The sequence below is a fragment of the Condylostylus longicornis genome, unplaced genomic scaffold (assembly GCF_029603195.1).
Source record: "Condylostylus longicornis isolate FDR11 unplaced genomic scaffold, ASM2960319v2 ptg000022l, whole genome shotgun sequence".
Taxonomy (NCBI): domain Eukaryota; kingdom Metazoa; phylum Arthropoda; class Insecta; order Diptera; family Dolichopodidae; genus Condylostylus; species Condylostylus longicornis.
Window position 1 is genome coordinate 2,447,407 of NW_026577991.1, and position 144,179 is coordinate 2,591,585.

The 144,179-nt window shown below is 23.8% G+C and overlaps 11 protein-coding genes across 13 annotated transcripts in view; 6 read left to right on the top strand and 5 right to left on the bottom strand.

Annotated features, from left to right (window-relative positions):
- Positions 1–12,046: 12,046 nt before the first annotated feature.
- LOC129606824 (flexible cuticle protein 12-like) lies at positions 12,047–12,585 on the bottom strand. The gene is made up of 2 exons (XM_055517395.1): positions 12,386–12,585; positions 12,047–12,312 (listed from the first exon to the last, which is right to left on the bottom strand). The coding sequence occupies exons 1-2, from the start codon at positions 12,517–12,519 to the stop codon at positions 12,123–12,125; spliced, it is 324 nt and encodes a 107-aa protein (XP_055373370.1). The 5' UTR covers positions 12,520–12,585; the 3' UTR covers positions 12,047–12,122.
- A 4,498-nt stretch (positions 12,586–17,083) lies between these two features.
- On the bottom strand, positions 17,084–17,871 carry LOC129606811 (endocuticle structural protein SgAbd-6-like). Its single transcript, XM_055517378.1, has 2 exons — positions 17,744–17,871; positions 17,084–17,273 (listed from the first exon to the last, which is right to left on the bottom strand). The coding sequence occupies exons 1-2, from the start codon at positions 17,869–17,871 to the stop codon at positions 17,084–17,086; spliced, it is 318 nt and encodes a 105-aa protein (XP_055373353.1).
- Positions 17,872–19,879: 2,008 nt separating this feature from the next.
- Positions 19,880–20,285, top strand: LOC129606810 (endocuticle structural protein SgAbd-6-like). The gene is made up of 2 exons (XM_055517376.1): positions 19,880–20,007; positions 20,093–20,285. Exons 1-2 carry the CDS (start codon positions 19,880–19,882, stop codon positions 20,283–20,285), a joined length of 321 nt encoding a protein of 106 aa, XP_055373351.1.
- A 1,776-nt stretch (positions 20,286–22,061) lies between these two features.
- On the bottom strand, positions 22,062–22,875 carry LOC129606812 (endocuticle structural glycoprotein SgAbd-5-like). Its single transcript, XM_055517379.1, has 3 exons — positions 22,802–22,875; positions 22,550–22,700; positions 22,062–22,391 (listed from the first exon to the last, which is right to left on the bottom strand). Exons 2-3 carry the CDS (start codon positions 22,672–22,674, stop codon positions 22,220–22,222), a joined length of 297 nt encoding a protein of 98 aa, XP_055373354.1. The 5' UTR covers positions 22,675–22,700; positions 22,802–22,875; the 3' UTR covers positions 22,062–22,219.
- Positions 22,876–29,480: 6,605 nt separating this feature from the next.
- Positions 29,481–29,859, top strand: LOC129606876 (endocuticle structural protein SgAbd-6-like). Its single transcript, XM_055517491.1, has 2 exons — positions 29,481–29,608; positions 29,673–29,859. Exons 1-2 carry the CDS (start codon positions 29,481–29,483, stop codon positions 29,857–29,859), a joined length of 315 nt encoding a protein of 104 aa, XP_055373466.1.
- A 4,710-nt stretch (positions 29,860–34,569) lies between these two features.
- LOC129606795 (larval cuticle protein 65Ag1-like) lies at positions 34,570–35,506 on the top strand. Its single transcript, XM_055517354.1, has 2 exons — positions 34,570–34,743; positions 35,096–35,506. The coding sequence occupies exons 1-2, from the start codon at positions 34,622–34,624 to the stop codon at positions 35,283–35,285; spliced, it is 312 nt and encodes a 103-aa protein (XP_055373329.1). The 5' UTR covers positions 34,570–34,621; the 3' UTR covers positions 35,286–35,506.
- Positions 35,507–43,163: 7,657 nt separating this feature from the next.
- Positions 43,164–43,536, bottom strand: LOC129606836 (flexible cuticle protein 12-like). Its single transcript, XM_055517416.1, has 2 exons — positions 43,421–43,536; positions 43,164–43,356 (listed from the first exon to the last, which is right to left on the bottom strand). Exons 1-2 carry the CDS (start codon positions 43,534–43,536, stop codon positions 43,164–43,166), a joined length of 309 nt encoding a protein of 102 aa, XP_055373391.1.
- Positions 43,537–45,362: 1,826 nt separating this feature from the next.
- Positions 45,363–45,919, top strand: LOC129606821 (flexible cuticle protein 12-like). Its single transcript, XM_055517392.1, has 2 exons — positions 45,363–45,501; positions 45,610–45,919. The coding sequence occupies exons 1-2, from the start codon at positions 45,377–45,379 to the stop codon at positions 45,800–45,802; spliced, it is 318 nt and encodes a 105-aa protein (XP_055373367.1). The 5' UTR covers positions 45,363–45,376; the 3' UTR covers positions 45,803–45,919.
- A 1,903-nt stretch (positions 45,920–47,822) lies between these two features.
- LOC129606829 (flexible cuticle protein 12-like) lies at positions 47,823–58,054 on the top strand. 2 transcript variants are annotated; one of them, XM_055517404.1, is made up of 3 exons: positions 47,823–47,951; positions 48,020–48,200; positions 58,037–58,054. In XM_055517404.1, the coding sequence occupies exons 1-3, from the start codon at positions 47,836–47,838 to the stop codon at positions 58,052–58,054; spliced, it is 315 nt and encodes a 104-aa protein (XP_055373379.1). In that variant the 5' UTR covers positions 47,823–47,835. The 2 variants fall into 2 exon arrangements, with proteins under 2 accessions (XP_055373379.1, XP_055373378.1); XM_055517403.1 differs by lacking the exon at positions 58,037–58,054 and having other exon boundaries at positions 48,020–48,303.
- A 9,080-nt stretch (positions 58,055–67,134) lies between these two features.
- On the top strand, positions 67,135–93,415 carry LOC129606892 (protein lethal(3)malignant blood neoplasm 1-like). 2 transcript variants are annotated; one of them, XM_055517510.1, is made up of 5 exons: positions 67,135–67,252; positions 90,355–90,478; positions 91,632–91,763; positions 91,874–92,209; positions 92,279–93,415. In XM_055517510.1, the coding sequence occupies exons 1-5, from the start codon at positions 67,232–67,234 to the stop codon at positions 92,920–92,922; spliced, it is 1,257 nt and encodes a 418-aa protein (XP_055373485.1). In that variant the 5' UTR covers positions 67,135–67,231; the 3' UTR covers positions 92,923–93,415. The 2 variants fall into 2 exon arrangements, with proteins under 2 accessions (XP_055373485.1, XP_055373486.1); XM_055517511.1 differs by lacking the exon at positions 67,135–67,252 and adding an exon at positions 86,788–86,898.
- A 6,657-nt stretch (positions 93,416–100,072) lies between these two features.
- The window catches only part of LOC129606885 (DNA-binding protein D-ETS-3-like), a 61,154-nt gene continuing 17,047 nt past the window's right edge, over positions 100,073–144,179 (bottom strand). The window contains exons 3-7 of the mRNA XM_055517502.1: positions 137,177–137,263; positions 127,694–127,741; positions 110,559–110,748; positions 102,563–102,768; positions 100,073–100,391 (exon numbers count right to left, since the gene is read on the bottom strand). Of these exons, the coding sequence (XP_055373477.1) occupies positions 100,258–100,391; positions 102,563–102,768; positions 110,559–110,748; positions 127,694–127,741; positions 137,177–137,263 (665 nt within the window). The 3' untranslated portion in view covers positions 100,073–100,257. The remainder of the gene's footprint in view (positions 100,392–102,562; positions 102,769–110,558; positions 110,749–127,693; positions 127,742–137,176; positions 137,264–144,179) is intronic.

Consider the following 144,179-nt stretch of genomic DNA (forward strand, 5'->3'; position numbering starts at 1 on the left):
GAAGATTCTCTGCTTACAAGCAATACCTTTAAAAAATTATAACTCATTTTAACTTTTGGACTAGATTAATTGATTTTCGTAATTAAATAATACAACATAATGTAAGTAAATTATGAAGTCCTTCGGAAGATGCAATTATCTTTCATTTAGTTCCAGTTTTTTCCATAATAATTTCACATACATACATATGTATGTTCATATGTACATTTACGAGTATTTTTTCTGAATTTATTTTTATATACATATGTATGTATGTACATATGTATTCTTTTTTTTAATTTCTGAAGCTCTTTTAAGTACTTGTGTATTTTATCACATAATAATATTTTGTTAATCACCTGCACTTCGTATTGTCACATTAAAAGTACCAACAAAAAATGTTTTTAACATTTCAAAAAAATTCCAAACTTTAAATTCTTTATTAAAAATTACAAGACTGTCAATTTAAGAAATCTTTGTTGTCATAAAATTTATTTTTAAATATTAAGACTGCACGTATTCTATATAAAACCGCAAATTAACTCAAATCACATACATACCATAAGTATGTGGCATTCTTAAAAAAAGAAGCATTTCCTGAATTATTTCTTCTGTTTCTCTTATAAAATAATAAAAAAAAACGCCATTAATTTACCGGTTACTTATAAAAACATTAAAAGTTACAAAGCTTTTTTATTTTCTTTGTTTTCTTTGCAACGGCATATTTTCTATGCCAAAAACGAAGATCCATGCAAAAAGCAAACAAAACTCTTCGAATAAAAAAAATAATTTCAATTTTTAATTCATCTTTAATATTATATGAAATGCCAGAAATAAAATGAAAACAAGAAAGGAAAAGTTAAAAAAAAACTCTCATTGAATTCAAAAAATTTTAATTCAACGGGATAAAAAACAAAATAACAAGAGAAAATGAAATAGAAAAGAGAAAAAAAAAAATTTATATTCAAGGTCACCTCATCAGTCTCTTCGTCGCATACCACCATTTTTTTTTTTTTTATAAAAATCAAAATGTTAAACAAGTTTCATTTCCATTATAAAAATGTTAAACAAGAAAATCCCGCAACTAAATTTAAAAAAGTTTAAAAGGTGATCATGTGAACGATTGACTCTACAGTCTTACACTCACTCACATTTCTTTTTCATTTTATTATTTCTCTTTTTTTTTCGTTGTGTCTTTTAGTCAGGTATTTTTTTTTTTTAAGCATTCATTATGACAAACATATTTCTGACGTATGTGATGATGATCAGCGCATTTCTTTTCACATCAATCTTTCATTTTTTCGTAATTATTGTAATGTTTTGTTTGTGTATTTGGTAATCAAAATTTTATTTTGTAAATGTTTAATTTTTGGGGCGCACTTTTGTACATAAACAGTGATTTATAAAATGATTATGAGTTGTGCTTCTAGGTCTTTTGTTGTAATTATCAAAATATAATAATAATTAAAGCGTATTATATTTTAGTTTCCATTTGAAATATTATTTTCAGTAAGATACTTGAAGAAATTATATATGTACATATGTGAGAATTTGCTTGTTACCATTGTTTTCCGAAACATTGGCTGATGCTCATAAGATAATAAATTTTCATATGGCTATAATTGCAAATAATATGTATGTAGTAGTAGAAACAAAACTCATTCTCCTTTGACATCTACATATACAATGTTCTACCATCGGCAATTTGCGTATGTACATGGTAGCCTTATTTACCAAATAAGAAGGTAAGAAGATAAAGCGCCATTTTAGTCTTGTCCCCCTGCTAGAATTTAATAGAACATACAAATTTCTATAAGATGGGCCAGTACCGGGAATTTCAATTTTCTAACTGCATATTCGTGCAAATTTTACTCATTTGCTATTTATGTTGGATTCAGTTGGATTTCGCTGTGACGATGGCATTATTTGCAAAGATCCACGATGAAACTATTTCATTCTTTCTATGAAATTTCAGAAGTTTCCGTACTAGAAAATGGCATAAAGAATTATCAATTTAAGTTTAAAATCTAGCCGTTTACCATTCAATTTCCGCCCATAAAAGGTCGGACGTGCAATACTATTGAATTTATACAATTTCATATTCTTCACGGCATTAACTACGAGAAAGTGCCACTGAAAATTCGGTGAAATACGATAAAATATTGAATACTTATTTATAATATGATTATAAAATAATAAGGAAAGAAAATCGGCGAAATTCGGATTTATTCGTGAAATTTTTGTACAACAGTCTTTATTTTATGAATGAGAACCAGTCTTTCTTTAGCAATAATTCAAAAATTCAAGTTCAATGACCTTTGTACGTATGTAATTCTAAATAATTTAAATATTAAATTCAAATTAAATTTATTTATTAACTCTTCATTTTCTCTATATACATACATCTAGCTAATTAACATACTTATACAATCTTAAAATATTAATCAGGTCATGTAAATATAGATAACCTTTATTATATATTTTAATATACAAACATACATAATAATATATGCATGCATATTTTTGAACTTAAAAATTTTTGTTTAAATAAATATTAACCAATTTCTAAACAACACCCTTTTATACCTTATTAATATTTCTAAAGGTCATTTTTATATTTTCTCTACATACATATATGTACAAATGTATATGGATATGTATGCATATTAAATCATAATAAAAATAAATAATAAAAGTAAATTAACATTTTTACTAAATTATTTCAAAATTAAAATTTTTTCTTTCAATAGCTATTCCACATTTAGATTATTGGATTTATATGTATATAGACAATTTTTGCATCATCATTAGCCCCCAAGTAAGAAGAGCATTTTAAGCTACTTTAATGCAACTAATGTACAAGTATGTATAAGTTTCGTTTTATGCACACACACATACACAAATTCACATATGTATGTATGTAATAAGCCGCACCCTTAGGGTAACATTTTTTTATTAAACAATTTTTAACAGTAGTTTTTTGATATAATGAAAAAACTTCATAAAATTTGGTCAAGCGGTTAGTCAGATTACACACAACATACTACAGACATATATACATACAAATCACTGTGTGTATATGAAAATTAAAACTACATATGTAAATATGAGGCAAAAAAGATGATTATTTAACGCGTAACAATTTATCATTAGAAAAAAACATTTATTTTTAGATATAATCACCCATCTATAATATTTTATTTAGTTAATAGAAAAAAAAAATAAACTGAAGAAGAAATAGATAATATTTCTCTAGGTAGATAAATAATCTGTAAAACTTCATGTTAAAGAAAATTAGAGTTGCCAATATCAGCGTTTTTTTTTTGTTGTCTTGCATGCTTCTTTTCAATTCACTAATACAATACTGGTTATTTCAATCAATAAAACTAAAAACGATTAAATTTTGTTGCTGATTGAAACAATCATAAGATATTTTTGTACTAATAAATACATAAATCATAATTTTGTAATAAACAGGTTGTTTTCCATGCGGGTGGGATATCTATCGTGTACGAGCTAAGAAGTTTATAAAAAACAATATGTCGGAGACTTTTCCTTATCATAAATCAGTACTAACAATTTCGGAGTTCTTCAACGCATGTTAAATATTGTTGAAGAACTCCATCTTGAACACATGTTGAATATAAATATTGAACTGTGGTTCAATACACAAATTATTCAATGAACATCTCCAATTATTAATTACCTTAAAATTCATATCGTTTATGAGTAAGAAACTGAAACTAAATATACATACATATATAAAAATCAATATATTTTACTCACATTGTCACAAATTTTCAATTCAAAATGAAAAGACAACTGCAGCATACCACAAATAATATTCATATTACGTTAATTATGCAAACATAACATTAAAATACTTAACTTGATACACGCAGAAAAAAAAATATAAATGTTGTTTCTACTTAAAACGTTTAATTTTTTTTTTCTTTATTTCAATGCGAAGAATGTTGTGTAGCATGTGATGTTATGCAATATAATTAAAAATAACCGTTAGGTGAATAGTATGTGTCATCTTTAATGATTATTAACTATAAAATAATAAAAAAAATTTTTTTTTACTTTTCTCTTGATCTTCTATGAAGTTTTTTTTTTCTTGTTTTTCTTTAAAGAATTGAAAAAAAAAATGTGTTTGCAACTTTAACTGTAAGATATTTGCATAAAATTTAAAAATTTGTTGCAAATTTTCCTATATTTACAGTAATAGGTTCTTGCTGTAACTGACTTTTACAGTTCGTGCTTTTGATCGTATCAGAAGGTACCTCATAAGGATCAGAATCTACATTATGCCGAACGACATGGTCATTCTCGTCTGATATAGTTGAAACGAATTTAACGAATAATGCTAGATGTTGGGCAATGTTTGAATGAATGCTGAAAGTTTTGCTGTGTAATGTACAAAAATATTAGCTTTATGCGGATACCTAGTTAGCCAAAGATAACTTTGCTTATCCGGCCCGAATGATCGCATTCCAAAGTGCCGCGAGTACAATGGTACCCACTCACCTTTAATAGCTCAAAATAAAAAAAGCATAAGAGAGACGGCTGTTATAACTACTTACTCAGGAATAATAATCGCTTGGGACGAGAATTTGTGACGTTTGACCTTCCGAACCGAGCGTGTAGCTATTACTGTAGAGCGAGGCTTGCGTGTTTTTATGGAAAAAGTTATAATGGGGCAGCACCTACTGTTCGAAATAAATTCATTTTGCAAATATTTAAGCCATATTATGTACTAAATATTAAAATAATGACATTTTTGAACTTTTTATGATTACCGGCTTTAAAGGTTTTTTTTTTTTTGAAATTATTATCTTCTCAAATAACAAGATTTTGGACTACGAAATTTTTGAATATTTTTCTCTTTTTCAGTTTTTAGCGAAACATTCACATATGTATACATATATACACATATTATGTAGTAGGTACTGGTCTTGATCTGTGCCTTTTAAAATAATTATGAAATTAATAAAAAGAAAAAAAAATATTAATTGCAATTAAATTTTATTTAAAACAACAACAAATGAATAAAAGAGTAAAATTTGACCAGAAAAAGAATTTGCATATTATGTCAAATCAATTTGTCGTTATGTCAAAAATGATTGACAGTTATGTAAATAAACTTTAATTTTATTTTTAATATTTTCAGTTTTTGTTTTGTTTTTCTATTTGTCAGTATATTATCGGATCAATATTTTTTACATATGTACATACATATGCATATCATAGGTGACATAGGGTTATCGAAAGAAAATTTAATGAAATTTTATGAAAACATTAATAAATAAGAATAAAAAGGTGTGTGTTAAGTTTAATTATTCATTTTTTAAAAATTCAAGTTCAAATCTTAATTTAATTTTCATTTAAAATTATTTATTTTATAGTTTCATAATATGAAATCAGTTTATTATTTGCATTAATTTTAAAATTGGAATTTCATTTTTAAAAGTCGATTTTTTTTTATGTGTTTATACATTCAAACGCATAAAATATGATTATTTAGCAAATAAAAATAATAAAAATTATAATTATGCAAAAACATTACTACAATTTTTATTAAAAATTTTAATGGAATTCAAATTATTGCAAAATTTGTTGTAATTCATCTAATTAAGACAATATTGTATAGCAGATGCCATGTTAAATTTTTTTGGGTGTATGCAATAAAAACAACTTATTAATTTAAGGAGCCAATTAGCCCCGTTACCTTAATTCGTGTTCAGTAGGCAGTCCTTGTTTGATTTGTGTATCTGCATGCTTTCATGAAGCTCTCTCCTGTGTTTTCCTATCACCTCTTTTAATATCTTCAAGTTATCTTCCGTAATTATGTGATTTGTTTCATAAATGTGTTTTGCAACCATTGGATGAGGATTGTTTTATGCCTAGAGTATGGATGCGATATGTTGGCGACTTCTACATATTTCATTGCAAATTCTGAAAATAAATTTATAAAGAACGTCTGCTTTAAAAAAAATAATAATTTTATTAACCTATATTTAAATTATTTTTGAATTTACTGATGCCTCCTATAACGTGGGATTATGTAAACTGAACAAAAAAGAACAAGATCAGAGAACTTAAAATTAATAAATACATACATTTTTTATAATATTAAGAATTATTAAATAAAATTCAAGTAATAATTTAAGTAGAATTATTATACAATTTTTTAACATACTGTACCTAGTTGCACTTCACACAACACCACTTGACTGTTGCACTAGTAATGAAATGAGAGACAGGCGCAGGAATAAGAAGCATATTATTTTTATAGCAAGAATTTAGCATATGTAGCGATATTCGCAGGGATGCTATAATTACAATAATTAGTTATAATAATGACCGCCACATACACATTTAAAAATAACTGCCAAAAGAAAATTATTTAGATTGAAAGGCATGAACTGGAATTAAAATGCCAATGCGTATCTTTTGGAAAGGATGCAAATACAGAAATCATCTCGAATTTTCACCAATTCTCGAGGAAAAGAATGGGACCCTAGCGCAAGATTGACTATATTTAATATTTTTGACGTTTTATACGTTTCCCTATCTTTTATGTAAATACAAATTTATGAATTTAGTGCACACTTTTACCAGTGTCAACATTTATTTTATGATTTTTCATAGATATTGTATTAATAAACAATAAACCTGTTATTATTTGTCAACAAAATAAATTTCGGCATTAAATATTTTTCTTCAACTTTATTGATTATTTATTATTTTATTTAAAAAAAAAATATTTATTTAAATTTTTGTTTTCTATCATAATTTTTATTATTTTAAAGCTTGTTAATAACCAAAATTACAATATTATAATAATTCAAATTTATTGGGATTTATAATAGGAATTTATATTAAAATCAATAAAGATTATTATTATTATTTAATTTAATTAAAAAAAAAGATTATAACCTTCAAAAGAAATATTTGTGTAAAATAGATAAAATATTAAATATTAAGATTAACGATAAAACTAACTATTAATAAAAATTTTTATTACAGCAATAAAATGAGAAAGGAAATAAAAATTTAAAATGTTTACAGCCATAAGAGGTTTGACATTTATTTTAAAATTCATATTTTATGTATTTATATATTTAGGTTAGATCTGCCTATCTAAACGCATTATACGCATTATTCACTTTTTCTGCCATATAATTTATTAAGCATTGTGAAATTTAAATGAAATAATTAAACATATAAACATATTACATAATATTTTTATAACGAAATCAATCCCTTATGTTCTGTCAAAAGCAACGTATGTCAAGTATGTTGAACACGCACATGTTTCTGTCATAGTATGACATATATTTATTTATGAAAGTATCAGTATTAAATCATGCATATTAAATTACAATTAATTATTAAGTATCAGTTTGTTCAACAATTTGTAACAGAGAACACTAAATTATACATTAAATATTCTAATATACCCTACACCTTTTTCCACCTTTATTTTGGAAATTATTAATTATATATAGCCGAATATTTAATTCACAAAATTTTGAATTTCATTTTTACATGAAGTACATAAATTCAATATTCTCATTATAACAAAGTATAACTGATTAAGAAGTCATCCACCAAGAAAAAAAAATTACAAGAGAAGCAAAAACGATGTTTAAAAAATCAAAAGAAAAAAAACATGACACCAAAAATATAAAGCGTTGATTTTTTTTTTAAAGTTCAATTATAATTTCGTGCAACATGAAGTCTTCTTTCATCTACTGTACATTATAATGACATTGCAACAATAATATAAATGCATGTCATGAAATATATAACATGCAATCTCTTTATACGGTTCTCCTTTTCACACATACAAGAATACATAAATTAATTATATATGTACCTAGATGTATATTTATGTATAGGCTATAAAACTTAATTAATTATGATAAAATCACGTATAATATGCGTACACGTCTTATTATCATAAATATTATTTTTAAATGCCGGTGTTGATTATCCAATTTTACGAAAATTTAGTATATGTAGGTATTCAGAATTTGTGTATTGCTTTATAATAATGGTTTATAGCTTGCAAAGAAAAATTTTTGAAAATGACATAATAATGAGAGCTACATAGAATGACGGAGAGCAATCCTGAATTACTTATTTTCTTCCTTTCTTCTTCAATTCAATGTTTTCAAATAAGACGCAAACCTTCTCAAAAAAGAAATTGATATATTATAATGACATTGACAGATAATTTTCATTGGCGATTTGCCGACAATTTTAAAATTTAATTATAGTTGAAGTGTATTTTTAATTATTTTTTAGCTTAATTTTTATTTCTGCTCCTGGAAATTTTTCTGGGTAAAGCAGTTTTGAAATTTCTCTATATATATGTATATATATTTCATCCTTTAATACACAGCTATAGTTTCCATGCGTATAGGCTATGGAAAGCATTTTTGGTAATTCATAAATATTATAAACCTTATTATAGTTCAAGACATCTTATAGTTGTTCTATTCTTTTCACATGGATGTGTTAATAAGCGGAGACCCCGTGTTGCTATCTTAAAGAAAGAAAAAGAAAGAAAATACAATTCAATAATAATAACAAGAAATAATTTCGATATGATTTCGAAGAATTCATTTAAATTTTATTTTTCGTTCTTGTTTTTTTTCAGACGGTATTTTTAATCAAGATTTCCCAAAAAGAAAAGAAGAATAAAAAATACAAAAAAAAATATATATAATAAGGTCATGGTTCTTTAATGTAGTTATTTTACTCCATATTTTAATTTTAATAGTTTTAATATACTCGGTAATATTTAAGGTGGATTCTCGCAAAAATTGATTAACTTGAATTGGTAAATTTCCATTAATTGAATAGGATCATTTAGTTATCGATTTTATTTTAAAAGTATGTATATGTAACCGGTCTATACATTAGTAGTCGTGTTTGCAAATTACATTCACAATCATATAATAAATAATTCGCATTATAATAAATAAAATTTCTTTGACATCATTACCATATTAAAATCATCATAGATGTCATAATCATCGTAATCAATATTAAATTTTTGTTCATTTTATGTTATCAGTGTAAACACCGGGCATTAAGACATTTTTAAATAAATAATCTTAGATAATTTATTACTGTTATTAAATTGATATGAAAATGTCATCTCCATAAGAGTTTTAATATGGTAAAAAATAAAAAATATGAAAATAAAATATAAAATTTAAACGATATATTAAAAATTTAACTGCAGGAATTCTTGTACATTTTGTATATATACATTATATAGGAGTTGCAGTTCAGATGAATTCCGAATAAAATGAATGAAAAATGAATATTCCAAATAAATTTATGAAGTGTAGGTGGCGCGTACATATCAAGTCATTGCGTTGTTTTTTTTTTTCTGATTTGATCGCAAAAAATAATTGTAATGAATGAATGCGCGAATTTTAATTTTTTTTTTGGAATTTTTGGAACCAGTTTTTCTATATTTATTGAATATAAAACAGTTTGAATACTCATTTAGGATAAAATTGTGTTGTTTTTTTTTTAGTATAGATATAAGTATGTATGTACGTGCAATTTCAAGCCGATACTAATAAAATTTTATATTTTATTTCGTCATATTTACGTTAAAGGTTACCCTCCCTACGTTTATTTATTAGTGATATACACTGTCATATAATATTACATACATTACAATATTATGTCGATGGTGGAATGCACAGATGTGCTAAATAAAAAATTTTTGAAAATGCGTTTTGTACGGTTTAGATTTTAATGCTGCACGTGTTAATACGCTATGCCGTACGTAAACATCTTGTGAAATAGGTGTGGTTGAAATAAGTTGAATGCAATGTCGAAGTACAAAAAAAGGTTTAGTATGCCCTTGATATGCTTATTATAAAAACTGCATTAATGGTGAAATACAAACATACTAAGTACATCAGCTAATATTAGCAATTTTAACACTATTAGCCAGTTTATGCTAGGTACACGACTTTTTGTGTAAAAATTCGAATTTAATTTAAAAAATCTTATTTAACGACAAAAACTGATTTAAATAGTTTAATTAGAAAAAAAAATCAAGAATAAAAATTCAATCGTATACCGTTATTCTAATTAACAGGTTTTTTTTTCACAAATTTATAAACTTTCAAAATGCTCCCCTGGTTAATTTTAAGCTTGCAACTTATAGCTTATTTTTGCGCTTCACCATCGATGTTGTAGGCATTAAATACGAGTGTAGTGATATCAAAAAACAAAAAATTTATTTTATTATTAAATAATAGTCATTAATATTAAATGTTATAATAATCACAAAAATTTAATCTTTTTACTAAATTTTATGAGAATTTCGAAAACAACAAAAACAAAGACGTATATAGGTAATTGTACATACAAATAAAATCAAAATATAAATGCAATCCTTTTGTTCAACTTTTTCTTGCATTTTTTTGATTTTGATTTTTTGAACTTTATTGTTATATTGAAGCTTATATACATTTTTTTCTTTGTATTATATTGCAGCTGGAATATACATACATACATATATACACACATATGAAAGGTCATTACTGTTATAAAAAACATATGTTTATTATGTAATTTTCATTGAGAATTTAAGGCAAATTTTATTTAAATTTAACCAAGAAAATGAGATCTTAATATGCAACAAAAAAGCAGTACAAAAAAAAAATTAACTTCCATAAATAACTTTCGGTTTTTTAAATTGGTATCCCCATAAAATGAGTATGTTATGTAGACAGAACGCACTTGTAATTGAGAAATTTTACGATAGCATGGTGTATGATGCAATGACCATGAAATTTTATATGGGAAACTTACAAATTCTATACTTTACTACCAAAGTATTTTTATAATACTATACTTATGTATGTATGTAAGAGAAAGAAGAATTAGGACATGCTTTTGGTTAACTGTTCGTATCCGCGTTTGTATATTTTTAAAAAAATACACATATTATGATTTTATTGTGTATATAATCTGAAAATATACGAGCATTTTCAAAAATAATGTCATTTTCTTGGAAACATAAGAAAAAATACAAAGATTCTACTTTTAAAAATTAAAAAAAATATTGAAAACCAAAAAAAAGAGAAATTAAAGGAAATATTTATTATTGTAATACAATTTTTCAAGTACATTCCAAAATTTATTATGATCATTCCGTGTATATAAAAAAATTCAAAAAATACAATATGAATAAATTAATACCATAAGTATTTTGTCTTTTTGTAAAACAAAAATGTCAAATACAAAATGTCAGTATTAAATATTTTAAATTTATATCTCCATTGTAACAGTGCGCGTAGCTATGTATAGTAAATAAATTTTTTGTTTTTATTACCTGCATATAATAAATTGTCAAATCCTTATATTTTTTTTTAATGTTGCGTCAAGTGAATACGAACAAGTTCAAATCTTCTTTATTTTCCTTTGTTGTGTTTACTGCAAGTACCTATGTATGTGTATTTACTATACTAAATGTCAAAGATTATAATGATGTTGAATATACCCATACATCATGATTTAGGTATACTGGCATACAATATACAAAACATAATTTTTCAGAATTTTCAATATCTACATCCTTGAATTTTTGTATATTTGAAATTTTTCGAATACATATTTTGAATCCGTAATAAATTTGTTTTCTGTCACATACACATTTGTCAAAATTTAGTTTTATTCAACAATGGTGATTAAAGTTTGTTGTGTTTGCGAAGTTGTGTATACGTGGATGCGGTCATATTTTTTGCAATTTTTCGTATAAATTCAGTTCCTGGCAGAAGTATTTTAATAATTTTGCGGTTTTCGTAATAAACAAATTGCACTATTTTACACATTGTCAAAAAAAATTAGTACATTAAAAATGAGTTGTCAAAATTTTATATTAATTTAAGTAAAAATTTTTTTTATATTTTCTAATAAATTTTATTTTAAAAAACAAAAAAGTTATACAGAAAAGTAAAAAAAAATATAATTTTTATTTAACTAAAATTCACAATTCACAATTTAAAAAAAAAAGGCGACTAGATGAAACGTGAAACATTCCAAAAAATGACAAAAAATGTAAAAAAAAAAATTTATTTATCCTAGTTGATATCACTTTAAGCAACTGGTAAATGAGCTCCAGTTGGTTGGAAACCATTTTCATCAGCAACATATGTTAATGTGTATGTTTGTCCATCATCAGCAACCCATGATACTGTACCACTTACTGAGATTGCTTCATTTTCAGTACCAATATTTTTTACTTGAGCTTGTTCTTGACGTGAGATACCATCACTTGTTTCATAACTATAAATGATATTTAAATTTTTATTTGAAAATACGTAAGTAAAAGAAATTAAAAATTTTTCAAAATTCTTACGCAAATTTGTAACCATCAACGCCGATATTATCAAAATCATTCCTTAAAATTTGTGCATTTTGTGAATTATCCAATGGTGCGGCAAATGCAACAACAGCAAATACCATTACAAATACAATTGCAATAAATTTCATTTTTAATTAATTAAAAAAAAAATCACAAGAAATGAATTTGAAAAAGTAAAAAAAAAAGAAATAATTTTTTTTCTTTTTTGTTGATCGATAGACGTATCGAATTAGACTAGTGTAAAGATGATCAATTCAAAAAGCTTTATATATACTAGACAACTAAAATTATGCTGCCCTCTATAAACTATATATAAAAATTAATATTACTAAAATATTAGATGTAGCATTGGTGGTTTTAACTAAAAGAAGATTTTATTAAATAGGAACAACGAAAAAGAAAAAAAAAATTGGTACTCTACTTTTATGGTTTTTGTTTTTGGATTAATTGATCACGAGTATAAAACCAACATACATATACCAACTATTATTTTATTACTATTTTTTTTTATTTCTTTTAATGTTGTTGCTTATTTAACTTTTTAATAATTAACAATTTTCTAATTTTTTTTTTAATATTTTCTGTTTTAGGTTAATATATTTGGATGCCTCCAAGGATGTCTGTTCCGTTATTCAAATTTTCCAAAAACACAAAATTCAGAATATTATTGATACAAGGATTTTTTTCATCTTAAATTTAACCCTCAACTAGTTACTGTGGGTACTTGTTCAGTACTATAATAGTTGGAATAAATAATTGATATCACTAATATCAAATACTAAAGAAACTCGTAAACAGAAAAAAAAATCATGTAACATTGTAAAATTAGCCCTATTAAAATCGAACCGATAGAAAAGAGTCGTACTTGTACATGGTTGACCGTCAATATAATAAAAGATGCCAACTTTAGAAGATAATTTACGTAATTTGCTAATCAGAAGTGAAAACCAAATCTAATTGTTTAGATTGGTAGTTCAAAACTCACGATGCTTGTTGTAAGTTACTTAAATGAAAATGATTCGCAATAGATAACTCCAATTCATCATTACAACCTATTAAAACCGAATGGCACTTCTTTATATGTCGTCCAAGTTATTTTGAGAAGATTAAAATGTCATCAAAACAAAAAACCTCGTCATATAAACTAATAGAATTGTAAATGGTTTCAACCATTGAAGAAAATTTAAAATATACGTCAGAATCAAAATTTGGTGGTATATAACAATTCACTTGTTAATTTAATTTTAACTGCAATCACCTGAAAATTGTTCCAGTATCAGGAGTATCAAAAATTAACTAACGTTCCTGAGAAATGGTTTCGTAATGATCATGAGGGATCTGAAAAATTTCGACCAAATAACTTTATGTTAACAGAAGGAGTTAGCCAAGTTTCCGTAAGAGCAAAAACATTAGACTCCATTGTTGAAAAATTGAGCAAAACATTATTGGTTTTACTTCCAAGATCTCAAACATTTTGATAGTAAATTTAAATATTATTTAAGGTCATTGAATTGATTCTAATACCTGGGAAATGAACTGATATCAAATTATTCCGAAGCGATTTTACAGATTTAGAAATATTTTGAACAATAATTGAAGGAAGATGAGGAACGAAAAAAACTACAGTTGAATTACCCCTATCACTGTAAGTTGGTAATCAACTTATTGTTCACATAATATTTGAAAGTCCCAGTCAACCTTCGGAAACAATATATTTAACGTCTCATGATATTTTTTTTGAAAAATTGTTAACAACTGCGAGTAATCCGTAGGAAGACCATCATCTACACAAAAATTTTTGAGATAAATCTGGTCTTGCCATCGTGGTACTGTCGTGGTCAACCGCATTGTGGAAATAGGAAAAGAGAAGTTTTACATTGTCATTAAAATAAGGAAATGTGCTTATGAATTTTTGAACGATATATGAAAATCCTCTTTTAAATTTATAATTTATTTATGATACACATACATAATTAGATTTTATATGGTGTGATAGTTAAATTTATATATAAAAAATTTTTATTATATTTTATTAAATTTCCTAAAAAAAATTCTATTAATTTTTTATACATTTTTTTTTTACTTTTTTTTGTTTTAATTATTTTTATATTCAGCAATAGAAAAAAAAATAAATGTTTTTTTAATTGCACTACAATCATATAAAACAACATAAGAAAAAAGTGATTATAAAAATTAATGAAAAATGCGACAAACATACATACATACATAGTTAGGGATACGTATATGTATATAATGTATAATTATATAATACGGTACAAGAATTTTAAACTAGTTAAATAATAAAAGGCATTTATTTAATTTTCTCACACTAGATCAGCTCGCGAAGACAAAAACAAAAAAAAAAATATCTCATAAATAATTTTTAATTCGGAAAGTTGATGAATTTATTTTAAATTTAAATTTTGAATTAATTTTTTATTTTATTTTTAGTTTATCAACATACATTATAACACTCATCAGTATTTTGTAATTGAAAATTATATATATATATTTAAAATTCAAATTAAATGCTCCAATGTTTTTATCTTGTGTTCTAAAATTTAGTACAAAATTTCAATATTTTGTGGGTTTATTAAAAAATTTACATGCATACAAACTTGTATATTCAATTTTAGTTAATCAGGTTAAAGTTTTTCTGTTTCTGTTTTTTATTTGATTTTAATTATAATTAGCATTAATATGGTGAATTTACATAAAATTGACCTTTTTTTTTTTTGGGTTTTATTTACTTTTCTTTTCTTTTTAAATGTTTCTTTTGTTAAATGAAATATTCACCATTACCATATTATGTTAATTTTGTTAAATATTGCAGATTTACTTGCACCCACAATGATTCTCTGTTATGTCAGTAAAATATACAGTAAAACTTGTGAAAGTCGGACCTTGTGAGAGACGAAAATCTGTCATTAGCGAAAAATGATGGTCAGAAAATTAAGAAAACATTTAGTTTTAGTGTTACAAAACCTCTTCAAAAACCTTGCGAATTCACCTCTGGCAGGTTTTTACTGTACTCGTATAATTAAAGTAAATATTAAATTTTATATTCTCATGTGAATGTATGTAAATTTGTTTAACCCAAAATTATATCTACATTTATAATGATTATAGATTGTAGTTATTATATGATTACATCAAATTTGGTTGATTCGATTATAGGTTTATAATCATGCCACCATGTTTTAGTTGCTTAAAAATCGTTTAAACTAGATAGTTACATATTTTTTTTTTTAAATTTTAAAAATTTACTAGCCAAAGATGAAATATTTAATTTAATTTTTTTTTTTTGGTTTTGTTTTTTCTATTTAATTTCTAAATGTTCATATACATGTATACGTATGTATATGAACTGACCTATACATTGATTTTATTGCAAAATTTTTCTCGCTTAACTGGTAGAAATCGGAGAAATAAAAGTCGTTTAATCAATTTATTTGTTAAGTTTGTATGAATGTATATGTGTAACAAAATTAACTAGCAACTAGATAGCTACATATATTTTTGAAAGTAATAAATTATTTTTTCTAAAAATCTTTGACATTTTTATATTAAAAACAAAAAAAAAACAGCAGAAATGAAAAGTTTTCAAAAGTAAAAATTTGAAACATCTCAATTAATTCAAGAATTTTTTTAACTCTTTTATTCTATTAAAAGGTGTGGTGAGAATTAAATTCACTTTCAGGGTCAAAACTATAACCGTTATTTTGGTATGGTTCTGATTGAATACTGGTCTTGCAGCTTAATCTTTTAATTATAATCAATTATTAGAAAGAGCTAAATTTTAATACTGTTCAAAAAATTCAAAAAGAAATTTTTAATAAAAGTTCATTGTACTTTTAGAAAATTCAATAAATCCTTACTTAAAATAATTTTACTTCACCAATAAAAATAAAATGATTTTAATCGGAATTCTGTCTATAGTCTAGCTAAATAATTCTATAATTTGTTAATTTTCAATTATTTCGAACTTTATATAACATTCTTTGCTATAATTTTTTAAGGAAAACCATTTTTTTAATAACACTACTTATACTATCACCTTCTGTACGACAAACTTTATTATGGAGAGTGTTAAATATTATGTAGGAATTCATTTTCAAATTGTATTAAATTGTAAGAACTAGTTGTGATATATTTAAGTTGTGAAAAATTGTGAGATACCAATAATCATTTAATTAATATCACCTTAGTAAATCAAGAGTAACTTTTAAATGACAACTTTTAAATGACAATGGCATTAACGTGATAATTAAGTTATAGATTTAAAATGGAAGAGTTCATTTATTAATTAATTAAGAGCGCATATTATTAAATTTTAAAATTTTATTTCCTTCTCTTCTAAATTCAGCAATATTTCCTATATATAACAAGGTCAATTCCTAATCATTTCCAAACACATTGCAGGTAATTAAAAAACAATCTTATAATTGCTCTGTTTAGAAAGAAAAAGATTAATTTTTGTTTTTAAGTTTTCTTTTTTAAATTATTTTTTTCTTAAATTGACTAGATTGTAAACCCAAAAAAAGAAAAATTATTCTATTCCGTCCATTTTATTTTTATTGTGTTTTTTTGTTTCTGTTCTTTTTTTTTGTACCCCAAAAAATAAATTAATTTCAATTTAACAACTATCAAGTTTTAATGTCCCTTTAATTTTTTTTCCAAAACTGATGTCTTTTATGCTTTTGGAATATGATCACCTTGTGGTTGGAAACCATTTTCATCAGCAATATAATTTAATGAATATGTTTGTCCATCAGCGTCAACCCATGATACTGAACCACGAATTGAAATTGCTTCTTCATCTGATCCAAGATTTTTTACTTCAGCTTGTTCTTGACGTGATGTACCATCACTGGTTTCGAAACTGTTAGAAAAAAAAAATTATTTAATAAATTATAAAATATTTGAAATTTTTTCAAAAAAAAAAAAAAATCTTAATTTTAAAGTTTTAATAATATAAAAAAATTTTTAAAATTTTAATTTTTAAAAATTAATTCTTGTGATACAAAATATTTAACAAAAATGTTGCATACTTTCAGGATAACATTTTCATAAAATAAATTGCATTACAAAATTTTAATGGAAAAATTTCACGAATATTTTTTTTTTTCATTCAACTAATATGCAATATAAAAATTTTTTATTCACTTATTTATTAAAGAATTATCCATTATTTGAGTTTATTTTAAAGAAATCAAAATATTTTACTGATTAATTTGAAATTTTAAAATTTTCACTTAATTTCTGTTAATCCATAATAGCAATATTTTTTGTGAAAATCAACAATTTTCAATATTAAAATTAAAAAATTTTCATATAACTTGTAAAACTTACGCGAATTTGTATCCATCAACACCAATATTATCGAATTCACTTTTTAAAACTTGTGCTTCTTGTGGACTATCTAATGGAGCAGAAAGGACAACAGCAAATAAAGCAGCAAATACAATAATGAATTTCATTTTGTTAATTTTTAATAATTTTTAATAATTTTTAAAAGAATTTTTGCGTTTATCCTAAGTGAACTTCGAAATCACAATGATACAACTTTAAAAAATTGAATGTTTCTTATATACCTACCTAACAAAAATTAAAAAAAAAAAAAATTATTAAAGAAAATTAAAAATTCTTTCCTTACTAATCAATTGTGTATTTAATTCTTAATTTTTACGAAAAATTAAAATTTAAAGAATTAAAAATTTTTTTTCTATTTTTATTTTAATTTTTCTTTTCTTTTCTATTTGTATATTGTATGCGAGCGGTATTTCATATAAGAAAATTTTGCTTAAATTATTATAATAATTAACAATATAACAAACCTACCAGTTTTACTTTATAGAATTAATTATTTATAACTATTAATAAGAAAAAAGAGAAAAGATAACAAAAAATTTTATAAATTTCAAATTCAAAAATATCATGTAAATCACACATAAAATTTCATGTTTAATTTTTTACAGGAAAATATTATTTTAAAACCCGCCTGATTATTTAATAAAATATTAGCAATTATGATTAAAGAAATCTTTGGTATTTTAAGAATTCAAAAAAAAAAAAATTCCATATTGTAAATTTAAACTCAAATTTAATTTAAAAAATGCTCTTGTTATGTCTACATAAGCGACAAGATTATATAAAATAAACATCAAAAATATTAATAAAATAAAAATAAATTAAAAAACTTGTCTCTATATTAAAATTTACATAATATTAGAATTATGAATTTATTATAAAAAAAAAAAAGAAAAAAACATATAGTGGCAACAACAAGTTCAACCGTTTCTTCTCAATATAAAAAGATGAGACGTGAACTTTTATTAAAGTATTAAATCATTTTTTAAATTAATTTTGCTACTATATTTGAAATTTATTTATGTATAGTAATTATTTTTTTTTTATATTATACTTCCTATACATACATGTTATATGATTCTTTATAAAAGCCGGTTTAACTATAAAACATAATCTGATACTGAATATTAAATTATGTATAGGTTAAAAAAGAACTAAAATGAACTGAAAGCAAAAGTTATACCATATATCTACAATATTTGGCTATTATGGCTGGTATGGCCATCATATACAAATTCTAGTTTGGAGGTATGTCTGAATTTCTAAAATAATAAATTCATGCAATCTTGTTCTTTTCTTTACATGCAATATGTTCTTTTAATTAAATCCATAATGTAATTTTTTCTAAATTTGTACAAAATACCGCGTACGATCATTTCTGAATTACATGTGATATAAATACTATGACAATATTCGTTAATTATAATTGTTCTTAATCTATCTGAAAAATCTACTTAAAGAACACTATATCCTGAAAGATGTACATATATATATGTAGCTCATTAGAATTTAATAAATAAAATTTAAGCCGCTTTATAATAGTTTATTAATGAACAAGAATTGTTTACATGCCGTAACACTAATAAACTGTAATATATGCAATTATTATTAAATATAATTAAACACTTTGTTGGAATATCTACTGTACATATATAAGAGACTAGTAAAATAATAAAATTTATTTAAATATTCAAATTTATCTGTAAAAATAAATTATATTAAAAACTACAATTGATTAAATACATATATATTAATTACATAGAGATTAAAGATCTTTGGATTATAATTTCCTTGAATGTTTCCTAATTAACTTAAAAAAAAATTATTTCAAATTTGTATAACATGTTTTCCCATTGAATTTTCAGCGAGTTCTTAATCAATTGGTATTGAAAAAAGTTATTTTTTTTTTCTGTTTTTTCTTGATTTTGAATGAAAAGTAAAATATTTTTAGTTGTTTTTTTTTGTTTTTGTTATCGTCTGTTCACAATATTTTGTTATTTTTCTATATATAATAAAAAAAATTTTCAAAAATATTATCATTCTATTTTTGGAAAATAGATCAGTAACATTTATTTAATTATACATATTACAAAAGTAATTAACACCATAATTTTCAAAATGAAATGCATCATAGTATTTGTTGCTCTTTTTGCAATCGTTTTATCTGCTCCATTGGATAGTCCACAAGATGCTCAAGTTTTAAAGAGTGAATTCGATAATATTGGTGTTGATGGTTATAAATTTGCGTAAGTGTAATATAGTTGCCCTGTTTTTTTAATAATTTAGAATAAAATTCATTAATTTTTTGAATTTTTTTTGTAATAAATATAGTTTTGAAACCAGTGATGGTACATCACGTCAAGAACAAGCTGAAGTAAAAAATCTTGGATCAGATGAAGAAGCAATTTCAATTCGGGGTTCAGTATCATGGGTTGATGCTGATGGACAAACATATTCATTAAATTATGTTGCTGATGAAAATGGTTTCCAACCACAAGGTGATCATATTCCAAAAGCTCCATAAATAAATTATTGCCAAACCAAAAAAGCTAAAAAATAATTTGTAAAATTAAGTTTAAAAAATTAATTGGATGAAAAGTGTTGATGTTCTAGTCAATATTGTATAGAATGTTTAAATATGTGACAGAAATATAAAATAAATTATTTGCAAAATTAAATTAAAAGAATTTTCATGCAAAAAAAAAAAATTTCATTACAATTATTTTCCTTAAAAATCTGAAAGTACCATCATATGCATACAATATGATTTAATTTATGTAACAAATTTATCTTAAATCTGTGAACACAGAATTTAATTTAAAATGAGAAAATGTAAATGATGATCTCTAGCAATATCAATAATTTGAAAAATCGGGATCAAATTGTTCAATTTGAAAAAATTTGAATTTTTTTGAGTAGTAGACTTGACTTTTATGTTAATCATTCATCGTTGTTCGATTAGAGATTTTAAAATATCGTTTTCAAAAATTCTCTCTGTGATTGGAAGTGAATAACTTCTTATGTAATTGGTCTCTAACAAAGACTCACGTACTGAGTTGCGTGGGGTCAATGCTGTAATGAGATAACTACATATTATAGAACTACATATTATAGAGTATTATAGAACAACAATTAATTTATTAATCTAAGCTGGATGTTGAAGGTGCTTTGTGCCTTGAGTAGCGTAATAAAAGATTGAGAATAAAAAAATGAATGAAAACATTTACAACTGTTAAGAAAAACTATAAGGAGTAGCGTCATGAACATTGTTTTTTAAAATCATTGATGGACCACCTTATTGGCTCGTCAGTGATTATTAGCTCAGAGAGTCATCAGAATGACCTGACGGGTTTCTCGTCTTTATCTCCCTTAGTTTACCCAGAAAACACATTATTATTTCTATACAAATGAATATAAGTACATATTCTCTTTGATAAAATATAATTTGTCATAGCTCTAAAATTTATGTTGATTATTTCTGTTCCTTCAGTTACAAATAGAAGTTTTATATAATACTATATTTTTACATAATATACAAACTTTCACTTTCAAAACCTTATTTTAAAAATTATATCCTGAATCTATATATTACATCACTCTATAATGTATGTTCTCACATACATTATGTTAATTAATTACACGCGAAATCAACTATATCATATGAAAATTTACATACATATTTGCTTATAATTTAAAGATTTTAAATTATTTAACAAAAATTTTTTAATATTTCTGGTGATTCTGGTAATAATTTTTGATTATAATCGTATATAATATGTTTATAACCTTACTCAACATTTCTTATTTCACTATATTAAATACATAATTATTGTTATTATACAAGTAACCAGTATTCCAACATCATTTTTTAATGTTATATAACTTAAAGTTGACCCGAAAGCAAATCAGGTTTTTTTTTTAAAGTTTTTTTCTTATTTTTTTTTGAATATTAAATAGGTAAATAAAAATGTCTAATTACAATAAAAGATGCTAATTATATTATGAAAAAACAAAAAATATATATATATATTATAGTCCTCTTAACAACTATATGTATGTACATATATATTAAAGAAGAATAAACACCTTTTGTCTTTTTTGAATAAATTTTGTAATTCAGACGCCTTACAAGTTCGTTTTTGTCTTTTATAATTAAATATTCAAGAATATTTTAAACAAAAAAAAAAAAAAATAATTTTACATTATGAACAAAATAAATAAACATAAATATTAAAATTTTATTATATTTTTTTTTTATTTTAATTATTTAAAATTCACCAATAATAATATGATTATTGTTTTCTAATAATTTATTTTTATTATTATTATTCTAAAATAATTAAAAATTTTATTTTCTTGCTTTTTTTTCTGGGCTTTAAAAGCTAAATAACAATTTTACATTTTTTTAATATGAAATTTCCAAAGGAAGAATTTTAAGAATTTTTCAAAAAAAAATATTTATGGTTTCAGTCTGAATCCTTTTTCATCGGCAATATATTTAACAGTATGTTGTTCACCTCTATCATCCGTATATGTATATGTACCTTCAACTGATATACTTTCTCCACCTTCACTATCAGGTTTTAATTTTCCACTTTCAATACGTGCTATTCCATCGCTTGTCTCATATCTAAAATCATTTAAAAATTAAATTAGTTAATTAATTTCAAGAAAAATTTTATTAATAAGTGAAATAAATCAAATTTTAAATTCTAATAATTCTGGCATTATATGACAAATGTGTCAAAATATATTTTGAAAAAAAAAAAATAAACAAATTTTCTTTACTGAAAATTATATCCTTTGTCATCAACGTCACTTTCATACAAAACAATTTCTTCTTTTTGTGGATATGCCAATACTGTGACAATTAATGTTGTTAATAAGATCAATGACATTTGTAAACGATTCATTTTGATTTTGAGTCAAAAATTTATCACTTTTGATGAATTTGAAAAAAAAAAAAACCAAAACAAAACAAACAAGAATTAAATTAAACTAGAAGAAATTTTAATTTTTGAATTTTATTATTTAACTTACAATAAGAAATAAAAATGGATTAAATTTTTATTGAAATTAAAAATGTTAATCGATTCAACTTAACAGAATTAAAGAACAGAACTGAATGGTTTTACAGACTTTTTTAGGTTTTTTATTTTTTCAATAATTTTAAAATTTTTGCAAAGTTGTTTTTGGACTTTAATCGATTTTATATTGTTTTTTTTTTTTGTTGTTTAAGTTTCCATTGTCTAGAGATATTTGTTTTTTTTCTTTTTGTTATTTTTTGAATGATTTGCGATTTAAAATCGTTAAGGTCTGTCTATAAAAATAAATATAAATACATTAAGGAGATTATAATATTTTATTATAATAAATAATATTAATATACTTATATACATATGTATGTACATCCGTATACAGACATTTATATACATATGTATGTATGTATAAATGAATTAGTACTTGAATATATTTTACATATTTATTATATTATTATATAGTGTCATCGATTTGTTTAATAATTATTCAATAAAAAATTTTAATTAAAAAAAAAAAACAAATCTTAATCACCAAGAGGAGTTAGGAATTTAGATGATTATAATTTAGGTGCTAATCTCTTCTTTCAGATATAGGAAATGAACCCATGTTGCCTTGTCTGATAGAGATGGATTGTGTTAATACGCAAATTAGACTGAAAGCGCAAGAATTAAAAAAATTTTCTTCTCCAAATTGAGCTCGAACTATTGATCGCAAATTTTTATACTATTATTTTCTGAATAACTAACAATAATAAAGAGATAACAAATTTTTTTAGTGAGAGCTATTATCTGTAACTATCTGAATACGTCAGTAATTCGTTAAGAGCTTACTAATAATAAAAACATTTAAAAGATTCGCACCCAACACTGCGAAATATTCAAATTATTTCTTTATAGAAGTGTTCACTAAGTTAATATCGGAAATTTGAATGAAAATCCCGTCCAATAATTGAATGAAAAAAATTTTACATGTTAGTTTTCGGACTAGTTTTGGGAGTTGACTTGGCGGATGATCCTCTTCATACGAAATCAGCTTAATAATGATATTGTACTTAATTATTGAACTTTCAAAATATTTTTCTGCTCAGAAAATTTCGTTCCTACCTCATTTCATTCTCAACTTCCTTTAGTAAGTTCATTAATAAAGTTATTTAGTAAATTAAGTTATTTCATTACTAGAATCTAAGCGTGATATAAAATGGCAGGGTATTGTTCAAAAAATTTTTTTTTTTTTTCATTTTTATTAATTTTTATTATTAAATAATAATTTTTTATTTAAGCTCATCAATAAATGTTTGCATTTTTTTTTTTTTTTTAATATTTTGTTTTTGCTAAATTTTCTCTTGTTTTTTTTTACTAGTTGTAAGTGTGAATAACCATTTAACACTATCACAATAAAAGTTAACGATGCTTTAATACTTATATATTTTTTTTTATTTAGTTTTGGATTTTGCAAAAAGTTAAATAAATTTAAAAAAAAAAAATAAACAAAAGAATGAATTTTAAGCATATAAAATTCATAAAAAAATGCAGTTGACCTGATCTACACTTGGACTTTATTAGAGTGGTAAGAAAATAAAATCTTCAATCTAATTTAGCCTATGAAAAATATATAAACTTAGGGAAAATATAATAGAAAATTGCGTTTTTAGAATCTCAATATCCAGATGGAATAGATTTATATGGTAAATATGCAAAATTTCAGAATGTGTTCGATGATATCGCGGTCGTTGCAATACTGACATAACTCAAAATTTGCACATTTGATAAAAATGAATTTCAAAGTGTCTAATGTTTTTTTACCCTAGGGTTTCCACAAAACGACTCCAACGAAGTGTATTAAGGCCATTCGTTTTACTTCTGCCCATGTCTTGTTGGCTGCCAGATTTCTTTCTTTATTGTTTTTGCTCTGGTCGTCCAACGTTCCTTCTCTCTTGCGTGTTCCACTTCTTGCCATTGTTTCGGGTGGCCATTCCAATGTATGACTTATCCATCACCAAATTTTTCTTTCTTCTTGCCCTTGGTATGTTAAAGGCCAACAGTCTTTGGTACTTATTTGTCTGAGGCAGAATACTCGGATGCTGATTCTTAAGGTATTTATGAATACCAGTATTTTGTTTGTGTACTGATTTTTCGCTAGCCGTGTTTCCATCAATATAACAGGACTGATTTCACGCATGTGTTGAATATTCTCAATCTTGTATTTCTCTATAAATGTACTACGTCTTCTTTGCCACTTCCGGTTGTCAATATTATACTGCCGAGATTATTGAATTGTTCGACATCTTGTATTGGTGTTTTTGCATAGAAAAGAAATGTTTTAAGAGCTTTATTTCTGTATAAATAAATTAAAAATCGTATTTTTTTCACATATGTCATTGTTCCAGAAAATAAGCGATATTTATTGTATAAAACACTTACATAATAGCATCATAAATTGTATAAGAATTCGCGAATATCATGTAAGAATTTGGAATTTGTAAAATGTTTTCTTAGTTTGTTATATAACACTCATCGTGTGAACGTATTCAAGAATTTATGATGGCAGTAAAATTATAAAGAAGAGTTATGAAATTTTTTGGCATAATTTTTCTTCTTCAATTTAATTTTTTGTTTATTTTTATTATGTGGGTGTTAGAAATTCACTTTTCTGTTTATTTATTTAATTCTTATTTTAAAAATACAAAAAAAAGCAAAAGTGTTACCAAATTTATTTTATTTTTAGCTCAGTTTATTGACATTGAAATTTAAATGCATTAAAATGGAAGAAAACAAAAGCAAAATCAAAATAAATAAAATTAGGTGAAAAAAATGCAAATTTTGTGAATGTTAAAATTTAAAACAAAAAAAAAAATGTTTGGGTATGTCTTGCTTCTTGCTTAGTTATCTTCTTTTTTTTTTTTGTGCCACATGAATTCGTGCCGTGTGAATTATGCCGTCAAACATATTGCATAATTATTTCGATATTTTAAAATTTTGTTTTTTTTTTTTTATTGTTAAATAATCTTTAAAATTTTCGAAATTCTATATAATCGTTAATTTTTTGTAATAAATTTTAATATGTCATCGTATATTTGACATGCTTTTAAAGAGAAAGATAAAAACCAAAAATAGAAATCGTATATGTATGTATATATGCATTTTGAATGTTTTAAGAAACAGTTTAAGTGACAAATATGACATTTGCGATATATTTTCTTAATTTATTGTCAAAAAATTTGAAGGTTGACTTAGATTTTCTAAAACTAACCGATCTTATAATGAACAGATACAAAATAATAAATATACATACAAATACATATTATACATGTATATATACATATGTAAATTTAATTAAAAAACAATATTTAGTGATTACTAAATTATTTTATTAAAAAAAATTTTAATGCAATTCATAAATGTCTGCAAGTACTGCATAACGTTTCGGATTAACACATTATTATGCATAATATACTCATAATTTAATTTATAATTCTATACATAATTTATTTACTCGGTAATAATTTCGATTTCATCAAAATAATATTAGTTTATGCACCGGCCAGGAAATTTGAAGCAAGGCGGTATTGATAAGCTGAATTGCATGATTGTAGTTTTGAAATCACAATACCTAAGAAACCTGACAGGCAGTTTGTGCTATTCAACGGTTAAAATTTGACTGTTTTAATAATTAAAATTCAACCGCTTAATGCTGATTATGTCAACTTGACATTTAGGGTTTGATTTTTTATCTTGCTATTTTACTCGAAAAGTGAGAAGAAAGTGAGTAACTATTGCATACTTGTTTAATGTAATTTTCAAGTGAGAAGAATTATTTGGTATTGCGTACCTTGTTTTTTTTTTAAAATCCGTACAAAATTTACATTGTTTGTGAAAGTAAGACGTTCAGTCGATAATTTGACAAAAAATGCAAATATTCAATTAAAAAAATTACTAATCTTATTGGAAAAGTAAAACATCCATTACAAAATACTGAGAATTCTGAATGAAAATGAGAAAAAAGTGGGTAAAAAAGCGAGATACACCATCAGTCTCTTAATTCATGCATACTCTACTCTTTAATTGACTATATGAACTTATTTTATAATTAATTTTAGTAATATGTTATCTTTTTAAAGCTTAATATGCTTTAAAAATTAGTTAACAAAAAACCTACACACTATATGTAAACTATAAATGAAAATTTAATGTCCATAGAGTAATAATTTTGTATTTTTATTAATACCATAAAATTGTTTTTTTTTTTCGTTTTTGTCTTATACCATTTATTTATCATCAATTTATCATTATTTTCTAAAGATTTGCCTAAAAGCAAGAAAGAGAAGATAATTTGAAATTTCGTTGCCTTTTTTATATTGAAATTTTCATTGATTTGGAAGATTCAACAAAGTAGTCGACCTTAAAAACAGGTCGTATAAATTTTTTGGGTTTTCTTTTTGTGATTTTAAATATTAGTCAAAATTGCCGTTTTTTTTTCAAACTTATTAATTAATGCAAATTAATACCGTTAATATGAAACATGTCAAATATATAAAAAAAAAAACAACTAATGTAATTTTTTTCCATGTTTGCGCTAGACATGCAACTAAGTATAAGTATGCGATTTTTTTCGATTTGATTACCTTCTATGTATGTAGTTATTTGTCTGGTAAATCTTTGGAGAAGAATACAGCCACATATTTGGAATTCTGTATTTTAAGACAACAAAAAAAAAATTGAAGAAAATCAAGCACGATTTTTAACAGCAAAAAAATATATTAATGCAAGAATAAATTTTTAATAAAATATAAAGTGAATTCCATTTCATTTTAAAGAATCATAAAGAAGAAGCATGCAGTTGGCCAAACAACTGAGAGGTACTTTAAGTTCAAGTATACAAAATATTTTCTGTTAAAATCTAATATATAGAAAAACTTACCAGGTGTAGTTGGAATTTTCAATGTTCACATTGTAGATGATTTTATTTTGCTGCACTAAATAATTTCATTTGTTCTACTTTCAAAGCAATTTTACCTCAGCCCACTTAATATTCTTCGGAATAGCAGACTAATAATAATTTTAATAATAACTAACTTGTCTGGATCTGAACTAATTGAAGTTGAATTGGTTGAAAGGGTCTCGAACTGGTCTTGGTTTGGGTACAATGTTCGGGTCTTCTTTTTTCGAAAGAAACTGTTTCGAATAAATCTATATGTTTCATTTTTGAAAATGCAATGAAAATCTGGATATACCTAAAAATAAATATAAAACGAATATTATTAATTTTACAAAATATTTATACAATAAAATTGCTTTAATTCTGTAAACTAGTATTGTATTTTATTACTTAATTGTATATAATTAAAAAAATATTGTTAAAAATATATTCAAGAATATTTTAGTATACTGGAAAATTATTTACAAAATTCTATTATTATTTAATTTTTCATTTTTTTTTTTATTCTTTTGTTTTAAACAAGAAAAACTTGGTTATTGTATTTAATTAAATAGGTTTAATAGAAAATATCACGCGTCCAAATGATGAAACTAATGAAATATTAAAATATATTATAATAGGATTTAATTTTTATCAAAAATAATTTTATATTTAAAAATAGGTAGGTCAATATTATATTAGTCTAGTTCTAATTCTATTCATATTTAAATTTATATTAAGATCTACTTAATTTAATTAATTGGATCATTAATGAAAAAAAGAATAATTTTATAAATTTAACCCTGAGAAAGTACAATAGACTGTTCGCAAATGAATATAGAAAATAATTTCGAAATTTAGATTTAAAAGTTAATAATATGAGAAATTAAAAATTTTATGCCTGTCTGCAATATTAATTTCAAAAATTTTCTTAATTTTCAGAGTTTTTTTTAAGTTTTTGCATATTGTATAGTGCCATTAAGATTCTTTTGCTTTAAAAATTAAATTTTATTCGTTTTAATTCGAATTAATATTATTTTCAAATGAAATTAAAAAGCATGTTTAATTAATTTTTAATTATTAATTCAATAGAGTGTCATAGCTGATCTGAGTCCACACAATACTTTATGCAAGATGTTTTATTTTAAGAACGCAATTAATAATACATTTCTTCTAGCCTTTGAAAAATAATTAAACTATTAAATACATTTAGTTTTTATTAAATTACAAATAAATTGCTTAAGTATAAAAAATATAATTTGCAAATTTACATTTCATATATTGTAAAGCGCTGCTCAAATTTACTCGATTAAATTACAATATACTTAATATTTTGTATATATTTTAAATTTGATTTTAATTTAAATAGATTATTACTGAATTTTTAAGAAATTTTTTTTGTATTATTATAATCTAAATAATTTTTAAATTAACTAGATTCTTTGAAAATTTAAAAATAAATATTATTTGTGTATTATGGAAATCAAGTTACTAAAAATTATAATTTTGAATTTCATTCAAATATGAATTTATTATTATAAATATAATTAAATTATATTATATTCTTCAACATGTGTTTTCATTAAAAATACAAATTACTAATAATTTACTCTTATTGTTATTTTAATTTCTATGATATCTATTTGTTTTTTTTTTAAAGCGTATATAAATTGACATGATTATTACAGAAAAAATCATTCTAAGTTTGATTTCAATTCTGGGAATACCTAATCAAGGCAACTAAAACCAAAAAAAAAAATTCAAGATGAAATTCGCAATTGTATTTGCTGCTCTTTTAGCTGTTACATTAGCTGCACCATTAGATAGTCCACAAGAAGCACAAGTTTTAAAAAGTGAATTCGATAATATTGGTGTTGATGGATACAAATTCGCGTAAGAAATGTGTAATTTTATTTTATTTAAAATAAAAAAATTATGATTTTTTTTTTTATAACAGTTTCGAAACAAGTGATGGTACATCCCGTCAAGAACAAGCTGAATTAAAAAATGTAGGAACTGAAGAAGAAGGTATCTCAGTACGTGGTTCAGTATCATGGGTTGATGCTGATGGACAAACCTATTCATTAAATTATGTTGCTGACGAAAATGGATACCAACCACAAGGAGATCATTTACCAAAATAACTCTAAAAATGAAATTTAACTTAGAATGAAAAATAAGAATATGTAGGGAATAAAAATAATTGTCAAAAGTATAACAGAAAAACAAAAAAATTATCTTTTATTTAAAAAAAAAGCTATTTAAGAAAAAATTTCGCAGGATCTTAATTTTAGTATTAATTGATTAGAATATTGAGGGTTTTAAATTTAGAATCACATGAAAATTTTATTGAATTTTCAAATCTTTCTTAATTTTTATTTAATTTGGAAATTTTACTACTATAAATTACAGACATATACATAGCTCTTTTATAAATTTTTTGTTCAATCATAATATATATATATATATGTTATTTTATATGTAAACATATGAACATTGTTTTATAATATACTATTTTACATTTTATTTTCTAGTCCAACCACTTAAGTTATTTTTTAATAATTAATTAAATTTTTAAACTAGTTAATCGGGCCTAATTTTGTCATGCTAATTAGCACACAAATTTTAATGCAAAACATAAATTTAATATATGAGAAAAGAATTAACATATATTTAGGCTGAACATAATTTTTCATTATGTGGACACAGCAGTACTTTAACAAGAAGTAATATAATACTACCAACACGTTTTACATTATTCTTCAATACTACATTTACATATGTACAAATTTCTTTTAAATTGACAAATTTTCATTATTAAAATTTTCATGCATGAAAAAAACATCTTTTACATGTTGACCTACTAGTAATTTCTTATATATTAAATTGTACACATACTTGTTATTTTAAACGCATTAATCGAGGAAAAAACTAATTAAAAACACATAAATTTTCTTATTACATTAAAAAATATTATCTAATTGGATACAATAACACTTTCTTGTCAACATTTCCAACTTTAAGCACTAAATACTAAAAATATATATATTAGTTGATACATATATTAATTCAAAGACAGATCACTGGTTTTATTGAAATTACTTTTATATACAACAGTAAATAATTTTCTTTAATGGCATGTAAAATTTTAACAATCATAAAATCGTAACAACAATAATAAAAATTGAGATAGCTATATTTAAATTATGATACAATGTATGTATGTATTAACTTATTATTAATTTTTGTTGTTAAACCCTCTCAAAATTTTGTATGAAAGAGCTTTTTCCAAAAAACTTTAAAATATACTTAAGAACTGCAGTAAAAATTAAAATAATAACATTCAACTATTTCAATATCTCTGCAAATCCTATACTAAAGCCATTGAAAATCTTCTTTTTGCTTAGAGAATAATAATTTTAATTGGAAGCAATTTACATTATAAATTCAAACTTTTATTAAATTTTTTTTTTTTTTGCAAAATTTTCTGTACAATTTTATATTGTAGGAGGTATATGTGTATTCACAAGCATAAAATAATAAAATCGTACATGCATACATATTATTCATATATAATTGAATAAAATTTCTAAAATTTGCCTATATTTAGGATGAAGCATTTTCGATTTTAAGCTTTTTTTCTCTTTTTGGAATTTATTATTATTGAATCAATTAATTTTTCTCTGCGTGTAATTCATAAAATAAACAAAAAAATATAAAATAATTTACTGTTATAAATTTACTGTTACATAATTCTAATTTAATAATTTACAATTAATTAAATAATATGATTCATTAATAAACAATAAATTCAAGAACATTTGTCTTAAAATATTCAACTGTTGTCACTTTAATCAATTTAAAAAAATCCAAAAAAAAATTAACAAAAAATGAAAATCATAACAGAAGATTTTAAATTTTAGTCATAATTATGCTCTTTTTCTTAAGTTTATAATTGTGAATATGGAATATTTTTCTATTACAAAGATATTTCTTATTACATACTGTGTTTGTAGATATTTGTGTTACTGAATGGTAGGCTGTTTTTGTCAAATTTTGTATAGAAATCGGTAATTTATGATAATATTCAAGTTTTAATATTATTTTTATTTTGTTTTTCTTCAAATTTACCGGTATATTAGAGTATAATTTAATATGAATTTTAAATTTATTAATCACCAGCTACCGTAATTCTTAAATTGAAAATATAAAATATTAATAATCATAATTTATCTTATATTACTTTGTCTTTGTATTTTAACATTAATAACAAAATATACAATAAAAAGTGCAATTTTGTTTATATTGAAAAATTGTAAATATTTTATGTAGTGAGAAAATTATTTATTAGTTGTTTATTAGTTAAGAAAAAGTTTGTGATACCGTATAATTATTGTCATTTCCGGTTATTATGAATTTCGAAAAAAAAAAAAACTGAATATTTTAAGGTTTTATCTTTTTACAGACATTTAAAAAATCTTTTATACACACATGTGTATTATACATACAATTATTAATTAATAATAAATTTATAAAATTGGTTAAAGTTCAACAATTTTAAAAAAATAGTTGATATATAAAAAGCATTCAAAAAAACGTGGTAAAAGCTATTAAATATTAATAATGATTAGTAAAAATTATTTTAAAAATTAAAATTTACTCTAATACTTTAAATCTGTATTGATTTTTTACAATAGAAGTAGAAAATTATATTTAATCAGACTGCAATACATTAAATTGGTTTGTTTTTTGTTCACATTTATGACAAAAAATTAAGTAAAGTTATTGGTATCAATTCTAATTCAATAAAACTGTAACCTCATTAAGTATAATATAATAAATTTATTATAGTACTTAAAATTATTTGTTATGAGTTATGACCCATATTCTGTTAGTCGCATCATTTGAAGTGGTAAGCCATTATCTAAAAGAATTTCGTTTTTTTGTGTAGAATTTCGAATTTTGGAATTTATTATCAACAGAAAATTACATAATTTTTCAAGAACTACCCATCACGTCAAGAGATACTACTAACAGAATATGGATGTATATTTAAATTATACATAGAGCTAAAATTTAAATTATACAAGGAGCAAATTATTTTTGCAAAAATTAATTATATCAGCAAAAAAAATTTTTTTGCAGTAACTTGGTTAGCTGATGGTTGTTTTGTTTTTCATACTGATTTTCAAAATCAACTATTTCGAAAAGTTTCTTTCAGTCAGAAATATATATATATATATATATGTATATTAATTTTTAAATTTTGATAATTTATTAATAAATAACAAAATTTTTAATTGTAAAACCAAAATTATTTTTAAGAAAATTGATAATTCGAAATCTTTCAAATAAATTCTATCTATTTAAGGATCACATTAAATAGAAAATTTAATTTTTTCTTGCTCAGACATCTTTTATTAAAATTATTTAAAATTAATTTATGAATTTGCATTTAATATTCAAATTACTTTTATAATGCCTTTGATTTTTAAAATACTACATTCAACATATTAACATTGAATATCTTTTAAAGCACACACTTATAATTTAAATTTATTGCATAAATTGTATAACATTTAAAATTTATTTATTTTACTAACACGCACGTTTAAATTTTATCAAAACTATTACATTTTTTTTTAAATTAAATTTAATTGTGTTAAATAAAATTAAATAAATATATTAATTGAAAATTTAGATTTATAAAGTTATAGAATTACATTAAAAAATAATTTATTATATAGACATTTTCAAATTTCTTTTTTATTTGTTAATTTCTATTTACGCATTAAATAAATTAAATCCAATTTTTCTTTTATTAAATCAAATTTATTTGTTGTAGACTAAACACTAAGTAAAATTAATTGATTAATTTTAATGAAATAATAATCAAGTTGTTATTGGCTTAATTTAATATATTTGTATTATTAATCCTTTGCAATTAAATATCATTTTTATAACGTGTATGTTTACCAAACTTATATAATCTACGATATTATATAAAAGATTTATTAAATTTTTACTGATTATTTTCTATTATTAGTCTTCAACGAATAAAACTACATTATTATTTTTCAAAATTTAATAAAACATTTTTAATTAATCTAATTTATTTATTATTAAACTTGATATACTCTGAACTTTTCGACTAAGATTTGAAGAGAAAAAAAATTAACAAGAAAATTATTTAATATTAAAAAATGAATTTTGTTGAAAATGTTTTGCATTTACCTTGACCACGAAACTTAATAAATTTTTGTTTTTTTTTTTTTTCTTATTTAGTAATTCATTATAATATGGGTTTGGAATTTTAAATCAAGTTTTATAAACTTGGTAAAATTTTTGTCATAATATACCACTTTTTCGGGTATCTTTTTGCTAGTTTTTTAGCTGCGCATAACTACATCTAATAGACAAATCTAGTTTTAATATTTTATTAATTTTTTTTTTATTTGCGTTTGTTATTTTTTAACTCATAAATTTTCTGTATAATTTCATCTCTTTCTATATTTACTAACTCTTATTTTTTATACCTTTTAACAGTTTTTTTTTCTATTTTATTGCTGTCGAATTTTTTTATTTTAAGAAAAAGCAAAACTAAATTGTTTAAGCAAAAGACATACATTTACATACATGCACATATTTATACGCGATTTTAATATATATATTTTTTTTTGTTTTTGTTTTCTTTTTCTCATCTTCAATTTTTTGATATCACATATCTTATACGTAATAAACAATATTTTTTTTTTGTTTTTTTAATGATTTTTTGATAACTATTTTATTTAACATCGATTTTACTATAAATTTCAAGATTCTATCTTAGATCAACACAGTTCAGTTAATCGCTTATTAGTGAAAACACCTGACACGGTAATACCAAAAAAAAAAATAAATTTAAAAATGAAATTCGCTATTGTTTGTGTTGCCCTTTTCGCTGTTGCCATCGCTGCTCCAGCTAATGAAGATATTCAAGTTTTAAGATTGGAAACCGATAACATTGGTGTAGATTCTTACAAATGGGGGTGAGTTGATTATGTTGTACATAATTATTGTTGCAACCTAAAAAAAAAAACGAAATTTCAATAAAAAGGATTAATTAACATCAATATATAAGGAGCCCTGAAATTTCATTATATGGATTAAATATTATTTACTAAAAATATAACTTGTGATTTTACCAAATTCGGGATTAAATTAAATCATTCAGTAGATATCTGAAAAAAAAAAAAAATGAAATCGTAATTACATATCGGAATGTTTTAATTTAAATTTAATTAAATTTTATTGTATTTCGTTTTAATTCTATGGTTGAAAAATTATAAATGTATGAAACTAAAATATTCTATCAAAAAATTTTCTCTCATATAAATGTAGATATGAACAAAGCAATGGACAAAAACATGACGAATCTGGTCAATTAAAGAATGCCGGTAGCGAAAATGAAGGTATTGCTGTACAAGGTTCATTCTCATATGTAGGTGATGATGGTCAAACATACTCTGTTAACTATGTTGCTGATGAAAATGGTTTCCAACCAACCGGTGCTCATTTACCAGTAGCTTAATCTAAAACAATATGAACAATATGAAAAAGACCAAATTTTTGTAAATAGAAATGTAAATATTGAAGTTAAACTAAAATGTGTTTTTTTTATTATTATAATTATTATTCCTGAATTTTTAAATTATAAGCACAAGTAAATAAATTAGTACTTTTTTTTTTTCATTATTTTCTTATATAATTTATAAATTTATAAAAGTGTCTAAAAAGAAAAGAACATCTTGGAAATGCCGTTAAATAAAATATACATTGTATATACATATTTAATATTGAAAGAAAAAAAAATAATATAAAAAAAAAAATTGTTTTTTTAATTTTATTTAAAAATTACTTTAGGAAAAATTCCCTGACTTTTAATTGAATTTATCTTTAATAAAAAAATTTGCTTCCTTAAACATAAAATAATTGAAAATTTATAGAGATTTGCCAGTGATGAATAAGAAAGAGTTTTTTAATTTACAAATTCTAGATCTTACCATGTAGCGTAAATTTATTACAGCTTCTATTTAAACAATACTCAAGTTTGCTTTCATGTCTACCTCTTGAACAGATTAATCGAAATTTAAAAGTAGGCAATTAATCCATTAAAGATGCGTAAAATCAATCAGCTTTGTAATTTCAATAAAAAATTCTATAACAACTTAAATTTTCATATTCAAGTAACTAAATTGAAAAACTATTTCCAGAAATTATGTTTTATATAAAACTTTACATAAAGGAAAAAAATTCGAAAAAATTTAATCCTTCAAAATTTTGATTCTTACTTTGCATAATGCTATTCTACATTTTTTTTTTTAATCTATTCTACATTTTTTACAAAAATTGCAAAAATTCACCCCGATAGTAATCAATTCCAACTATAAATTTAATTTCCATATTACGAAAATACAATAATCTTTTTCATAAGTGGGTTTCATGTTACACACATATATTTGTAAAGGTTGTCTTCCTACAAAAATTAATTAAATTCAACTAATTAATAAATTTTGTTTTTTTTTTCTCGTTTATAATCGAAACCCATTTTTTATTTTCTAGGTTATTAAAATCAATTGCATATTACAATAATGAATGTATAGGCCTTTTTTGCCGCTAATATTAATTTTTTTTTTTTTTTGCAAAATTTTTTTCTATCAAGGTTAAGGTTTTATGACCTTGTAATTTGTTTTTATTAAAATTTTGTTTTTTATTTCAAATTAAGATGATTATTATTTTTAATATTTTTTATATGTGTTATTATGAAAATTAAATATAAAATGCGTTTCGTATTATTTTTTGAAAAAAATAAATAAATTTTTATGCAAATTTTTGTTTTTTAACTTTGCACTTAAATTCTTTGAAATTAATTTTTATGGGTTGGAAGAGGAAATTAATAATTTATATTTACGGTTAGAAATTAAAATATCATAAACGTTTGATATCATACGCATATTTATAATATTAATTTGGAATAATTATTCAAAAAACCGACAAGAAATGCTCAAAATTCTAAAGAGAAATAGAAAAGAGCTTGGGGAGCATAACTAATATTCGTATTTTTATTGTAATAATACTTGCATAACGGTAATAAATTAAAAAAAAATGTACCTTACTTGCAGTTCTTTAAAAATCGAAATCCGAAACTTGATTCAATCTATCAAAACGATACATTATAGTTCGATAGAAGCACAATTATTTCAGCTAGTATGATTGTGTAAAATAATATAAAAGAAATATAAGTGCAAAACTATATTAAACTACATCGGAAGCGTAAGTAAGGAAAACGTAAAGATAAAATTTATCTCAAAAAGTTTCAAAAAGAAAGATTTTACTGAAACAAGAAGTTTCAATTGTGAAAGTTTTAAGAATTTAAAAAAAAATAAAGTTTATTGACAATATTTTAATAAAAACTGATTCATTATTATGAATGGAAATGGATATTACAAATGCACGTTTTATATTTTTTTGTTTAAATTTAATAGCTACTACTTATTTCTTTGAATTTCTTATACAAAAATCATTTTTAAGCTTGTCAACAAAATTTCATTTTCTTTCATTAACTGAAATTAATGAGCATATGCAACTATTATGAATGAATATGGTTTTTACCAAACCCACAAAAAAAAAAAAAAACTTAAAAAATATATAATTAATTATGACTTGTCAATTTCTAATTTTTATACTCTATACTTAACAATAATTTTTTTTTTCAAGAAGACGACGTGTGATTTTTAAAGTGAAAATTTTACAAAAAAAAATTTAAATATGTTATATAGTAACCTTGATTAATTAGAAATACATACATAATTTTATTATATATAGAATTGCAAATCAAAAATTTTATTAAACTTTTCCATTAAATATTTCAATTAAATGAATTTTTAGTTATAAAAATCTTTAACATTGCATTTAAAAAGTTATTAAAAAAATTAATAAGCAAAATGTTTTTTAGCCAATAATTAGCAATAATAACATATGATAGAGAAGCGAATTCACATATTTTACGGTTTTAACATAAAAAACTTAAATTGAAATGAATATGATGGGACTATATTGGACTCTATCAAGTTTTCTTTCAAATGATATTATGAAATTTTAGGAGTTTACTAAATCAGCATTTGAACACTGAGAAAAATTATAAATGCTCTAGCACAAAAAAAAACAGAAATCCTTTTTAATCTGATAATTGATTTAATATAAACTAAATTAATTTATCAAACATAATTTTATTTTGTTCAAATATCTTCATTAAAATGAAAACAAATCATTTTTTATTTGGCAAGTTTTAAAAACAAGTTTTTGATCTAGTACAAGATAAAGTAGAATATTTTTATATCTATTTTTTTCTTTTTTTTTAAGTTAATTGCGACTCTCCCAATTTTTTTAATTTAAGAACATATAAAAAAAAATTAAAATCAAAAAACAAAATTAAAATAAAATTGAATGATAGTCCAAACTTAATTACTATTATAATTTTTTTTTCTTTAAAAAAAAAAACAAGTTTAAGATTTTTTCTTGATCCTTTTAAATTTAATCAAAAAAATAACTACAAAAAAAATACCGAATGGTTATAGTAAAACATATTTGTTTTATAATAAAGCAAAAAAAAAAAAATGGAAACAAAAATAAATTTTAAAAACCAATTTAAAAAATTTAAAAATACAAAATTCTTGTGTGTCTCAATGGCGCCAATTAGTTTAATGATGGGTAACAATAACTTGAAACTTGAATTTCAATTGAAAAACAAGAAACCGAGAAATATTTTTCGATCTCCTTATACTAACGGTGCATATATTTTTTATTTTTTTTTTTAGTATTATTTAATTTCCGTTTTATACTTTCACTTATTTATATTCTTTTCTTTTCTATTTTTTTTCTGCAAATTAGAATATTAGAAAGGAATTATGGAAACCAGAACAGTTTTCAGCAATCAGGAACTTTAAAATTCCGTTAATTAATTCATTATAATATTATATTTTTCTTTTTTATATTTTAATATACAGGGTGATATGTGTTATGTGATTTTTTAATGCTTTATTATCTTGATCTAGAAGAAAGTAATAATCTTAATCTTGTTTTCAAGTATAACATTTAATACAAGTTTAATTCACAATTGATTTATAGGTAATAAATGTTTATGATTGTCTTATCTTAAATTTATAACAATTTTTACAATTCTATTTAATTTTATGAAACTGTTTTTATTAATAATCTTAATATATTTTATATTAACCCTATAAATAAATTACACGCAGAAATTATTGAATATTTAAATTTATTATCAAATAAATATTGCAAAATTATCAATTCAAATTCAAATTAGAGATTAAATATTTTTAAAAACATAATCAATTTTAAAAATACAGTTATCTATTGTTCGGTTATCCTTTTTTTGTACATCAGAAAGAAAGAGGAAATAAAAGAAGTAGTTTGGCAGGTTAATTAAAAATATTAAAAATTTTAAATAACTTGTGAATTATAAATTTAACAAAACAAAAAAAATTAAGAAAACTTGTAGAACTAAATAAGACTAAACGAAAATAATTAATTAAAAAAAAATTGCAACATAAATTGTATTGTAATTCAAAATGGGATGATTAAGCTAAAAAAATTTTAAAATGTCCCATAGAGTTAAATATAATAAAAATATTGCCATTGTACAATTTGAAAAATTTAATTATAAGTATTAAAAATTATTAAATCATATATTTATAATTTGCTAGTTTTCCAATAATTAAACTTATAAATATATTAATAAATTGGTTAATATAAGACTTTATTTTAAAGTTTACAATTTTATTAGTAAAATAGAAGCAAAATTAATTTAATTGATTATGCTTTACTTCACAATTATAAATGTATTACAATTGATTATGCTACTGGTTTATATTATACACAAAACATTATTATTTTATTAAAACTATTTTAACATAATTCATAAATTTTTAATCTTCCAGTTATGTATATGTTTTTTTTTCTCATTTCTTTATTAAAAATTAAATGTAAAACTAGATTTTAATAATATATTATGCACATAAAATCTATGAGAAAAAAAAATATTCAAATTACACGTGCCATGTTATTTGGAGTGATTTAATGTTTTTAAAGATTTAGGGTAGATAATTTTTATTTAACCTTTTAAAATGTATAAAATGTGTAATTATTATTGATATAACAAAAAATTATATAATTTAAATAAAGTAACAATTTAAATAATTATGATTTCAAGAACTTGATATACTATTTTTATAATATAATTTCAAGTTTTTAAATAATTAAAAACAAATATATTTATTTTATGGATTTAGAAATTCATAAATTTTTATGATAGTTAAAATGCTAGGTGCTAAAATAAAATTGAATTTGAGACTTAATAAAAATTTTTGTTATAATAATTAAATTATACAAACAACATGAAAATACGAAAATATTATTTGAAATTTGATAATTTAGAATTTTATAATTGGAACTTTAAAATTACTTATGTAATATACGAAATCAGGAAAGCATCTTTTGAAATTTATAACTTTGAGACACAAATACAAGAAATATAGGTTATTATTTTCATTATTGAAATTATTTAAAATAAAGTTTATATTTAATTTTCTTAAATATTAATTACAAAATTGCAATTAAGTTGTAAACGGTCTATGGACGTTGTAACCGAACCGATTTTTCAAATAATATGCAATATTTATTTTTACTATACATAAAAATATTTTTTTTGCGGTCAAACAGACTCAGTTATGCTCTTAATTTTTTAATATTTTTTTTAAATCTTAGAACTAAAAATAGAACATGTATATGTATATTAAATCTGAGGACCTAGTAATCCGAAAATTTAACAATAGATTTTTTATTTTTAAAATCTTATTGTATAGAATTTAAATATTTTACGTCATTGATTATATAAATTTTTAAACTAGAAACCGTTTTCAAGTTAATAATCTAATAATATTCAAAAAAAAAAAAAAAAAAAACGTCAAAATTTCATTAATGAAAGGAATAGCTTTTAAAAAGTCTTAAACAAACATCATAAAAAAACAAAAAACGAATTTAATTTTAATTTATTCATTCTAAATTCATTAGGAATACTAAAAAAAAAAATTTTTTATAGTATTTGAGTAAAAATATAGTTGTATAGGTATAACAAACTATTATGCAATATATTTTTTATTTTATATTTCTTTAGTTTTTTATAAAATAATTAAATTATGCGTAAAAATTTAACAATTTTATTTTAATCTATTTAGAACCCATATATATATTTCAATTTAAATCAAAAATATGTTATAAAAGTTGTTTTAAGTTAAATATAAATAAAAAAAAGGAAAAAACCACATAAGATAGAAAATAATTTAAAGAATAAGAATAAAGATAAGAATAAAGATAGAAAATAATTTTACAAATTTTGCAGATTTTCAGGCTAATTTTATGTAGGGACAATACATTACGTTAAAAGTTACTATTGAATGCAATCATGTCATGAATACTTTGTATAAATTATTACATTCATTTATTGAAATTTAATTAAAATTAGATTAGCCTTTTAAATTTTAATTTTGCTTAATAATAATTAACAAGAAACAAATATTTTCACAAAAAATATTAACGTACCGGCTAATTTTGTATTCTTGTTGACTGTTAAAAAATACATAATGTATTTAATTTGCTTAATATTATATAATTATTCCCGTTTAGCTGCATATTACAAATTTAAAATACAAAACTACGACAGGCTAGACATAGTTAACTCTATGACGCGATGAAACTAGGCATGATATCATGCACTAGCCCTATGTTCCTACTAGGAGTGAAGAAGGAAAAAATAACTCTACAATATAATGAGAACCTAATAATTTTAAATATATTTATCATAGTTAAAAATTAATTTACTTGAAATTTTAACTTTTATTTTTTTTAACAAATTCCAATTTAAATATGATTTCGATTTACAGTTTCTACAAATTTTTATAAATAATGTTAAAATTAATAAAAATTTGATCAAAAATCTAGTTTTTTTTAACTTCAGTCTTTAGAAATAAAAACAAACAAAAAAAATCCCAACATAACCTTGGTCATAAATTTAAAATCTTCCTCTCTTATTTAAAATTCATAAACGTTGAAGATAAAATAGAGAAGAAAATTTAAATTAATTTTTTTTTGTGTTATTTAATTACAATATATTATAATTATTAAATATTTATTAATAATATAAAATTTATAAAATATTAATTATTTATCACAATAAAATATAAATGATTTGTGATTGATAAAATCATAAAAAATTTCATTTTCCAAAAACTTATAATACAAGATAATTTAGTTTTATGTATTTTATTTAGTGTTTTTTTAATTAAAACAATACTTTTGTAAAATTATTGATGACGATAATTCAAAACTACAACAAGAATGACAACTAATCACGTTCACCTAATAATTTATTAATTGGAATACTTGAATTTTTAATATAATTTAAGTAACAAGTTTTAAAAGAACAAGAAGGCGCTATAATAATAATTTATAAAATTTTCAAAATATATTAATTAGAAATTAATAAAACTCTTATTTTAAAAATCTTTTATGTGCGTTCAATTTTTTATGATTTAAGAAAGATTAAAAAAAATATTTAATTTTAGATTATGATTTAATTTTCTTTATTACTTGTTATCTGATAATCTTTGATTTTAAAAAGAAACAGAAATGGATTCAGGTGAAAATTGTACGAAACGTGATACAATTTAAAATATTAAGCTAAAAATATTTGTATTAAAATATATTTTCTTTAATTTCAATTTTAAATTTTTTTACTATTTTTAAAAGACATCAATTTGTTGTGAGAATGTTATATTTATAATTAAATTCTCTAACTTTTTAAAATATCTCAAATATTGTGATTTTACTTCTAAATCACAATTTGTTTAGAAACAAAAATCATTAAGTTTGATATTCTAAAATCACATGAAATTATATTACAAAACCCAATCATTTTCGACAAATTTATTTCAGATCCTCTTTTTAATTTACAGAATTTAATGCTATATATCAAAAACTGTTTTTTATTAGGCGGAATACTCTTATGCTGATCGAAATTAAATGGTTAAATAACATGAAAATTTCAATCACATTTGAAGTATTAAACAATTTTTAAATTGATATATTAAAACAATTTTAGCTTAATAAATATAAAAAATACTCAATTAAATTTATAAAAAAAAAAAGGATAATTTATTTTGTAAATATATGTATGTACATTCCTTATATACTATTCAGCCCTATAATTTCTTTCTTTTTATATTATGTTTGTCATAAAATGACTAGTAATCTCATTTCGTTGCCTGAAATTTCGTCTCAAATTTTTTATAAGACAATTAAATATTAATTTTTAAATTAAAATATTCATTATTTAAGGTGCTACTGGAATATGTGCACCTTGTGGTTGAAAACCATTTTCATCAGCAACATAATTTATTGTATAAGGTTGACCATCATCACCTATATATGAGAATGAACCTTGAACAGCAATACCTTCTTGTTCAGTTCCAATATTTTTCAATTGACCGGATTCATCATGTTTTTTGCCATCACTAGTTTCAACACTACAAAGATAAGATAAATATTAAAATATTTTTAATTTAATTTAATAATTTTGAAATTCCTTACTAAAATTTATATCCATCTGTACCGATATTATCGTTATCATAACGTACGATTTCAACATCAGCTGGAATAGCTAAAGCAACGGCAAAGATTACTGATAAAATAATTACGAATTTCATTTTGTAGTTAAAATTATTATATTAGGTTGTTATCACAAAGAAGAGTGGTACTGTTATGAATATTTTAACAATAAAATTTTACGTTTTTATACTTTGAAAAGAAATCATGTAAAATATTAATTCAATTCATATATTTTGCAAAATTGAGAAAATATATTATTTTGAAAGAAGTGGAATTGTATATTATGCATTTATAATTACATTAATTTTATATATGTATATAAAAATAATATTATTAATATTTTGTGCAAAAATTTATTTGTGTTTTGAGGTCTTCTCTAATTTTGGTATGCATTTATAAGTAAAATTATACAAAAATATGTAAATATAAACGAATTAGTTTAAAAATCTTAATAAAATTATTTTCTATTTTTTAATCATTTTCTTTCTTTTGTTAATAAAAATTCATATTAAAACTGTACCAATAATATTTTTCGAATATTATTATAACCGTTTTAATATGTTATGATTTCTACGAAAAAAAATTATATCCGATAAATAATCTTTAAACTTAATAAACTGATAACTATGAAGTTTTATAAATAACAAAATAGAAGATTGTAAAAATGTTATAGGGCTTCATTCGTTCACATCGAATGCAAATTGTCGTAACCAACCGTATTTTCAACCTATCAGAACTTAGTTATAACTGGGGCACTCTATTTTTTCTTAATCGAAATTGAACCTAATTCTATCTAGAATTCACATCAACATACATTTAGAAAGCATAATTCTTATAGTATACTTATATTAAGTTTAGGTATGTAATTCTATGCATGCGTAATTATTTTGGAACAATATATAAAGTATAAGCTTTTTTTTATTTTTATGAATCGATGACTTCTATTGCAAATTCAATATTTGTAAAATTAACTAAGTTTAAAGCCGGTAGTATTTTTAGACCAGTGTTAATTTAAATTATGTGCTTATATTTAAAAAAAAAATCTTAACTTTCTCAATAAATTTTAATGTATATAAATCTTGAAATTAAGTTGTCTACCTTTAAGTACTAATTAACACCTGTTTTATATAATTTCAATAAAAACAAAAGAAATCAAATTCATTTAAATGACACCAACTTTACATTTTGTATTCACTTTAATACAATAAGATTTCCCTTTTATATCCTTGTCCATTATAAAAAAAATACTTAACCTGTTTATTAGATTTAAATTAAATTAATTAAATAAAATCAAAAAGAAAAATAAAAAAACAAATAGAAAAATTTATTTGCTAATCAAGTTTTGATTTCATTTTTTTTTTAAATTAAAACATTTAGCATATTTCATATTTTCAAAAGACTAGCAAAACCGGCATAACCCGGTACAATTATTAAAAGCCGGCTAAACAATTTTGTTATAAAGAACGCACAATAATATGTCAGAAACTGTTGTACTAGTTTGAAAATCAAAAAAAAAGTTGCAAAAATTATTTTTTTTATTGTTTTCTTTTTCATTTTATTAGCTATATTTTTTTTGCAATTCTATTTATCGATGGATACCGTAAAAAATTGAGCAAAGTAATAAAATAAATTTCTGTCACCAAAAAAATAATATAATAGAAAAATAATAAAAAATACAAAACAGATACATTTAAAGAAAAATGTTGATGAGTGCAATAGGAGCACATATTTCCATAAAAATCTCGTTTATATCAAAAAAATTTACTCAAAATGTATTATTTCTAACTCTAAAATTATGTTAATTAAATTGAAATGTTGGTCAATTGGTATAAATTTGAGCGTTTTTCAATTATTAATTACACAACAACCTCAATTGTCATTGTGATAACAACTTTTTTTCAATAAATAAAAGAACATTAAAAAACAAAAATATTAAAAATGAAATTCGTCATTGTTTTATCTGCTCTCTTGGCTGTTGCATTAGCTGCTGGAGGTGATCCAAAAGATGCTACAGTTGTTCGTTATGACAATGATAATATTGGTGTTGATGGTTACAAATTTGGGTAATTTGGATTATTTAATTGCTATCATAATTTCCATTTAATTCCTAAAATGGTCATATACATTATATGTAAATACAATAACTAATATTTCTTTTTTTTTTTACTTAGTGTTGAAACCAGTGACGGAAAAAAACATGATGAATCTGGTCAATTGAAAAATGTTGGAAGTGAACAAGAAGGTATTGCCGTACAAGGTTCATTCTCATATGTTGGTGATGATGGTCAAACTTATTCAGTTAGTTATGTTGCCGATGAAAATGGTTTCCAACCACAAGGTGCACATATTCCAGTTGCTCCATAAGTTAACAATATAAGGAATCTGTATATATTCTAACTAATTCACCGAAAGGCTAAAAAAACAAAAAAATTTATATGTGATTGTTAGTTTTAGTTAGTAATTTTTGTCGAAAATTGTAAAAAAATTTCACTGCCAATATAAGAATGTATAAAAAATCCTTACAGGTTAAGATTTAAAATAAAAATATTTAAAAAAAAAAATTAAACCAAAATTTGTAATTTAAATATTAGATTTTTTTAATTACCAACTTAGTATTTTATACACAATTTCACAAAAATGAATTGAAATAAGGAAAATTGGATGAAAATAATGTAAGTAAATTAAATGACTCTAAAATTAAATATTTGTATATTACAGAAATTTTCATATTTCAGAATTAAAGGCAAAATTTTGTAAGTAGTGAGAAATTTACGAAGCGTAAAATTGCTAAATTGAAAACACCAATACTTAAACAGAAATGAAATGACATTTAGTTATTTAAAGTTCTAAATTGTAAAAAGTACTTTTAAATTATTGAAATTAAATAATTTAGATTTATAAAAAATTATGTTGTAAAAGACTCTGTAAAAATATTTTACATTTATAAGCTGCAGTTCTAACGAAAAATTACGAAAGTAGAAATGCTGTTCTCGACTTGCTTGAATGAAATTTCAGCATTGTTGCAAAGCAATATTACAACTTTAATTCAGCAATATTGAAACTTGCACAACTTTCAAAATAATATTGGTTTTCTTAAGACCACAGAAATACCAAATATGTAAAAAAAACTGTAAAATTACTACACCCTAAAGTACAAACAGAAAAATTTAAAATCAAATATCAAGCCAAATTTTAATATCATTTTGAAAATCATAAAGAAAAACAAAAAAAAAATTTTTTTGTCAATTAAAATATGCATTTAGTATATTATGAACCTTATGTGTATATCTAACGTTACTGTGCATATTTACCATTGTAAATTACCGAAAATTAATAAAAAAAAAAATTGTGCCGTCATATTATAACCAAATACGTATATTTTTATTTTGTTGTTGTACATATGTGTATATTAATATATATGAGACTAATAAATATGAAAATAATATGTAGGTGACCTTGAATATGTTTTTATAATATTTTATATATTTTAGATATGTGCAAAATTCTAATAATTAAAAAACTAAAGCATTTTTATCTTTTAATTTTGGTTTAAATTTTAAAATTAAATATTGCACTTTCATTTATTTACTAAATAATAGTTTTGACTAATGAAATAAGGATGGTAATATCAAAAAATTTAGCTACAAAAAAATTTAAAACTGTTCTCAAAATATATCAAGAAAATACCAGTAAGCCCATCCATTTATTAACTCTCAAAATTTAGCTCGATAAACTGGCAAAACATGGTATTTTATCATACTTAGTGCTAACTTAAAAAAATATATATATTTAATACAAATATACTTATACACATTATATAGGATTTAAATAAATTATTTGTATATGCTAAAAACTGTTATACCGGTTTTATATCAATTGGATTCATGCTTACAAACATACATATATAGAAATAGAATATAAATTTTATTTTTCTTGCTATTTATATATTTTTGCAATCACCTGTCAACAGGTACCGTAAATTTTTTAACATAATATTAGCAATTTTTAATATTTTTCTAAAATAATAAAAGTATATAGAAAACAAGCTAGAATTATTAAAAATTTGTTCCTGTTAATATGGGGTAAAAAAAAAATATAATATTGTAGAAGTGAAATTTCCATAAAAATCTCGTTTTATTTTTCTTTTACATTATTAATTTTTTTTTTAGTTTTTCTTTTTTTTTTATGTTTTTCTCCAAAATAAAATATGTTCAAACTCAAAATTTTTGGTATATGTTAGCTACATAGTAACTTTATTTTAAAAAATATGCAAATTTAAATATTAATTTTGGTCAATTGGTATAAATTTGGTGGCTCTTTGATTATTATTTGCACAACAACCTCAATACTCATTGTGATAACAACTTGCAAAAAAAACTTGAAAAAATAAAATCAAAATGAAATTCGTTATTGTTTTGGCTGCTCTCTTCGCTGTTGCTATTGCTGCTCCAGCTGATGTTGAAATTGTTCGTTATGACAATGATAATATTGGTGTTGAAGGATATAAATTTGGGTATGTATAAAATTATTTTCAAAAAAAAATCCTGACCGATTATTAAATTTTCTATTTATCGTGCATAGTGTTGAAACAAGTGACGGAAAAAAACATGATGAATCTGGTCAATTGAAAAATGTTGGAACTGAACAAGAAGGTATTGCCGTACAAGGTTCATTCTCATACGTTGGTGATGATGGTCAAACTTATTCAGTAAGCTATGTTGCTGACGAAAATGGTTTCCAACCAACCGGTGCACATATCCCAGTTGCCGCCTAAGATATTACTAAATTTCTAAATTATATTATAGTTTTGAACCAAAAAAAAATATTGAAACAAAAATAAGACAAAAAAAAAACTTAATATTGGGTTGCTAAAATACAGGAAAAATAATAAGCAACGAAATTTCCAGCAAAAAAGAAGTCAAAAGAATGTGATTACTAGTTTTATTTAGTGATTACATTCAATTGTAATCATATACTGCCAATAGAAATTTAGTTCTTAGGTTAAGAAAATTTGAAAAAAAAATACAAAAAAAAAAAATTATTTAAAAACTGAAAAAACAATTGTTGTATTATTTGAATTTCTCCTACATTGTAAAAAGACTTTTAAATTGATAACAAATGCTTCAATAACATTAATAGGCAAAAATTCAAAGGATACCTATGTCAAATATTTAAATCTAAATTTTACCAATATTATTGCCTAGATAATATGTATGCAGATAAAAGGTCGGCAATGCCTAGGACAGATTTTGATTTTATAATTTTTATGACAGTGATTGATTTCAAAAATTTTATAAGTGACTTAATTCCATATTCAAAAATTTTTATACCAATTTTAATAAATTTTTTGAATAATGTAACATCAAATTAGCAAAATTATCTAAATTGAATAAATTTAAACTATGCAAATTTTCAAGTATCCAAACAATTTATAACAAAATTTATAGAAAATATTAATGAATGACAAAAATAACTTTTTTTTAAAGTAAAAACAAAAGTTTATGAATTTTGTTTGCTCTATACAAATTCATATATTAAATATAAGAAATGCGTAGGAGTTCATTGTATAAAACAAATTATTTTATAAATGAAGAACTAATGAGATACAAGTTAATGATCACATAAATAATTTAAATATATATTGTTTTTTTTTTATAAATTTGTCTAACCATATTACTTGCAAGATCTAACATTTCTCTCTAGTACTCTAATAGTTAATAATATTCACTAAGTTAAGTATCTATGCGCTAGCTTATAGCCTTTTTTCTTAAACTATATGTACTTAGAATAAAAAAAAATCGTATTATGTACTTAGAAAATCGTTGACTTACAAGATTGATTAGATAGTAAGCAAATGTTGTTTAAATTTTAAAAAAAATTTACTTTAACCGGCGAAAATAGCAATAAAATCTTATGATTTCAATAGTAAAAATTTGATAAAATTGCATTTTATTAGGTTCAAACGAACGCATTTCATGAAATTAGATTAACAAAAGTTTGTTAAGAAATGATAAGTGAACTAATAGATAAATTCATAAATTCCGTGATTTTAAATTTTGGCTTAATTGTACTTCTTACAAATTTAGCAAATTTTTTTAACACGAAACAAATTTACGTTATCTCAAAGTCATACCTTATCAGGAAGTTGAATTGTTTTACAATTGTGGAATATTGAATTGTTTTACAAATACTTAAAAGAACATAAAGTTATAGATTTCCAGGTTATTTGAAATATCATTTAATAAGTTAGAAAACTTCGTCTGCATTCCATTCAAACTTCTTAAAAGCGGGTTGTGCTTTTGCCCGGTCATCCCTTTTTGACTAAATCTTCATTTTCATATTGATTTCATATGTTATGTGTATTGTGCTGGAATTTGAAAATTTTATAGTATTGGTCGTCTTTTTAAGTTTATATACATATATATGTATATATATTTAATATATTTATGCAAAATATTTATCTAATTTGTTTCTAAATCTAAAAAAACACCAAAAACTGCTAAGAAACATAATTAAAATCACATTAACCCTATGAATAAAGTGAAAAAATTGTTATTAAAAAAATTAAAATAATTTTTAAAAATATCGAAAAATAGAAACAGATTTCAAAATTCCAAGTGTTGCGTTATTGAAACAAAAACTAAACTTTATAATTTCAGATTAGGATCTTTGATAAAAGGTGAAAATAATTGGTAAAAAATTTTCATACTAATAACTTCGCCTAAACATATGCAATGTTTCAAATGAAAATATATCGAATGATAAAATTCCTAACCTTAATGTGGTGAAAATAATCAGATTTCAACAATTTGTTATATATCTTCACCGTTGATAAAAATGTTTACAAATGATTGTTTTAGTCAGAAAGCAAAAAATTTTAGAGAAATTTAATAAATATCACGAAAATTTGAATATATTTCAAACTGAGAATAGAAAAGATTTCGATTCCCAGAACTGCAACAAAAAATAATTCAATATGAAAGTATATATTCTCTCAAGTGTCGTAAATTTAATATCAAATATTCAATATAGCAAAATTTACATTTACAATATTTACATGAATATAATATGACCTCATAATTTTATCTTCCTTGTTGTGTATCGGAGAACTTGTTATAAAAACTTATACATATTTATAATTTTCTTTTAATGCAATCATTTTATTCAAATTTAGCAAATTATGTATTAAGATGTTAATACATCTCTAAAATATTTAATTCATAATCACTTATTAATAAATTAATAAAATTACTTAGTGGATTCATTAATGCCTTAACATTCTATAACTTATCTTAATAATCATAAAAATTATAATTCTCATTACTACATCATATGCACTTCATTAAATAAAGTATTGGTAGGTAAGTAATAAAGATCTCATCTAAAAAGTACAAAACATTATTATACAAATAAAAATTCAATATTAACTTAAAGATTACCATCTTCATAGTCGGAATATTTATTTAATAATGAATTTATAACATTTTATTAAAAAATATCATACAAAATAGATTTTAATTAAATTTAATTTAATTTCAACAACGATTATATCTATAAGCTTTTTGTGAATGACGCGTTCATACCATTTAAGACAATATAATATTATTGAAGCTCAGAAGAAAAGATTACTGGTGGAAAGGAGGTGATTATCTACTAAATCAAAGTTTAACGGTACTAAAATTACTGTGTTGACTGCAATTCAAAATTATTACGTAATTTTTTAAAAAAGTTGTTTTAATTTCTACATTGAATTAAGGTAATTTATTCAGCATAATTACATAGCGCCGACTATATGCTTATTTAGGATTAAATATATTTAATGAAGTTTAAATGAAACAGTAAAATTAAGATAAAATTAATTTTTCACTTTGATATCTTACAAATTCATCATTATACGTGCATTAATAATTTAAGATTGTCTATAATACACTTATCTATGTGTCTTTAATTATGAAAGTTAAGAAAAGTGGATAAGTTGTAGAGAAACTGTTGTAGGCTTCAACAGATAGCTTTTAACATATTCTAGGAAATTGTGTTCAGAAGCGATTTAAGACAATCATTAAAAGAAACAAGAACCAAATAACAATGCTCACAGAGTGAACCAGCAAAAATTGAAACTATAGGAGATTAACAATGCATTATTTTGAGGCGAGAAGGAAATCTTGGATCGTTATTAAGACTGGAGTAGAATGCAGTCAAAATACGATTAATATTACCTAAAACTATACTGTTTAAATAAACAATTCACATAATTATGAGGTAAATTTCACATAAAAAGAACAATAAAAAAAATCAATCAATGTGTGTGGTTTTACTTGCCTCTTTCGTAAATAAATTCAACCGTGACCATGAAATTATATTTCGAACATGTAATAGAACATCAAAATAATATTATACAGTAAATTTACAAATTCCTTTTACTACATAATCATGAGAGTAGATGATGATGTGATGTCTGTCTTACAAAGATTTTCAATAAAGATAAAAATTCAATATGAAAAAATAAATAAGTGATTGGTTACAAAAATTTTTTTACTAAAAATTATTTAAAGATTTCAAATTATTTAAAATGAATATACATTTACGCATCTGAAATATTATGTGCATCTATACTTTTTCATAAGGTGTTTATGAAGCAATTATTTATTTTTGAATAGTTTTGGAAAGTGCAAAATATATACTGATAAAATAGGTAATATAATAATGAAAAAGAGGTTATAATAGTCTTAAAAATTCATCAAAATACTCAAGAAAAAAGAAGAAAAAGAAAAACAATTACAAATTATTAAGCAAGTGTGTAATAGAAAGTCAAAAACATCTACAATAACCGAATGACCATATAATAATTATGCTATACAAAATATAAAAAGAAATGCTGGTATAATGGATTTGCAAAATCAAATTATTATTAGTTTACCAATATTTAAGCCGTCGGTTGTTAATTTTTGGCAGAAAGAAAATATATAACCGAAATTTGACCATTCCTGTTTTTTTTTTTGCAACTATAAACCTCATAGGTTTAAGAGTGGTTTCCCAAAATCTGGTAATTAAATTTTTAAAACCTGTACAAAAGACACTGACCTGTTTCTAGACGCTTTTCCGTGATTTGGTTTATTGCCTCACTTAAACGGATTGCTTATATAGCGAATTTCCGTAATTTTCTTGACAGAACACCACATCATGATATTCGCTGACCACTTTTGAAACAATTTGCAGTACTTATGTAGCTCCTCGAAATCTTCGGAAAGGCAACCCAAATATTTAACTTCACAAAGGCCAAATTACTTGATTTTTCGATACTTGTTATATTTTCCTTATAAAATCTCCGTAACCTGAACAATTTTTATCATCATCCTTTAAGGTATTGAACTCTAAAAAGTAAAAAAAAAATAATAAAAGATTAAAAATATATTTTATAAATATCTTAGGGTTCAGTAAACAATTTAATATCGCATATAATATAACTTTTCAATTTTTGTTTAATTGTTCAAAAACGCTGTTTGACATAATATGATTTTGGAATGCATTGCGTTAAATGTAGCTGGCAATTATAAGCATTTTTTTTTTTCGTCAATTACTTTTTTAGTTTATCATCATGTTATTTGAGTAATTGTGTAAATTTTTTTTCTTTAATTTTTATATTTTAGGCGTACGTTTAATTGTTTTTGGAATATAATTTAAATATTTTGATGGTCATATGATTAAACTGTTGGATATGATAACAATAATTTGGTTTTGTCTTAGTTTTTTTGATAAAGATTAATTGCTTATATACCTATGGTGCTTATATGCTTAAGTTATGAATTTACATACATGCTATTTGACCTAATTATAAGTTCAAGTGTACTTAAAATGGTAATAATTAATAATGCCAATTTTGTTAAATTACAATAAAAGATTAATAACTTTTAATGTATTTTAATTATATGTCAGGTTCATTAAATTAAATATAGAAAAATCAATAAGACAAAGGTTTGATAGTTAATATTTTGTAAAATGAAACCAACAGCTAATTATGATAATTATAATGAATCAAAATACATAATATAAAGAGTTATATTAAAGTTAAATTAAAAGTTTGAAATTTTTTAATGGCAACTTAATAATTTAAATTGTAAATCTATCAAACTGTAATACAGCACACGCAAAATAATGAATTTCATATTGCTTGTGTTACAATTATAGCTGGAATGCAAATAGCATACTAAGTACTTAACTTATAAGTAAAAAATAAAATGCAATTTTCATTTAACATGTTTCATCCTTTATGATATAGCTCTAATGTGCTTCAATTTTACATTAAATAAGGCAGTAGTCATGACTGTCAGTGATCATTTAACAGATCATATCAGTCGTAATGATTTTATTATAGTAAATTGCAAAAACAAAAGGCTAAAGTTTTAAATAATATACAAATTAAAAATTAATTTCAACCAAATCATAAACAATCTCGAAAATATATATACATATATGGTATTTGATGAGAGATTTGGATTTCTTTTCGGAATTTAAAAAAAAATAGAATAACAAAAATTTAAAACTTAAAAAATATTATATAATAATTAACAATAATACCGTATAGTAATATCATTAATTTATATTGTTTTATTTATATAATATTATTAATATTTCATTAGTTTAACATCATTTTGAGAATTTCTAATCATTAATAATTTGAAAACAACAGAACTGATGAATAAAATAAGAATTTGTAATTAATCGAATTCTTATTTATGAATTAAAATATAATGAAAGCCTAATTAAATTATTTAAATATTATCGAAAAAAATATTTAAATTAAATATGCATGTATTTTATAATGAATTTTCTTTTCAATAAAAATATTTTTATAATAATCTTTTTAAGAACTTGTAATACAACTTAATACTAAGCTTAAATTAAAATAAAAAAAATTAATTAATTAATTTAGAGAAAAAAAAAACAAAAACATGGAAATACGTGTAGTTCTAAATCATCGAAATTATATGTAGGCATGATTAACCTGTTGATAAATTAATAATTTCATGTAACTTTTGCAAATATTTTAAAGCAACTTCATAAAATTGGTTAATAATCAATAAGTAATTTGTTTGTGATTAGAAATCAAAATCAATAAATTAAATATATTTGGTATGACAAAAATTCCGATTAAAAAATGTGAAATAATATAAATTTTTGCAACATTAATGAGGAACACATGATCTGTTCGTAAAAGTACATATATTATTTCGTCATGTTTCAGTTAAAGCGAAGTCAAAACATATCTTTTCTTCCCGGAAGATTTCTTTACGAATCTGCATTACCTAGAACTATTGAAATCATTGTGAATTATTGTGTCTAGATATTTGATGAGTTGGATCAGCGTCAGATAATATTGATATTTATTCTTCATTCATAACAAAACGAATGATCTTGTTGAACAGCGAATTAAATTTCGGAGGTTTTAAAGCTTTCAATTTGTTCAAAGCCTTCAAATTTGGAGAGAGCATTTGGAGTAATTTATTCAATTCTGTTTCCGAACCCTACCATAATAATTATAATGATATTCTAATATATAGGATAAAACACATATTTTCTATTGTTTTCAATTTCTGGTCATACGTTTGATATATGTAATTCACATTAAACATTGAAAAATATTTCCTTTCATTTTAGGAAATTTTAGATTCAATGCATCAAAATAACTTTTATGTCCTTAAATAAAATTGTTTATGGCCGAATTAAAACCACCCCTACATTTTTTAAAAATTTCGAAAAAATCAAGTTTAGATCAAAACTTGTCCGTATACTACCTTTCCTTTTATAATAATCAATTCACATTGTCATTAAATTCTATTTTTGTCACAGAAATTTCTATAATTATGATAAAAAGTTATTATTTTTATAATTTTAATGACATTCTAATACTTTCAAAATTTTTAATTTGCCTTAAAATTATTCAAATAAAAATTTGATCATAAAAATAAAAATTTTTTTTTCTCATCTTTGCATCATTTTGAAATATTTCTAAATTTTTAGGATTGATTCTCAGTGATTTTGAAATTTTTTTTTCTTAATTTCTATATTTTTTCAGCTTGTTTTCTTCATAATTTCCAATATTATCTACTGACGACGGTGACTACTGCTTCAAACTGCCTTAATATTTAATTCTTCTACGACAATAGCATTTAATAAAAACCTTGAAAATTGATTTCTAGAATTAAAAAATTGAAACTTCTGTTGTTAAAATATTTTTGATTTCGATAGACATATTTAGTAATGAAAATTAAATTAATATTTTATTTAAAATTAAACAAAAAATAGAAAAAAGAAACCGCAAAAAATTTTTGCTATAAATGTCAATAAAAACGCGAATTTTAATAAAATATTTTAATGCTTTGAATATTTTTATTAAATAATAACAAAAATAAGCATAAAATTAATAATAAAATGATTTGTTAAGTATGATATCTAATACCTTTGAAACATATTTAGAATTCTTAGATCTAGTTTTGTTGGTAACATAAGAATTATGAACATTTAATTTTATTTACTAATTTTTTTTTGGAATTTATTTTTTAAATGTTTAACAAAATATACCTTAAAACTTGAAATATTTTTACTATTTTAATTCCTTTAAAACTATTTTTTTAATTTTATTAAAGATATTTGAAAAAATCGTAAAAAAATTATTAAATTATTAGAATACGATTAAATTCTATTGAGAAGAAAGTTATTTTTAAACTCTAAGAATGGTTATCATATTGCGAAAATATACAGACAAAGAACTTAGGTTGATTTTAATTTTCGAAATTTGGTTTGGGGAATGGTTTAAGTGAAATTTTTAAGAAGAAAACGTCTCAATCTCCATCTTATACATCATTAATTTCATGGTCAACAATGGAGTTATAACGTAAAGACTGTTTGTTCTTAGAAATTGCTAGAGGTTAGTTCTAGAATGCGATACATACGTAAGTATTTTGCGATAAAATCTAATTATAATTAACTAATCTTAAATGTTGTCGAAATAAAATATTTTTATTGTCGTTAACCTATGATACCTATTAATTTTATTAAATACAGTCAGCAATCAGTAGGTATAATACATATCTAGTTTTCATCTTATTTTTTAATCGTGACCAGTCAATAGATTTCATTAATTAATATCAAAATAAATATTTTGATACATGAGTTTTAAAAAATCATCTTGTTTTACACATTATGCGAGCAGATAATAAATTTATAATTATAATTATTTAATAACATTTCATAATTTAATAAAATTATATTAAAATAATAAAATTTAGTTATATATAATATAAGAAATGTTGATGGCACTGAAATGTCGAAAGTATTAGAAAATTCTTCTGCAAGTTTTCAAATTTAATTAACGTTTATTGTATTATAGGGTGTTATTTGAATTTTATGAAATGTAATTGGAAAATCTGCAAAGAAAAAAGATGCAAAATAGTTCTTAAACTTTGTAATTATTTAGATATTTTGTGAAATAAACAAATTCACAATCCTAGAAGATTGTATTTATTATACATGTATTGTACGAATACAAAAATATGCCGAAATGTTTGCTTGGAAAAGTGTGATAAGTTAGAATACCTATTGTAAAAATACGAGACGACTGAGAAGTTCGTAAAGTTTTTCTTGATCCAATTAGAAGTTCTACGGCTTGATGGCTTGATGCAATACTGCAATTTTTAAAGGGCTAAGGCATAGGAATAGTACACTTCTAAAAGAATCTCGCATTTGAATTCTCGAACGAAATATATGGCATTCATTATTCCTTGTTCCCCGGTAATATTTTTATCCTCTAATAAAAGTAGCATAATACAAAACATTGGCACACCTTGTATATGATAGAACCTTTAATATACCTACTAAATAAACAAGTTTATTGATTATAATAAAATTAATAAATTTGTAATAAAAAAATTTTCAAAAAATTAAATAGTTTTTGTGTTTTAATCTAATATTTTAAATTATAATTCAATAATTTCAATAATTATATGGTTCATTCTCATTTAATTATACTTTTATTAGTTTTTAGTTTTTTTCGGTTCTGAATTAATAATAAAAATATTTATGTGAAAAACAATTTTGAGTTGAATTTGAACACTTCAATATTTTAATAATATTTATAACAGCAACGATAATAAAGGTTTAATAGCATTTACAAAAAACTTATTTAAGGTGCTTATGAAAAAAAAGTAGTCTACTATATAGTTGAAATTAACTTAAAAAGATTGTCATATCAATGATGTTCAATAGGCTAATCCGGAATGAAATTTTATTTAAAGATCTCATCTCTTATCCAATTTGGTAATATTTTGGATTTATGATTTTTCTTTTTATTTATTTTTTAGTACCGGTTTTTTTAAGTACACATTTAATACATAAATGTGTATACAATCTTAAAAAAAATTATTTATTTTTTTATTCGTTATAGACTTTTAAAACAACAATATTATAATAAACTTATGTGTACGACAACAACAAAAAAAATAGTCGGAGAAAAAAATTTCAGTAAAAATTATGTTAATTTTTAACCAAAAAAGAAGAATAAAATTTAATAAAATTAAATTAAAAATATTATAATAAATGCAGAAATTGCCAAAAATTTAATGTGCGAATAATAAAATGTGTGAATAGTCAAGTAATATGATAATCTTATAGCACAGAAGTAAATGATTATAGACATGAAATGAGCCATTATTATTCATAAATCTTTCAATAAATAAAACTTTATTTGATTTGCAGATTAGAGCAGATTTCTGACCTTGAAATTACGTTCTTTCTTTAGAAATAATTTAAAATTATTTAGTAATTTATTAAAAATTATTTACAATTGTGCTTGAAGTGCTATATAAATTTGGCAATTGTGTTAGAAATTGATTCCTATTCTGAAAGGGAATAATTCTAGACTCGTACATACAAGAAAATATTCGCATAAAAATGAAATAAGTCTACCTGTATACCGGCTCATTTAAGTATTGATGCTAACGAGAATCTAAGTCTAAAAAATGTAATACTAAAACGAATCATTCCGCTGCATAAATATCATTGGGATGAATGGCCTGATTTGAATCTATATAGGTAAATACTTCATTCTCGATTTATTTTTGCCGAGAGTCTCATAGCTTCTTTGATGTGAAAAGTTTGGTACAGCAATCTCCTTAATTGAATAATCCTATACTCAATGTTATGCGGGTTTAAAGCACTTTTATAGAATTACCGTTTTTCTAGAAAATCAACATTTTTTCTAAAAAAAGATCAAAATTAGAACTTACTTAAACCAATTTAATTAAAATATTATATTGAGATTAATAATTGGGGTTATAAATTTTTTTGTTGATTTATCAATTCACAAACATATTTCCAATATATTTGTAAAGTATTTACGAAATTTTATTTCCACACAAAACTTAGTTAATTTTGAATTTGCAATAATAATTTCAAATAATTTTTTAAATGTGTAATTGAAAACGTGCATTAAAAGCTGTTATAACATTTTAATAATTTCTTAATGTTTAAATAATTTCTTAAAATTTGTATAAAATTAAGTATAATTATCTAATTATTTACGTAAAAGGCTATACATTAACAATAAATTAATTAATTACTGTATAAGCAAACATTTACTAACATAATAATCGTGTTCCAAATCTGAACATTTAAGTAATTAACGTACAATACGCAAAAGGTTTTTTAAAAGTATTATTTCCTCAATTGAATAACAATAAACTGAATAGTAAAAATTAATAAATTATTACACATTCTATTGTATTAAATAAAATCCTGAGAAAGAAAATGAATTAGATTTTATATCATTGGATAAGAGGAAGAGACGATTATTTAACATATTTTATTTACTGATTCTTAGATAATATTCAATTTAATTTATTAAGATATTTCTTAATTCAGGTTGGAAAATGATTGTAATCTCAAAGAAAATTATCATTATTTTACTAAAAAGGGTACAGACTAAAATTAAAGCAAAATTTCAAGTTCAAATTATAAAGAGGTCAATATTATGTATTATTTGCTATGTATATTTTAATTTAATTAGAAATTATTTTTTTTTGTATATAGGAAATTAAGAAATCAGTAGGTGAACGGTATTACTTTCTGTGGTTTTAAATAAAAAGCACTTAACCAAAATTTGATGAATGTATCTCACTAAACTTCGAAATTGAGAATATATAAATCAAAATTTTGAACTCTATTAACTTACTCTTTGCTTATACAAAACAGGTTTTTTTGGACTTGAAGAATTACTTTTTAAAAATGATCTGTTCCCATAGTTTTCAATATCAGTTTACTAATTAATAATGTAATCTGTACAACACTAACCTAATTTTAGTAATTATTAAAACTTAATTATTAAAATAATTTTCCTATTTAACACACAAAATGTTCTAAAGCTATTTACAAATTTTTTCCTTAATAATTTATTGAATAACAAATTTTGCAAATTCTGTAAGAATTATTTTTATTTTAATGTTTTTAAACAATCCCATATACTCATATCATAAACAATTTTTATAATTATTAACTATCGTCATTAATTAAAATATACTTGAGAACTAATGTATAAGATTTAAAAGTTAATGAATATAAAGTAATTTGAAACTAATAATTTTCTCGTCAGAATTATAAGATTTAATATCTCATGTAAAATTTAAAAAACCAAAAACGAAACGAAAAAAAGGTGCTGAACAACATTATTTATGTGCGTTCTTTTCCATCAAGCACATAAATATCATGCATATACTCGTAGCATATAAGCAACTGTCAAAAAGCATGTAAGTTTTATAAGTTTTCCGAAGTTAATAATTGATTATCTTTCATATACTACCGTTTGAAATTGTTGCCTTCTTCAAAATTTTTGTTATTAATTTGATCAAATTAAAGTTATTTTTTTTCTATTAATTTTTTTTTTTTGTTTTTTAACAAATTGATTTGATTGATTATTCTACTGGGGGTTCAATTAATGAATATAAACTGAAGTATTAAAGTTTTTTAAATATCAATACAAAAATATTTATTATTAAAGTTTTAATATCATTGAAACATTGTAGTAAATACTGTTTGTGAATTTTATACAGGTTAGATGTGTACTATGTGTTCATATTTTCAGTGCAATGTTTACTTTAAATATATTATGTAGCAAATTAATGCAGAATGAGAACAGTGCATGAGTGGCTTACAATACTTAAGTGGTTTTTTTTTTGTTACAATACTAAAATACAATTTTTGATTGTAAAACAAAATAGAAAATAATGAGTATTTTTTACAAAATAAAGTGCTATGTTTGCATAATTCCACTTTTTTCATAAAATTAATTGATTTATTAAGTTATACTCAATAAAATTGCTTTTGCTTTTCTAAAAGTCTAAAATTAAAAACCTTTATATTTATCTAATCTTTTACACTAATTAAAACATTTTAATTTGAAAACAAAAAACTATGTATACTCGTACAAATACAATCAGAGCCATTTTATATCGCATATTTACTTGAATTAATATTAAAATACTATCATTTTTATAACACTATATGATTATTTCTGCTTACTAATTATTATTTTCCGGGTCATTGTTTTACATTAAATATCCGAAAACGCAATATATATTAGCTTTTTTAAACATTAGCATCCTATTATTTAACATTAAAAATACCCCGCAAATATCAATATACATAATCTATAAATAAATAATCTATAAAACTAATCAATGAATGATTCATAAAAAAATTATTTAAATTAAGTATTAAATAACATTAAAAACAAATATGTAGTTAAGATCGTGAAAAAGTTTTAAAAAACTATAACTAAATTTTCTGAAAAAGATTGAAATTTAAATTTCTTTAGATTAAAAATTTTGTCTATTATTTTAATATTTTTTGTTTTTTTCTCTGTTCATTTAAAATAAAATGTATGTATTTTAGTTCCAGCGGAACTTAACTAAATCATTTAAATTGGTTTATGTAAAATTCAAAAATATTCACTAAAAAAAAACAATGACAATATTAATACTTGAATTTATTTGATGCTTCTGTATATCTCTGATGCTTATTCGGAAATTTTTAAAAAATCTGACACTTTTATGACAAAAAAAGAAAGAATATATTATAGTAAAAAAATGTACTTAATTTATAAAATTGTCCGTATGATTTTCATATTAAGAATGCAAAATTCAAAACTATAAAGTAAAAATTTCGTATATCACAATATGTGCAAATAAAACATGAAATTTGACGAGAACAGAATTGTAACTCACTTTCACTTTTTCAAAAATTTACAACCTCTTAATACCATATAAAAACGGGGGTAAAATTTGGATCTTGAAGGAACGCAGACACTTAAGTGGTAAACGATAAAAACACAGAAACTTAAATGGTCTTCTAAAAAGATTTTAACTCTGTTTAATAAATTAATTCTTAATATGAAATGCCTTTAGACCAAATATAATATATTCATCAAAAGCATCATTTTTATATAACAATGCAATCTAAAAGTCATCCTAATTTTTAACATAGTAAACGCAAAAATAAAAAACGCGAGCATAATCATGATTAATTCATTAATTTTTTTGATTCTCAATCACAAAAAAAAGACAATATAAAAAAAGCTGCATGTGGGCGAAAATATTTATTTTTTTCATTCACCTGCTTATGAATCTTCTTTTAAATTTCAATTTAAAAAAAAGACCAAAATATCATCTTTGCGTATTTTTTATAAGTAGTACTTTTTTTCTATATAATTCTATAATAACCACACCAAATCAATCAAATAGTAGTCTAATGTCTATGAAAACAAATGAACAAATCATTTGGTAAATTTTACACAAAAAATATGATTATAGAAAACATTTTCAAATATACATAAGAATTTTAATTAATTTTGGCACAGTTTGATATAATTTTTAGTGTTCTAAAATTCTAATAAATACAAAATCAGGAAATAAATTATTTTTTTTTTTTAAATAACTTTTGTACAGATCTAAGTACCTAGCATTAGTTAAAAATATTGATCTTAATGTAACCAAAGTGGAATTTTGATACTTAACGACTTCTAAGTATATGACTTGTAGAATTTTTTGAGTGTATAGTAATTAAGGCTAAACTAGTTTTTTGTCTATAATGTCATAATATAAAAACATGTGTGTATAAAAAATTCTTATTAAAAAATTAATAAACTACGATTAAATGACATAAATTTGGTAAAACTGTTGACATAAATTTGTCATTCACACCTATTAAAAATTAATTTGAAATGTACAAAAAATTTATTACAAAAGCAATTAATTTAATTAATCTTAAACATCTTAAGTTCAATTAGAACTATTATTTCTAAATGAACTTTCGTTATTAAAAAAATATAAAAATTTAGAACAAGTTAAATTTAATTTAGATTTTTCTTGTGTTAAGGATCTCATATCAAAACTAGTTTAAATTTTTATCTTAAAGACTTGATATTAAACAAAATTATAAATAAATTAGATTATGTTACCAGGATAATAGAAATTTTTTATTTAAAAATATTTGTAAGAAGTTAGAATAAAATAAAAATAGAAAATTCCAAAGAAACTTTAAAATTCATGATTTTTTATTACTTTTACTTTCTCATTTTGAGAGCAATTCAACTAAAAAAGAGTTTTAAGAAAAAATATTACTTTTATAAAGCTTTCTAATTACCTTAAATTTCATTTTTCAGCCATTATTTAGCAACTATTATTTTAAAACCTATTTTAATCATCTTTTTTAAATTGTAAATAGTACTCAGAGGCTTCGCTGGACATGGTGATTAGTAAGGCGAACGCCTTACTTTATACAATTTCATTATAAGATGGTTTTGACGACTAACCGGTCCATTGGTATTTATAATATTAAAGATGTATTGATTGACTTGAGGTCGCCGTAATAATGCTGACACGGGTATGCTCCATTTATTTTTCAAATCTTATTTTATTGATTATTTATTAATCCATTCCATTTAGGGATGACGTTTTTACTTAGAAACTGGTGATTGCAACTAAATAATGATTAATTCATTTCAACTGTTATGATTTGTAACTCGAAGCTGATAAATGCTACATCTAAGCCATTGTTTGATTTGATAATCTTTGCTAAAAACAAAAAAAGTAGTATTATTTATGTGCAAACATGATGTTATTTAATTTGTAAATCCATAAAAGGCATAAATATTTAAATTTTCTTTCCTTTCTGAATACATGTTTTGCCGCTATACGACAAAAAACATTATAAAACCTATTCCCGTATAACTAACTCTTCAAAAAGTCTTACATTAATTATATATAGCAACTACAAATTCATTATTAAAGAGGAAACAAAATTTTTTTTTTTTGTTAAAATCAATAAATCACATTTTCATCACTAAAATATTTTGTTAGAATTCTTTTCAAATTAGTTTGTCTATGTTCAATATCAATAACATTTACTTTTTGTGTAAAATCATGATATTCAGGTGGTTTTTGTTTTTTTTTTGCTAATATGTAATAACCACTTAAATTTTCATCAAAATTACTATTATTATTATAAATTTTATGTATGCGACAAAACTGGTCCGATTAGAAATCATAAAAGTTTATTAAAATTTTTATGTTTTTATTGATTACGCGATTACAATGTTGAAAAGAATACTTATACGAAATTCTTGAACTGAAACAAATGAAAAAAAAAAATTTTTAAATGTTTTTTTCTTTATGAAGAATATACTGAAAAACAAAAATACTTTTATGTAAATAAGTTTTATTATCAAAGCTTATAATTAGATACATACATATATATATTACCTATTTAATTAAAAAGAGATATTTTTGATATTAAATATTTTTATATTTGGATTTTTTATATTGATTATTATGACATTTTAGGAAAAGGAACCTTAACTACATTACAAAAACGAAAAAAAACTAATGTTAATATCATCAGTAATTAATTCAAATCAAAGCAGTTGTACTTACATAAAAGTTGTAGGATAAGTATGCAGTAGCTTTAAAAATTTACGCTCTTATCTTCACTTTTAAATCGGAATTCCCATTTTTTTCATTGATAATGTCATTTTTCAAATAAGATTTCCTCTTTTTTTAATTAGATTTTGGCACTCTTCCTGGAAATTGCAACAGAATCTATCATTTTCAAGTCTCTCCTTCCCTCCTTCTCTTTTCTGAATTTCTCCTTTTCACTCTAAAAGTCCTGATTTCGTTCATTTAAAAAAATTCAGATAAACCTGCAATGAAAATATTATTAATTATAATATACCAAAACGTAGTTCTTAAGCTAATTTATATTGAGTAAAGCTAATTTATATTGAAACAATACTAAGTCCATAATCTAAAATTACTGTCATATAATGTTTAATATGAAAATCTAACTTAATTTCAAAATATAGCATTTATCTCTAGAACTAATATATTATTATGTATAAGCAACAGAAAAAAAATGATAATAAAAATATAAAATGTATCTATACTTTTATTATGTTTATAAACATTTAAAAAAAAAAAAAAAATTAAATTTAAAAACAAAAAAAAAAAACCAAATACTTAAATGTTAATGAGACACAAATATAAAATATAAGTATGTCACTTGAAAACTTAATCCGCATATGATCTGAAGCTCTTCTTCATTTTAAATTCAACCCATACTAATAAGAACGCATAAGCAAAAGAAAATGAATGAATGACCAGACAAAATGTTAAAAGTTATGAATAGTGGCGGTTATACAGAGGCAAAAACAACAGTCAAAACTGATCAGATATGAGAAAAATAAAAAAGGAAAACAAATTATAAAAATAGATGTTTGGGCAAAAAAAAAATAAAGTTGGATCAACCAATAGTTTGAAAAGAAGCACTTTTCTCTTGAATACCGTTTGAAAGTCTACCGGCGTTATTTAACATATGTATCTTTCTTTATAACCGAGAACATATCTTTCTATATAACCGAAATATATCGATTCATTGCATACATTTAGTATAAATTTGAAAGGTTGAACAGAATGGTTGAATTGGACGCTTAAATTAATAAAATAAAATAAATGTTTTTTGATGGCATTGCATTTACCGTCAACTTTCTGCATTTATAGAAATTTAGAAAAATTTCCAGTTTCGGAGATGTAACATGCAGAAAAATTAAAATTTTATTCATTTCGAGAAGCGTTAATTTAATAGGAAGTGGAGGTCAAAAAATATTGTTCCAACAAAATAAATTATTAATTAGTGTCTAAACCTGGTTAAAATTTCAGATTCCCGCATGTTACCGTCTAGAAGAAAACCGAATATCAAGTTGAAGAAAAAACGTGTCTAATTTAACGATTAATTTTCGCGACCATGGTAAACTGTGCGATGCCGCGGTAGAAAAAACCAGACCAAACTTTTCTGTATTTGCAGAACTTAAAAAATATTTGCGGCTTCGTTACAGTCTATCTTAAAGGGTGTAGCATTTTTCTGAACAAATTCGCAGAGAGACGCACAAATGGACAGATTAAAACTAATAAGCAATTTTTTTTAAGCCAAAAAGAAAAGTTTTATTATTTCTTTTCAAAGATTTATGTGGAGAATAAATTTTTTTAATAATTGACTTTATACTGTTATTCTTATACAGTTTGTTTACAGGAGTATATGTGAATGTGTGTAAATTTTAAGCGTGTTTTGCGAAAACAACCGCGAAAAATATTTATATATAGATAATATAATGTCTTTGAATCTATTTAACGTGTTTTACGATAACGAAACTCAAAGATGAGCTTTAAGATTTTTTTCTTCTTATTTTGTTTTCTTTTTTTTATTGAATTCGCGTACTTTTATAGGTTTTTGTATTTTTTTTTTGTTGTATTATTGTAATTGTGGCGGAGAGCGTTTACTAATTTGTTTTTATTTTCATCGTTTTTTCTATTTTTTTTTATTTATTTTTGATTTAATAAATATATTTTATAGGTATACAATATTTTATTTGGTTATAATAGCTCTATAGCTCACCCGCTGCTGATAGTTTCAAACAAACAAATTTTTGTTGCTAGTATCATTAATTCTTGTTTGAATGTATAGTACCTATAAAATCTATTATTATCAACTAGGTATACATTCGTATATTTATTAAATTGATAGTGTCTATTGGAGTATCAGAGAGTAGAAAAATATCAAAGAGTTGGAGGAAAAATTAAGAAAAAGAAGAAAATAGAAAGAAAAAAAATATCATAAGTTCCTTGTTTTATTTATTTATATAGACAATATTCAAATAATTAAAGATTTCATTCTTGTTTCGTTTGTATTCTTGTTAACACGCGCAGCGCCAGGTGTAAAAATAAGCGATAGAAATAAATATACGTATAAGAAAACAGTAATAAATCGCGGATTTAAAAAAAAAAAAAGAAAAAAACAAGTACAAAAAAAATTATTTTTGTTTAATTTTGTTTTTTTGTTTTTTTTTTTTTATCAATTAAAAGTTTTTTACGAAAACAAAAGATTTATTGTTTTATTTTACTCTAAAAATCATATCCTCTGTATTAGGGAACTTACTATTCATATATTAAATTTGATTTCGAAAAAAAAGGAAAATTATTATTCGGAAATTTACGGGATTCGAATAGTGAAATTTTTTTATACAATTTGCGATTTCAAATATATTAAATGAATAAATAAATTATTTTAAAATAATTAATTACAAATAATATTACATTATTATTTTAAGACAATTTCATTATATTAAAAGATTTAACAAATAAACATTTTGATTAAATAAATTCCAAGGAACTACAAAATAATATAAGGATTATTAAAATGAAATTTTCTATAATTTTGGTAAGTAAAATCATTTACAATTCAAACTGAAAAAAAAAATAAAAATAAAAAGTGTAATAATAATTAATTATAATGTGTGTCCTTAAATGTTCTAATTAGACTATGAGGTCTAATAATTTGTACAATGCGGGCAATTTATGCCAAGTAATTCGATATTTAATTTACATACAAGTTAATTGACAAGCAGTTTAAATAATAATTAATTACAATAATTTTTAATTATTAAAATCTTAATGCGAATTGATACTATAAAAATTTTATACATTAAGAGGATTAATACGGAATTTCATTTATCTACAATATAGTTGAAAAGCAATTTAAGTTTAAGTATAGTTGACTATATTATTTTTACTAGCTAAATAATTATTTAAAATTTTAAGCAATTGCATTTTACTACACTTGGCTTTTTTCAAGTCAATTTAATCTGCTAGTTTGTTTGATATAAAATTACGTATGGAAAATTTGATTTTGTGTTAATATAAAAAAATTTTTAATTTATTTAATATTCTTGATCACCTCCTCTTCCTACTGATTCAACGAATTTAGAAAAGTTCGTACATATATTTTTTCAAAATAATTTGCATAATAGCATAAAATAGTATTACAGTTTTAATGAAACATATATCGTAAGTTAGAACATGATATCATAAAGACTACAATTAATGTTTAAAATGGTCTATACATTTAAAAAAAAATTAAATTACATTAATCAAAAATTATATTACAATCATTATTTTTCAATTTGATAAGTTTTTTAACCTTATAAAACCCTACAAGGACATCTAGAATTTAAATTTAAATATTTTACGAACTCTAATAATGGTAATTATAATAATAAATTAATATTATAATTTATGTTTATGTATTTTGATTTTTCCTTATACATAACATATTAAGTTACAGGTGTTTTAATAATATTCAATAAATATAAATTTATTTAAGCTATTAGAATACATTTAATAATCTATTTCATAAATGGTAAACATATCTATACATTGCAAATTTTATTAGTATTTGTATATTTTTGTACATATTTAATTTGTCCTTGAAACTCGAAAAAAAACAATAGAAAAAGTTAAATTAATTCAAAAAATCCTTTTAAAGCAAGTTTTTCTTGATTTATAGAATATATAATTAATGTACAATATAATATGTCTTTATATATAATTTATTTACCCATGTTATATTGTAAAATGAAAAATATTAAAAAGATATATTTTTTCTTTAATATTTTTTGACATATGCAATTTTTATATAATAAAATATTTAAAATATATTAAAGAAACTAAAGAGAATTTATTAATTAAATCATTTAAATTTTAATTTTTATAATGTGTATTTCTACATACGCTTATTGTATATGAATATACATTTAAAAAAAGTATGAACATATGGAAGAGAACATTAAAATTCTATTTCTAGATATTTGATTTAATGATCTTAAAAAAATAAAAAAAATAAAAGTGTTAAAGTGATATTTGTGCTACTTTATTTTTTTGTTTACTAGCTAGTTTTATTTATCTGCATAAATTTAATATAACCAAAAAAAAAAATGAATATTTTATCAAAAAAAAAATCTTCTAATCTTTGAGATTAGGTTTTAGAATAGATTGAAAATTAAATTTTATATTATTATATAAGTGTGTGGTGTCATACAGTTATATCATAATAATTTATGGGATGATGACACCAAGGATAAAAGGAGGGTCATTATACCTATACATAAAACATTAATATGAAAGTTATTTGAAATAATGAAAAAAATTTTTGATAGATTCTTGATTTATAGTTCTACAATATAATTTAAGAGTATATAAAAGCTTCTTAGCTTTATTTCACATTATTTTTCCTATTATTGTTAAAAAAAAATCTAATATTTAATAATTTTAATTTGGGCAAATTACCGTGTAAAATTATAAAAAATAATACACATAAATTTATTTTTATTCTTTTTTGTTTAAAATTAAAATAATAGTAATTCAATGCTTTTTACAATCTCAACATTATTCATTAATAGGGTTATTATTTATTAATATCTATAGTTCAAATTCTAAGTAAATACCACTATATTCTGTTTTAAATTCTTATTATTCAATCAAGCGTCTTATCTTTTTAAGTAAAAATCAATAATTGTTATGTAATTTTTCCTTTTTTTTTATTTAGCATTACCATTCCCAATTTATTGTTAAATTAACTAATTCAACAATTTTTATTATAATATATTACTATATTAAGTATAGATACATAATAGGAAATTTGGCAATATAAATTATTTAGAAAAATTTGTAAATATTTTTGTGAATTTATTCAATAACTTCAAAAATGGTACTGTACAGTAGTGCAACTTAATTAAATAATACAGCACAAAACGTTTAATAAAAAAAAGAATTGTTCATGCTATAATGATTGACGATAATGTTACAATACTAAAATTATGTTGTTGTTTAACAATGTTTTAGGTGTTTATGATTTATTAAATAATGATTTAAAATTTTTACTATTTTTGTACATTCACTTATTTTAAAATATTTAAATATTGCATGTTTATTTTTCTTTTTAAAGATTCTATGTGCAACATAATCATGATTTAAATAACAAAATTTTTCAAATAATTATTTTGTCGGAAAACATATATCTTTTTTCTGTTTTTATGTTTTTCTGTATTTTTTTAAAGAATTACAAAATTGTGATGTCAACGTAAAAAATTAAAATTGTTATGATGTTAATCGATTTGAATTTTTATGATTTAAAAGTCATTGAAAAAAAGTTATTTTATTCTTACAAAATATGCGATGCTATTTGAACTTTATATATTATATGATATTTAGCATATAAATACATACTATGTTGATTTATTATAAAATTCTATATTTTTTCATTTCTCACTATATAGTGAAATCATAAAATATTTATGTTACAATACCATAAGGATATTTCAAAATTTAATACGACCTAGCATTACGATCATTTGGTTATTTTTTGAATAACTGATTATAATTTGAAAATATCAACTACTTGTATATATTACTAGCTCTATATTTACTTTTGACTAAAATTTATTTAAAATATATGGAAAATTAATTAGTAATACGTTAAACATCTAAGTGTATAACAAACTACATTGGCTTTCTAATTTTTTTTGTATTGTACTTATGTGTTTTAATATTTATAATCTTAACGTAATATCTAGTATATAAAATTAGAAAATAATTTTAATTTTTGGAAAAAAATTTTAAATCATGTATTTAATTATTGTTTTCCGTATCAACATTAATTCAAAAAAATATTTAAAAGATATAAAAATAATTGAATTTAAAACCTTATATTACAATTAATTTTTTACATCAAAATATTTACAAAATATTATAATTTAAAATCCACATTATGCTTATAATTATTGATGCGCTTTATAATAAAATTTTAATTCTATTGATAGTATTGTTAACATTATAAATATTTTATTGTTTTACAAGCCAAAATATACAATAAATCAATTTATTAATTTAATTAAAATCTTCTACAAATATATAATTAATATTCTAAATAATTTTTACATAAATATAGTGTTTTAACACTAAAAAACATCAATTTTATTAAATATGCAAAATTAATCAAAAAGAAAAAACAAAACATACATAATTAAGAAGATGCGCTACAAAATCTCATGCTGACAACCTATCGCATAATTACTAATAACTTATCTTAAAAATAAATAAAAAATTTATAGTAATTTCTAAAACAGAAAAAAAAATTATAAACAAGTTGAGAAAAGTTCCAATATACTTAGTAATATTGCAATGAATTTCTGAAGACTCTAAACATTTAACATACAAAAATACAAAGGTGTTTTTTTGATTTTGGTTTTTAAGTTTATACGTGTATTGTGTATTTATTAATTTAGTTGCAATATTCATTACCTGTAAACCTTGGTTTATGTATACAACATTTTTATGTTGAAAATTCAATTCCGAATAAAACTACTAATGAAAAAAAAAACACTTTATTCATACAAGAAAAACTTACGGCTATAAAATGATTGACTTCATATTGCCTAATTCAATATTTTTATTATTTTTTTCATATTGAAAATTGATTCTTATCAAAAAAAATATATTATTGCATAAATGGTGCAATAATTGATTTAAAATTCAAAAATTAAATCATAACTGAAGCTATATTTGAGATAGAGCCTAAAAACTGAAGTGAAATTTGAGTGTTTTGTTTTGCAACTGTCTTTAAACAAAAGAAACATGAATCGTTTATTTAATTAAATGATTTAAATGTTAGGATGAATGTTAATGAAATATTTAATTCGGAATTGGCAGAAAAATTTATATAATGGTTTTGGAATAACTTAATGCACAATAATTTCACATTTAAAATAAAATCGTTCTTAAATTATATTGTGTTGCGAAAATATTAATGTTTTAAAACGTACCAATTATTTCTGCAGGCTATTATATACACTTGCTGCTCCAAAATCCATATAAAACAATAAAAGGTAGTTGTCGATGACAAAGTCATGTATATATCCATGGTTGGGGCCAAATTTTGACTGAACTCAATCATACCAGCTTTAGACTGCAGACTAATTATAAAACTAAATTCGTCGTTCTGGTCCACTTTCCCTAAAAAAAATTTTAATATATTGTTTACAGTTTCATACATAAAAACAATTATAATCTTTAAAGTAAAAGTAGGAAAATGAATGAAATTTCCAAAAAAAAAAGTACCTATTTTTTATTGAATTATTAATGGTTAACAATATGAAAAATAAGTCATAATTTTCTCACATTTTGAAGCTCACATCACGGTTAGTCATTTAAATATAGGAAAAATTAGAATTTCATAAATTACTTTTAATTTAATTTTCTTTAAAATTTGTTTTAGAAATTCTATACAATAAAATAAGTAAATACGAAATCTAATCATCGAAATATCAAGTTGTTTCGACTTTAATTGCCAACTTTCTATCATATATTAAATAAATTCGGCTCTGACTATTAAAAATGTAATATGAGATATTCTAAAATATTTTATTTGTTTGTCGTTATAATTCATAGGAAATATTTAACTATAATAACAAATGTGTGTACCTAACACATACGACAACATATCTAAAGAATTTAAATCTAAAGAGCCACACAAATTTCAAGATTACATATGGTACAATATTGCGTAAAAAAAAGCATACTATGAGTAAAAAATAACCAGTATAGTAAATGAGTATAAATTGAAAAATAATTAATTAAATATCCACTTGGGGCGGATGAAAATAAGAAAAATAAAAAATTAATTTCATAAAATTTTTAGTTAAAAACAATAAAAAAACCGGATGATTTTAGCAACATTTTTCATTTTTTTGTATTTTAATAGAATAGATTAATAATGCAATTAGTTCCAAATAATTAATTTATTTAAAATAAAGTTGCATATAGTTGTATGTTTATCAAGTAAGTTGAAGAGGCAGCATACAACTGCTTGTTAAACATTGAAAAGAAACAATTATATTGATACACCTCAAGCAGATTTTTTTATAAATTAGTTCTAGACGAGAAATTATTCAATAATCGGCTTGTTTTTGAATTTTTTTTTTCATTACTTAAAAAGCTTCCTGATATGTTTTCCATTCATTTTTTTTTCTATTGTTAATTGCTTTGTGGTATTGCTTCTTTTTATATTTTTCTATTTTTTAACATGAATCTTTTTTAAAAAGGAACTTGTTATTCTTATATTAGATATAAGAGAGTAGAAGTAGTTATAGCTTATAAAAAAAATAATTTTCACACCTGGTAATTGTCTCAATATTTACTATTGCTTTTTTTTATTTGTTGTATAAATAAAAAAGGTGAATGAATTTTTATTATTAATTTTATAATATTGAAAAAAAGTATGAATAGTAAGAACTATAGTATACGATTACATGATTAATGTTTAATACTTAGAATCATTTGTTTTGGTATATCAAATTGGTTATAATTAAAAATAATTGATTTTAAAAAGCCAGTAGCTAACAATAATTAATGAATAATTTTATAATATAAAATTGGGCAATGTAATTTCAAATCATATATTTAATTATAATGGGAAAATTGTAAAATTAAATTAAAGGAATTAAATTAATTTTAAACTAAAAAATTAATATTAAACACACATTTTCTTAACTTTTTGAGCAAAAATAACTTACAAGTACATTGAATTAAGTTTCATGCACTCATCTTGATATAATAAGAAATGTGCTGGCTGCCGGGATTACTTTTTTCCTAGAGTTCTCGTCCTGTATCCATATTTTACTCGATACCTTCGCTCTTTTATATTAATTTAATTTTATTTATTCGAAATTATTTCTCATGGCATTCTAAAATTTTAACAAAAGCATAAATACATTATTAAAATTTGATTTCAAATACTTTTTGAGTATAAAATCAATTAGGAAAAAATATTTTCAAAAATAATCATCAACTCTTTAGAAAATTGGAGACCAAACAGAAAAAACGAGAAAATTTTCAAACAATTTCCAAATATATTAAGAAACATCATTGAAGTGTTACCACTTTCAAATCATAATATTAATTAATACATTATTATATATATAAAATATTATTGTAAAAATTTCAATGAAATATGACAAAAAACCTTTAAAATTAAATATAAGATGTAAAAAGAATTTAAAAATGTAATATTTAATTTAATGAATTTCTTTCAATCGACTATTTTTTTTACAAGGGTCAACCTACAATAGTACATACTTTGCCATATAATTTTATTAAAAATTTCTTTTATTACTTAATTATCCATTATTGTACTTTTAATAATAATTCCAAACAACACCAAAATATGTATAATAAAACCCTTTTCAATCAATTTTTTAATAATGATTTATAAAATAAATACTTTGATTGATTTTAAGTTTTCTTTTATATTGCTATAATTTCATATTATAATTTTATTATTAAATTTTAAACCCACAAATAATAAAATTTTAACAATACAATAGATTAATAGTATAATAATTTTAAAGCATATATAGGTGCCATTAGGTCACATGAATCAAAAACAATATTGGAAAAAAATTTTAAATCTGTAAAATAAAAAAAAATTAAAATTATTTAAACTTTGGGATATTTAGTTATAAAAAATGAAATGTGATTTAACAAAAAACTGAAAATAAAACGAAGTTTGGAAAATTAAATAAAAAGTTCAAAACCAACTATTTTTTAAGATGGAAACTATTAATTAAAGATCAACAACTACATACAATCTGGATTTGATATAAATTTGATTCAATGTTTTTTTTCAAAATTATATTTGTGTTCAAAATTTTTTAATTTAATCAAATGCAAAATATTATCATTTATACCATTAAAGTTGTGTTCGAAACTCTTCTTTTTTTACATATTCTAAACGTAGTTATAATATAAAAGGTATAATATCATTTATTAATAATTCATTTTTATCGCAATTTTTATGGTTTTACAATTTCAATTCCTTCTTTTTGAATATTTATTGCGGTTAAAACAAAAATTATTTCAACACCTTTTAACATTTAAGTTTTATTATAAATATACAATCATGAATGTGAATAACTTAAACGGTGTGCTAAATGAATATTTTAAATAGCATTATTTCACGTTTAAAAGATGCATCACAATTATTATTTACTACCATTAGACATTCATTTTAATTGAAAAAAAGCAATCCTCGTAGCATTCATTTAAAATTAAAACTATTGATATGCTAATTGCTATTTTGAGCAAAATCACTTATTACTAAAATTAAACTTGAAATGCATAACGAAAATACGTAATCTTCCCGATTAATTGAAACTATTCGAATATTCTATAAGTTAAAATGATCTTAACAAAATTTGAACATGTTTATTTTAAAGTAAATCAAATTCTGAATGATAAAAATTAACATATTACAAAAATTTTACAGTCTGAACTACCCCTTTAAAATTGTCCTTCTACCTTATACTTAATAATTAAAAAATAGGTTTACAGATCTTAAACAACAACCATACGTAAATTTAATCTTTACAATTATTTTTAACATTAACTTTAGGTTTTAAAATTAAAACCTTCACATATCCACCAACGTAAATTGAAAGAAGAGCTAACATTCAACTAAATGATGAAATATCTTACAAAAAATTAAACTTCTATTCAAAATATTATAAAAGCATTTTGAAATATTTTGATAAATAATGGTATAGCATTTATTATATCTTAGTAATTGTAAATATACATAAAAAATTTTAATGATCATTTATTGGAGATTTTGTATATTGTATTAAATGAAATAATTTATTAATAATTACATTTTAAAAGCAATAAATCTATCTGAAATAATCATTTCAATCAAAATCACACACATCACATTAAAATTTTTAGCAGATTTTTTAAAATAAATGCTTTCCATACTTAAATAAACTTACATGGAATTTAATATTATACATACTTGAAATTTTCTATGGTTATAAAATTATTTTGCTATGAAATTCATTTAAATGTAAATGATAAGAAAAACCAAAACAAAGCTGTTTTTTATGTTACTTTTTTGCAAGGGATTAATATTGGAAGTTAGATTAAATTAGAGCCATAATTTAGGATTTTTATATTTTTTAAACAAAAAAAAAAAATATGTTGCAATGATTTTCGAAATTTACTATTGATATGTTTAATTTAATTTTCGCAATTTTTACCTGTTTAAATATTGTTTAAAAAAAATATGAAAGGCAGATTTATGAATAAGTTATTTATGTCAAACCTACATCATGTATTTTTATAAGGTTATAGGGAAATATTTGGATAAACTCAAAATTGTCCGACATAATTAATTTATACATAACGCACTTTTAATTCAAAATAATATTGTTTAATATTTGCCAAAAAAATACTTTAAATGAAGAAAATTTTTAATAAAACTTGCAACATCCTTTCAATTTTTTTTTGTTTAAAAAAACATAAAACTAAAATTTCGCACAAGAAAACATCAACACTTAAAATTTAATTTTTACGTTTGACTCTCGTTTTGTTTTGAGTTGTAAGATTTTTTCTCTACTATCAAAAATTTTATAAATTATTGTTTACAACACATTTTCAATAAATTTAACTATTCATTGCCAGACGAAATGTTGAAAAGAAAAAAGGAATTTGTAAAACATTAAGTGAATAAAACCAACAAGCAATATAGAAGCAAAGCAATTAAGGTCAACGTTTTAATTATATAATAATTATATTGTATTAAAAAAAAGAGTTATTTTTTATGCTATTCAATTACATATGTATTGATAAATGTACTATATACATTATACATATATTATACTATATACAAAGCTATGCATATAATATTTCTTCCAATATAAAATTATACTTTATAATTTACAAATTTTTTTATTCGTATGTAACACTACGAAAAAAGCTATATTCACATAATCTTTCAATTTCTTATTAGGGAAACATCAACTTTTATAAAATTGATAGGTTTGGACGGCGTGTTATTACAATGGACATTGACATTATATTTTGTAAATTTACAATAATAGATCTATTACATTGGAAAATAATATGTTTAGATACGATAATATGTACAATAAAAATATATACATATATAAATATATTAAGAGTATATAAAAAACAGTATTCTTAAAATAAAAATGAAATAATAGTAAGACTCTAATAGTTAGTTAGATTTTTATGCATATAAAAAAGAATGATAACGTTTAAAGTTAAAAAAAAATGTAATTTGCTTGATTTTTTTTTTAACGGGACTAAATTAAAGTAAGACAATTAATTTAAATATAAAAATCTTTTAGACTTCTAATAATACTCTCCTAGTATTCGTATAAGAATACGTAACGTAATACGTATACGTATTTTGAAGAACATTTTTTAATCTAGTGCAAATTTTAAATGCTTTACTATTTACTAAACTTACAGAATATGACATGGTATGAACATATAATAGCTAATAATAATCAGGAATAGAAGATTTACATGACCCTAAACCAAAAATATGATACTAAAATATTTATGAGTATTTAAATTGATTCCAATATTACATTCATCACATAAATTTTAGGACGAATTAACTTTAAATGTTTATAACCTTAAGACAAATTCATGACAAGAATTTCACATAGTTATAAACTAAAGTAACACTAAAAGTATTATTTTATAAACTTCATTATTATAAATTTTAAATACACCTCGATTTACCTACTTATAATTTTGCAATACTGTTTAACATTTTCACATTACAAAAGTTACAAAATCCAGTTTTTCTTAATGTAATATTTTTTAAGCTAAAATATCGTAAAAAAAAATTTTAGTTCGTAAAGTTGAAGAGTATTCTTGCATATATTACAAATGTATTGAACAGGCTTATATAAATATATAAACATAACAACTAAAAAATATGGTAAATGAATATAAGAAATAGTAAATTATTCCGCAAAAAATACAAAATTCAAAATAAAAATAAATATTTTTTACCAAATTTAAACTTACATTTTTTAAAATAATGTGGGTACTGGAATTTTTAAACATCTATACAAATATGATTTTAAGCAAAATATTACAAATAAGTCTATTGTTTGTTGAAATTTATATAATATATGTATAAAATCTTATATTGCCTGTATAGTATTCTTAATTTACGTTACAATTAGTAATGATATGCCTATAATATATATTTTATAACCATAATTTTAATTTAAGAACAAGAAATTTATTTTTTTGTTATTATAAAAATTCAAGAAAATCTACTATTTAATTTTTTTTTGTGATTATATTTTTATTAAATATTTGAAATTTAATTAAAAATTTAATACAAGTTATGAAATCGAAAATAAAATTTATGATCAAAAAGTTAAAGACATGATTTAATATCAGTTGATTTATTTAAATATTTATAATATTATCTATTCATATGTATATATACGACAACATTGTGGTATCATATAAATTAATTTAAATAAATACTTTTATGATATGGAAATAAATAAATTTATATTAAAAATTCTTTAGAATATCAAAAAGGGAAATATATATAAATATTCCTTTTCCTTATGTTTAATATCTATTCAGATAAAAATAAAAAAAAAATTGTTAGTATGAAAAATTATAAAAGAATAAATTTTGTTGTAATTATAACTACTAAACCACCCACAAAAACTAGTATAGCTGTTTATTTTTTAATACAATAATAAAAAAATATCAATCATTTTATCATAATCAAAAATTTTTTATATAATTAAATGAAATATAATAAAAGAATAATATAAATGTATATAAATACATATGTATAAAATTTAAATTAATTTTTAAAATTAATAGTAAAAATGTATAAAAAATTTAATTTTTATGAACAAAGAATTCTAAAAATTTTTATTTCGCACTAAATTTTATCGATTTAAAATTTTATTGTAAAAATTTGAAAGTAAATTGATTCTTTGTCTCTGAAAAACTATTTGCGGGTTTTTTTATTTTAATAGTATAATAAACAAATTATGAACTAATTGATGAATTCTTTTTTATAACTTTATCAAAACAAGATAGATATAATTGCAATCATTATTATCATTTTTTTATGATTCTACAAATTAGACTTTATAATTATACCATATAAATTTTTTTTTATATTGCTAAAATTAAATGTATTCCGGTTACTTTTATAAAAAAAAAAAAAATTATAGGCAACACATTATGGCCTCAGAAACAGATCTAAAAAGAAAACTAAAGTTATTCATTTATAATAAAATCATACGAATTTGAATGTTATCAGAAAATATGATTTATGAAATTGTTATATTATTTTAATTATAATGAGTCCTGGTGCAATAATTGCATTGACAAAACATTTAAATACTAATCTGCTTACCTTTAAATACTAAATATCTCCCTATTTAACATCGACATAATTTTTTAATAAATTGTTTTGTCAAACTAAAGCAACTTTTAAATTTGTTGCGGCATTTTGAAATAACAAGCTCTTCTTACTTCTTAACAAGTTGTTCACACATCGGATATGAATTTCAGCCTGCAAATATACATCATATTAATTATAATTACCTACTTATTATATAAACAATAAAGTTTTAAAGTTTTAATTGGAATTTCTAAATTTTTGCCTAATCAAAAAAATTAGTAAATATTTGATAAATTATAATATCTTCGGGTCAACTAAAAACTTTTTATTCAAATAAAATATCAAATTTGATAAAACCTCCTCAAAATTAAATTTATTTTCTCCAATTTTTTTTCATTAGAATAAAAATTATACACAATAACTTTCACTTATTGTTATTATTACGTATTTCCAGGGTATAATAAGTTCTTTAAATAAAAGCTATTAAATTATCTAATAACGCAAAAATTTTTTATCTGTATTTTTGTCATGCAATCATTATAATAAAAATATATCGTAATTCATTTGAAAATCGTGATTAAATTATTAAAAGAATTATTTGATTTCTAGTTTGAATCAAATTTAATATCTATCTATGTACTCGTAAATATGTTATATGAAAGTGTTTTTATTTTTGGACAATCCTACGAAATAATTTGAAAATAAAATTTATTTTCAACGAATATCTAAAATTTTCGCTTTATCCAGAAGTTTTCGAGAATTAATTGATATACTGAATAAATGATAACCGTTTTTAACCAATAAACTTTTTTATTTGTGAAATCATATGCAAATTCGAAAACCTTCAATAGCTAATAACAGCCCAATTTTTTGGCAAAGTATTCAAATAAGCCGTTTCCAAACTTCTTTATGGTGTGAGCTGCAAAAGTAAGCATATTATATAAACTGAAAGACAAAAATATTTAAGGAAATATGAGAACACCAACAATAATAAATATCGAGTAGTAAAAATTCTGAAAAATATGTTAATTACTGGTGTCAATACACATATGAAGCTCATAAAAAGAACAATACAAATAAATATATAGCATTGCACATTCTACAAAATACCTTAAAAAATTATTCAACACCCACACTTAGAAAATTTTTTTTGGTTTTAATTCTGGTAGGTAGTTTGTTTTCTTTAAATTTCATGTTTGTAGAATACAAACAATTTTTCATATTTTTCTGAACAACAGTAATGAATTTGGCATAGTGATTTAATCGAAAAAAATTTTTGAACGAAGTTTTCGCACTGAAAAGTTCTAGTGAAAGTAAACACTAATTTGTTTACTAAATATTTACTTACTGCTTATTTCAATTTTTATAATTTTTAAATTAAAATAAAATTTTGGAATTATGATGTATGTATATATTTTATATCTTATTATATTTATATATGAAATTTTATTATTTTAACTCAAAATTGAATAAAACTTTATATTTTACTAAAATCTTTGATTTAGCAACAAAAAATTTATAAATTATGTTAGAATTAATAAGATATTTCAAAAAAATTTAGCAAATATTAATTAATTAATTATTTAACGGTATTTAAATTTAAAAAAAAATTATTTTTCCAAAAATAATCTCCCTAATTATCGACATAAATATTTGAAAATTTATCTCATCTTCAGCGGATTTCAGCTATGTAAGTATATAACCTTATTCTTTCAAGACAATATTGAAAAAAAATCATTCCAAATTTTTATTGCTTTTTGATTCATGTTCTTATTGAATGCTACAATCTATAAAAGTAAAAACATTATCGTAAAATTTTCATATGGTAATAAATTTCAAATAATTTATTTTAAATAATTAATATTTTTACTAATCTCATCTTATCTTTGTCTTGCTTTGTCTTGAAAATTAAATAGTAAAAACAGTAAAATTTAATACCTTTCAGGCTTTAATAGTCCGGTAATTTTTATTATCTTTATACTAAATAAAAAATTAACATTTTTCTTGTTTATGAAATAAAAAAAATGTTATTAGAACTAAATTGGAGACATAGAATTTCAATTTTTTATATTGTGCGACAAATTTTTAATGGTATTGTTAATTTTAGAACATTATAATTAATTAAAATAAGAATTAATTGTGCTTTATTGACTTCGATCGATCTAAAATTCAAATCTAAACAATAAAATCTATTTAAAACAATATATTATAGACCAATTTAAATTTTAAATTTTTGAATCCTATTCTAAATTCGGTAGATAATAAATATTTTATATTCACTTTCAGTATATTATAACAATAGCTGAAAACTAGAATTAAATCAATTAACAACGCGCGCCAACTTCTAAAAATTTATTTACAAATTATTAACAAAAGCCTTTCAAAAATCTTTTAAACAATCACCATTCATTAAAAATAAATAAATGATCTGCTCTACATTGAAATGAGTCCAAACAAGAAAACTACTTAATTATTTCAATTCTATATTCACTAAAATAACTTTATTATTTTTATTTAAGAATATTTACCGAGAAAAGAAGATCAAATTGTTAATTTATGTAAATTTAATGTTCACACATAATAATTTAAATGTCCAAATGATGTTTTAACACTGTTTTATTTAAAAATCAAAAAAAATATATAAGGAACAATAATAAGCCAGTTTAAGGTGATTATACAGTAGCCTAATTTAAAACCATTATTATTATTATTTTATTGAAATATCATAATTATTTAGATTGTATAATAGAAAAGAATTTATTATTCATAATGAATGAATGTACTTATATGTATATCATTTGAATAGAACGTCTACTTAAAAAACAATTAATTTTTTTTTTTTAGAGAAGTTTCCATTATAATCGAGAATATAAATATGTAAACGAATTAATAAAACATATATATTAAAAACTAAATATGGTGTTAAATCACATAATTAAAAACAAACATAACTTTTATAATATAGAGCAACTACATATGCTAAATTTAAAAAATCTAGTTTATAAATTCACTATATTCTTTAATATGTACATATGTAGATCAAAATATAAATGAAAAACTGGTCAACTAGATTGACTATTGTGATCAGGTGTGAAATTTAATCCAATTAGGTAAATAAAATTAACACGATAAAATCAATTTAAATCGATAATAAATTAGTTAAATATATTAATAAAGCAGAAACAGCACGAATTAAAGTAATAAATCGGTAAATGAATTAATTTTTTGTCTTCAATTTAGAGTTGGATACAATAGAATTATGATTTAAAGAATTCTTTTTTATTTATTTAAAAAAAAAAACATACATATATGTATATGTTTGCATATATTCAAATAATTCTCATGATTTTGTTTGTTTTTTTGCTAAAGTTCGCCGATTTCATTATATAACAGTAGCACATAAATAGTGGTGGTTTTGATTTTAAACTGGACACAAAGAATATTTAAATTTAATTCTTTTGTTTTGTAAATATTCGTCCACCTATAGAATTTGCTAAAAATAGAAGTTAAAAGATATTGCTTATTAATAGAAATATAAAAATTCTTGTTTAATCGAAAATTCCTTTTCAAAACATATTCTAAGATCTAAAATAGAATAAGTTAGGTTTATTTAGAAAAGTTAGTACCTACCCACATACATATTATATTAAGGAATTTGAATTATGATTACCTACCTACTTATTTAATTAATTAAAAAATGATCTTATTAGAAAAAAAATTGGAATTGAGAACATTGAAAGTAATTTAACATTACAGTAAAATTGAACATTATGCATTCGGAGTAAGTGTATACTTTTAAACAATAGATTATTGAAATAAAACAATTTGTAAAATTATTTATAAAGTATATCTACCTACCACATTATTCGTGATCTATTGAACATGCCCGTAAGCTTGTAGACCATTTAACATTATTAGTGGACAAATAAATAATTTGTTTGAACTATAAAAGCATCTTCATGAGTTTTATTGAATTTTTGTCACCATTTTAAAGTTAGATTTTATTTCTATAAATAATAGACTACGAAATATTTGTTGACATTATGGTTTTTGATATCTAGTTTTCTTCTAACTTTTATTTTCCTTGTTAGTCAGTCACAGCTGGTGATGATAAATTAGTTAAATATCTAAAATTAACATAATATATATGATTTAGACATAAACATATTTTTTAATTATATATTATAAATTTGTTTTTAAAAAGTACTTTCACTAAATTTTGGAAGTTGAATTAAATATTTTTATATATAGATAAAGGAGAATTAATTTTTTATAGCATATTCATACTTGATATATTAATATTTTTAAGAAAAAATAATAGTAAGCAAACGAGTTTAGAACTTGTTCATAATTTCGGATTTTAGAAAATAATTTGTTGCAATAGTTTGAATATTTATATGTATGTATGTCAATACAAATTTTATTTTTTTATGAATAATCATAAATTTCTAGAACCACTTTATAAGAATACAACTACTACTTGGATATTATAATTTTTGATTAAGAATAATTATTATTTTATTAATATTTTTTTATTATTTTGTATGTCAAAAAAAGAAAACAAAAGTTATTTTAACAGATTAGGAGATTTTCTTTGATGATAATGTCAATAATTCTAGATATAATTAATATTTTAATTTGATTTTTATGTAAAATTAAAAATAAAATATAATTTAATAAATTATTAATTATCTAGTTGATTTGAGGCTCTAGTTTCTTCTTTTTTTTTCCACATTAGAAATTTTGAAAATCCAGTAATATCTACTAATCAAAATACTTAGATAGGTATTATAAATAAATAATGTTGAGATAGAATAATTATTTAAAATTTAAAATAATCTGGGCAAACCTGATTATTAATTAATTATTAAAAAGTTGTTAATAGAATGTAACACATGATTAAAATTTTTTTAACAAATATAGGTACAAGGAAATCAAATTATTTTCATAAATTAACAGGGTTACGATCCGCATGGGTACATAATATGTATACTCATGTAGATAGAGGAATGAACTATAGATACATAAAATTTAACTTAAGATATAATTCGATGAATACATTAAGAATATATGTACCTATGCATATTAAATAGGTATTACGTACCAAACAGCCAAAAGAAATGTACATAATGGTTACCCAATTTATGTATAAGGCACTCTCTTTACTACTCTCTTTCTAACTGTGCCGTTTTTTATAGTAGAAACTAAGCATTACAATATGCATATGTATGTATATATGTATACCCAATATTTATAATACAATATGTAAAAATATGTACGTATGTAGGTACTTACATAACAGAATTTTTGCGCCAAGCCATCAGGATCTGTAATGCCCGTTCATTTTTTGCTATGTGCAAATAATGCTACATATATACTACATAAGTATGTAAGTAGTACATACTTGATAACCAAAATTGGAACCGATGATCACTTCTCCAATATCTATCTCCTTTAGAGGAACAATTTTGTGCGCACACTTATAAAAATGCAAGGTGATATTTAATTCTTTCTAAACATGTATGTATGTACATGTATACAGTTAAGTAGGTAAGTACATTGTATTAGTGTAAAAATGCAATTAATATCATATTATCTTCCTAGTATCACCGGCCGCTGTGTTCGAATATGAATGTCATAACGTTACATGATTAACAAACTATAATTAGAACTTATTAGAATAAGTCCAGTTAACCCTACATGTATAAATATATGTGCATAAGTATAGTGCATATTCTAAAATTTGTGTGCTTACCTGGATAAAAAATTAAATCCCCATAAGTTTAATTTGTCCACAAAACTTTAATTTCAAATTATTTTTCACTTAATTTTTTAATTCTAAATATAACAAATGTTTAATAAAATCAAAAATAGTAGCTTCACAGCGCCAAAAAACCTTAGATCGCCTGCATTTTACACACCTTAAGTTAACTGAATAACCAACCCAAGCCAATATACAGCATTACCGCAATAAAAGACCCAAAATGTTCGAGTGTTGGAACTTAATATTCAAGAGAGGGAGTTAACAGACCAAAATCGTGTTCAATAAATGCAATCAAAACGAAACTACTTATACATGAGATGTAAAGTGGGAAGATACAAAATCTTTTTGGAGAGAAAAGGAAACTACTATATAAAATTATAAATTGAAAACTGACAATACTGACATTTTTGATATATCACACACAATTTTCTCAAATATTGACATTTTTAAATATTGGTGCTACCGTCAATTGATGTCAACAAAGTTAAAAAAAAATTTAATGTAAATATTTTTCATTTTGAACTTGAATACTTTGAATTAGATGTTTTAGAAAACTCAGTTCAAAAGCACAAAATATTATGTTGAAAAGTGATATCGACCCTAATAAAGTGATATCGATATGACATGCGTGATATCGTATGTGCGCAAGTCAAGTAACTTTGAAAATAATTTTAATTTATAATCAGCTGACAATCAACTGACTTTTCATTCAGTTTGTTCATAAAGCTGAGAATGGTGCACTACATATAGCAAGGAATAACGAAAATAAGTCCCATATAAAAAGTTTTCTATACCCACACTTTCATGAAATTATGAAAATGCATTGAATGAAACAATAGAACGAATGTCAAAATAATTAGTGTCTATTAAAAAAGTAATAAACTTCAGTTATAAATCAAACAATTGTACGAATGTGATTGTACAGCAAATAATAGTTATAGATAATTGCAAAAATGATAAAATTCTTTAATAACGTTAAAAGCATTTCGACATCAAATATGTGTCATTTTAATTATTCTAAATATAATGTGTAACATTTTCGTAATAAATTTTTACTGTTATACTGTTGATCATTGACATTTTTTTTAAAAAAAGTAAAAAGGTAAAGAAATTCGAAGGTAAATCGTACCATTAAAGGTTAAATCTAGCAAAAAATTTTTTTTTTGTAAAACCTGAGTGAAACGATTAAATAACAAAAAATTAATTGTTGCTAAAATAAAATACTAAATACTCGCTTGCCTTTTTCTAATATAACAACTTCTAATTAGAAACTAGACGTAAATATCTTGTTTTTGCTTTTTTTTATCTTAAAATATCGGAATAGAATTTTATCAGAAATCTTTCATAAATGATCATAAACTTAAATCATATTGTGTAGTTTTTTTTTCTAACGAAAAGAAATTAATATAACAAAAATATTATAACTTTAATCAATAGAGCATCTTTTAAAAAATTTCTATAGAGTCCGGACATTAAATAAAATTAATTGCTTCCCAGATATGTATCATTTATATTCAACAAAAGTTTTTTGTTGCCTAAAATATTTCGCCGTATATTTATTATCATTATAGATTTATATGTTTTTTTTGTTATTTTGTTTATATTCACAACATACCCTGTGATGAATTTATGTTGTAAAACTTAAAGTTTTATGAGAACGAAAATGATCGCATGGGTACATTTTTTTATTTCCAATCAGTCACGATTGTTGATAGCGTGAGTACGAATGTGTAAATAAAAAGAATAAAAAATAATCATGTCATTCGATTATGATGCGATATCGATGTTAATAAACACGACATTATACGGTTTTATTCGATTCTTTTATTTCAGTATTTATTCGTTTTAAAACATCGAAAAAATAGAGATAAAAATTTCAAAGAGATGTCAAATCGTTGTATAGGAATTTTAAAATATGACGCATTCAGAAATTTGAAAAAATTATATTTCCTAAAATGATTAAAACAACATAGATTTTAACCTAAAATTAAATTTTTTTTTCTATATTCACGTAAGTTGTGTTTAAGATCTTTTTTTATCATATAGTTACAATATTTTTGAACATATATCAAAAATTTGCTTAAAACTGATTAACCAAAACAGTAATCGAGCCAACATGTGCATATGTTGGAATACAAACGTACGTATGTACGTATAAAACAATTATAAAACTTAATTTAATGTTTTTGAAAATTAAATTATGCATTAATTTTATAGTTTTTTAGGTAGTATGGTAAAGAAAGAATCAAATAGGAAAAAACTAAATCGGAAATTTTCGAAAATTGAATAACCTGAGCGTCATCTTGTCATCTCTTGTACGTATACATAGATATGATACATGTATATACATAGATATGATACCTATTCACATTGGCCTATATGTTATACCAAACCTAAATAGATAGCTACGCACTATAATTATTGAAACAAGAGAGTTTATTAATATTGATAATTGATATATACTATGTAGATCAGTGTAGTTATTATTATTAAAATATTAGTTCTTTAATTTCAATCCAAAGCAAAATTCAACGGAGTAGTTATGTACGAGTAGTAGTTTTTGACGAGTATTACAAATAGAATTCTTTTGATATTCCAAATTTTGTACATATTTAAATTAAGTTGACATACATTATATATGTACCTCAATATTTTAGTTGGTTAAAAACTTACATATGTAAATTCATACATACATATATATTAACATAAACATAAACATTCCTAAAAAAATTCTTATTATGGTTTAGATTTATTAAAAATTTTAATATTTTGACTATTTAACACGTACATTATTATCGTTAAAATTAATGCAAAATTTATTCAATTTGCGTAAATAAAAGATAGAAAAAAGAAGATTTTAAGTTGTTTACCTTTGAAAAACAATAAGAATAAAAAATTGAATAATTTTAGAACTTTGGGATAAAAATTTTTATATATAGCTATGACTTTTATGTATGGATACTTATATGATATGTATCAAGAACATTTTTATAAATACATACCTATACGATCATTAATGAAATCATTTTAGAACTTGAAATAATTTATTATTTTAATATTTATTAGAAATTTATTAGAAATTTTTTTTTTGGAAGTAGGCAGGTACATATTAGGTATATATTTTAAAGGAATTTATAAAAAGAAATAAATATGTTTCAGTAGCGGCAAGATATGTAGATGACTTAGTTTTTGTCCATTATATTGTAAAGAACCTGAGTTCTACTGTTAAAGTAGAATTAATATAATATATATCAGATATACAGAGATATATTCGAATATAAATCAGTTATCTTGGAACCTTGAAATGAAATTTGGAATAGATAAATTTTGCAAAAAAAGGGAGGGTTATAAAGAAAATTCTAAAAACAACTTCATAAATACCTGCCTTCCAACTACCTAGACACTTTCAATTTTCTGAAAATTCAAGCTAATATAAATTGGTTATCAGAGATTTGAAAATATTTAATCATTTAAAATAAAGAAAATCAAATAAAGTATTATTATAATAAAGTATTATTCAATGTTAATTTTTTTATTCTGTAGTTGTATAACATTCGTTTTATGTTATGTAAAATGTTCTATGTATGAGAATTCATAAACCTCTTTTTAAAAAAAGGTCTAGATATCTAAAATTCCACATTAAATATGTACTTTTTTCCAACTTCAATAAGGTCGTATTTTTAACTTATTTTGTTTAGGTGCTTTATAATTTATTACAATGTTACCTTAGTTCACACCAAAATCATTTATAACATTTTAATTAGCATGCATTATAATTTTTGTTTTTATTTATTTGCTACTGAAGTAAGTTTTTGAAGATACAATATTCAACAAACAAAATATGGATAAAATATTTAAATCATCATCATCAAAATCGATTAATTTTTTATCACTTTCATTATCAAAGGTGTTTCAACTTTTGTTTCACTAAAAGAAAAAAAAATTGAATTTCTTGCTTCTATTATGAATATAAAAGTTAAATTTTTGATATTCTTCTGAATGTGAATGCTCGTTTGGAATACTTGCAAGTGAAGTGTTCCCATGTGGAAAAATTAATACTTCAGATGTCATTTCTAATAAAATCTTGCGTACTATTGCTTATTTAGAAATAAGTGTAAGAAAATTTTAGTAAGTGCTAAGGTTAATGGAAAATCCCAATTCGAAAAATATTAAGCAAATCTTTTATATTATAAAAAAAGAATTTAATAATTTGCTCAATGTTTGAATCTATTCCAATTTGAAATAGATTTAAATGTATCTATGTGAATGAAATGAATTTCGGGAATTGAAAAGAAACATATGAAGAAGAATGAATTATGAAAATTATTTCATAATTCACAATAAAATACTCAGTTCAAATTCACTGAAGTAAATATTAAAGATTATACAAGCAAATTGTAGTTAGATTTCTCTTGTTTTATTTTGGTAGTACTTTAATTTTAATATCTTAAAGTTAGCAAAATAAAAATCAATATTAATTAGTAGTGTCTTTATTTTTTTAAATATTTTTTTAGTTTTGATTTTGAACTTGTGCTTTTGCTTTCAAATTTTGCTTTCACTTTCAGATAGAAGATATACTCAAAGTTCTTCGGTGTTACATAATTCAAAGAAGCATTTAAAATGTAAAAATATCATTTTGTTTTTGTTAGTTTATTAATGATCATATTATGAAAATGTGTAATAAACAAAAAATATGTTGAAAGTTCATAGGATTAAATGAAATTCATACAAAAGATTCGATTTTTAACTATGTATATACCTCATATTTGTATGTATTATTGAAAAATTGATGAACGTAGTGTATAGAGAGCAAACTATATTTTTAAACTTTTGAAATCACTCAGCGATCTTTCAAAAACAAAACGTACTTAGCACTTTGGCTCTGTCCGCCCAATTCAACATATATTTGGGAAAAAGAGTCACTTAATTTAATAATTTGATCATATCCTGTACACTTTTAATCATTTACATTTATTATTTAAAATGAAAAATGGTATTAAATGAAAATGTGATTTTTTTACAATGCCATGCTACTATTTAAACTTAATGTATCCAGTAAAATACCAGTAAAATTGTTCCAAATTAAATATTTTAACTGGTAAATCATTTAACATTTTTTATAATTGCGATAGTAAAGATAGTAAAATATTTGATATTTATTGACCTCTTCTTCGGCTCAAACCCACAAATTCAAAAGCAACACTTAAAACATTGTAATATTTTATTGGTCAAAGTCAAATTTTATAATAAAACCAAAAAAAAAACTGAATATTGTCAATAATTTATCTTTTAATTTTTTGAGATGCTCTTATAAACAATAGCGTTTTAAATTTTATTAAATTTATAAAAAAGAAACATTTAAAATTTTTGATTAATCGTTAAATTCTTTTGTATAAAAATATGAAAAAAATGAAGAAAATAAACAGTTTACAACAAAATTTTTTTTCTTCTCTTCTCTTATACACAGATATTTAGTTGCATATATCTACTTGATAGTGTTAATAGCAAATCAAAATATTATGATGGACCGGATCGAGCCTATAAATTTGGTTATTCAATAGAAGGAAACCAACATAGACAAGAACAAAAAGGTAAATTAAATAAAATATTTGTTAATATAAATGAATAAAAAAATTATGAAAACAATATTACATTTTACTAGATTTAGTTTAAGGTCATTAAATATTAAATGACATCTTTTTAAATAATTTTTTTTTTGGTCATTTAAAAAAATTTTGGTTAACCTAATTGGTAAAAGACATGCCATGTACTACATAAATAGTAAATTTTCTTTGTATACCAGTAAAATAACAAATAATCATCGGGATTTAATAAATTATTATACTGATATTAGTTAGGTATTTGCGTTTTCATATTTAAGATGCAATTATAACATTAGTTTTTCATTTAATTTTAAAAATATGTACTATTAACCCTTTGAATACTAATAAAATCAACTGTCCAATACAGTAATCATCAAATCGAATTGGTTTCAGTTTCCGACTACGGTTTGTTGTATATGTGATTGCAATTTTTTGTTGGTGTATATTATACAATAAATATTTTCGAAAAATTGAAAGAGATTACAAAATTTGATGTAATCAACTTGTTTATAATAAAATATCTTGAAATTAATTTTGCCACTGCTAAGACCATTTATTGCTGATGAAAAGGTGGCACCATGTTTAAAACTTCCAACTATTTGTACATTAATTATCATAGTTCAAGATTAATTTTTAAAATACAAAATATCAAACCGCCTGTATCGTTTTCTTTGAAAGGGTTAAAATTTCTGTAAATAGACATGATTTTTGGTTTAAAATCTTTATGTTTTCTATGGTGCCGAATACAAGTATTCATTTAAGAAAATTAATTTTTTATAATATGCATGTACTGAGTAATATGGTGGGTGTTACAACTTTTTTTTTATTTATTTTTTTTTAAATTTATAAATATCTTAATTAAATCAATTAAACATTTTCGTGATGATGAAGCTGTATTTTTTTTTTTTTGCTGCAAAATATTATAACAAAGGTCTTTATTTAATCAAATTTGATATACTAATAGTTTTGCAATCATAAATTTTAAAGACAATGTCAATGAAGACAACTGTTGACAATATAATTTGAATTGAATTTCGAATTTAATTAAAAAATAAATGGATAAAATATCAATATACAATTTTTGCAAAATTTTTTAATATTAAATGTGTATGTTGTCTTTTAATTTTTCTTTTTCAAATAGACGAGAATGGAATCATAATGGGCGAATTTGGTTTTATAACAGGGGATGGTGTTTATCATGTCACTGGATATGGTACAGATGAGAATGGAAATTTTAAAATTCTCTATATGAAAAATATTAAGATTGGATTACGTGAGACACTTTTAATTCATTAAAATTTTGAAAATTTTTAATTGCAATTTGAATTAAAATTTAATAATCTCAACCTTTATTTAATTATGTAAATTGATTTTATTGCGTAGCTGGTGAACCTGGACAACAACCTGCACCTAAAAATTTAGGTGGAGGATTGCCTGAGCCATCATTTCCTAGAGAAACACCACCACCATCACCTTCAGCACCATCTCCATCCGAAGGACCTAAAGCTCCAAAAGCTTCTGACGTAGCTTCATGTGGATCTTGTAAAATACCTGAAATTGAAAAAGGAGTCAGTGCAGCTTCAAAAACTCAATCTTCGCCAAATGCTAACAGTATTGCACAGGCCCCTAGAACTTCAAGTGCAGGAAGTGGAATTGGAGGCTCTACGTCAGGAAGAGGTCCAGGAAATTCAGTGCCATCTTCAGCTGCCGGTTCTAAAGGTAAATTACTTAAAAGAAAAAGTATTTAGTAATTATGTTCCATTATTATCTTCAAAAAAAATAAAATAGGTGTACAAGGAAGACAAGGTAAAGCACTAGGTTTTGAAAATCCAAATGCACCACAAAATAATGGAGGAGACCAAAGCGTCGATTCACGAATATCATCTAGTCAAAATGGTTCACCTAAATCACCCTCTGGATCCTTATCACCCTCTGGAGGAAGCTCTTCAGGTCTACCAGGGCAAGCAGGTTTGGGATCTGGATCAGGATCTGGATTAGGATCAGGATCTCCATCATTATCTGGTGGTGTAGGTTCAAGCGATCCAAGTGGAATTTCTATTGCTAGCAATAAGCCTGGTGGAGTTGCACCAATTGGAGGATCTGGTTCACCATCAAAGATACCTTTAGATTTATCAAAAATGCAAGATATTATCAATGGAATATTATATAAATTTAATTATACAGCTGGCTATCATGGACATCACGAGCAAGGTGATCATATAGGCAATAAAGATGGTGGTTATTTCTCTGTATCTCGTGATGGTTATCATCGTGCTGTAGATTACACAGCTAATGAAAACGGTTTCCAACCATATATTAAATTAAGACAAGCTGCTGATAATGAAGTACCGAAACCAGAAACTGAAAAAGAAGCAGGACTTAAAGGATATGAATTTAAATGGTTTAATTTAGGTGAAGGCAAAAAACAATAGTTAAATAAGTAAAATATAATATAAATATCACCTATAATTTAAAAACTGAAAAAAAAAAGAAATAAAAAAAACATCAGCGTGCTACAAAAAAGGAATGCATACTAAAAACTAAAGTAAAACTAAAGTGTTATATTGTACATGCTTTCATCTTATCGTCGAATATCAACATCAAAACCCAAATTATTCGTACTGAAAAATTAAGATCAAGTTAAAATATAGAATGTATTAAAAATTTCAACTTATGGGGTACAAAACTTGAATTATAAATAGTACAAAATTTTTAATTTGAAATACATTTGAAATTTTTCATTTGGGTTTTACAGTTCAAAGGCAAATATAAGGTGTTTACCAAAATCCAGATTCATCCATCAATTGAAATTGCATTGCTGAATAAATCAAATTGACGTTAGATCTGCATTTTAGTAAATGTTCATATTCTTAAAATTAGAACGATTACTTGAACAAAAGTTATAGAAATTGAAGTTAAATGTTATATTAGAGCACTTTTCTACTATCATTTTGCTATTGTAATTCAATTTTTTCTTTAAAAACTATCAGCAATTTTTAATTTATTATAGTAATATAACAATTTTATATTATATTTATAATTTATAAAAGTTACAAAAATATGACTGATATTTTTACTGCCATTTTATGAAATTTTTTTTTCGTAAGAAATATTACTTTGCTGTGATGAAAAATGATATTAAATTTTGATAGATGCAACCATATTGTGATGTGATGGCAATCATAACTTTTTTTTTAGTTTTCTAATTCTATGCTATCTTTACGTTGTTTCTATTTTTTTTTTTTGGAATTTTGTAATAAAAAGAGATTGGCTCAAAAATTTTATTATTATGACTTGCTTGGGTCTACAATTTTTCATTTTCTTTTCATATAATATAACACTTTAGTATTTTATGTATATGAAAAAGTTCAAGTAATTATAATAATTGTACTTGAATTTAGTTTTTTTTTCCTCATTTTTTTATGCAGATTAATTTTTAATTATAGATTATAATAATAACTGTAGTTAGTTAACAATAGTTTTTTTAATTTTTATCGTTTTTTTTTGTTAATTATTGTAATTTTTTTTGTTCGTAAGTATATTTTAAATATTAAGCTGCCATTAATGTAAATATATATATGTGTAATTGTGTACATACATCTCTTGTATAAAATAAAACAACATTTAGACTTTTTTTAAATACATTTTTTTTTTCTTCTTTATTTTAAGAGATTTTTTTTTATATTATTTTTTTTTTTTACTATATTCACACCTACAATGTTTTTTTTTTTTGGTTTTTATTAACTTTAATTCTAAAATATTCTTTTGCTGTATTAATATTTAATTTTCGAACAATATTATTTATTTTTTTTTTGAAATTATTATTATTTTATATTTATTTAATTTTTAAGATTTTTCTTTATTTTAGGTTTTCTTTAAATTTACGATACATTCATCTTAACATTTAAATCAAATGTCCTTTACTATTTTTTTAATATAATAATAATATTATATAATATATTTTTAATTATTTAATAAAACATTTTTTTTTACAAATTTTTATTTTGTTTAATTATTTTAAATTTTGATTTTAATATTAATTTTTGTGATATTTACTTATTTCATTTTGTTTTGTTTTTTTTTTTTTTACATTTATATTTGTTTTTTAAATTTTCTGTATTTTATTTTTAAATTTATACAATTTATCTTTTATTTTTAAAAATTATAAATTTAAATTTTTGTGTGTATATGTAAAAGTTGAGTAATGTTTACTGTAAATTACAAACAATCATTTAGGTAAGTATATTGTATGTAAATTACAAACAATCATTTAGGTAAGTATAATGTATGTATGTAGAGGATTTTCGTTAATGCTAGATACGCTGAAGGTTTTACATTAGAATTTAAATTTCTAAGCCGCACAGCGTTCTACAGTATGCTAAGAATTTCAACTAAAGTTTTTATATTTCCGCAATCTGCAAGTTCTGGAACTTTTAAATAACCAGCCGTTGGAAAATAATATAGATGAAACATTGTTATGAAAATTAAAATTTTGAAATTTTAAAATTAAAAAAAAAAATTAAAAAATCTCATGCGATAGCGAAAAAAATCAAACTAGATTCCTGACACTTTTTTATAACAGAATTATGAATTTCCGAATGAACTTTAATACAGCGAGTAAGTTCCGAATGGATGGATGGATCTGGAAGTATTTCAATATGTGGAGTGTACAATTTTCGAACGTGCGCTACAAGTTAAAGTAATTCTAGAACCTTCATTTAACGAAAACCCAAGTAATTATTTTTTTTGATATTTTATATGCTTTTCTTAAAGTTATAATAATACAGATTTTTTTTAAATAAATAATTAAACTTAAAATTCTATTAAAATAAATATAAATAATTTTTTTTTGTGTTTTTTGTTTTTGTATATTTATTGTATATATATATAAGTATATATTTACAAAACTATCACAGTCTTCCACATATATGTTTAACAAAAAATTTTGTGTACTTTTAAATTTAATTTTATATCAACGATCTTATATACATGAAAATATTAAATAAAATTTTTAAAAATTTTAAATTCAAAATAATTTTTAGGATTTTTTTTTTGAAATAATCATTATTAATAATTTATTTTTTTCTTTAATTTTAGGAAAAAATAATTTATTCAAATTAAGGAAAAATTATTAAAATGGTTCGTTAGAAAAATGTGTATAAATTCCTTTTTATTTTAAAAATCCTGTTGGTATTCAATAAAATTTTTAGTTATTGCATTATAAATATAATTTTAATATTAATGCGTTTAATTTTTGATGCTTATATAGATTTTATTTTATAAAATCGTATTATAAAATTTAAAAAATTTAAAAAGCACACATAAAGATTTGAAGGAAAAACTATTTACTAAGTACAATAATTTTTTTTTTATTAACATTATTATTAATATTTTGTACGAATAAGAAAATATTTAAGAAAGTAAAGTAAAAATATTGTAAATAATTTTTATAAAATAAAAATAAATTATAGTTTTAAACATAATATAAGTTATGATTGATTATAAATTTAGCTTTTAAAATAATTAAAGCCATTTGTTATATAATTAATATTTGCAATGTATAATTCCAATATCGTTAATTAAAGAAATCATATTAATAAATAAATTAGATAATTTAGAAACTTTATACCTAAACTCCATATTTTAAAAATGAAAATTAAAAATTTCCAAAATACGAACAAAGAATATTTTTAATAAGAGGAGGAAAAATTCAATGGAAATTTTTGTTAAAAATTTTTTAAAATAATTTAATTTGTTTTTATAAATTTTTTCGAAAGATGACACATACAGTTTTTCTTTTTTTATTAAATACTATTGAAATCCGCCTATAAAATAAATGTTAAAATTGTTAAATAATGAAATTGCTACCATGTTAATATTTGCTTGTATAACATGATTTTTTTTCTATGAATTATATAAAAATAAAAAACAGGAATAAAATTAACAGTTAATTGAGTTGTATTTATGTATGTATGTATTGTATATACCATTTTATACACGTATGTATAAAATAAATTTTGTAAAATATTATTTATGTTAATAATTTTTCTAAATTTAAAAAAAAAAAATAGAATTAAAAATATACCGCAATCACTATTTGGATGACAAAACAAAAAAGAATCAATTTTAAAAATTCAACTTTAAAACAAAAAAAAAATTTTTTTTTTTGGTGGCTAAAATTTATGTCTAGTTACGCAATGTTCTAAGATTTTTCATTTAGTTTTTGTTCTTTTTCCTCCTTAATTTATATAGAAAAATTTTTGTATTTTTAATATTTATAAGAAAATTATGTTAATTTTATTTTTATAAAATATTCTATGTGTAGTTTTTAACTAGTATGGTAACCGATTTTAATTAAAAACTAGAAAAATATTAAAAATTTTTTTTTTTTGGTTAAGTCTTGGTCTATTAGATTTTTATTTCTTTTTAATATCTTTTTTTTTTTATTTATTTATTTGACAGGCAATTATTAAAAAAATTTAATGATTTTTTTATTTATTGTTTTTTTCTTTTTTTTTTTTGGTACCTTATTGGAAACATATTTAAACATATTTTTGTATTTTAATGTGGAAAAATGAGTGATTAACATTTTTTAAATACACATGTGTGTCTTTTAAAAGGAAAGAATAAATATAAAAATTGTGTGGGTTTTGGATTAGTAGTTACTGAATTAATTTAATTAAAAAAAAAAACTGGAATATTTTTTCAAAAAAATTTAAATTGAAAAATCTTAAATATTTTTATTTCTGTTAATTTTTTATTAAAAAATTTATACTAAATTTGGAGATAATTTATAAATAATCTATTGTAGAATGATAATAAAAGTATTAAATTTTAAACATGTGTGAAATTTATTTCAAAAGTAGGACAAAGCTATAGGATAAAGTGTGAAAAATAATTGATTTCAGAATTTTAAAATGTATGTAGCATATTAGGATGGTATACTTTGTGGCTTATTCTGAGTATTAAATTACTAAGTGTTCTGAGTATTAAATTACTAAGTGTTCTGAGTATTAAATTACTAAGTATTGTAAAAAGTTCGGTATTATTATTATTGTAAATACAAATAAATTTATACAAATAACTCGTGTCTGTAATAAAGTATTTAAAACTTTTACGGTAAATATCACTATCACTTAGTGATTTGATACTCAAATTAAATCCGATTATAAGAACTATGCTAAAAATGTATTATTGACTTGAGGTTCTATTTAAACACGAAATTTTAATTACATAATATTATTTCAACAAAGAACAAAATCGATATACAATAGGGGTTTATATGCAAAAATTCACTAGAAGATAGACTAATTTAAACTTAGTATATTTGCTTATTATTGTTTATTATATTTGCTCGAAATATTAATTTGCTCGACATATTTGCTCGAAATATTAATAATTATATTTTCACTATGAAATTACAAAATACAAATAACAACACTATAACTTAAATTTAGTAAATTGAAGTATGTATAAGTAGGTTTTATGAAAATTTTAATATCTAATTTAGAATTTGATATAAGAATCCTGATTTTAATTATATAACAAATGGCTTTTAATGCTTGTAAACTAAAATATTCTAAAACAATATAGCATTTTCTTTTAGTACTTTTTCTGATTTTATCATTTTGTTTTTTTAATAACTATGACTGTTTATAAATTCTTGTATTGGTAGACAACTTTGTTGCGATAGACTCTAAAAGTCGAAAAATAAACAAATGTCTACCTTTATTTCGTTATAAGGGAAAATTGGTTACTCGTCTCTGCTTGTAGTTCTACACACAGTAGATAATATTCGAGTCAATTCTTATTTTTTAATAAAATTTAAAAATATAATCTGATTATATAAATTAAAAAACCTAAATCAAATTATAATTACATTATTATTATTAAATAATGTTTTAATAATTTACAATACATATATAAATTAAATTATTTTCTATGTATTTTTTATATAATATAATATTATGTTACATAATTATTATTGAATATTATATAATAACTAATTATTATTTAGATATACATAATTTTATACTTTATATATTTGTTAAAAACTTTTTGTAATCTTACAATTCTATAATAATATTGCTAAAAATACACTGAAAATTTATAATTTATTATATTAATATAATGAAGTAATTATTATATTTATATACTGATATCATTTTGTTATAATTTTTTATTTTTACCTATTTGTTATACACTTTGATAAATCTTCTTGTTATACTGTAAATTTTTTTTGTAGTAAAATTTTTTCAATACTGTTTATTTATCTATGTATATCAAATATGTAGTTTTGTAATGTATATATAAGTAATTATGTTATTAAAAATTATTATATTTTTTAAATAAATATGACACATTCAAAATTCACTTATTTAATTTTACAATTGTATTTAAAAAAAAACTACTTTTATATTCTTGGTAATTAATTATTTAATTATTTTTTAATATTAAATATTTAGTTAAAATTTTGTTTTTTATAATAATTTTATTATTTACAAAAGACTAAACATCAATTAAATTTATTTGTTATACATTGATTTTTTTTTTATTTTTTTTTTCTTTTTAATTTGTAAATGGATACTTTGGTTTATATTTTCTATATGTTTAAAATCCCTTACATAATCTATAAAACTGTTATACAATATTATTTATTGTAATATAATATTATACTTATAATTTATTAGAGTAATAATTAATTATAGAAATTTATTTTACATTACGCACAATAATCACATGTGATATTTTTTATTTATTTATTTTAATTTTTGGTTTTTTGTTTTTTAATTTAAACTTAACATGAATTTTTTTTCTGATTTTTACTTATTAAATACAATAAAAGGTGTTTTTTATGATTCAATACCATTTTGGGTTTTTTTGTTTGTTTTTAATATTAAATTTTATTTTGTAATTAATTAATAACTATTATATTGTATAATAATTATTTTGTGTTGAAAATTAATAGAGAAATTATTTTCAAACATAAAATTATTAATTTAATTTTGTGTGTAATTTTTTTTTTTTGGTGGATGTTGAGTACATTTCTTTATATTATAAGTTAATCTAACTAATTTTAATTATACAATTATTTTTAAACTGTTATAATTTAATATACATTATGTATTTTATTATTTCATATATTTATTTCAATTTAATTGTTCTAATATAACATTTGAAGAATTACTATCATGAAATAAATTCGTCCATAATTTTAAACCAAATTTTGATAATTCTTCAGCTACTGTTATTCCTGTAGTATTTGGTGGTGGTAATGATGAAGATGATGATGATGATGTTGTTGGTGGCGGTGGTGGTGGTGGTAATGATAGTGAGGATGATGATGGTGATGATAATGATGTTATAGTTGTTCCTCCCAATCCTCCTATTGTTTGTGATAATGATGATGTATTTGTATGACCTGCTATTGGTGATGTTGGTATTGTTGGAATTGTTGGTGTTGTTTGATGTGATGTAGCTGCAATTGATGATAAATTATAATTATTATTACTATTATTTGTATAATAATAGTAATTATTATAATTATGATTTGAATTTTCAATATTTAAAGTAGTAGCTGCTGCTGCGGCTACAGCTGCTGCTGCTGCTGATGCTGTAGCTGTTGCTACTGTACATTGTGTTACTGGTATTGATGTTACTGCTGATCCTGTTGTTGGTGCTGGTGGTGGTTGTGGTGGTGGTGGTATACACAATGGTGATGTAGATAAATATTTTTTCTATTAAAAACCTCCACCAGATGGTGATGGTCATGCATAATGTGGATATGAGCTCAAATGAGGTGCCACATGTGATGGACCAACATGACTCATAGAATGTGGTTGATATAAATTTGTTGCGGGGCTGCCCCAATTACCCCAAGATGATGCTGGGAATATTGATGCTAAAATAAATTGTAATATTAATTATTATTATTACTTTCTTTAAAACTTTTTGAGTTTTAAAAAAATGGTTATTTATGTTAATTTAATTTTTTAATTAAAATCCTGATAAAAATTATACATAGGTTAATTTTCCATTAAAATTAAATGTAAAAATTGAGAATTCTACTAGTTTCATATTGTTTGTACACCTATTAATGATATCACATGATTTTTATATGTATAAATAATATGACTATTTCAAATGACAAATATAAAGAAGAAGAATAAACTATCATATAATTCTAAATATATTGATATACAACCATGAGTATGAACATATGTATATTTACATTGATTTGAATGCAATAAATATATATATGTATAAAAATAAGTTAAAAAAAATGAAACCAGATAAATAAATACAGGAAAAAATTTGTTACTAAATGGGAAACAATCTCAAAGTGGAAAATTTCCCGAAAGCTTCCGTCGCAACCGACGAATTCGTAACCGGAACGGAAGTGGTTTTTTCCTCTACTGTATATTTATGCTATCCATATATTTTCTATATATATGTTAATATTGTATACTCGATTATAATATATTATATATATACATATATTTATAAATATGTTTGTATAGATTTTAAATTGTTTTTTTTTTTTAAATTCTAATACCTAAATATTTTTATTTTATTTTTCTTTGTCTATAATATTAAATGTGGAATTCCCAAAAAAAAAAAAAAATAGTGTATAATAGTTTTTGCTTTAACTGTTATACTGAATATATGTACATATAATATTAGAAAAGGTGTGAGATAAACATTATTTCCAAGTTTTTATTTTAAATTAATGATTTTTACTCGTATAGTCTAGCCTGACAAATGATTCAAAAACTGTTATACTGTATAAATATGCATAAATGTACAGATATAGAAATAAATTTTATATTCTCCCCATTTTTGTTGGTTTGTATTTTGTCCTTCTTCCACATAATTATGGTATTATGTTCAATAAACTTTTATTAACTAATACACAGACATTTGGGAACAATACTCGTTTATGTATTCTATTTGACTTTGAATATACGTATATCTTTATGAAAATATAAATGTACATATATAAAATTTTAAGTGAGACAAAGAGGAAGGACTCAACTTTTGCTTTTGTTACAATTTTTTTTTGTTTTGCATTTTTATAGAGCTTATATTGTAAAGGATATTTATAGAGAGTTGTTTATAGAAAATGGAAACTTTAAAAAATATATTAATTGTATGTATAGATATATTTATATTTAAACAATAGTTTTATATCTATTGATAAAGTAAAAAATAGTAGAAGAATATTGCGATCAAATCAATAATAAAATCAAAGAAAATTAATATTTTGATATAAAATGAAGTAAACTATAATAAAATAAAGAATGGGAAATGACGGAGAGTATAACAGTAAAGAAAAATTTTTTTAGAGTAAGGCCATTTAAAATTGTATTCTTATTTGTATAGAGCTTTTAGTATAGAGAATATAAGAAAATATTGTAAGAAATCACACATACTTACATATAACACATATTTTTATATAGTCTCAATACAAACATATATGAATTTAAGTTTTCATTATGATTTTTATTTCATTTAAAATGGTCGCACACTTGTGAAGGATTAAAGAATATACAAATGAGGACCTAAAATATCCTGTCTGTAATGTACACCATTATTACAGTTACATATACATTTTATAAATAATCTACATATAGTAAGGTATAGAAAATATATCTGTTATATTGAGAATATTTGAAAAATAAAAGGAGCGGCTGTTTGCATTAAATTGGCATACTTAAAAAGCATAGAATTTATTATTTATTTTCGAAAATTTTGATTGTATTGGTGTGTTGTAGAATATTTAAGGGCACTCAAATATGTATATGCACTCAAATATATATGTACGAGTATATATAATTCAGTGAATTTGAAATGAATTGATTTACCGTCGCTAAAATTTATTTTTATTCAAAGCAATTTAATATTCTATTCCACGGCCAAAAACAAATTTTAATAATTTAGATTTTCTTTTGTTTCAAAACTGTTATACATTTTAACTACTTATAATTGAAGGGGATTAAAACAAGAAGGAGTTAGAATGCTTAAAAATTCGAGATTTCGAGGAAAAAGTGTAATATATAAAATATGGTATACCTGATGATGATGTCATACCATGATGTGGACTCATAAATGAACTTAATTTTGCACTATGATGATATGGTGTCATAAATATATCACTTTGATATTTATAGGTGGGATCACTTGCTGGTTGTGTTGCTGCTGCTAATCCTTGAAAATCAAATTTATATGCATAACGTTTTCCATGTACTTTTGTCATTATATTTTTATCATAATAATATCTGAAAATATTTAAAAAAAAAATATTAATACAAAAATTCTAATTACATATACGAGTACCATTAATGTGGTAGCGAGTCAAAATAATATGAAAAACATTTAGAAAGTGAAAGATTTATTTAAGATTTAAAGTGTTATATATATTTTCCTTGAATAATATTTTGGATTGGCTGCATATAAAAAGATATAACAGAATAGTTAAGCTCAGATAGGCGTTCGGAAAGTAATATTAGTACACAGTGTGAAGGTAAACGCGACGCCGAGCAAAAATAAGAACTTTCAACACATATACCACATTCGAGATTATTAATTGAATATATCTACTAATTGTAATATATTCATGGTATAAAATATAGCAATTATTCATCAATAAGCGTCTGAGAATAATATGTTACATATTCTGGCGACCAACAATTTCAGTGGCGCCTCGAAATATGTCATTATGGTTTTGTAAGGAAGATTTTATTGATATATTAATTTAAAAATCTGAAACCTTACACCTTATTCTTTCGAAATCGGTTTGTTATTATATTGAAATCTACTTAATCAATCTCTCACTCATATAAATTTCTATTAACATGTTATAATTTAGAAATTGCTCTTAATATTTCGAAAATCCTTGTAATTTAATATGCGTACAATAAAATTAATGATTTCATAATGAAAATAAACGCTTTTTTATAGATATAATTTTATTGAAAAAATCTGTTATAAATAAAAATTTCTTTAATAATTCTCCCCTGTTTTCTTTTTGGCAAACCATTCTTTCAATGTAAAATTTACTGACCATAAATGAACACAAATTTTAAATGTTATAGACAATCTTAACTCTTTACATTTGTTTTTTTTTTATGCTCTTTACACACACTTTATATTTGCACAAGATTTTAACAAAAGTAGAAGAAAGAAAAAGAATATACCTAATATTTGTACATTAATATTTATTTGTTATAATGGCATAAAAATCCTTCAAAGTCATTTAAAATCCTGTTCTATATAACAAAAAATATGTAAGAGTTATACATGCAAACCCCTATGGTAAAATCTAAAAATGATAACATGATTTTGAATATATTTTTTTGGTAAATATTTCTTTAATAATAAAGAAGTGCGAAATTCAAGTGTGTTTTAATGATTCTGACAATAGCAATATAGGAGGATAAAAAAAATATAAATTGATGAAATCATTTTCATTTAAACCATTCATATGAGATACACAAGTACCATTCTGTGGCAATTCTATATATGTTATGTAAGTATACATACAAGTATATTTTGTCAATGAAGTTTTTATTTTGTATGATGGAGATGAATGAATTTCTTAAGTAGTTTAATGGCTCCTTAGTGTATATGAAGGTTGTTTATATATGTATACAATAATATCATCTATGGTTTGCTATTACCATTATTGTGAATGGTATACAAATACCGTTATTTATGCATATAATATAAGAAGTGGTTATTAAGACAAACTTGTATTTTCATGTATAATTTCGTATTGTCCTTTAAATGAAAGAGTTGAAAGATTAAGAGGATTAGAATTTAATTTTTTTGGTTTTGTTAAAGATTACCTTCATGCTTTTTAAGGAATTTCCAAAAGTATTTTTTCTTAAATAGGACTGAAATCTTTTAAAATCTTAAGTAAGACGAAATGGACCGGCGGACTTAGATAGACCACATGTAATCGTACGTTCAATGACGGTCTGGTGACCATGAAATGGTATATGATAGCAAAGCGACACATTTGCGCTAATTGAGATGCAGTAAACCTACTATGTACAGGCAAAATTTTTAAAAGATTTTGTGTAAAATGATGACAAGAACCTCGTCTACTCGCAAATTACTCTAATGTTGACTAATTTTTCGAATTTTTTTTTAAATTGTAGAAAAAAAAAATTAAAAAAATTTTCAATTATTTTGTAATTATATGAGAAATTTTTTAGCAATTAATTCAATTTTTATTTTCAGTCCAACAAACCTTTAGTAAATAAATAACAAAAAAAAACATAAAAGTAAAAAGGACTAAATTAACTTTATTTTTTTTTGTTGTTTTTGTATGACAAATCGATTTTTTTCTTTCAATCGTGATGCACAAATATGTTACATTTTCATTCCCTTCACTTATTTTTTAATTTCAATTTGATTTTTCGTTGATTCTGTTTTGTTTTGATGGTATTTCTTCCTCATTTTTGATTTACCGGACGGACAGGTATATTTTTCCAATAAAATCCCAACAGGATGTTTTTATTTAACTTTCCTATATATACAATTATATACTCTTCATAATTTCATTTTGAGAATTTTTTTCCCCGCATTCATTCGATTCGCCCCTTCTTATTTACAAGCAATATTTATTCAATATTTTGATAAATCATTACTTTTTGCAATTATATTTAGTATGCAGGAGGAATAATACGAATGATAATATCAACGATTATAAGGCGTACAGTCTGTATTAAGTACAGTTTAATGAAGAGTTCAAATTTCGAATTGTCGCAGTTCGAAATTTGAAGAAAATTTAATTAAAAATGTATTGATTTTTTGTGTGATTACATTTTGTTTTCAGATTTTTCGAGAAATTTATTGGCGAATGGAAAAAATTGACAAAAACTTATATATTTATGCAAATTTAAAGTGGGTTGGCAAGTCTAATCAGCAATCAAAACTGCATTTTCTGCAGATAGCACACATCACTTAGAAGATTTAAAGAATTCAACTTAGAAAACTGGTAAGAGTGATAGCCACATCACATATTTTAAATATTTTGTAAAGTTTCTCAAAAGTATGCAACATTTTCCCTATTTCACTTACAGTTCGTGCTATATTTACTCTACTGTAATAACCCAGCAGTTCATTTAATAATGAATTAATAAAAACATGTTCTGTAAAATCTTTAATATTGTAGAAAATCAAAATGAAATTGTTACAAAAAGCAAAAATGAAAATTATTTAGTTCTTCTTTTTTCTATAATAATTTGATTTCAGCGTTTTAATGTTTTGATTATAGAATTTTATTTTTGCAACGTTTTAACATTTTGTTTTTGTCCTTTTTTTTTCCTACATATAGCTTCATAGTTCTTGCCCTCAATTTTGATTTTTGTATTTGTTTGCTTTATTTTTTTTCTTATTTGGAAATTCTCTGATATATTGTCATATATTTGTTACTATATATCCTTGTATATATTTGAAATATAGAAGGATATAAAAAAGGGATATACTATGATATGATGCAATATAGTATACAGGATATAGAAAACATATTATAATTTCTTAAATTCTTGTAAGGATTAAATTTTGGATTAGTATATAGTGAACATGAACATGCCGTTTCGTTTATTTATTTAGTTAGGTGAACTAAAATGAACAGTGTTCGACGATTCCGCCCTTGGGTGAGTTGAAAAACATTATAGATGAGAAGACTAGAAGGCCGGGGGGGAACTTGCTTTGGGATGGTGGGAAGACTTGTGCAAAGACAACAGCCATGTGGAAGAATGAGGGATCTGTTGGCACTGAGGAAGGAATCTGCTCGCATTGAGAAAGGTAGACTCAGTATTCCCCATCAGGGTGGAGGAGGAAGTGCGACACTTGCTTTGCGAATGCCTCGTTCTGATACGAAGAAGACCTTTTTTAAAAAAATATTGGTTTGAAGATTGGAGGAGTTCTTTGGGGCATCCGTGCGTGATCTGCTAAACTTTGTCAAAGAATTTGGATGAGAGAAAAGTGTCCTGAAGGGATGCCGACGGGCCTTCTATTGATTTAATATTGGGTGGTAGCGTTGTCGTCTTGCCGTCTCATCCCCCCTATAGACCATTTTCCGCCTTACACATTCTTTTAAGTATACCATTGAGAGACAATGTCCAATGAGCACGCTTAATAGTCTCAACACTAAGTGACCCATCCCGATCAGCCCGTTCCTTCATGCTTTGGAAGGTACAATGAACCTTCTTATTGGATATCGATGATTTTACAGACTATAACGAACAGTTGCGCTTAGCAAAACCAATAGTTAAACTTTAAAATATTTCGTCGAGTTACAATCCTATTGTATGCTATATCAATTTTAATATTCTCATATTATCATGAACATTTCCAGTAGTCTTTCACTGCATGATTTAACATTAGGATCTTAAAAATTATAAATTATTACAAAAATATAAACGAAATTCGTTCTATATTTAATTTTCCTTTTATTTTTTTTTTTTGGAAAAATATTTGATAAAATATAATTGAATAAACGTTTAAAAAAAAATTTATGAAAATTAAATTAAATACAAATAAATTGTATTGAATATTACAGAAAAAAAAATATAACAAAAATATCAATAATTTTATTTTATAAAATAAAAACTATAACCATTTTCTTACAATTTGGGAAAAATCAGAAAATATCGCAAAAAAAAAGTGAAAAAATGATATGGGAAATTGAATATTAATTAAATTGAAAGTAAAAAATTTCTAAATTAAATAAAAAATAATAAAAATAAAAGAAATTCAGATATTTTCGCCGAAATTATGACGGAAAAAAATAAAATATTTTTTTTTGATTTAATTTTTGAAAATAGAATTTAGGATGATTTTTATGATAACGGAAATAGTTTTATTTGTGAATATAATTTGCGTTCGCATGAAGGTTTACGCGAATGCGGAAAATTTTATAAACTTTTTATTAAAAGGTAATTGGTGTAATGCAATTCTTAATTAAACTCTTATTTTTGGAGCATATTAACAATTTATATAACTAGTACTATATAGGAGCGGTAATTAAAATATTTTTTAATTGAAATTGCTTCCTTAATATGAATTTTAATATACGAACTAAGTGTTATATTAGAGCAATAAATTATATTTAAATATATAAGCTACTTGTTTTAATGGATAACCATAGTTCTGGAACTTGTGAAGTATCCTATCTCTAAAAACCCGTTAAACAAAGGTATAGTTATTTCATATTTCATATAAAAATAAAAACGTGTTTTAATATAATTTCAGAACATAGTCGGATGATGTAGAAACTGAAACAAGTCCCAACCCAAGGCGAAAAAGTGGAAAAAAAAACTGTTTGACATAGATTTGAATCAGCAAACTTGAATCACCTTCTTCTACCTACTCTATACCTATTAAGCTGTGAAGAGACATGAGGAATCAGTAAGAATTTTTTTATATTTAGATAGAGTTTTAGATTTGTGCAATTGGGGTACCAGTGTTACAGCTTGGGCATATTCGGGATCTATTCCCTTGAGGCACCTTGTGAGGCCTAAAATAGGTAATCAGTATTTCCCTTCTCTTAGGAGCGAGAGCATCACACTCTTCTGAAGTTAATGTATTGAGATCTCCTCATCTTCTCTATGGAATCTGTAAATGTCTTCACTTTCTAAGTCCGACCTGCTGAGGCGCCTCCTAAGTCTGCCTCGACAAGATGTTGCGTATAACTATAAAGCGTTATTGTGTATATGCAATTATTTTTTAAGCGAAGAGAATATTTTTAAAAAATTCTGGTGAAGTTGTAAAAAAAAAACAAAATGGCAGAATCCGTGAGAAAAAATTCACTTGAAATGATTTCAAAATAAACATTTTAGTCATATTTTTAAGTCATATAATTCGTCGGTCATAGAGTAAGATTTAAAACCAAATATATTCTTACTTTATTTTACTTTAAGAAATATGAGCAAAGTACGTTATAATTAACAGTTTTCTCTTTTAATTCAATTTTGTAATAAACTGCAATTACTAATAATCTATACTGTTTCTAAATCATTACTTGTATAAGAAATCTAATTTCTTTGTATATTGTATTTAACTAATTACAATTTCTGATCTAAATTACAATCAAGATTTAAGTATATAAGTAATACAAATATTTCACTAATTTTTTTAATAATTCATCATTATCTTACACACATAAATTCCGAATTCTTGAAATCATTAAAAATCAATACTTAATTATCAATTAGTTCCACCCAATTTCAGTATATAGTTTTTATTTTGAAAGCACTCCATATATTATTTTTATTGTATATATAGAACCTCTTTTAATATTATTCTAGTCACATATAAATTATTATTGTGTGTATAGAGTGTTCGTTTATTCTCTTTCTCTCTCTCTTAAAAAAAATTGTTCAATCAATTTCAAAAATACTTTTTTCATTAAACACTTATTTTTATTTTGAAAATTTCTGCTTTTTAATTCCAAAACAATACCATAATCATGATGAAATAAATATTTTTTGTGAAAAACCACTCTAAATTTATATTACTAACAATATAATTGAGTATTCTATGTACCATAAACAGTACAATCGAATCTATACACACATATACATATACAAAATTTATAAATCATTATAGTAAATTAAGAATTTTATTATAATAAGCATTATAATGTTCTTTTTCTAAAATAAAAATCGAATATAATTCAATGTACGAATACAATAGAGACAAAAAAAAATTTATTTTGGCATTTTTAGCCAATATACCATAAAAATAGTTGAACATTTTTAAACCTCGATTGTTTTCATTCTTGTTTTGCGAGAGGGTGGTAATCATTACAAATCTCATAAGATCCAATTAAGATATACGTACGAGGAAAAATGTAAAAGATTTAGGAACGGTATCTTTAATAAAAAATAATATTTTTTTTTGTAGGCGTTTTAATGGGATTCGCTTCATTATAAAATAGATTTCTTATCAATATTCATTTAAACAGTATGATGTTCCAGGTATAGATTCACGGAAATAATTAAAATTTTTACCTGGTTTTACTGGTTTTAAATTTTAAGAAAGGCCTTTACGTGAAGCGTACGCACATTTATTCTAGCAAATGACTTTATATATTTATGCGAAAAATAAATGTCAAATAAATATCAAATATTGAAATTTATAGCCTAGTTTTTACTCCTCTGTACATCTCTAACAGGATTTTCATATAAAAGCAGTCTTTCCAGAGTTGGAATAGTCTGTCTTCTGGAGGAATACAGCAAATCGGGAATTCAAGCTACTCTAAGCTACTCTGGAGGAACACACCAATTATTAGAATACAAAATAATATTGGGAAGTGAAAAAGCTGTAAATAATATAAATAGTGCGAAATCGGAACAGCGAAAATAAAACTCAGAATAATTCTAAAACACAGGATCAGACAGAATTTAAATATTTCGACAGAATGTCAAGTAACAATCAATTATTTTTGTAATTGTGAAAAATTAGACAGAAATCTAAAAAGAAAAGAAAGAAAAAAAAATTTCACCCTTATTTTATTTTCTAGTAAATGAGATTTTTATTGAATCTGTCAGAAATTTGAAAAAAAGAAAAAAAATATCCAAAACGAAAATGAAAATTTAAGAATTTTTTTATTATGTCAAAATAAAACAGCAGGATTCTGTGAAATTCTTCGCATTATTAACACACAAAACAATCAGAAATTGAATTATGATTGTTCCTTTCTGCCCTTTATTTCCCATTCATATGCGAATTCATATGTACATTGTAGCTACATATGGACAAACTTACATATACAATACATAAATTTGTTATTGTACAAATTTGTTCAGTAATTAATTGAGAATTATTTTATTTTAGTTGGTTTTGTTTTTTGTTCTCTGTCCTATATTTTATTGGATTTTCACAAATAATAAATTTAGGATGTTATAAATATTTTAGTCCTAATAATAATAATGATAATTTGGTAATAATGTTGTTTAAAAAGGGTCATCAAAACTTTGATTTAAAAATAAATTGTTTTGTTTTTTATAGAATTTGTTTAAAAAAAATAACATCATAAAAAAATGTTACTTACCTTAACGCTCGACTAAGTTTGTCATAATTCATATTTGGTTTTGATTTTCTTTCACCCCATCGTCTCGCAACTTCATCTGGATCAGTTAATTTAAATTCACCATTGGTACCTTCCCATGTAATACAGCCAGCATTATTTGAATCACTTAATAGTTCCAATAAAAATTGCCATAATTGAATTTGTCCTGATCCTATATATAAAAAAAAAAAATAAACATTAAATATTAATGTAAATGAACGGGCTCATGATGAAAAAAGTCATATAATAATGACAATGTTCTCTTCAAACTATACTGAATTGAAAAGTGGAGGAGATCCCATTGCATCTCCTTAATAAGTATTGAGTGTTGATCTATAAGAGAAGAGACAGTCTGGTTGAACCTTCGCTGAAGGGCATGTCGTTGCAGAATATTCCGCGACAAAATTACTTGGATTTATTAGAGATGTTGATCTCGAGTAGGATACTATATGCAAAATACTACACAGACGGGACGGAGGCGAATTGTCACTCCAATCGCCCCAATTTACAATCTATACGATACCCAATATCTAGTCAATTTATTAGAACGAACTACAGCTAAAAGAACTTCCATAATGTTACATTCATTATTTATATTTTTAGTTTCCGAATGAAATTAATTTTTTTATTTATTAAAGGTGCATACATAAATAATACATACGCAATTTCTTCTAAATTTCAATTGAAAATAAATACATAAATGTGAATGTGTGTATAGTAAATAAAACTAGTACTTGAAAATTTATGTAAACTAATGGTTTTTTTGCGGTTTTATTATTTTAAAATAAAAGTTGGATAATAATTGGAAATTTATTATTATAGTAAAAAATAATCACACGGTAAATCAAATAAAATATATAGAAAATGTTTTTATTCCTGGAAAAATTGAGTAATTATGTAACAAAATAAATTTTAGTACAGAATTAATTTCAAATTAAAAATTGAAAAGTATAAATGTGAAAAAATTGGTAATGGAATAATTCTCCCAATTGGCGGATAAAATGTAATTATCTTGAATGAAGTACAGTGAAGGAACTGTGTGACTTGTTTTGAAATTATCCAAATTATTCTTATAAAATGATGTAGTGAAGCCAAAACAGCTGCTTAGGTGAATGAAAACCACATAGTATTGGCAGGCAAAGAGTTTAGTAAGTTATCAGCGATTTCACCAGATAGATTAATTCTGTAGCGGGAATTTAAATTCATGGATGCTACCGCTACTTGCGAGGACAGAAATAAATAAGGAAAGTAGAAGAACGTTAGGTATAACTTATATTACTGAGTATAACTGTTACCGTGTAGAAGTGATTACAGTGAAGGTAGCGGAAGGCGTGGGAGAGAGAGAGCGCTTATTATTGATTGTATTAAATTACCAAGAGGGTAAGTTATTTCTCGGTTCTTATTAACACTTTAATAACAATTAAACTCAATTAAATTTCTTAAGAGATTTACTTTTAAGATTATTTAAATCGCGTAAATACTTGAACTACACCATTATTTAATTAAATTAAATAAAATTAGGTGTGCACATACATTAATTATTTTAATTAGAGTTTTTAATGAATTCTTGCATCCTGAAATTGCTCTTAATGTTTTTATTAAATTAAACTAAATAACTGTTATTTTACTGTTATATCTGAAGTTTAAAATCTTTATTTTTTTTTTTTTGATAAATCGTAAAAAATAATCGGAATTAAGAATTTTTTTTTTTTTCCGGCATATATGCCTCTGTGCATATAAAATAAAATAGAAAAGAAATAAAAAAAAAATATCAAAGGTATTTCAATAATTTCATAGCGTTTTTTTTTCTTCCTTTTTTTCATATTATTATTATTTTCCGGTAACAAATTTTCTCTTTAGTTAACATTTCCTTTTAATTTACATACAGTGAAATTGTAATGCAAAAAAAAAAAAATTGAAATAATTTTTTTTTTTATTTGAAATTTTAATTTTAATTTTTTTTTTTATTTTTTAATTATATTAGTTAATTGAATGCTTCAACATGGAAAAACATTTTTGTTTTTCACCATTGAAAACATTAATTTTTCACCACCCACCCTTATAACGCCTTTATTCCAACCAACTCTCTATATATGCTCTAATTTATAACAACAACTTCAAATTTTACTCAATTACTTTGGAGAGAGAGTGAAAAATAGAAAAAAAAATTATTATTATTTTTTTTAATAAATCACAAACATACATGAACACAACACATATGTATGAATGTATGCATGTATTATGATTACTAATTATTTCCTTCTCTTTCATATACACAAAATTTCTTGTTCTTTTCATTATTATTGTTGTCATTATTTTGATGTTGTGCTCCTTTGTAACTGTTGTTTTTTTTTTAAATAAAGAAATATGACCATTAGAAATGTTAAAGTGTAATTAACAAATTTTTTATTACTAATACATGTGCAACAAAAAAATTACGTATGTACGTAAAATATGCTTGCATACTAGGTAATACTCACAATATATTTAGTTTACAAGTTAATTTCTATAAAAAAAAGTGAAAAATTTTAAAAAGGTGTGGTTTTTTGTCCTCCAACTTTTATTTTTATTTTTTTTTTCAATAAAATTATTAATTTCACCTTCATTTTTTTTTTAGACTTTCATTGAAAAATCCAAGCAGTAGAATCCAGAATAAACAAAAATAAAAATGGGATGTCAAACGAAAAAAATTTCCCAATATTCCTTACAAAAAATACAACACAAAACAATACAATATTCAATAATAACACAAAACCAATATTCTCTCCAACAAGAACTACTGAACATTAAGACCGATAAAGACAAAGAATGGCAGTCTACTCACATCAACCCAAAAACAATTAAGCAGTTGGAGAGAACACTTGGCAGAAAACCAACACATCTACCGAAATTTGAATACCAAAAATTAAACATTAGGGAACATACTACAATTGAAAGAGGGGCACTAAACTAACCATTAGAGAAATAGTGGAGGCAATTAGAAGGCTAAAGCTCAATGAAACAGAAGGACTACAAGGTATATTTTAGCTAAACTTTTTAAAGTTGGAAAGTTTACAAAAAAAGTAACTTATCAGAATGCCGTAATTAAAGAGGCATAACAGTGCTTAATAATGTAACCAAAACAGTAATCGTCATAGGATAGTAGAAAAATTGAACAAAAGCCTAAGAGAAGAACTAGAGTGTGGGTGCACCGAATACTTTAACACAATTAGATTGGTAGTCGAGCAATCAGTAGAACGGAACAGCCCCTGAACGACGCTTTCGTGGTCTTTGAACGTGCTTTTGACACAATCAAGCTAGACGTGATGTAGACTGCACTCAAATAAAAAAAAAACCAGAATTCTTGCCAAACTAGTACAAATTTTATAAGCGATTTATAATGATTCCGAAGAATTGGTGTTACATAAAGGCGAACTTTGTTCCCCCACCAACACAACAGTAGGAGTCAGACAGATTCTCCCTATTCCGTTGTTGTTGTCCATCATTGTATTAGACAAATGTATGAGAGAGGTAGCATCACTACGTAAAGGAATCAGTTGGCAGTTTTTACAATTATGTTCTTGATAATAAATACCGAATTCGACTGTAAAAAATATTTCAGGAAAGTGTTCCGGGGTTTAATACAAATGCTATGTCGTTGTTATTGTACTAACCAAAATACTTTCTTCAACGAAACATCTGAATTTTATCTTTTCAAGGCAGTCGTCATAAACATTTACGAACAACATAAAATTTTAAAAAGTGTGATTTTTCATAAAAAATTTCTAAATATTTTTTTAATAAAAAAAATCATTAACTCAATTTTCATATATCCTGTCATACATACATTAATGTATATGTGTAAATAACAAAAACAAAACCACAAGGTGAAAAAGGAAACCCCAAAATAAAAAAGGGACAAAAATGTTGTTTTTCTTGTTTGACCGTCGGCAAACGGCAATTGTTTCTTATGTTTTTTATTCTTTTTGCATGATTTTTTTCTATTTTTTTTTTTTTAAATAAATGGTGTTCCTTTTTAAGGACAAAAGTTCCCATGTTTTCAATCCAAAAAAAAAAAAATAAGAAATCTTAATTTTTTTTTGTTTTTGGTTTCTTTAATTGCAATTTTAAAATATAGTGATTGCCGGATCTTAGCAAAAACAAAAAACAAGAAAAATCAAGTTATTTTTGCACACAATTTTCTAATTATACCAACATATAGGGAAAATTAAAAAAGAAAAAAATAATTTTTAAGAAAAAAAAAATTAAAACAATTTCGTCCTTTTCTTGTTGTTTTGCTTTTTTTTTTGTATTTTGCTCATGTTCCGTCATTTTGAAAAATGCTAATATTTCCTTTCAAAGGAAGTTCGTTTTCTCTTTTCATCTGCGAATGAAAAAAACAGAAACAAAATTAAAAGCAGGAAAAAAAAACAACGATAGTAGCAATTTTTTTTTTCACCCAAAGAATTTTTAAATTTTCACTTTGATCCGCATATGTTGGTTGTTGTTGCTCTTGTGTTCCACTCTAAAGTTACAGGAAGAGCGAAAAACGTGAAATAAAAGAAAAATTAACCGCGTCTCAAAGAAAAACAAAATTCATAAAGGATCATTATTTTTTTTATAGGTCTTTCGTAATAACGAGGAAGGGAAGAGAAGGAGAGCTTTGGATGACAAATTAGCTCTATAGTAAGAAGATTTTTTGTTTTTGTATAGTTTTAAAAATTTTGCCCCCCATTACATTACAAAAATATTAATTATACAATGATAAACATACAAACACACACAGAGAAATGCACATTATTCACGTATATTTTAAGAACGTATTTTAAGAACGTTAATTTAATAATAAAATCAGGATGTAATTAAATTTTTTAATCCTTTCCTTTATGAAAACAAAAACAAGAAAACATCAAAAAGACTTAAAAAATAAGCGTAAAAAAATTAATTTTTTTTTAACTTTTGAAATTTTCTTTGTTTTCCATACTAAACTTTTATTTAAGAATAGCTAGCTCTCTATACGATGATGATTCTTACATGTTTCCTATACTTGGTTTTTAACTTTTTATGTAATGACATATGTGAAAATTTGTTACTTTGATCATATTTTTAGGTCTCCTATAATAACAAAAGAACTATAAAGTACTTGTAAACTTCTTTACTTTTTAAGTCAAAATAATTTTATGCCGCCTCGTTAATTAAGTTAATAATTTTGCACTTAGTTAGCTCAAATATTAAAATAGTTTCCTGTACTTACTTATGTATACGTTTATACAAAAATTATATCATGTATGTAACTTGTATACAGAGTAGGTAAATTCATTTAAATACAAAAAAAAAAGGCGGAAATCTCTTTGAAGTTTTCCTTTTTCTTTGATTTGGTTAGGAAGAATTCTTTGTTCTGCCATAAATTTTCATCAAAAACTTATTCTTATTTTTAAGATGGCAGGTTAAAATTTTGTTTTATAGTTTAAAATTGTACATATAATCATGATTTTAAGGATATGTTAATTAAATTGTACTTTATTAATAATATTTTTTGTAATTAACCGGAAATTTTGTGCGAATTATTTGAATTTAGAAGTTTTTAATGATCATATAATATTAAAATTGCATAATTAATTGTTTTTAATTTGTAGAACTTTGTAAATTGCAGTAAATTAAGTATGTTAAAAAAAGAATTAATTAAGGTAATTTTTTGGTATGATTAGGTGTGGAAACAAAGATTACGTCCTATAAATTTTCAACAATTGCAATTATTGTACTTTATTGTGTTTATGTAAAATGCTCTGCTCGTCTCCAAATATTAGTCTTATAAGTAGAATATATTTATGAAGATTTTAGTTTGAAAACCTGGATATATCGCTGATCCAAAATTGTCCTCTCGTCGGTTCAGTTTTATTAAAATATTCTTTCAATTTTTTTGTTACCGGTTCATTTGGCAATTAGTTGTAACGAATTTTAATGAATGATTCGTTGCAATCACTACATTTTATTTTTATACCGTTCAATTTTGACTACTGTGCCCAATTCGCCTCTACTTTTAAATTCTCTTTATCTATCCATGTATTGTTAACGTTCTGTAAATCATACAGTTGAAAGCCGCAATTTATATTTTCTAAAATATTTAAAATCGTTTGGGAAGCATCCATATATCAACTGTATTCGCTTCTCTTACTGTAAATGCAATTCGCTCCATTTTCCTTTCGATCGAATAATTTCAACTTTATTGACTAATCAAATCCCTGTCACGTGGCTTATGTCGAAAATTCTTAAAAATCTTAATTTTTACTTCAAATTATTTAATAATATTTTTCTATTAAAATTTCACGCATGCTTTCATTTTCATATAAGTAGTTTTCCAAAACGAAAGCTTAAAGAAAAAAAATTAAAAACAAAAACAAAATGGAGTTAATAATGTTATCAAAAAAAAAATCACCTTTCAATTCTCAATTAACGTTATCCTTTTCTTCACCAATTAAATTTTATGATTTTCATTTATAAACTATTTTAAGGATTTTACACGCGTTTTAATTATTAATTTCTCTTACATTTTTTTTTCCTTTCTCTTTTATTATTTTTCTGATTTTTAACAGGCTTCTGATTTATAGAGGACGTGCAAAAAAAAAATTTTAATTCTATATAGTTACAGAAATTTTCTTATATTACAAAATTTGAAACCCATTATTATTTCATAATATTATGTGAGACGAAGTTTTCTGGTCAAACGCACACTTAACACTTACATAAAAACTCTACGCGGTTTGCAAACAGAAATTCATGAAATTCTAGTTGAATCTTGCCGGACTTATGAATAATATTTTTCCTATTATATTAGACGATATGTATGTACATATGTATGTCGAATATATTATATAATTTTATATTAATAATTTTTTTTTGTGATATTTCAATTAGCGCCTTTCCTTTTTAAATACAAAAGGAAAAATCAAAAATTCATTTATTCTTTCCTTTCTATTTTATATGAACTCGTATAATTTTTTTTTCTTCTGACCATTTCTCTCTCTCTCTCTCTCTCTCTCTCTACGTACGTATAGCATAGAGTCCGCCATTTCAGAAAATGAAAATTATTCTTCTCATATTTTTATTTTTTTATATATGAATCATTTGATGTGCTATTCTGGACTGACTTTTAATATGCGCCATCTACAACTCTATATATATATACATTATTAAAACCATTATAGAAATCATGTGTTAACTACATAAGAAATGATATAGAGAAAGAGGATAGAAAGCGGGAAGAGAAAGGTATAGAAAAAGGATGAGAAAATATAAAAAATATTTTTATAGAAAAAAAAAATTAATATTTTTTTTTTGTTTCGTTGTTCGTCCTGAATGAAAGCATATTTTTCATTTCTATAATGGCGTTTGTTGTTAATAGTCAGTGCAGGTTATATGTTCTTTCTTAAAAAATATGGTTTTCAACAAAAGTAGAAACGACTGAAATGAGAATCAAAAAATAAAAAAACAAAAAAAGAAATTTATAATGGTGCTTTAATGTTACGGGTGCCCAAGTTTCGTGAACTTTCCAAAAACGTTTTAATCCGGACATATATCCGGTTTGATTTATTTTTCTTTTCTTCTTTTTTTCTATAAATACTGTATACCTCTCCCTTGTTCTATTCTCCATCTATTCCCTCTCTATATTCGTCTCATTCTCACACCATGGTTTTTTTATTTTTTTCTTATTTATTTTGGAAATCTTTCATATCTTTTATATTACAAAACGGCCTTTGATTTTTTGTTTTTCGAATTTTTTCATATTTTTATTTTATTTTAGGAATTTTAACAGTGGCAACGTTCCATACTGTAAATATGATGGAAAAGATTTTTAAATGAACGAATTTTCCTTATACTTATTGTTATTGCAATTTTTTTCTCATTTATTCATAATTTATGAATCATTAGCACGGAATATGGGGCTTTGTGGAAGAAAAACTAAAAAAAAAAAAATCATAGAGAAAAATTATGTGAAAATATTTCATAATTTTTCTTTTCTTTTATTTTTCTACTTATTTTTCTGCATAGGTATATAATGCCCTAGAATAGTTTATTTTCTTATTTCACGGTTTTATACCATTTATTAAAGTTAAAATAAGCGAAAATTTATGATATTTAGCGAGCGCACAATATACAATTAAAATACATACAAAAATATTCCTTATAAGCTTATTAAAGATTACATTATTGCTTGGATTTACTGTCAAAAAGTCAAATATTTTTGGCACTTACATTTAATGGCAAAGCACCTTACTTGCCAGTTCTTCTAAAAATTATTCGTAATTTAAATTCAAATTATTCTACATAAGCAATAGTGAATCGCGAACAAAGGTATTGCTTATGGTACAAACGATTTATACGTACCTAGATTTAATTTTAATTTTAGAGAGATTCTAATGTAATAAATTTAAAAGTTATGCTAAAATTTTATTACTTTTTATATATAAAAATGAGAAATTAGGGTCTATGGACATGGATATGTAATTATTATTTTGGGTGAATTCAATTTTCTACAAGACGAATATATCATTTTTAAGTAATTCACCTTACTTGTAAAAGATAAAGTAATAGTAACATCGGAAAATTTATGAGTGCATTTATAATGGTTCCATTCGTTTTAAAAGAATATTTTGTTTTCCAACACTTCAGTTAAATATGGACTGTAACTTAATTATGCTTATAAGCTGATTAATTTATAATTTATTTAGTTGGAAAATTTAAATACTAACCAAAATTAGGAGCTATTTTATTATTACTAATCTGACTGATTTTTTATTGTAGGTCATTATAGAAAAGAACATGAAACCCATAATAGTAGTGTCGGTAGATCTGGGATGAGAAGACATTCTGCGGAGGAACATTTCATTTATATTCAAGAGATCGGTGGAAAATGGTGCGATACAATTTAAAAATGATAATATGAGTTGTGTTCAACTGAGTATTTATGAAAAATAAATATGGAGTAGTTGAGGAGGTGTTACCTAACATATGGAAAAAAAATGAGGCGAAATAATGCAAGGAGTAAACATGTCTAAACACAGGTAATATATTTTTAAAACATCAATGATAATTGATTAAAATTGTCGAAGGGCTATCATCAGGGGAAATATTCCAATAAACGTCCACGTAAGTTTTCTAAGCAAAGGAAACAAATAAAATATTAAGGAATAAATTTAAATACAATTTTAATCGTCTAATAAGGAAACTGTTTTCTTTTCATCCAGTATACGGCGGTTGTTTGCAGTGAAAGTTTTATACTTAATTCTATGTTTAGAGTTCTTTTCAACATTCCCTCACGGCACTTGTTTGCTATTGGACTCATGGTTATATTTCGTATTAGATGGAGTTTACCACTTATTTAGTGCTTCACTATAAAGCATCACAATTTTTCGAAAATATATTGTAAAAATCATCAACGTTTTAGGAGCGTAACACCTCTATTGTTAAATGACCTCGTTTAAGAAGGACTTGCACTGTTAATTTCTCATATTATTGGAATATAGATATTCCATACACTACATCGGATATTTGTATAAATAAAATCCTATTATGCAGTTAGAATATTTCGCGAAAAAGTTAGACATTACAATGTTAATCGCCTGATAGCATATTATCCAGTATACGGCAGCCAGATAAAGTTACGAACTAACTTATTGAAATTAGCAAATATTGGTGGATTTGCGCCTTTTAAGAAATGTCTTTTCTTACTTGTGAGCCAATTGATTCAATGTTCCAGAGACTAAGGTGTCGACAGATATCCACAAAAAGCAAATATTTCAGGGACGACCCTTGACAAAACATATCGGTTTTGTGACATCCTGAGCGATGATTTGCTAGTGTCGGAAAAATTGAGCAAATAATATATTTTATCAGACACTTGGCCGAAAAGCAAGCAGGCGGTGAAGGCAGATATTGCAAACAAAATTCTAGAAAATCTGGACTGTACAAGGGAAAAGGGACAGCTTAATACCCGGCTCCAATATCTTGTTAAGTAAGTTTTGTACATTAGATTATTAGAAAAAGAGTATATGTGAAAATTGGCATAATTACTTTAATTTGCTCGCCCTCAATGTAAAACAACAAAATTGCAAATGTACTCATTTATTTTCATTACCAATTGATTGGAATTTTGAAATTAAAGGCTTTTATTAAAATTTATATTGAAAAGTAAAACAAAATTTATCTAATAGAAATTTATTCAGATTTCATGAAAATATTTTAGAAAGACTATAAAAATAAATCACTGTAAGACTATAAAGAATTTCTAAATTTTTTTTTTTACTTTTTATCACAATTTTTATTTTTTATAAGGCTATAAATATCATTGATAAATTACTTAATTAACATTATGTAATCTAGAAAAAAATAATGAGGCTTTTATATAGAGTAGTTTTAATTTTTTTTTTATTATTCTTTGAAAATTAATTGAGACCTCAAATCAGCAATTTTTATAAAAGTAGAAAAATTTCACCAATCTCTTTTAATCACAAAATAATTTCCAACAACAATACTGTATAGCAAATATAAATTGTGAAATAGTGTAGCTTTCACCTAATTTAACAATATAAAAAATATTTGCCAAAAAAATTATACCATAAGGTTTTCAGGTCTTCTACACCAAAATTTTTATATAATAAGAAGAACGACTATCGAAAGAAATTAAAATATATTTGGAGTGATTTGTTATTTTTTTTGTTTTTTTTTGTTTTGGAAAACCAAGAAAATTTAAATCTTCAAATTTTTTCGTTTTTAATTTCCAATTTTTTTTTTCCATGGTATTTTGTATAATTTTTATTTTTTTCTTTTTTGGTTATCAGAAAAAGGAAATGGTTCCTTTTTAATTTTTATTGTTATTTTATTTTTTATTCTTCCAAAAATTGGCTGTGACTAATGTCCCAGAGGGTTATTTCTTGTTTTTGTTTTTTTTCTTCATTTTGTATATATTTAACTTGTTCTGATATCGTTTATTTTAATATATTTTAGCTTTTATACAGTTATTTTCAATGTTATATCATTCTAAATGACCAAGAAAAAAACAAAATAGAAGAAAAAATTAAAAGCTATATAGAAACGATAGAAATAAATTTTAACCAAAAAATCTAAATTGTAAACTTGCATGTCATCATCTAATAAGTCTTTCAGACATTTTCCACAAATTTCTTTATAATATTACCCAAAAAAAAAATATATAAACAAGAAAAATCAAAAAACAAACCTTCTTTCCATCTCTTTTCCCTGCCAAATATCTGGTATATAAAGAAAATGAACGAACAATATAATGCCTACATAATGTTATACAAGTATAACATTTAAATAAATTTTTATAAAATTTTTAGTTCTTGTAACTTTTATAACAACACCATTAACTTTAACAAACTATTATCGAAAATTGCCAAAAATAACAAGTAAAAATTATTATGGGATCAAATCAAGTAAAAAAAAAAATATCAAATATACAAGAGTTAAAAAATGTACATAGGAAATCGTTATTAACTCATGTATATGTCGTTAGATTAAGAAATCGTTAAGAGAAGAAAAGAAAAAAAAAATATGAAAGTGAAGTGTAATCCTCCCCTCCCCTCCCCTCCAATATTTTTTCATATAAACAAAGAGAACTTATTGAAACAATTTTTTGGCAATATCCTAAAAAAAAAAAATCTTGTATAATTTAGGAAAAAAAAAATAATTGTAAAAAAATTTCATAAATTTTTCTGAAATTATTATTTTGTTCTTATTATTGCTATTATTGTTACTATTTTAGTCTTGTACATTAATCAGAAACATAATGACTGCTGTGTTATAAATTTCGTATAATACAGGGTCACCCGTAATTGGTGTTAAAGTACTCGGGGAGTAATTGCTTGGAGGTTTTTTAGGAAAAAAATTCTTCTGTGGAAGGAATGAGCTCAGATGTCTAAGGGTCTAGTCTTACGACGTCTAGTGTTAAAGAAAATCAGATACAAAAAATTCTGTCTGAAAAAAATCAATAAGAGTTTTGAAGATGTTAAATTTAGAGTAACGCGTTACTGGCAACTTGATTTTCATTTGGCATTCCTGCATAAATGTAATATATATGGTTGATATCAGATTTACCGTTATCTAGTAATAGCTGACTAAAAATGAAATTATTATTTTAAATGATAAAACTGTACGCGTGGTATGAAAATTGCTTATGACTAATAAATTGGGGAACTTTTTTGAGACATTCAATGTTTTTTGAACTGTGTATTCTAAAGGTTATTAAGGTGTAGTTCCGAATATAAATATGTTTTTTTTTGTTATTTTAGTTGTCATGTTTTTATTCTTGACACTTTATTTGTGACATTCGTCATAACTTTTGTCAACGTCAAATTTGTTTCGGTGATGAAGAGATTACTATTCGAATAATTTGCTCTCAATTAATTATCGTTTGACAAAAACATTAAATAACAATAAGTTTCAAAAGCAATTACTTTTAAATTTAAATTTGTCAATTTTGCACTATCCGCCACATTTATATAGCTTTGAAAGCAATATTAATAGTGTTTAAATGGAGAATACAGTGAATTCCGGACGAACTAATTTAATTTTTTACGTGTTTTTCTTTAAATTTAATAAATTCAAAGCTTAAAAAATCACCCATTATAAATAATTTTCCGATTATAACTGAAATGTAAATTCATGAATTCTATGTTTTGATTTCTGTTACGATTTAAAATTTAATCCTTGAATAGTTTAATAATATATATTAAGGAATAACATGTAATATGTAATTATTTTGAGCATGAAATAAATAATTGTTGCTTCTTATTATATAAAATTTATTTTATTAACAAAATTTTACCATAAAATAGGCTTCGCCAATGTCGAAATGGTAATTAAATTGAAAAACCGAATGTTTTTCAAGCCAAAGCGGCTTCTTGATGGAAGTATTTTAAATCTCATTCTATTGTGAATTACTAATTTTTCGTAATTATTTACACTATATATTGTGGAACAGTTGTCAGATTTATTTAAAAGATTACGACAACTCTTGTAAATTTAATTTAATTAATATTATCCGAAAATTAGCTAATACTGTTGTAAGCTAATATATTTTTTAATTTATTCGAAAACTTCACGTGTTCTTTGAACAAAACATACAAAATAAATTAATGTTTTTAATTTTTTGACATAATATTGACATTTATGACATAAAAAATATTTGAATGACAAAAACATGTTGTCAAATATCAACAATACAATATGTCAAATATCATAATTTATATAATAGGTTGAAAAATATAAAAGAAACTATTTCAAAAACAATTCGAAAATGAATCAATTAAAACTTAAATTTATTTTGTGATTTATGTAATGTGAAAATGTCCTAAGTGCATTTTTTTTTCAATAATCAGGTTTTCTAACGAAAAGTTGGGCAAATATGCTATATAAACATATAAAAGACTTATAGTTTTTTTTTTTAAAATATTGACAAAATATTTATAAGTTAATACAAATTGCATCAAACAAGTTAGAAAAATGAGCCATAATTTTTAAATCTAAGTCGATTTACAAACGTAGCCTTATATATTGTGAATTATAAACAATGCTATTAAAATAGAGGCGCAATATAATAAGAGTATTTGCATACACGAGGAGTTTTACATCAATATGTTGACATATACATTTCTTCCGCCTTATATACACAAGCTTTACAGTCACGGAGAGTAAAACATGTATTAAGCATATCGATGCAAAAGTGATCACATAAAACACAGATAATATTAGTGATTAAAATCTGTAATTTTAGCAATTTTACATGTCAATATTTAATATTGTACTCGTAACCATACCATAAATTTTGTTAATATTTTTAATTGAAAATTCACATTTTGGGACATATTGAGTTTTGTGACTCAATGTTAATAATATAAAATAAATAATATCCATTTCATGTAGGTATTAATGTATTATTTCAACAATTTTGAATCAATTTACAAAATATTAAAAAATAAAAATTAAAAACATGATTTCATTTCTATTTCTATTCTTGTATATGTAGAAAACACTTAAAATTCAACATTCATTTGAAAGGGGTTCTTTTCTTATACCATAGCGAACATGTAGTGTAAATGTTAAAACTCACCCTCATCATTATTGTTAATAGACCCAAAAGCAAAAAAAAAATTCAAAAAGAATTCAAATGTAAAAAAGAGAGAATAACGTCAAAGGACTAATATTATAATGTGGTAAGTCATCCTTAACCGCAACAAAGGTGAGATATAATCAATTGTTCACGCATTTTTAAATCACACAAGAATTGGCTCTTTCGTTTTTTCTTATGATTATTTTTTGGATTTCGTTAATGTTGTTGTTGATCAAAGGATTTTTATTCCTTTCTTCTCATTTTTCTAGTTTTTTTCATTTATAGTGTAACCAACCCTCTCTAAACAATAATATTATTGCTTTGTTGTCGTTGTTTTTTTTAATATCCTTGTTTTATAATATTAAGTGTTATATATAGTTTTTTAACATGTTTTTTTTTTTTTTAAATTTTTGACCTCTAAAAAAAGGAACAATATATAGTGAGGGTGTTTTTAATTTTATGTATGTATCTATGTTCTCTGTATGTATGTATGTTCGTAAATGTGGTGTATTAATAGAGAAAATGAAAATTATTTAACCAATTTTACATGATACAAAATAATTTTTGTATTTTTGATTGCATGATAATTCTTTATAAATTGATATGAAAAATATTTAAATAGTTCTAAATAAAGGATAATTTATTTTTTTATAGTTTATTCTTGTTATCGTTTTAAATAACGAATCGATCAGCTAACTAAATTACCCTCTTTTGTTTTAACCAATTCATTTAATTACGTAAACAAAATTTTTTCTCTTACAAATTTGAATGTATAAAGTGAAATTTAAGATTTACAAGAAAAAATTATTTAAAATTATATAAAAGAGGGAATGATTTTGAGGGAAACAAATTGCGTCTTACTATATGTAGAATAGAAGATAAGGTGTGCCGCCGTACAAGTCAATATAACATATGAACAAAATGATAAAAGGTAGAAACTAAAAAATTTTCAACTCATATTTACAGCAAGTTCATGGTAGTTTAGCGAAGGCGGTGCAAAAAAAAATTCAAAATCAAATATCAAATGAACCAACTTCCAATATGAACCAAAATAGAACAAAAAATCAAAAAATTCTATTATCCGCAGTAGGACCTTAAAATTTAGCACAAAAAAATGGAACACAATTGTACTTATAAAGCATTATTTACAAGGAAACATTAATGTACAAGGAAATTCAATGCCTGTCTATGGTCAGCTTAATTACAGAGATATGAAATTTGTTTGAATACGAACAGCCGTTTCAAATACAAATAATAAAAGAAAATACAAATTGCTGGATTTCTTATTAACGAGAACCGAGTGTCTATTAGGAAGAAAATGTGGTCATATAAAATCCTCTGGAAAGACGAAAATTGGCGGACGTGCATAAGATTACGTATGGAGAAGGACTGTAATAGTGTTATGAATGAAATATTCAGTTATGAAAAAATATAGGAGAAAATCATAATATCACAGGTCAGGATTGTGAAAATGGAAAGCGATTCGTGGTAGCTTGAGAACTGTGAGTTATTCAATTATTTATTTAAAAAATTATTTAAAACTGCCGTGGCTCATAGAAACACCTCGTACAGGATGGTACACTTTGTTATATTCTGCAATATATTTTTTTAATATTATGTCTACATATAAGATAAAATTAATTTACATAAGTATACACACTCAAATTTCATTACTAATTCAAAAAAATTTAATTTATTCTCATAAATTTATTATGAAAAATCACAAGTATCTCACAGAAAAAAAATTATATCTCATATAGCTTATCTTTATGCATTTACATACAGCATTATCTTAAACTAAAAATCTTCACCTGCAAACCAGGTGATTTTATATTATAGTGCAATATATAGAATATTTCGGTATATAAGAACTCATTAATGAGTGACTTAAATTTCTAGCTATCTTTAGTACTTTTACGATATAATACCTAAAGGGGGATAGGTTGATAAAATTCACTTTATCATTTTTATATATTAAATTCGTGATATATGAAATTATGTTAGATTTTAAAATGAAAGCCTGGACATTACCTAAATTTAAGCAATATTCTAAATAAGGACAAGAAGTGTTAAGAGATTAAGAAGTTAAATTTATAATAGAAGTGATGATGTTTAGATTTCTAATTGTAAGTGTGATCTTGGGGACAATTTTTTCAAAGGCTTGTGCCATACCTTCGAGCACTCATTCGGAGCTCATATTTTTTTATGAGTCCGAGGATAATTCTACAGGGTAGACAAATAAACCCTCCATTTGTAAATTTCTCACGAGTCTCTGAGAAATGCCTTAGTCTTTTCACAACAGCAACAATAGTTTACGTCTATCGCAAAGCTTATGTACAGTGCCACATGATTTCTATAACCCATAAGCAGTGTTACATGATTCCTGTTTATATTTTAATTATTTTGTAATACATGACACATAATGTAAGCATATAAAGTATGTAAATTTAATGTTATCAAAGGTTCAGTTGTAGAAAATCTAGGATCATAATAAAAACTTGATCATAGACCATTAAATAAAAAAACAATATTAAAACAACCTTATGACTAAACATACAAGGATATAAATGAGTACAATATGTGACCTTTTGCCAGTTTTATGAATTCATTTTAAAAAGTTTCTCTTTACCTCCTATAACCTCTATGCATATTTTCATTTTCAATTTATATGCGATTAACATTTCAAGATTAGCGTTTTTTTTTTCTCTCGTCTTTGCTTTTCACATGTTTTTTTTTGTTTTCATAATTATTTTACAATATATTGGCTTTAAATTTTTTCCTTTTATATCCTTAAAAATATGCACCTTGATTTTTTTGCTTTCGCTTTACTTTTCTTTTTAATTTAAGAATAAAAAAAAATGGGGGCACGTGTCTACCACATACTCATAATACCATATACAAAATTTACCTTTTTTTGCAAAAAATACGTAATTATTGGTGCACAAAACCCACATGGTTTAAAAAAATAATATAGAAGAAAAAAAAAAATTAATAAATATTTTTAACTCACCTGAACTAGCTAGTCTACTGCTTGTCGGACCGAACATTTGATATGGATCTGAAATTATTATACAAAATTTTTTAATAGATTTTTTTTTTCTGTTTTAAGAATAGAATAAATGTATGTGCATAAATTAATTTTATATAAAATTAAATTCCATAAACAGCTCTCTTTAATAACAATCTACTGATTTTATAAAATGCAAGTGAATAGTTAAACTTGATTAGGACATATGTTAAGGACATTGGTCTCATATTGTCAAATTCGAAGGACATTTAAATGCCTACATTATCATTTCCAGTGGCTTCATCATCCTTCATAATTCATAGATTTGTACAATCGGGGTAATAGAGTACCATGACCACTTATAAGAAAATATTGTGCAGCCTCTGAGTGAGGGTCAAGCAATGAACTCGAGCCTAATGAAACTCGTGCACCTTATGACCCCTTAAGTTTGCTAAAGAGGAATATTTCATAATCCTATATGCTCTCACAATTCGATTATTAACGTTATTAAAAGCATCAGACCTTAATGAAATTTAAAAAATATCACTCAAAATTCGCCTATCGATTATAGCTAAGCGAGAAAACGCATTTCCGAGATTTTTTTCATTATTTTTAAACTCCTGTCGGATATTTGTCATTCAGTAGTCCACTATTGATAGTTTCAATTGAATAAACTCAAATTTATTCGGTAATTCAAATTGAATTTTCCACAAAAGGTTAAAAATTCAAGATCCTTCGAAATGCAGTCTTAAAAAATACTTTTTGTTAAAAAGTTTTTTATTACAAATTAAAATTTTCATTCAAAACTCTTATAATGCAATTTTTTTCACAAAATATTCAACACCTTTAATAAAATAAAAAAATATTTGATTTCTGGGGTCTCAATTTAAGGCGCACCTTTCTTTATTTCAATTATTAATCAAATACAAAAAACAGGACTTATTTTCAAGAACTTTACAAGCCAGGCACGCGCATTCTATTTTCGAGTTTCTGTTTACTTTTATTATTCTAGAATGCACCTGGACTTTGAATGTCCTTAATATCCTTATAAAAAAATTTAAATTACAGTAATTATACAAGCTGGGGCACCGAAAATATCTGATTAATAAATCCTTTTTTGTTTGAAATATTAAAAGAATTACAAAAATATTTGAAGAGTTTTTATGAATTTCATGAATGAAAAATTGAAACAATAAATAAATTTTAGTTTTTATTCCAAAACTAAGTGGAAGAACAAAATTAAAATGTTATTGTTTTTTCAAAATTAATCTAAAGAAAACCGCGAATTTTATTACATTGCAACATTTATGGATTTTCTAGGACTCTTCGGTAGCCCTAATTTTGTTATTTTTCTTTTATTTTATTTCAGCAGATTTTCAAAACTCTTCAGTAAGAAACTCTGAATTGAAAACAACAATAAACAAAAATTGGAAATCAAACAAATAAAGGATTAAAATTGTTATTCTTTTTTTTTTTTTTGTTATTGTTTTCTTTACGCGCTATTAAAAATAATTTACAGAAATAAAAATTGTCACAAATCAAATTTAAATATGAATATTTCTGCATTTTATGTGGAACACCAAATTTCAAAATTAGTGGAACAGAGAGAAAAAAATTAATAAAATAAGAATATGGAAAAAAAAATAATCCTTTTCCCCTTTTTATTATTTAAGTGAGGTTTTTATTATTTCCTTCAAAACAATTAAAAAAGGATTTGAATAAAAATATAAGGCACTCTAAAAATAAAGTACATAAAAAAAAAAACAGAAATTTGTACACGAATCCACGTATAGCACACATTATGATTTTTTTTATGTGTGTACATTATAAAATTTAAGACTCAATTAAAAAAAATTAGTGAGCTCGTGGCCTACTCTTTCTTCGGGTATATATGTATATGTAATTATAAAATAATACGGGATATAAAATTATTATCACACATTTCTACATTTTTCTGTTTCCTCTAAAAAATATTTATATAAAATCTTAATTTTATATATAAGTATATAGGGTTGCCAAGTTCAAATAAAATTTGAAACGCAAATAATTTGCAAAACGCAATCGTATGTTGCGTTTTTGCACAGTAATAAAAGCCGCAAAAGTGTTTTTTTAACTCTGCAGTGTTCCGTTAGGAAACCTGTGAGAACTCTTCACAAAAAAAAGCGTTTGACTTGTTGAAGACCTGGAGGTGCCTCCCAGAATAGCTTCGTCAATATCGCAGAAGAGCTTTGGTTCAACTAGGCAGAATTCTCTAACTTAGTTAGCACATCTAGTTCTCCGTTTCTTCTCAGGTTGAAAGGCCCCGACACTAACTACAAAGTGACGCGGTTATTCTGACTCAATTGATTGAACAGTTTTACACCATCCGTAAATGAATCTGGCCGGAGCCCTTATGGAAGCCTTACTATCGGAGATTATTGCTATATTGCGACCGAGTAATCCTTATCCAAGTTAAATTGATAAGATCTATCAAAATTGGAAGAATATCATTATGAAATAGTTTTATTTTATAATTGTAAGAAGTTTGATATTATTGTAGACAAAAACCAATATATGCAAATGATTTGGGTCTATAATAAAGTAAAAAATAAGTTTTTGTATTATTAATAGTAGAATTGACATATCTTGAATGCTCACCTATATCATAGAAAAATAAGTAATTGGATTACTTATTTCTCTATGCCTATACTATATTGTTTAATGTTTTCTATCGTATGCGAAATAAGCATCGTATTAAACTACGGTTTTTTTTTTAAATTGAAGAGCTGGCAAGTCATAGGTTTATTTTTAACTAGCCAACTGTAATTTCATTTTAATATTCTACTATAATAAAATACTTGAAAAATTTTTCATAATATTACTATTAAAGTTATTCAAATTCCAAAAAAAAAAAAAACAAATTTTTATTTTAGCACTTGAAAACTGAACAAAAATTACACAAATAGAAATTTTATTACAATTCTATTTTTGTTTCGACGGTAACATTGTAACAAAATAATAAAAAACTATAAATTTATTGTTAAATACTCTTGTTGCTTGTGTACTATTATTATGTAAAAAGTTCGTCTGGTTTTCATATTGTTTTATATTTTTAATATTCGGATAAACTCCAAAATATTAGACCAAAAATTAGTCAATAATTTAAAGGGATTAATGTTATAATCTTTTTCCGCGGAGTATACCAAACTTGTTCTAATTTTTATAGTTGGATTATGAGAGAAGTGTAAAGAATTCTGGTTATAAGTATAAGGAGTATTTGGGCTTATCTGGTTTTGACGTGTTATTACTTATAAAATTGGCCAAAGTCGTGACGAACTTGAGAAATCTTTCGATTGTTACGATATTGCTGTGTCACGCTACCATTGGTCCCAGACAGATTACGTAGCGGATGTTCGTTCTCATCAACACTGTCAAAACCGACCTATTTTACAATTGGTAATCGTTTGCCGAACTGATGTAGAAAAGTTTGGTAAAACAAAGACGCTACATTCGATATCGCGAAGTAATGTGTCTAAAATTGTGTTAGTGTATATGGGACACTGGCCGGTAAGTGAATATATGGTCAAGCTGAAACTTCCTTTTAATACGTTATGTCACAGATGTCGCCAAATTGATAAAAAAGGACTATTTTTATTACTTCTGCGAAGAGAGCGAAACGATTCTCGTTGGTTGAGGCAAATATAGTTGAATTTAATATTATTTCTAGCCAAAGTATCAGTGAGGTAGTCTGTTTCCTTATGGTCGTGGGATGTGTGTGAACAAACAAAAATAGACCAGTTTTAGGAGGGAGTGTTCTAATTTGAGCGCTGTCGGAACTTGAACACCTCAACCAACTGCAATCAACAAATTGGTCAAAAATAGGAACCATGCCTTGGGTAAATTTACACAGTATTTAAATTACTTACAGTTGACACGATTAATCTTAATTTTTTTTCATTTATTCAACTAAAAATTAAAATGTGATTTTTTATTTTAAATCTTAAAAAAAAATTATTTTCTTCATCATGTACCTATATGGATTACGGAACAATATATTTAATAATGAACTCAAGATTCTATAATATAGCATGCCTAAGCATTACTTTAAATGTAATACACTGCATTATATCCACATGTATATATACATATACACAATATAAAATATCAACTTAAAGTACATACTTGACAAAATAAAAATATACCACTTCAAGTACATTTATACCACCATTCAGTCGTTTTTCAGTTCAGTCGCACCCTATTTCGTTTTGAAAGACTCGCTATATAAATATACACATATATACGAGTACATTACCTATACCCTCACTTATTTATACTATATTATAATATATATAGAGAGAAGAGAATTTTAAGGGATTTCATTTTACTTATAAGTTGAACTGGAGCTGTTAAAAGGTATATAACAGCCAACAAATAAGTACGTATACATACAAGTATATATAGGAGTTTGCATAGAGTAAAATTTGAATTGCTGAATACTTTTTATAACACATTTGATTCGAAGTAAATGAAATTTTATAATAGCGCAATATATAAGTGCTAGTACCATAGCACATTCATACCAAGATTTTAAATACCAAGAATGAAAAATTTAATAGTAATAATGGAGAGAAAAAAAAAATAACAAGTTACAATTTTTTAAATGTAAATAAATTGGTATAACGAGAAAGAAAAGAACAATAATAATAACAACAAAAAAATGGAAAATGTGACTGACATTTGCAAGATTTTCAAAATTAAAATGTTTTCATTACTTTTCTTGTATTGTGATTTTTTTTTTTGAAATTTTATATAAAATTTTCTATTAAAAGAATTTTGTATATTTTAAATTATGCTTGTATTGATTTGGGGTCTCACGAACAAAAAATATTAAAATTAAATTTTAGGCAACGAATAGCTGAATAATCTCTAGAATTGGTTCTGAAACTTAGAGTAAAAATAGATTTTTAAAATAATATTCTTCCTGTGTAGGTACACATGGGTCAAATAGGAGAATGAAATTGTTTTTCTGAGACACAACAAGCGCTTAACAAATTAAAGGCTTCGTTAAGAAAATTTCATTCATATTTAATCAAAATTCAATTAGAATATAAAAAGTTTCTTAAATTTTCTAGGACAATGTGTGAATAAATCAAAATTGTACAGAGACCGTATAGAACGTAGTACATTTTTAATGGTGACAAATTACATTTTTATATCCGGCACTTTCGTGAAGGGTATATTCACTTTGGTATGGAGTTTGAAGCTATTAGTCGTCTCCGGAGTAGACTTGTATATATATATATATTCTTGCTTAGTGTAAAATTCTGTGTTGATTTAGACATGTCAGTCTGTCCGATCGCACTATAACTCAAAAACGAATAATGTAATCGACGCTAAACTTTCATAAGTTATTTATTTTGTGCCAATGGCGACTGGTATTGCAATTAAATTAATGCGAGCAGCGGGTTAGGGTAGCTACCATACAACTCTGGAAGTTCAAAAATAAATTTTTAAAGTTAAATATCGACTGAAGCGTCGATTGAAATTTATATCGACTGAAACGTTTTTATTTGTTACACTTTATTTGATTTCTCAAACATTGAAACAATTATTGTGTTTTCCAGTTAAAATCCAAACTGGCCTTAAACAAAGAAAGCTATAAATGGTAAGAGCCAAAGGATAATTGTGAACAAGGAACTCTAACTAGTCTATATTATATTAAATTGAAGTCATAATCGGTTCAGTTACGAAAATTTTAATCTATTTACAAAAAATTGCATTATAAAAGAGTCCTGTAGTATGAAAAACAAAAAAAGGAAGTAAAAAAACAAAACAATAATTTCTAATCTTTTTGATTTCTGTCATTGTTTTTTTTTTCATTATTATTTATTAAAGGGTCCTTGAGAAATCTATATGAAATGTAATGGATAATAAAAAAAAAAAAGCCAAATGTTGAATAACCATAAGATTCCTGTCAAAAAATAATGTCCTTCAAAAATCATATTATTGTTATTCTTTAATGTCAAATATTTTCTTTTAATTTCCAGATTTTTAAACAAATACAAAAGGATATTTTTTCAATTCAATTTTGTATAACAATTTAAATTTACTTAAAATATTAAAGTGAAAAAAACAAAGTAAAATAAAATGATGAAAATTGGCCAACGTTCTTCTTTGGTTTTTGTTTTTTTAGAAATGTAAAAATGTTGGTGGTTATTGTCTTTTTTAACGTCGTCCTGTGAAATAACCTTGTGAATTTTATTTTGTTTTTATACAGAAAAATCAATATGAAATTAAAAATATAGAAATTTAATAATAATGAAAATTTTATATGCAAAAAAATTAATTTATAAAATTAGTTTCATGTTCAGTCAGAGTTGCAATGCGAATAGCAAACATTTAGTATAGCAAAATAAATATCACTTACAAACGAGGCTACCAGTTACTATAATTACAGTCGTCATCATTTACTGATAGAAAGTGAAAAGAGAGAGAAAAATAATATTATAGAAGCTGTAGGCGCACAGTTTGACACATCGGTTGTCCTTGGAACCATATATTCGCTGGACGAAATGCTTTAAAGGGTATTTGATATGAAAACACTGGTTGCTTACATTATTACTTGTACAAATAAAAACAAAATAAGTACACTATAATAGATTATAAGATTATGTATTGAATAATGATGATAATGAAATTAATCAGTCTTGAAACAGAATAAAACAACACGTTTCCACATTCTACTGTAGTAGTAGCATTTAATTTAATATTAAAATGTAAAATATTATAAATTTAAAAACTAAACAATCAAAATCTAACGTATAAAACTACTGAACAGTAAGTTAATAGTAAAATGAAAGCGCCGATTAAACTGAGAACAAATTAAACAAAATTAATGCTATTGTAGACTTTATGGTCCTACACACCTTCTTTCTTATATATTCGTACAAAAAACCGATGAATACAAGTTGATTTCGTGGATAACATACGCCTTATTGGGTCATGCATTCCAGATAGTCTGTACTATGTTTTCGAGTATTCAAGTAAAATTAATAAGGAAATTAATGCAAAATTTTCAAGTGTTTTATTTCAATAATTAAAATTATTGAAAGCCGAAAATTGAGAATGCATCAAAAATCAACATAGACAACAGAACCTTTAGAGCCCACTACAGACAATTTAAATGTAATGTAAAGGAAAGTATCATTATTTTCTCCCATTAAATTTAAAAATGTCACTATTTTTTTTTGATTTTCACCTATATTTCAATATTATTTATTTATTTTTCTTTATTTCTTGTCTTTGATTAGTTTACATTTTATAATTTATATCCCTTGCTTCCACCTTCCACACATGTGCACTTGTAAATAAAAATTACGATTTTAATGTGGAATTCTTTTAGTTTCTTATGGATAAATATTCTAGATTTTTATCTTGGAAAAAATCAAATTTCTAAACAAAGAAAAATTATAAAATATATTTTTGTGCTCGTATACAAAAAATTATTATCCTTGATTTGTACAAAAAATAAAAAAAAATTCGAAATGAGAAAAACAAATATATTTTTTTTGCTTCTGTTTTCTATTTTTCTCTCTATTATTCCCTCATTTACGTATATACATATATAAAAAAATAAAATATTATTTACTATTATTAAATTTTATTGACTATATAGAAATAAAAATTAGAAAACGAAAAGCAAAAATTCACAATTTCAGTATTTTATTGATTTTATTTGTATTAAAGCAAGAAAAAAAAGCACAAGAAAAACAAACTAAAATAGCCAAATATCCATTTAGATTACGATACGTTTACATTAAATTAAATGAGAGAAAAAAAGGATGATAAAGGACATTTGCTTTTTATAAAATTTTATTGGTAAAAGAAAAAAGCACCATGTACAAAAGTCCTACAATGAAAATTTAAAAATTTGTAAGAATTTTTGGGGTTATTGAATTATTTTGGGGTAATTTGAAATTTTATGGCAATTTATTCTGAAAAATAACAAATAAAAAGCTGGAATTAGGCTCAGAGCTAACAGGGAGTCAGATTTAGAGCTAAATTTTGTATAAAATAACTAAAATAGAGTGAGATTAGGTAATAAACTCTATTGAGATAAATTTTTATATTAATTATGAATGTACTGAAAATATTGCATACTTTTAGGATAATGTTCTTAATAAAATTATTTTGTTTAATGAGGAAATTTAATAAATTAATTAAAAAATGTGTGATTTTTTTAAATTTATTGTTAGTATATTTTAATTAAATTATATTTAAATTTTAAAATTAACAGAGTGAAGGTGCAAATTCACAATAAGTCAATGTTAATTTCAATTTGATGGTGTACGAATTAAAAAGTGAAGACGACTGTGATAAATCTGCTAGATTCAATTCTAAAAATTAAAATTAGTTTTGCCCCTTACTTCTAAATTAAATAATGGGAAAATTGAACTTAGAATTCGAATTTTAAATTTCAATCAATAACAATTTGAATATAAGTCCAATTTCAAAAAAATATTTTATGTAGTTTTTTGCTTGGAATCACTAAATTTGACTTATATATGCTACAATGTAAGCTAGTTTTAATAAATCTCATTAACTTCCTAAAATTACGGGGAAAATTGGTGCAATTGCTTCTTGAAACAGAAAAATTTATATACGACAAATATTCGAGAAATAATTTTTAATATTATAAATTTGGATTTTTCTCATGGTCACTGGATTCAATTATATGGACATTGGATATTATTAAGAGACCTATATGGACATAATAAATTCGATATATATATATATATATATATTTATTAAATATTTACACAAAAAACTGCTCTTCTTTATATTTTATTCTTTCATTTCATTTGATTTTATCAGAAAATTTTTTTCTCAATATTGATCTTTCTCAGCTGATTTGATTGTTTAACTAATTCCAAAAAAAAAATAAGCAAAAATAAAAAAAAAAATATTCTCCTTATGTAAGTTTTGACTTACTTTTTCACAAAATTCTAGTAAAAATTTTTATGTATACTCGAATTTTCTACTACTTTAGAAAAAGAACATAAATTTAATGTGTACGAATTCAAACAAATGATGATATTAGAAATTATTTTTCGAATTTGGACATTACAGAACGCACACACATACGCAAATAAATATATTATATTGGTATTGAATAAATGTTTGATTTAAGTAAATATTTTTTTTTCTTTGTATATTTGGGATTTTTCAGAAGTTAATAAATCTATTTCTATGTGTATTTAATATATATAAAAACATTCACACCCCTATGTTTTTTCATTGAAAATTGCTTTAGAATATTTGTGTTAGGTTGTTGGTATATAATTTCAATGGTACGCGCAGACCATTTACAAGGATAATAATAATAATATTTTGATTCTAATGTAGCTCTAGTTAGAATCATAAAATTTTGTCCAATCTATGATTTAGTTGTAAAATTTAAGAAAGTTTTTTGTCATTCAAACTAGGTAAACAATATATTAAACTCACCTGGTGGTTGTCTTAAATGTGTATGTGGATCTAATGATGATTTTGAAACTCCTGCACCAACACTAACCAATGCATTTGAACTATAACCTTAAAAACAAAAAAATAAAAATTGAAGATTATTGAAATTATTTATGAAAAAAAAATATTAAAATAATTTTAAGAATTCAATTGGTATATTGCAGAATATTTGATAAGTTAAGATTGGTGTAGCTTAGTTACATAATATAGCTTTTCAAAAGATCAAAGAAACGCTTGCAAAAACCTTCAAAAGACTAGGAAATCCCCTCACCGCTCAATATTTTGTAACTAATATCAAGGCTAGAATAATAGCGGGGTATCAAAGACAGTCCGGATTTTTGGTCACTAGAAACCCTTGATATTCCTTAATTTTTGTTATAATTTATAAAAAGATTTTGTTATTGTTTAGATGGTTCAGTTAGAAAGTTCACTATAAGTTTAACTTGATTTCTAAATTTTTTCGATTTTTCCTGTAAAACTTTCCAAATATTTTTGTATTTTTCTAAATTTATAATTTTTTTTGTGTAATTATTTTTTTAAAAAAAAAACAATAAATTCAAAGTTTTTCCAAAAATTTTAAAATTTTTGTAACCACACCAAGAATTTTGTTATACAAATTTTAACTAAAGAAAACCAGAAAACAGAATTGGTAATGGTTGTAGGTACTTTTGAAAACTTTTAACAAAAAATATTATAAACTTTTTAAAGATATGCAAAATTAAAAAAAAAATTATTTTACTCCCTTAGCAGCCATGGAAAAGGTTCCAAAATTTTTAAGTTTTTAAATAATTCTTTGCTTTTATACAAAAAGAAAAAGCAAAAGAAATTTATTATAAAACTTTTTGTAATTCGTAAATAAATTTTAAGTGCAGACCATATTTGAATATATTAAAATTTATACACGAATAATAAAAATCTGTTATACAATAATAAGAGAAAGAGTGAGCATAATATAGAAAGAGAATAATTGAAGTTAAATATTTCTTTTTTCTTTTGAAATTTTAAAATGTTTGTTATTTTAATTTTTTTCTATTTCCGAAAATTTTCGTGTGAGCATATGTGATACAGTTGCAGATATAACACTGGAACTCCGATTAAGCTCACCATTAATTTTAGCTCTTAAAAAAAATTTTCCATCTTGATATAGGAATTATGAGTGTATTTCTCTTATGGCTAAACTCTAAAAGATTTGCAGCTGCACAAGCCTTATAATATAAGTATTTAATACCAATTCTTCCTAAACGTTTCTTCACTTAGAATGGTGAAGTTAAAACTGTTATACATCTGTAGTGTTATATGTTTTCAGTATTATAGTCGATGTCATTATATACAATGAAAAAAAGCTCATTGTAAAAGATAATGTATATCAATTGAACCTAAAAGTATGCTATCTGTTATACTTATTTATAGTAAGCAATACATGATAAAATTTGACGTTTATTCAAATATGGAGCTATATTCTGGAATAATTATAAGTATGTATTTAGTTCTTCTCCTAAACACTTCTTTAAATAGGGTGGTGAAGCTAGAACTGTTATACATCTGCAATGTTATATGTTCTTAGCATTATAGTCATTAGGAGAATAATATATCATCAAAAAGAGCTCACTCTCTCTGATAAAATTAATGTACATTACTTTAAACCAAAAAGTATGCTATCTGTTATACACTACTTATTTATATCAATATTTTCAATATAACTTTATACAGGTATGATGGTGTTTGTGTCTATATTTAAAATTAAATTGTTTATTTTTTTTTTCATACAGTAAAAAGAAATGACGATAATAATACTGTTGTACGAGTAGCTGGTACTGTTGTCATTGTTATACAAACATATTTTGAATGTTATTTTTCATCATTCTGCTTCAGTTATTTTTTACAGGCGCTAAAAAAAGTAACAAATATAGAAGGAGAACAATAACAACAGTAATATGGAAATATTTTGCCAATCACCTCACATATCTATATAGTACTGTATAACAATTACACAGTTAAAGTAAATGAGAATGGTTTTGGTTTTTGAACATTTTGCTAGAGGGTATAATTTGTATTGTAAAGTAAGCATTCTAACGAAATGGAAAAAACAAAATTTTCTTTTATTCATTTGGTTTTTTGCTTTGTTTTCACACATTCATTTTTGTTTTAAAAAAATTTTGTATACCTTGAAGGAAAATTTATCTTTTCATATTTGTGATTTTCAATGAAAAATTCAAAAGAAAACTTTGAAATAATTTTAAATTTTCTTTTGTTGCCTTTCTTTTAAATTTTTTATTCTTGAGAAAATTAAGAAAAAAAAATTTTTTTTTTTTGCCTTTGATGTCTAGCAAATTTTTAATGCAAATAATAATTTTTATTTTTCCAATGAATAATAGAAGAAGATGAGAGAAAAATTTTTGATTTTTCAAAAAAAAAAAAGAAAATTTTCTAAATGACATCAGAAAAAATTTTCTTTTCAAATTTTGTTTTCTTATGTACTCTTTTCTTGCACTTTTTAATTTTTATTGAAAATTTTCATGTCCTTACATTCTGTCTGATGCCAATTTTAATATTTCAGTATAACAGTTAGATTCGGATGATGGGGGGGCGCACAATAACACTTTGATTTTTTTTTTTAATTTTATTTACATACCAAACATTAGAAAAACACGGAAAACGCATTAAATTGTAAGATTTAATAAAAATAATGGTAATAAATAAGAGGGTATATAAAAAAGAGTAAAGTAGTCAAATAAAAGAAAATCAAAAAGGGTTAAATTGATTTTGTTATCCTTTTCCATGTCTTTTACATATTTTTATATTCTTTCTTTAATCATCAGACAATTTTTTGTTTTAAAGTAAATATTGTGGCTACTACAGATTGTAAATTTGTTTAAATATGTTTTTGTTATACGTGTGTAGCTTTTGTTAATGCAGACACTAATAAGTACATTAATGTAGTCTGAATATAAGCATTGCATAGCTATTAAAAGTAAATATAATTTCAATTTTTCGAAAATTTCTAACCAAATACTTTAAAAATACAAAAAAAAATCAATACATTTCTAAAGTTAGTAGATAATTCCTTTATTTGCAAACCTTTGAGAAGGTTGTCAAACCTAAAATAAGATAAACAGATTTATATATTACAGTTTATTTCACTCCAGGATAACAAATGAATTATTGAAATGGGAAGAAGATTAGGTTAGGTTAGGTTAGGTTGTCGCGGCTCCCCGAAGGGTACACATAGGCCAACTAGGTCCGTTGTGGTACTGCTGGATCTTTTCCCTCCCACTCCTCATCTGAACCAGCCCGAACCCTTTAAAAATTGGTTCAAATTCCTAACGCTTACATCCGCTAAGTCCGTAGCGTGTCCGAAGAATTAAGACCCAAGGAATCTCTGCCTGGAGTTCGCCAATGCCGGACATGAGCATAGAAGATGGGTCACCGTTTCCTCCTCTCACTCGTTACAGCAACTCCTACAAAGATTGTTTGCGGGGCGGCCCATTCTCCCTGCATGTTCGCCGATCAGACAATGGCCCGTCAGTACCCTACCACAGCACTGATATCTGTAGCTCTTTCGATGGGATTCCACCTTGCCGTGGTGAAGGAGCTTAAGTAGGGTCAATGATCTTGAGAGCGATGTCGGCGGGTACTACAATTCTGTGGTATCTGGAAGGTGCAACCATGCCGATAAGGTCGAAAGTGAGACCAGAAAAACCAAGAGAATCTCACGGGCTTGAAGTAACGGCGCAAGCCAATCTTCAGCAAGTCCCACGGGCATGAAGTAACAGCGTAAGCTAATCTTCAACAAGTCCCACCCCCCCCCCCCCCCCAATCCAATGGTGTTATACGACCCGTGCCTAGTGGACTAGTTGGTAGCCGGGGGGTATACTGGCTACCGCGAACGGAGTCTCTCTGATACCGGGTCGCCTCAGAGAGTAACGATGACCTTATCCTGGTAAGTCGGCTCTGGCAGGATGGACTGTTTTTCCGGACACACTCGTGGGATCAAAATGGAAGATTCGACTAAAAAAATTTTAAAAAAACAAGAGCCAATTGGCACCTCGTCAGAAGACGAGATACTAGCTTCCAGTCAGGAAGCAGGTGTATCGATTGGTGGTGATGAAACCAGTAAGGTAGCAAAACCACCAAAACAATCTACACAAAAAGCTAAAGGAACCAGCCATAGTTCCAAAAGCAGAAAATCAAAAGGACCCGCCTTCGTACTCAAGAAGAGATATTCGAAGGCCATCTTCATTTTAGGCAAGATTGCCCAAAATGAAGCAGAAGGTAAAACTTCTGAAAAAGACGCGGAGGACAAAGTCAAATACCAGAAGGTAATTGACGAGTACAATGCGTATAAGAGCACGAAGCCTCAGGAGACCACAAAAAGAGTAAGGTCTCAAGATGAAGAAAGAAATGCTCAAGAGAGCAAAAGGTCGAAGGTCGTCAAGCCAGGGACAACCAGACCTTCAACATCAAGTGGTAATCATGCACAGGGGAGAACAATGAGCGAGGTGGTCCGTGATCATCTCCAGTTTGGGGTGGTGGACAGAAAGTCTACCAACCTGAAGTTGTCCTCCGAATTATGGTGCAAGGTCGAAGCAAAATTATCGGAGATGGTAGTTGAACATCTCCTAACGACCGATGGCAACGAAGTCCTGAGCTTCGATTCATCTGAGGTAGTCAGGGGCTACAGGGTGATCAAATGCGAGGACCGGCTTTCCGGGGATTTTCTTAGTTCGTGTGTTGCTAAGATTAGCGATACATGGGATGGGTCCAAGATTGAGCTCATCCCAGCTAAGGAAATTCCTAGGAGACCCCGGGCTCGTATTTGGATCCCTAAGATGAATATTGCGGGGGACAAGTTGCTAAAGGTCCTAAAGATTGCCAATCCTGAGGTGCCGATGGATGATTGGCAAATTATCAAGAAGGAGGAACCTCAGAAAAACAGTGAGTCCTTCCTACTTCTCATTAATGAGGAGAGTCTACAGCCGTTGGACAGGAGGGACAACAGACTGCGGTTTGGCATACGGCATGCCAAGCTCAAAATATTTCGAAATGCGGACCCAGAAGGGGACGCCATAGAAGAAGCGAGCCAGCTCCTTGAACAGATGGAGGTGGCTGATAAGAGCAAGAGCGATGAGGGTAATCCAGGTTAATCTCAAGCATTCGAGATTAGCCTCGGATAACCTATTGATCTTCCTAGAAGAGGAAGACATCGACATCGCTCTAATTCAGGAGCCTTGGGTGAACGGTAACAGGATAAAGGGACTGGGCACCCAGAAATACAACCTATTCTACAGGATTGTAGATCCAGCTGAAGGTAAGATCAGAACTTGTGTCTTAACTAAAAAACATATAAAAGCCTTTCTTTGCTCTAATTTCAGTACCGCAGACATGACGGTGGTGAGGATTGAAGGAAACGGCGGGAACCTATTAATGAGCTCAGTCTACATGGCTCATGATAGGCCTGCTCCACCTCCGGAAGTTCAAAACCTAGCAGAGGTTGGCGCAGCCGAAGGAGCAAGTCTGCTTATGGGTTGCGACGCCAATGCCAGACATACCCTCTGGGGCAGCACAGAGATCAACGAACGAGGTGAGTCTTTATTTAATTTTGTCTTAGATAGTAATCTAGAGATAGCAAATAGAGGCAACACCCCTACCTTCACTTTTCCTAGCACAGACAGGTTTGCTGGCTGGGAAGATGTGATAGATATAACACTCAAAACTAACAACTGTATAATCGAGGACTGGAGGGTATCTAGCAAAAGGTCGTATTCTGACCATGCCTGGATAGTCTTCACGGTGGGATTCGAAGTTGGGAATCCCAAACCTTTTAGGAACCCTAAAAGAACAGATTGGGTTAAATTCAGAGCCATCGTGCGGGCCAAGCTCATGGTCATGCCCGATATTAACAACTATATTAAGGAAGTCGAAGAACTTGATGCGCAAATCAGTAGATTTGAGAAAGTCATGGGCGTGGCTTTCAGAGCATCCTGTCCTTTGAAATATTCAAAAAAAAAGTATCCCCCGTGGTGGAACGAAGATTTGAGTAATCTCCGGAAGATTACCAGGGATGTCTTCAATATCTGCTACAAGAATGGGTTCTGGCAACCTTATAAGGAGTGCCTGAGAGAGTATAAAAGGGCTATCCGTTCCGCAAAAAGCCAGGGTTGGAGGGATTTTTGCGGAACTGTAGAATGTACCAGAGATTCTGCCAGATTGAGCAGAGTGCTTTCCAAGGACCATACCGGTCCTTCTTTTCTGAAGGATGAGGGTGGGACATGGACAAAAACATCTATGGAAACTCTCAATTTACTAGTGGACACGCATTTCCCGGGTAATACCGGGTCGGCTCGGGAGGCTATCCAGTTGGATTCCCTTCCGGGGCAGCCTGTATCGAGTGAAATGGTTGAAGCTATTATAACGGTGGAGAAGGTTAGCTGGGCGATAGACAACTTCTCTCCATACAAAACGGCGGGGATAGATGAGATATTTCCAGCTATGTTACAGAAGACGAAGGAACTAATAGTTCCGTGGCTTCTAAAAGTTTTTAGAAGTTGTCTTATCCTTGGATACGTGCCCAAGTCGTGGAGACGTGTAAAAGTTGTTTTCATTCCCAAACCGGGAAGAAGGGGCCATGAGGGCGCCAAAGATTTTCGACCAATTAGTTTGACTTCCTTCGTTCTAAAAGCGCTGGAGCGCGTTCTGGAGCTAGGGCTCAGGAACAGAATGAAGGAAGTTCGACTTTCGCCTTCCCAGCATGCATATTGCGGGGGAAGGTCCACAGACACCGCACTACACGAGGTAGTGAGGACTATCGAACAATCTATCCATTATAAGCAATACACGTTGGCGGCCTTTCTAGACGTGGAAGGGGCTTTCAACAATATTAGTTCGTGGGCCATAGGAAATTCTCTGACTCAGTTGGGGTTGGAAGATGCTTTGGTACGCTGGATATTATCCATGCTGCGGACCAGGATCCTGTATTCGGATCTTG

Excerpts from the sequence above, each read along its gene's own strand:
- LOC129606824 (XM_055517395.1), bottom strand. The coding sequence starts at position 12,519 with ATGAAATTTATTGCAATTGTATTTGTAATGGTATTTGCTGTTGTTGCA. Across the intron at positions 12,313-12,385 it reads GTTGATGGTTACAAATTTGC|TTATGAAACAAGTGATGGTA; the intron begins GTAAGAATTTTG and ends TATCATTTATAG.
- LOC129606811 (XM_055517378.1), bottom strand. The coding sequence starts at position 17,871 with ATGAAATTCATTATTGTATTTGCTGCTTTATTTGCTGTTGTCCTTTCT. Across the intron at positions 17,274-17,743 it reads GTTGATGGATACAAATTCGC|TTTCGAAACCAGTGATGGTA; the intron begins GTAAGTTTTACA and ends TTTTTCTAACAG.
- LOC129606810 (XM_055517376.1), top strand. The coding sequence starts at position 19,880 with ATGAAATGCATCATAGTATTTGTTGCTCTTTTTGCAATCGTTTTATCT. Across the intron at positions 20,008-20,092 it reads GTTGATGGTTATAAATTTGC|TTTTGAAACCAGTGATGGTA; the intron begins GTAAGTGTAATA and ends TAATAAATATAG.
- LOC129606812 (XM_055517379.1), bottom strand. The coding sequence starts at position 22,674 with ATGAATCGTTTACAAATGTCATTGATCTTATTAACAACATTAATTGTC. Across the intron at positions 22,392-22,549 it reads GACAAAGGATATAATTTTCA|ATATGAGACAAGCGATGGAA; the intron begins GTAAAGAAAATT and ends AAATGATTTTAG.
- LOC129606876 (XM_055517491.1), top strand. The coding sequence starts at position 29,481 with ATGAAATTCGCAATTGTATTTGCTGCTCTTTTAGCTGTTACATTAGCT. Across the intron at positions 29,609-29,672 it reads GTTGATGGATACAAATTCGC|TTTCGAAACAAGTGATGGTA; the intron begins GTAAGAAATGTG and ends TTTTTATAACAG.
- LOC129606795 (XM_055517354.1), top strand. The coding sequence starts at position 34,622 with ATGAAATTCGCTATTGTTTGTGTTGCCCTTTTCGCTGTTGCCATCGCT. Across the intron at positions 34,744-35,095 it reads GTAGATTCTTACAAATGGGG|ATATGAACAAAGCAATGGAC; the intron begins GTGAGTTGATTA and ends ATATAAATGTAG.
- LOC129606836 (XM_055517416.1), bottom strand. The coding sequence starts at position 43,536 with ATGAAATTCGTAATTATTTTATCAGTAATCTTTGCCGTTGCTTTAGCT. Across the intron at positions 43,357-43,420 it reads ACAGATGGATATAAATTTTA|TGTTGAAACTAGTGATGGCA; the intron begins GTAAGGAATTTC and ends TTATCTTTGTAG.
- LOC129606821 (XM_055517392.1), top strand. The coding sequence starts at position 45,377 with ATGAAATTCGTCATTGTTTTATCTGCTCTCTTGGCTGTTGCATTAGCT. Across the intron at positions 45,502-45,609 it reads GTTGATGGTTACAAATTTGG|TGTTGAAACCAGTGACGGAA; the intron begins GTAATTTGGATT and ends TTTTTTACTTAG.
- LOC129606829 (XM_055517404.1), top strand. The coding sequence starts at position 47,836 with ATGAAATTCGTTATTGTTTTGGCTGCTCTCTTCGCTGTTGCTATTGCT. Across the intron at positions 47,952-48,019 it reads GTTGAAGGATATAAATTTGG|TGTTGAAACAAGTGACGGAA; the intron begins GTATGTATAAAA and ends TATCGTGCATAG.
- LOC129606892 (XM_055517510.1), top strand. The coding sequence starts at position 67,232 with ATGAAATTTTCTATAATTTTG. Across the intron at positions 91,764-91,873 it reads AAATATTAAGATTGGATTAC|CTGGTGAACCTGGACAACAA; the intron begins GTGAGACACTTT and ends TTTATTGCGTAG. Across the intron at positions 92,210-92,278 it reads TTCAGCTGCCGGTTCTAAAG|GTGTACAAGGAAGACAAGGT; the intron begins GTAAATTACTTA and ends AAAATAAAATAG.